This window comes from Pseudophryne corroboree, chromosome 8 (assembly GCF_028390025.1).
Source record: "Pseudophryne corroboree isolate aPseCor3 chromosome 8, aPseCor3.hap2, whole genome shotgun sequence".
In the NCBI taxonomy this organism is placed as follows: Eukaryota; Metazoa; Chordata; class Amphibia; order Anura; family Myobatrachidae; genus Pseudophryne; species Pseudophryne corroboree.
The window spans coordinates 453,578,829-453,723,007 of record NC_086451.1 but is presented as its reverse complement, the minus strand read 5'-3'; the positions used below and the strand labels follow the sequence as shown (position 1 = coordinate 453,723,007).

The window sequence follows — 144,179 nt, the reverse complement described above, 5'->3', positions numbered from 1 at the left end:
CTATGATGTCACTTTCATCTTCTGTACGTCACAGCCGAAAGCCAATGGAGTAAAAGTGGCATACCAACCAAACATCCCAATGAAACTAATTTTGTCTTGAGTCTGTGAACTGTGCCCTCCGAGTTGCACTCAGGTGGTCATTCCAAGTTGTTCGCTCGCTAGCAGTTTTTAGCAGCCGTGCAAACACTATGCCGCCTCCCACTGGGAGTGTATTGTAGCTTAGCAGAAGTGCGAACGAAAGGATCGCAGAGTGGCGGCAAAGTTTTTTTGTGCAGTTTTAGAGTAGCTCAATACCTACTCAGCGCTTGCGATCACTTCAGACTGTTCAGTTCCTGTTTTGATGTCACAAACACGCCCTGCGTTTGCCCAGCCACGCCTGCATTTTTCCTGGAACACTCCCTTGAAACGGTCAGTTGGCACCCAGAAACGCCCACTTCATGTCAATCAGTCTGCGGCCAGCAGTGCAACTGAAAAGCTTCGCTAGACCTTGTGTGAAACTACATCGTTCGTTGCAATTGTACGACGCGCGTGTGCATTGCGCGCATACGCATGCGCAGAAGTGCCGTTTTGCCTTATCGCTGCAGAGTGAACGAAAGCAGCTAGCGATCAACTCAGAATGACCACCTGTGACCTCAGAGTTGCACTCAGTCTTTAATTCCCATTTGCTACTTTCACTGTGCTTCTACTTTACATGAAATATGACTGTAAAAGTTTCGGCATCAAACACTTCACTCACAGTTTGTGCCGCTTACTATAGCAGACTTGCTGGATGATATGACTCCCGGGTGTATGGAGGTATTTCCCATTGGCTGAGAGGAATTATCAGCCCCCAATATTGATACATGTGCTGCTAACTAACCGGTCAGTGATTGGAACTCTGCACCTTTACAATTATAATTAGACCTCCCCAAGCAGTCAGTGCTAGGTGATTGTTCTGTGAACCTGTACTTGTACACACCTTGCAATACCTTGTTGCCTGCAACACACTTTGAATCTGGTAACTGTTATCCTGCTGGTGTCTGAGCAAAATTCTGTACCTGTTTTGGTACTAATGTATCCTGCCAGAATACCTACTTTGGATGGGCGTCTGACATGGAACACTTTTCTTTTGAACACATACCTAGGCCTTGCTTATTTATTTATTTATTATTATTATTATTATTATTATTATTACTACCAGTTTTTTATGGTATCCGTTCACAAGGTCGACCATGTTATGGTCGACAGTCATTAGGTCGACCACTATTGGTCGACATTGACATGGTCGACATGGACACATGGTCGACACATGAAAATGGTCGACACATGAAAGGTCGACATATGAAAAAGTCGACATGAGTTTTTTAACTTTTTTTTCTTTTGGGGAACTTTTCCATACTTTACGATCCACATGGACTACGATTGGAATGGTAAAGTGTGCCGAGCGAAGCGGTAGCGGAGCGAAGGCACCATGCCCGAAGCATGGCGAGCGAAGCGAGCCATGCGAGGGGACGCGGTGCACTAATTGGGGTTCCCAGTCACTTTACGCAAAAAACGACACCAAAAAAAGTTAAAAAACTCATGTCGACCTTTCATGTGTCGACCATGTGTCCATGTCGACCTAATGACTGTCGACCATTCATACCAGAACCGTTTTTTATATAGTGCACACATATTCCGCAGCACTTTACAGAGAATATTTGCCCATTCACATCAGTCCCTGCCCCAGTGGAGCTTACAATCTATATTCCTTACCACATGTACACACACGCTAGGGTTAATTTTGTTGGGAGCCAAATAACCTACCAGTATATTTTTGGATTGTTGGAGGAAACCAGAGTACCCAGAGGAAACCCACGTACGGGGAGAATATACAAACTCCACACAGGGCCACGGTGGGAATCAAACCCATGACCTCAGTGCCGTGAGGCAGTAATGCTAACCATTAACCATTACACCATCCGTGCTTGCTTCTAGATGTTCTGACATCATTGTAGTGTTCTATTGAACGTTAGTCATTTTCCCTCTAGCCTTGCCATGCTAACAATTTTGGAGACCTCAGTCCGCCATGATTGTCTTAATCCCGATATGATGATTGCGTACAGTATCTGCGGCAAAGAGCAGCATTTGGCGACATAGACTGCAGTTCTTTCTCTTTGCTCTCTGTTATGTTTCTCAGCGTTGTGGGGCGCTGTGGTGACTTGTGTATTACCACTCATGCAGTCAGTCGCATTGTCGGCATAGTTTATATTTGGCATCCTGACAAACCTGTAACTCCGTTTATTCTGTTACCTCATCTTAGCTGTGGAGCAGGGAGACCTCTGTGTGTCTTGCTGAGCATTGATAAATGTGAGAATATTCTGCTCTTCGGTGCACTTGTGGTGTGTAGGACGTCCTGCGGCTGTGCAGTGCGGCCTCTGATGGGGATTGGTAAAGATTTCCTTACCACTTCCCTTTCAAGCAGCGAATGCACCTAATCCGGTGGTCATTCCGACCTGTACGCACGCTGCTGGTTGTCGCAGCGGTGCGAACGGGAAGGTTCTGCGCCTGCGTGGCGGCCGCAGTGCACACGCGCGTCGTTGCCCTGCGATGGCCGTCGCCGGTCAAAGACCAGAAGAACGAAGAAAGCGATCGCTAGCGCGATCGCAAGAAGATTGACAGGGGGGAGGAGTTCCGGGGCATCAACTTACCATTTTCTGGGAGTGGTGAGTCCAACGCAGGCGTGTCCAGGCGTTTGGAGGGCGGATGTCTGACGTCAATTCCGGGACCTGCAGCGCTGGATCGATCGCACAGGGTAAGTAACTGTTACCCTGGTCTAGTTCCACACAAAACTTTTTGGGCATAGCAGGATTGCACAAGCGTCCGCAGCCTTGCTATGCAAAAAAGCCCTCCCCCACAGGCAGAGGCGTCGGAATGGGGGGGCATCTCGCCCCCCTCAAAATATGACAGGCGCCGCCGCCGATATACAGGAGGAGCGATGTGCGGTCTGAAAGACCGTACATCACCTCCGTGCGGGCAGGAACTTGGCAGCAGCAGGATGTGGCTGTGTGCACTGTGCAGCCACTCCTGCTCCCAGACCCAGTTTTCAACTATGCTGCTGCTGCCCGTCCTCCCCCCTCTTACCAGGGCCGGCTCACGGCCCCAGAGAAGTGCCGCGATTCGCGGGTGTGTAGGGGGCGTGGCCAAATGAAGAGAAGTGCCTGCCTTCCCTTCATTAGAGACCTGTGGCTGACTTGTGACCGGTAAGAGTCTCCCCCGCTCCCTCCCACTCCCTCCCTCTCTCACCCTCTCCACTGGCAAATGCAGGGTTTGTAGGCGCTGCCACAGGTTCTATTCCCACCCTATGGGTGTCGTGGACACCAACGAGTGGGAAAAGCCCCAGTGAGCCGGTATTCCGGCTGCCGGTATAGTTGGCTGTCGGGTTTCCGGCGTCGGTATCCTGACCGCCAGGATAGCGACAGCTGGCAAACTGATTACCTCATATTATATATGAGGTACACAGAACCCCCATGCGTGCGCGTATGCTCGCTCTCCCTAACACTCTCTCTCTTGCAACTCTCTCTCTGACACTCTCTCTCTTTCTCCTCTTGCACCTCTCTCTCTGACACTCTCTCTGACACTCTTCTCTCTTTCTCCCTAACACTTTCTCCTCTTGCTCCTCTCTCTCTCGCCGATGGGGGACTATGATATCCCGGCTGTCAGGATCCCAGCGCCCAGCATACTGGCGCCAGGATCCTGACTGCCGGAAGTGGGGCAAGTGCAAAAGAGCCCCTTGTGGGCTCATTGCGCTCGCCACGCTGCGGGCATGGTGGCACTCTATTTATTCTCCCTCCAGGGGTGTTGTGGACACCCCAAGAGGGAGAAAAGTTGTCGGTATCCTGGCGGTCGGGATTCCGGTGCCGGTATGCTGAATGCCGGGATATCAAATGCTTCCCCTCGCCGACACCCTCTTTGTTTCTCTCTCACTCCCCTGTCTTCTGCTCCCCTAAGGGGAATTGTAGTGGCAGTGGATGGGGATGTATGGGGTTGCGGAAGGGAAGGGGGCCCAGAGATATCTGCATACTGTTCCCCAATATTTCTGTTGCCGTCCCTGCCTGCTCCCCGGAGGTCCCGGGGGCCAGCCTCACCTACACAATGGTGCTTGCCTGCGCAGTGCTGCAGTCCCAGGCTCCTCCTTTCCCCATCACAGCACCTCTGTCAGAGGGAGTCCCGACCTCCATCTACATAGTGCGTCTCCTCCTCCACCATGGTGGTGGCTCCTCCCCCAGGGGCGCCAAAATGAGGATCTATCTTGCCCCCCCCAACCTATAAATGTTCTGACGCCCCTGCCCACAGGCAGCGTTGAGTTGATCGCACGGGCAGCAAAAAGTTGCTACGTGCGATCAACTCGGAATGACCACCCTTGTTGTTGCACCGGTCAGGCTTGGTACCATTAGGGGGCTGTACTTTAGCTAGCTACCTCAGAGCCATAATTAGACTTTTTGGTGCACTGTGCCAGAGAGAAAATTGCACCCCCCCCCCCCTTGTTTTTTCAAAAGGGACATAAGGTGCATGCCTCATGGGCAAAGGCATGACAAGATTGATCTCAGAGAAAGCCCACGCTATGATGCCCCTTCCCACATTTATATATATTACACACACATTTAGAAACCACAGCAAGAAAATGGATTTGGACACAGTTCCTCTTTATACCACATTCATGCACTTACCTTGAGAGCTCACTGTTATTCAGTTACAATACCCTTTATTAAATAACGCGTTTTAATATACTGCCATACCCAGGATTCAAACCTATAACCTGTTGAATTCTAATCACACACCCTACTCATTGAGCTACTGGATCCTACATAAAAACTATGAACACTATATGAAGCTGCTGGTACTTTGTAAAATAATAATCAGCATTACAATTGAGCAGATCTATGTAGTGTGCAGCCACACAGCCAATCTCTTGCAGCCACACACTACATAGATCTGCTCAGCCGCAATGCTGATCATTTTTTCACAAAGTACAAGGTAAGCTTCAAATAGTTAGAATTCATAGCTCAATGAATAGATTGTCTGACTGCGATGCCACAGGCAATGGGTTTGAATCCCGGGTATGTCAGTATCTTGGAATGTAATAAAGGACAGTGTGACTGAATAACAAAGAAATCTCAAGATGAGTTCATGAATGTTGTATAGGTATCAGCGACAGAAGGAGTCACGGTAGGAGACAGAGACGGTCAGGAGATGCTGGTCTTCAAAAAGAGGGGAAACTGCAAATGAAAGTAATTAAAACAGATATTTGACAAGTGCCGCCAACAGCGCCCCCTACCCTGCAGCGCTATGGGGGTCATTCTGACCTGATTGCACGCTGCCATTCATCGCAGCGCAGCGATCAGGTCAGAAGTGCGCATGCGCCGCAGTATGCCGGCGCATGGCAGACAGACAGTCGTAGCCCAGCGATCGCCTGTGCTTGATTGACAGGCAGAGGCAGTCGCTGGGGGGGGAGGCGGCGGCACAGCGGTATTTGGCCACCGTTTTATGGGCGTGGTCCGGACTACGCAGGCTTGGCCGGACCGTGCGGGGGGCGGGCCGCAGCGGCTGCATGACGTCACACGCAGCCGCTGCGACCATCACAACGACGAGTAACTCCCATCCAGCACGCAGAAGCTGCGCTGGATGGGAGTTACTCTTCAAGTACAAAAGCATCGCCGCTGTGCGATGCTTTTGTACTTTTGCGGTGGGGCCAGACATGACATGCGGGGCGGGATAGCCATGTGCTGTACGTCCCCCCACATGTCAGGTCTGAATCCCCCTCTAGGTGCGGTGCCCCCTCCGCACACACCTAGTTACTGCCCTGAGCTACCTTATAGCACTGGGGATTTTATATCCTAGATGTCATTGCCACATATGGACGCCAGGCCTCCTTGGTGGTGCTGACCTCATCTCAGTGCTCGCGTATGGGGTGTGACCACACTGGGTGCCTCATTCCGTAAGGTGCAGAAAGGCCCAAAGAGAAACAAAAAGCATGTGTCCACCATTTGTGAGCCAAGCATGGTCATGTCAACCTTTTGACCCTGCTGACCTCAAGCACTGTCAACCTTCCATCTGTCGACCTTTTGTACGTGGCGACCATTTGGTGTTGACCTAATGACTATCGACCATAACATCATGGATCCATTGATCCTCACCTCCATTGTGTGAGCTGGACCAATTTTCACGAGGGTATCCCCTACCGATTTACTAGGACAGAATACGTCCCTCGTGCCTCAGTGATGTCACTAGTTCCTGGTGAAGTCATCGGCTGTGTTCTCATGGAGGCTGGTTGAGCCCAGAAGAAGGCTGTGCGCACTGCTTGTTGGTGACAGGTTCACTTATATAGAAATAGAAGCTGCCACATCATTTGATCGGAAAGCATAAGATGATACATAATCCATCGGCTATGTATTGTGACACAGTAGACAGCATTGCTGTCTAGCAGACATAGGGCTGACTGCAACCGGGTCATGTGTGTACTTCAGTTTTCTTCTGTATTCCAAAAAACATCCCGGTAGGTTAGTTGGCCTCGGCAAAACTAACCAGGGAATTTAGGGCCATAACTAGGGCTGTGCATGAGGGGCAGCCACCCAGGGTGCAAAGCTGTCTCCTCCACAGTACACCCTGCAAGGTCTCTCCTAATGGTGTATTGCACGGGATGTATTCATGTGACCAGCGGTTGTATGTAATGTGAGTATGAGCCTGGCCTGTAATAATGGCTCTGCAACTCCACATGGACACCTGGTACTGGGGTAAAGTGGTAATAGCGTGGGGTGCTGGCCGAGAACATGTCCTGTATGGGACGGTATTTCTGTTTTGTGGGCAGGGATAATACGAATACTTTTACCCATAGTGTAGAAATACTGGGCACTTATATCTTGCCCCACTCGCAATTCTAAATCTGTCAGTGCCAGCCGGTATTAACAAGGTGGAAAGTGACGCCCTATGTGGTCGATGTAGAGTTGAACTTAAACCTTTTTTTGTATAGAATATAGTTTTGTGCACAAAAAAAGTCTTATACTTCCACCCGTGTGTAAATTCGGCTTTGCTCGCATCTTGTGCTTACAACTCCTGCTGCATATATATAGTAACAACACTGTCCAGACGGTATCCGGACTCCAGGTCGACAACAAAAAGGTCGACACACCTTAGGTCGACACCAATTGGTCGACACACCTTAGGTCGACATGGACAAAGGGTCGACATGAACAAAAGGTCGACAGAAAAAGGTCGACATGAGTTTTTTACTATTTTTTTCTTTTTTGAAACCTTTTCATACTTAACGATCCACTTGGACTACGATTGGAACGGTAATCTGTGCCAAGCGAAGCGGAGCGAAGGCACCATGCCCGAAGCATGGCGAGCGAAGCGAGCCATGCGAGGGGACGCGGTGCACTAATTGGGGTTACCGGTCACTCTACGAAGAAAACGACACCAAAAAAACATAAAAAAACTCATGTCGACCTTTTTCCATGTCGACCTTGTTCATGTCGACATTTTGTCCATGTCGACCTAAGGTGTGTCGACCAATTGGCGTCGACCTAAGGTGTGTCGACCTTTTTGTTGTCGACCTGGAGTCCCAGACCCGTCCAGACACAGGGCCCAAATCAGACCTGATCGATGTTGTGCGATTATCGAATTACTGCACGTACATATCCACCGCAACACACAGGCGCAAGTCCAAACAGCACAGAAAGGTGCGAAAATTTAGATTGCTAGGCGCACGCAAGGTGATTGACAGGAAGAGGACGTTTAGGGGCGGTAACTGGTCATTTTCTGGGAGTGTCAGGAAGAACGCAGGCGTTCCCAAGTGTTATCAGGAAGGGTGTGTGACGTCAGCTCCGGCCCCGATCAGCCTGTTTGTATTGCACTGTAGGAGTAAGTCCTGGGCTGCGCACAGACTGGAAAAATCATTAGATGGTGAGTGAGTTGTGAACGGATTTGCAGATGTCCGCTGTCTGGTGAAGTTTTCGCACGGCATACACATGCATTCGCACACTTGCACGGGGGGCGGGTTTTCACTCTTTTTGGGCGGCGACTATCTGATCGTAGACCTCCGCAGGACTGAATTAGGCCCACAGAGAAGCTGCCTTATGTATATGATTCTTTTATAAAGTAGGCCTACGTAGGCCTGGGGCATATATACCTATTTTCTCTTTGAGTAAACCGATGCATAGGCTGTCGCGCAGGGCTGGAATCGCTGGATGCTCCCTGATAGGTGGTCACCTCAGCATAACACATACATCCAGCTCTACATCAGCCGGTATAGTTGTAATTACATCTGGCTGTAAATAAGGGGATGTAGGGGGTCATTCTGACCCGTTCGCTCGCTGCGTCTTAATACAGCAGGGTGAACGGGTCCCTTTTTGCGCATGCACCTGTGGCATAGTGCGCCGGCGCATGCCAGACAGCCGAAGGCCGTAGCAGGGATGCGATCTCCTCTGCCTGATTGACAGGCAGAGGCGATCGCTGGGCGGGAGGGTTAGGCTGCGGGAGGGGTAGGTTAGGATTAGGCTGCGGGAGGGTTAGGGTTAAGCTGCAGGAGGGGAGGGTTAGGCAGCGGGAGGGGTAGGTTAGGATTAGGGAGGCGGGAGGGGAGGGTTAGGCTGCGGGAGGGGTAGGTTAGGATTAGGGTGGCGGGAGGGGAGGGTTAGGCTGCGGGAGGGTTAGGGTTAGGCTGCAGGAGGGGAGGGTTAGGCAGCGGGAGGGGTAGGTTAGGATTAGGGTGGCAGGAGGGGAGGGTTAGGCTGCGGGAGGGGTTGGTTAGGATTAGGGTGGCGGTAGGGGAGGGTTAGGCTGCGGGAGGGTTAGGGTTAGGCTGCAGGAGGGGAGGGTTAGGCAGCGGGAGGGGTAGGTTAGGATTAGGGTGGCAGGAGGGGAGGGTTAGGCTGCGGGAGGGGTTGGTTAGGATTAGGGTGGCGGTAGGGGAGGGTTAGGCTGCGGGAGGGGTAGGTTAGGATTAGGGTGGCGGTAGGGGAGGGTTAGGCTGCGGGAGGGTTAGGGTTAGGCAGCGGGAGGGGTAGGTTAGGATTAGGGTGGCAGGAGGGGAGGGTTAGGCTGCGGGAGGGGTTGGTTAGGATTAGGGTGGCGGTAGGGGAGGGTTAGGCTGCGGGAGGGGTAGGTTAGGATTAGGGTGGCGGGAGGGGAGGGTTAGGCTGCGGGAGGGTTAGGGTTAGGCTGCAGGAGGGGAGGGTTAGGCAGCGGGAGGGGTAGGTTAGGATTAGGGTGGCGGGAGGGGAGGGTTATGCTGCGGGAGGGGTAGGTTAGGATTAGGGTGGCGGTAGGGGAGGGTTAGGCTGCGGGAGGGGTAGGTTAGGATTAGGGTGGCGGTAGGGGAGGGTTAGGCTGCGGGAGGGGTAGGTTAGGATTAGGGAGGCGGGAGGGGAGGGTTAGGATTAGGGTGGCGGTAGGGGAGGGTTAGGCTGCGGGAGGGGTAGGTTAGGGTTAGGGTGGTGGGAGGGGAGGGTTAGGCTGCGGGAGGGGTAGGTTAGGATTTGGGTGGCGGGAGGAGAGGGATAGGCAGCGGGAGGGGTAGGTTAGGATTAGGGAGGCGGGAGGGGAGGGTTAGGCTGCGGGAGGGGTAGGTTAGGATTAGGGTGGCGGTAGGGGAGGGTTAGGCTGCGGGAGGGGTAGGTTAGGATTAGGGTGGCGGGTGGGGAGGGTTAGACAGCGGGATGGGTAGGTTAGGATTAGGGAGGCGGGAGGGGAGGGTTAGGCTGCGGGAGGGGTAGGTTAGGATTAGGGAGGCGGGAGGGGAGGGTTAGGCTGCGGGAGGGGTAGGTTAGGATTAGGGTGGTGGGACGGGAGGGTTAGGCTGCGGGAGGGGTAGGTTAGGATTAGGGTGGTGGGACGGGAGGGTTAGGCTGCGGGAGGGGTAGGTTAGGATTAGGGTGGTGGGAGGGGAGGGTTAGGCTGCGGGAGGGGTAGGTTAGGGTTAGGCCATGGGAGGCGGCAGTTAGGGTTAGGCTGCAGGAGCGGTTGGTTACCGATAAGAGCTGTCCTTTGCGATTAGAGGACTTCCAGATTTATGACCCGGGAGTCCATCTGCGCATGTGCATCCCAACAGTCTGAAAATCCTGTCCAGAGTCCGTCCGCGTGGTAATCCCAGTACAGATGCGGTACCTGTCTGGGAATTTAACACACGCCCCTTGGCGCAATACAGCAGCGGCGAGCCTCCGAGCTTGTGAGTCTCGAACTTAAGACTGTGACCAGCGCCCTGCCACCACACCCCCCAGACACTCAGCGGCCGGCAACCTGCGTCTTCACTGCAAAGGGCCTTCCTAAGGCGGCCTAAAGGTGAGTGATAGGTAACGTTACACACTATTACTCACCACAACATTTATCTAGCAACAGCAACTTGCTTTAGAGCTCCCCATCCCTAGCCTCATCCACCTGCTCAGGTGATTAATAATACCTCAGGTTCATATACACCTGTTATGTACATAACTTTGGCGCTGTACAGATGGTATAATGGTTGGCATTACTGCCTCACAGCATTGAGGTCATGGGTGCCATTACCACCCCGTCCCTAACTGTGTGGAGTTTGTATATTCTCCCCGTACTTGAGTGGGTTTCCTCCAGGTACTCTGGTTTCCTCCAAAAATATACTGGTAGTGTGACGTCATGTGCTCCTGAAAAAAAGACTGAATTAGCCCTAATGTGTGTGTGTGCACAAGGGTTTAGGGCAGACTAGATGGGCCAAGGGGTTCTTATCTGACGTCAGATTCTGTTTTTCTGTGTAACTAGATTCTAGTAATATACATACTAGGGCCCTCATTCCGAGTTGTTCGCTCGCAAGGCGAATGTAGCAGAGTTACACACGCTAAGCCGCCGCCTACTGGGAGTGAATCTTAGCTTCTTAAAATTGCGACCGACGTACGCGCAATATTGCGATTACAAACGAGTTAGCAGTTTCTGAGTAGCTTCAGACTTACTCTGCCTGTGCGATCAGTTCAGTGCTTTTCGTTCCTGGCTGACGTCATAAACACACCCAGCGTTCGCCCAGGCACTCCCACCGTTTCTCCGGCCACTCCTGCGTTTTTTCCGGAAACGGTAGCGTTTCCATCCACACGCCCCTAAAACGCCGTGCATCCGCCCAGTAACACCCATTTCCTGTCAATCACAATGCGAACGTCGGAGCGATGAAAATGCCGTGAGTAAACTTACTTTCTTCATAGTAAAGTTACTTGGCGCAGTCGCAGTGCGAACATTGCGCATGCGCACTAAGAGAATTCTCACTGCGATGCGATGAAAAACTCCGAGCGAACAACTCGGAATGAGGGCCTAGGTGCATATGAGGTACAGATCACCTGAGGCTCAGGTAAATAAGGCTGCTTACTGTGAGAATGATTGATGACTATACAGTATATATTTAACTAGCTGGGCGCTGGTTAATCTCCTGGCATGACGCTGGCAGTGTGTAGCTGGCTGTAATGTGGCACTGCCCGTACTTGTACTATGCACTGTGGCACTCCAAGTTATTTATCTGATTGGATTCTTCTGTATATCAGTTGGATACACATGTATATAGCAGCCACAATGATGTGTGAGAGACCTGCAGCACTGTTCTCGTGAGTCAGTGTTAGGACACTTTCTACCACAAACCACAAATGAGACGCCCTGTTGGCACTGCCAACCTGTTTCAAAAAGGAGCTCTAGGGCCTTCTGAGGACATAAATTTAGATTTATACGGGGGACAATTAGGGCCTCTGAGACCTCGGTGGGCCCTTATACTGGGAAGGTTGTGGCCAGTGGAATGGGCGAGGCTATGCCCACCACGGTGTACATAACAATGGTGCAGCACACGCAAAATGGGGCGTAGCGGCGACATTGAGGAGCGTCATGGTTATGCCTCCCAGCACTCCCAGGCCTGCGCCCATCTGTACCCGCGCTCTCCCATGTTGGCGCCACTTGTGACAATAGTACTGATTACCTCAGGTGCCTGAGGAAGATGTCACCTCTAGGCTCTGACAGCTGTGTGGGTGCCTTTCCTCTGACATCCTCTGAAATCGCCCTATTTATACTACAGAACATGAAGGAAATGACTTCAGTATGTGGCAGAAATATCTAATATTCAGTCAGAGAAGGAACCGGCCTGTCAGTCATTATCCCGACCCCTCATCAGCATCTTGTCTCTGGCCGTGTCATTACGGCGTTCTCCCCCTCTGTTATTATCTACCCATTGTGCTGACACTGCACTGCGTGCTCCTGCAGCTGCGGAAACCCTGCTCTCTGTACAATGGGGGTGATTCAGACCTGATCGTAGATGTGCTAAATTTATCACATCCACGTTCAGTTACTCAGACATGCAAGGGGCGCTTTGCCCCCCCTGCACAGGTACAAAAGCATCACACGGCGGCGATGCTTATATACCTGATGAGTAGCTCCCTGCCAGCGCAGCTCCTGCTCGCTGGCAGGGAGCTACCCGCCATGTGGCAGCTCGCTGGCAGGGAGCTACGTCACACAGCCACCGCAGCCCACCCCCCGCAACGGTCCGGACACACCTGCGTTGTCCGGTCCCACCAACGGTGTTCTAACGTCGTTAGCACGCCCCGTCCCGGCCCGCAGCCGCCTCTGCCTGTCAATCAGGCAGGGGCGACCGCAGCCCTGAGATGCTTTTAGCATTTCACTGGGCCTCCCAGGGTGCTGTGCGCACACTCCGCAGAGGGCTTCAGGCTGCGATCGCTGCCGCAATCCAATCTGAATTAGGCCCAATGGCCCTCATTCCGAGTTGTTCGCTCGCTAGCTATTTTTAGCAGCATTGCAAACGCTAGGCCGCCGCCCTCAGGGAGTGTATCTTAGCTTAGCAGAAGTGCGAACGAAAGATTAGCAGATCTGCTACTAAATAATTTGCTGCAGTTTCTGAGTAGCTCCAGACCTACTCCTACACTGCGATCACCTCAGTCCGTTTAGTTCCTGGTTTGACGTCACAAACACGCCCTGCGTTCGGCCAGCTACTCCCCCGTTTCTCCAGCCACTCCTGCGTTTTTACCTGGCACGCCTGCGTTTTTTAGCACACTCCCTGAAAACGGCCAGTTTCTGCCCAGAAACACCCACTTCCTGTCAATCACACTACGATCACTCGAGCGTTGTAAAACCGTCGCTCGAGCTTGTGTAAATCTAAGTTTTGTGTGAAAGTGCTTAGTGCATGCGCACTTTTGCCATTTTTTCACCTAATCGCTCCATTGCGAAAATCGGCAATGAGCGAACAACTCAGAATGACCCCCAATGTACGGAGGAGGCTGGTGTCAAGCACTAGGACCCAGGTGGAGCAGCTCCATCATATCATGTAATATCCCCTCTTCCTGTGTACTGTTTTGTGTCACTGTTGTGTAGTTATGTGTCACTGGTGTGTGGTTATGTGTCACTGTGTGTTATGTGTCACAGTGTTACAGTTGCCTGACCACGGAGCACGCAGCCACTTTACATGAGAATATTAGGTCACTAGGAACTAGTAGCAGCACTTTGTGGTTTAGTTTATGGGAACCTCAGGGGCATCGCTGGACACGGGTGTTGTATGTAGGGTCGACAGTAACTAGGTTGACAGTGTCTAAGTCGACAGTAACGAGGTCGACAGGGATGCTAGGTCGACATGATCTGTGGTCGACAGGTCAGAAGGTCGACATGAGTTTTGTATGTGATTTTGGTGTCGTTTTCTCCAGTGACGGGGAACCCCAATTAGTGCACATTTTTTCGAGTTCCTCCACCAGTTTCATAGAAAACCTTGCACCTCATGCCTCAGTTATGCCACCAGTTCTTTGTGAATTGGCAGGATGATGTACAGCCTCTGCTACATGCTGCAGGCTATATAGAGTACATTGTATATGACAAGCGGTGGTTACCTGGAAACGTTTGTTACACGATTTTTAAGTGTTCCACATCCCGTTGGCAATGAATTGTTTGTAATATGTTTGTACAGGCTCGAGGATGTAGCAGAGATTCTGTAAACACGAGGAGATGCCTTACAATTATGAACCGCCCAGTTACTTATCCAGTGGAGTGGTTTTATTAAAGATAAAGCAGATACAGCCGTACTCACTGTTGTATGCACTGGTAGATTGAGCAGATTCACTACTTCCCTGAGAACATGCCTGGGGATCATTGCTGACAGAGTGGAGATTCAGAGAGGCAGCATTTGGGGTTATATCTACCAGTTTCCCCTTTCCCACAAAACAAATTGCTACATTAATATCAAAGGTTTTAGGACGCAAACAGAAATATTTATTGCATATATAAATGATTATTTTCAGTCTGTTCATTCTTGTAACGTCGTCCTGAGAGGGGGACTAGGTACTGCGGAGGTGCTAGCGCGTGCTGCTGCAGGACATTACATACAGGGAGGAGCCGACAATTTTTACGCCCACTAACAGATTGTTGGAATATGGGCGCTGTTTATGTGCTGCAACCTGACTGCGACAGGGCCCCGGACATTCCAGAAGTGATAAAGCCGATTCAGTGGAGAGCTTGGGGCTACTAACTGGTGAGCAAGCCACATAAAGCTGCCCATGGGAGAAGCAGCTGGTCCTGAGAGCTACGCCTGCAGCTCTGTCGTTTTCCCCTGCCACTTGATCGTCATAGCGAAATAGAAGCTTACAGGAAACTGCAGACGCTTGAAATGAAAAGGAAAATTGTTGGGGATAAGGGGTATATGTGGTATAAACACAGTCTCACCTGCGCCACATCCCGTTACAATCTCTGCCTCAATTAGGTTCCTCTGCATAGCAGTCACTGTAAGGGTGTGTACGCACGGTGCTATTTTTTCTTTCGATTTTGACTATATAGTCAAAATTGCAAGAAAAGTTAGTGCAAATCGCAAGGTGTTATGCCGCTTGCGTTCCCGATTCGATCCCGATGCGCGGTCCCCGGGGTCGGCATCGCAAGAAAAGATAGACTGTGCAAGCAAGTCAATTCTTGCTAGATCGATGTACTATCTAGTTCATATCGCAAGTGTTTCCAGTAGCTTGCGATGCCGATCTGCGTCATCCCAGCCACTCCCCGCCATCCATTTTATTAATTCACTGTGCGGAGGCTGAGAAGAAGCACGTGGAGCGGTGGGCTGCTGAAAACATCTGGAAAAACAGTATAAGCAGCGAGGTGGGGGGCAGCACTGGGGGGCATGTATCTGGTGCTGGGGGGCAATGTATCTGGTGCTAGGGGCAATGTATCTGGTGCTGGGGGCAATGTATCTGGTGCTAGGGGCAATGTATCTGGTGCTGGGGGGGCAATGTATCTGGTGCTGGGGGGGCAATGTATCTGGCGCTGGGGACAATGTATCTGGCTCTGGGGGGCAATGTATCTGGCGCTGGGGGGCAATGTATCTGGTGCTGGGGGCAATGTATCTGGTGCTGGGGGCGCTGGGGGCAATGTATCTGGTGCTGGGGGCAATGTATCTGGCGCTGGGGGCAATGTATCTGGTGCTGGGGGCAATGTATCTGGCGCTGGGGGCAATATATCTGGTGCTGGGGACAATGTATCTGGTGCTGGGGGGCAATGTATCTGGTGCTGGGGGGCAATGTATCTGGTGCTGGGGACAATGTATCTGGTGCTGGGGGGCAATGTATCTGGCGCTGGCGTCAATGTATCTGGCTCTGGGGGGCAATGCATCTGGCGCTGGGGGGCAATGCATCAGGCTCTGGGGGGCAATGTATCTGACGCTAGGGGCAATGTATCTGGCGCTGGGGGCAATGTATCTGGCGCTGGGGGGCAATGTATCTGGCGCTGGGGGGCAATGTATCTGGTGCTGGGGGCAATGTATCTGGCGCTGGGGACAATGTGTCTGGTGCTGGGGGCAATGTATCTGGCGCTGGGGGGCAATGTATCTGGTGCTGGGGACAATGTGTCTGGTGCTGGGGGCAATGTATCTGGCGCTGGGGGGCAATGTATCTGGCGCTGGGGGGCAATGTATCTGGTGCTGGGGGGCAATGTATCTGGTGCTGGGGGCAATGTATCTGGTGCTGGGGACAATGTGTCTGGTGCTGGGGGGCAATGTATCTGGTGCTGGGGGGCAATGTATCTGGCGCTGGGGGCAATGTATCTGGTGCTGGGGGCAATGTATCTGGTGCTGGGGGGCAATGTATCTGGTGCTGGGGGCAATGTATCTGGCGCTGGGGGGCAATGTATCTGGTGCTGGGGGCAATGTATCTGGTGCTGGGGGCAATGTATCTGGTGCTTGGGGGCAATGTATCTGGCGATGGAGGGCAATGTATCTGGTGCTGGGGGGCAATGTATCTGGTGCTGGGGGGCAATGTATCTGGCTCTGGGGGGCAATGTATCTGGCGCTGGGGGGCAATGTATCTGGCGCTGGGGGGCAATGTATCTGGTGCTGGGGGCAATGTATCTGGCGCTGGGGGCAATGTATCTGGTGCTGGGGGGCAATGTATCTGGTGCTGGGGGGCAATGTATCTGGCGCTGGGGGCAATGTATCTGGTGCTGGGGCCAATGCATCTGGTGCTGGGGGGCAATATATCTGGCGCTGGGGGGCAATGTGTCTGGCGCTGGGGGGCAATGTATCTGGCGCTGGGGGGCAATGTATCTGGCGCTGGGGGGCAATGTATCTGGTGCTGGGGGCAATGTATCTGGCGCTGGGGGCAATGTATCTGGCGCTGGGGGCAATGTATCTGGTGCTGGGGGGCAATGTATCTGGCACTGGGGGCAATGTATCTGGTGCTGGGGCCAATGCATCTGGTGCTGGGGGGCAATATATGTGACACTGGGGGGCGATGGATCTGGTGCTGGGGGGCAATGTGTCTGGTGCTGGGGGCAATGTATCTGGTGCTGGGGGGCAATGTATCTGGTGCTGGGGGCAATGTATCTGGTGCTGGGGGACAATGTATCTGGCTCTGGGGGGCAATGTATCTGGCGCTGGGGGCAATGTATCTGGTGCTGGGGGCAATGTATCTGGTGCTGGGGGCAATGTATCTAGTGCTGGGGGCAATGTATCTGGTGCTGGGGGGCAATGTATCTGGTGCTGGGGGGCAATGTATCTGGTGCTGGGGGCAATGTATCTGGTGCTGGGGGCAATGTATCTGGTGCTGGGGGGCAATGTATCTGGCTCTGGGGGCAATGTATCTGGCGCTGGGGGCAATGTATCTGGCGCTGGAGGCAATGTATCTGGCGCTGGGGGGCAATGCATCAGGCTCTGGGGGGCAATGTAACTGGCGCTGGGGGGCAATGTATCTGGCGCTGGGGAGCAATGTATCTGGCGCTGGGGGGCAATGTATCTGGTGCTGGGGGCAATGTATCTGGCGCTGGGGGGCAATGTATCTGGTGCTGGGGGCAATGTATCTGGTGCTGGGGGGCAATGTATCTGGTGCTGGGGACAATGTGTCTGGTGCTGGGGGCAATGTATCTGGTGCTGGGGGGCAATGTATCTGGTGCTGGGGGCAATGTATCTGGTGCTGGGGGACAATGTATCTGGCACTGGGGGGCAATGTATCTGGTGCTGGGGGCAATGTATCTGGTGCTGGGGGACAAGGTATCTGGTGCTGGGGGCAATGCATCTAGTGCTGGGGGCAATGTATCTGGCGCTGGGGGGGCAATGTATCTGGTGCTGGGGGGCAGTGTATCTGGTGCTGGGGGGCAATGTATCTGGTGCTGGGGGGCAGTGTATCTGGTGCTGGGGGGCAATGTATCTGGCGCTGGGGTAATGTTTCTAGTGCTGGGGGCAATGTATCTGGTGCTGGGGGCAATGTATCTGGTGCTGGGGGCAATGCATCTGGCTCTGGGGGCAATGTATCTGGCGCTGGGGGCATTGCATCTGGCTCTGGGGGCAATGTATCTGGCGCTGAGGACAATGTATCTGGCACTGGGGGGCAATGTATCTGGCACTGGGGGGCAATGTATCTGGCGCTGGGGGCAATGTATCTGGTGCTGGGGGACAATGTATCTGGTGCTGGGGGCAATGCATCTAGTGCTGGGGGCAATGTATCTGGCGCTGGGGGGGCAATGTATCTGGTGCTGGGGGGCAGTGTATCTGGTGCTGGGGGGCAATGTATCTGGTGCTGGGGGGCAGTGTATCTGGCGCTGGGGGGCAATGTATCTGGCGCTGGGGTAATGTTTCTAGTGCTGGGGGCAATGTATCTGGTGCTGGGGGCAATGTATCTGGTGCTGGGGGCAATGCATCTGGCTCTGGGGGCAATGTATCTGGCGCTGGGGGCATTGCATCTGGCTCTGGGGGCAATGTATCTGGCGCTGGGGACAATGTATCTGGCACTGGGGGGCAATGTATCTGGCGCTGGGGGGCAATGTATCTGGCGCTGGCGGGGCAATGTATCCGGCGCTGGGGGCAATGTATCTGGCGCTGGGGGGCAATGTATCTGGCGCTGGGGGCAATGTATCTGGCGCTGGGGGCAATGTATCTGGTGCTGGGGGGCAATGTATCTGGTGCTGGGGGCAATGTATCTGGTGCTGGGGGCAATGTATCTGGTGCTGGGGGCAATGTATCTGGTGCTGGGGGGCAATGTATCTGGTGCTGGGGGCAATGTATCTGGTGCTGGGGGGCAATGTATCTGGCGATGGGGGGCAATGTATCTGGCGCTGGGGGGGCAATGCATCAGGCTCTGGGGGGCAATGTATCTGGTGCTGGGGGGGCAATGTATCTGGTGCTGGGGGGCAATGTATCTGGTGCTGGGGGGCAATGTATCTGGCGCTGGGGGGCAATGTATCTGGTGCTGGGGGCAATGTATCTGGTGCTGGGGGCAATGTATCTGGTGCTGGGGGGCAATGTATCTGACGATGGGGAGCAATGTATCTGGCGATGGGGGGCAATGTATCTGGCGCTGGGGGGCAATGTATCTGGTGCTGGGGGGCAATGTATCTGGTGCTGGGGGCAATGTATCTGGCGCTGGGGGGCAATGTATCTGGTGCTGGGGGGGCAATGTATCTGGCTCTGGGGGGCAATGTATCTGGTGCTGGGGGGGCAATGTATCTGGCTCTGGGGGGCAATGTATCTGGCGCTGGGGGGCAATGTATCTGGCTCTGGGGGGCAATGTATCTGGTGCTGGGGGCAATGTATCTGGTGCTGGGGGCAATGAATCTGGCGCTGGGGCAATGTATCTGGTGCTGGGGGGCAATGTATCTGGCACTGGGGGCAATGGATCTGGTGCTGGGGCCAATGCATCTGGTGCTGGGGGCAATGTATCTGGTGCTGGGGGGCAATGCATCAGGCTCTGGGGGGCAATGTATGTGACACTGGGGGGGTCGATGGATCTGGTGCTGGGGGGCAATGTATCTGGTGCTGGGGGCAATGTATCTGGTGCTGGGGGGCAATGTATCTGGTGCTGTGGGCAATGTATCTGGTGCTGGGGGACAATGTATCTGGCTCTGGGGGGCAATGTGTCTGGTGCTGGGGGGCAATGTATCTGGTGCTGGGGGCAATGTATCTGGTGCTGGGGGCAATGTATCTGGTGCTGGGGGGCAATGTATCTGGTGCTGGGGGGCAATGTATCTGGTGCTGGGGGCAATGTATCTGGTGCTGGGGGGCAATGTATCTAGTGCTGGGGGCAATGCATCAGGCTCTGGGGGGCAATGTATCTGGTGCTGGGGGCAATGTATCTGGTGCTGGGGGCAATGTATCTGGTGCAGGGGGGCAATGTATCTGGCGCTGGGGACAATGTATCTGGCTCTGGGGGGCAATGCATCAGGCTCTGGGGGGCAATGTATCTGGTGCTGGGGGGCAATGTATCTGGTGCTGGGGGACACTGTATCTGGCTCTGGGGGGCAATATATCTGGTGCTGGGGACAATGCATCAGGCTCTGGGGGGCAATGTATCTGGTGCTGGGGGGCAATGTATCTGGCGCTGGGGACAATGTATCTGGCACTGGGGGGCAATGTATCTGGTGCTGGGGACAATGCATCAGGCTCTGGGGGGCAATGTATCTGGTGCTGGGGGGCAATGTATCTGGCGCTGGGGGGCAATGTATCTGGCGATGGGGGGCAATGTATCTGGCACTGGGGGGCAATGTATCTGGTGCTGGGGGGGCAATGTATCTGGTGCTGGTGGGCAATGTATCTGGCGCTGGGGGCAATGTATCTGGCTCTAAGGGGCAATGTATCTGGTGCTGGGGGGCAATGTATCTGGTGCTGGGGGGCAATGTATCTGGTGCTGGGGGCAATGTATCTGGTGCTGGGGGGCAATGTATCTGGTGCTGGGGAGCAATGTATCTAGTGCTGGGGGCAATGTTTCTGGTGCTGGGGGCAATGTATCTGGTGCTGGGGGCAATGTATCTGGTGCTGGGGGGCAATGTATCTGGCGCTGGGGGCAATGTATCTGGTGCTGGTGGGCAATGTATCTGGTGCTGGGGACAATGTATCTGGCTTTGGAGGGCAATGTATCTGGTGCTGGGGGGGCAATATATCTGGCGCTGGGGAGCAATGCATCAGGCTCTGGGGGGCAATGTATCTGGTGCTGAGGGGCAATGTATCTGGTGCTGGGGGCAATGTATCTGGTGCTGGGGGGCAATGTATCTGGCGCTGGGGGCAATGTATCTGGCGCTGGGGGGGCAATGTATCTGGCGCTGGGGGCAATGTATCTGGCGCTGGGGGGGCAATGTATCTGGCGCTGGGGGCAATGTATCTGGCGCTGGGGGGGCAATGTATCTGGCGCTTGGGGGCAATGTATCGGGTGCTGGGGGGCAATGTATCTGGCGCTGGGGGCAATGTATCTGGTGCTGGGGGGGAATGTATCTGGCGCTGGGGGCAATGTATCTGGTGCTGGGGGGCAATGTATCTGGCGCTGGGGGCAATGTATCTGGTGCTGGGGGCAATGTTTCTAGTGCTGGGGGCAATGTATCTGGTGCTGGGGGGCAATGTATCTGGCGCTGGGGGCAATGTGTCTGGCGCTGGGGGCAATGTATATGGTGCTGGGGGGGCAATGTATCTGGCGCTGGGGGCAATGTATCGGGTGCTGGGGGGCAATGTATCTGGCGCTGGGGGCAATGTATCTGGCGCTGGGGGCAATGTATCGGGTGCTGGGGGCAATGTATCTGGCGCTGGGGGCAATGTATCGGGTGCTGGGGGGCAATGTATCTGGCGCTGGGGGCAATGTATCTGGCGCTGGGGGCAATGTATCGGGTGCTGGGGGGCAATGTATCTGGCGCTGGGGGGCAATGTATCTGGTGCTGGGGGCAATGTATCTGGCGCTGGGGGCAATGTATCGGGTGCTGGGGGGCAATGTATCTGGCGCTGGGGGCAATGTATCTGGTGCTGGGGGGCAATGTATCTGGCGCTGGGGGCAATGTATCTGGCGCTGGGGGCAATGTATCTGGTGCTGGGGGGCAATGTATCTGGCGCTGGGGGCAATGTATATGGTGCTGGGGGGGCAATGTATCTGGCGCTGGGGGCAATGCATCTGGCTCTGGGGGCAATGTATCTGGCGCTGGGGGCAATGTATATGGTGCTGGGGGGGCAATGTATCTGGCGCTGGGGGCAATGCATCTGGCACTGGGGGCAATGTATCTGGTGCTGGGGGCAATGTATCTGGCCCTGGGGGCAATGTATCTGGCGCTGGGGGCAATGCATCTGGCTCTGGGGGCAATGTATCTGGCGCCGGGGGCAATGTATATGGTGCTGGGGGGGCAATGTATCTGGCGCTGGGGGCAATGTATCTGGCACTGGGGGCAATGTATCTGGTGCTGGGGGCAATGTATCTGGCGCTGGGGGCAATGTATCTGGCACTGGAGGGCAATGTATCTGGTGCTGGGGGCAATGTATCTGGCGCTGGGGGGCAATGTATCTGGCACTGGGGGGCAATGTATCTGGTACTGGGGGCAATGTATCTGATGCTGGGGGACAATGTATCTGGCGCTGGAGGGCAATGTATCTGGCGCTGGGGGGCAATGTATCTGGCACTGGGGGGCAATGTATCTGATGCTGGGGGACAATGTGTCTGGCGCTTAGGGCAATGTATCTGGTGCTGGGGCAGGGCTGGATTAAGCCTAGGGGGTGCCCGGGGCACTTAAGACAGGGGGGCCCCAATGGAAGGTGGGTGGCAGTGGCGTAACTAGAAACTTTTCTCCACCAAGCCACAAAATTCTCTGCCACCCACCCCCTACCCATAATTTCCACTCTTAAAGTGATGAATCTGCAGTCCTTGCTGAAATGGACGTGGCTTTGCTTAAAGGGGCGTGGAATTGTAGGAAAAGACTACCTTATAACCCAGTTTTGCAACCTGCACGCCCAGACAGTGGCCACCACAAGAAAAAAAATAATCCTGATTCATGCCCCTTACATTATTTTGTCATTTTTCCTCCTTATAGTAATGCCCAGTATACATTATGCCACATACTGCAATGGCCCTTAGACATTATGCCACACACAATAATGCCCATTACACAGTATGCCACACACCATAATGCCCCCGACACATTATGCCACACACCGTAATGCTTGTGACACATTATGACAGGAATCGCAATGCCCGTGATACATTATGCTACACACTGCAATGCCCCATATACATTATACCACATACCACAATGTCCGTGATTTAGTATACCACACACCGTAATGCCTGTGACACATTATGACACACACCGTAATGCCTGTGACACATTATGACACACACCACAATGCCCATTACACATTAAGCCCTACAGTAAGGCTTCTAATTACTTTTAAATTACCTGCTCGTTGCCAGGGGTTTCATGCTCTTGGTTCCATGCACGGTGACAGGGGTTTCATGCGGTAGGTGTTATGCTCGTTGCCAGAGGTATCATGTGCTGGGTGTCAAGCTCGTTGCCAGGGGGTAATATTCGTTGCCAGGGGTTTCATGCACTGTGTGTCATGCTCATTGCTAGGGGGTAATGCTTGTTGCCAGGGATTTCATGAGTTGGGTGTCGTACTTGTTACCAGGTGGCAATGCTTGTTGCTAGGGCTGTGCCCCCAGTGCCACATATGCCCCCAGTACCACATATGCCGCCAGTGCCAGATATTCCCCCATCCCCCCCCCCAGTGCCAGATAAAAATATGCCCTCATAGTGCCAGAAACACATATGCCACCACAGTACCAGATACACATATGCTCCCAGTGCCAAATATGCCCCCATAGTGCCAGATACACATATGCCCCCAGTGCCCCATATGCCCCCCCCCCCCCAGTGCCAGCTACACATATGCCCTAAGTGCCAAATATACCCCCTCAGTGCCAGGTACACACCTTCCCCACGCTGCTGTGCTGTCCGTGAAGGAGGGGACAGTCTGTGCGTCCAGGAAGGAGCCGGAGTGCATAGTGCGCGCCTGTCCTGCGTATCCGGCGGCGTGTCTGTCAAATTAAGTGCCGGTTCGTGAGCCAATCAGAGCTCGCAGACTGGCAGCTGCGGCTCCTGATTGGCTGCAGGTCCACAAGCTCTGATTGGATCACGAACCGGCACTTCAATTGACAGACACGCCACCGCCGCCGGAGACGCAGGAGGGACACCGGAGAAGTGCACGCTGCGCCCTCCAGCTCCTTCCCGAACTCACGCACAGCAGCAATCAGTGACGGCGCCCCCGCAGCCCTGCGCCTCCAATCCTCCGCAGTGGCTGCGGGGGTGGGAGTTACGCCACTGGTGGGTGGTGTATAATAGATTGTGCATACCTCCCAACATGACCCATTCCAGGAGGGACAAAATGCTCTCTACCTGAACTTCCCACTTAATATATGATTGGCGTCACCTGTGTTAAACTATTTAATTGATAAGAAAGGAGTTTCAACTTTCAACACAGGTGATGGCAACCATAAATTAAGAAGGAAGTCCAGGTAGAGAGCATTTGTCCCTCCTGGAATGGGTCATGGTGGGAGGTATAGATTGTGTATATTAAATTTAAACCAATAGTGTATATTAGTTTTAACTAATAGTGTAATAATACCTGGGTAATGTTTATAGCTCCACCTAATTGAAAGACAACTATTTTATAAACTTTTCTTGTAGTGGAACTAATACAACTTAACCTTAAAATACACATAGAAAAATAAAATAACGAAGCCATAACATTATTAATACCTAAACCAGGTAAAGACGTCTTGCTCATGGAATCTTATAGACCAATCGCACTGTTGAATTAGGACTATAAGATTTTAGCTAGAATCTTATCTACCAGACTACATGCCATCTCTTGTCACTCCACACCAATTGGGCTTCACAACGGGTCGTCGCTCCGTCTTGGGAATTCGTTCGGCCATTGCGGTGTTAGCTTCTTCACCAGCAAATAAGGCTTCATCCACAGTAGTGTTAAGTTTGGATGCGGAGAAGGCCTTTGACAAAGTCCTCTGGGAATACTTGTTCAGATTGCTGAATTATAGAGACTTTGGAACTCTCTTTGTGGAGATGATTAAATATTTCTACTTAGAGCCCAGCACTAGATTGTTGATCAATGGCCTTCTCGGCAAACCATTACCGATGCAGCGGGGGACGCGGCAGGATTGTCCGCTGTCACCTCTGCTGTTCAACCTAGCATTGGACCCTCTGTTGCGACATCTACAACATTGGACAACCTTCCAGGGGGCAAAAATTGGAAATCAAGAATTAAAATTACAGGCCTTTGCTGATGATTTACTACTTTGTATATCTAATCCTGAGGTTAGTTTGAAACCTTTGTTTGACAATCTTAATTTTTTTGGCTCAATTTCGGGGTTTAGGATTAACCTTGGAGATAATCGGAGATGAACTGGAGAGGAACAGAAGGACAGCTGACTATCGGTGGCGGTTCTTGCCACGGGCAAGCGGTACTTTTGCCCGGGGCACCGCCTTCCAGAGGGCGCCGGCGCCATCCGGAGGGCGCCGCACCAGGGCAAGATCCGCCACTGTGCCCCCCGTAGTGCCCTGCTGTGTCCCCCCGCTTTGAAGGGAACCAGACGCGCACCACACAGCAAAGGTCCTCTCCATGAAGGGAAACTAGACGCTACAGTCTAGTTTCCCTTCGTGTAGAGGACCTTTGCTGTGCGATGCGCGATGACGTCATCGCGCACCGCACAGCATTGTGGCACAGACACTAGGGGTCATAATTGACCTCTAGTGTCTATGCTGTTCTATGGGAGAGACGTAATAACGTCTCTCCCATAGATCGAAGAGAAGAGAGGAGAGGAGAAGAGCGGCGGAGGGGGTCTGGATCAGGAACGGGGATGGTAAGTATACTTTTTATTTATTTATTTTCTTTCAGCGTCGTGACCACGCCCCCAATTGAAGCCACACCCCCATATTTTGCCCGGGGCGCCACAAGTCTTAGAACCGGCCCTGCTGACTATCTTCCCCACCTGCAAACTACAGCCTACAGAGAGTAACCTAATCGAATACCACCAATGCCTGCAGCCCGCACAGCCTGGACACTGACCTCCCTGTCTGATTAAGTAACAGCCATACTGTACTCACACATTGCTTTCTGCACCTCATTTATACTCTCTACAACCACTGTGCAACATTCTCAGCCTTCCGTTCCTTCCATTATTTGCCAAAAACCGTTTTTCTCTGTCTCTACTTTTACTGCATCCCCATTCTCATTGTTCTTTCTATTTTACACCCACTCCGTTCTATATTATTCCTCCGAACAACACTAGTGTACTGGAATTATGGCTCCTCGATCCTGTCCCATACCAATCCTCACTGCTAGGTCACCCCCCACCCAAATTTCCAGGCTACCCACACACATTCAGAACCCAGCTAACCTGATCCCTATCTCCCCTCCCTTCCTTTCTCCTGTGCACTCTGGAATGCTAGATCAATCTGCAACAAGTTGCCAGCTATCCACGACCTCTTCATCTCCCATTCTTTTAACCTTCTCGCCATCACTGAAACCTGGCTCTCCTCCTCTGACACCACCTCGCCTGCTGCCCTCTCCTATGGAGGCCTCTCCTTCACCTACACAGTCAGACCTGATGGTCCCCAAACTGCACCTTTCGTGTCATCCCACCTGAGCCCTCCCTCACCTTCTCCACCTTTAAGGTCCACACTATCTGCCTCTTCTATTATTATTATTATCCTTTATTTATATGGCGCCACAAGGGTTCCGCAGCGCCCAATTACAGAGTACATAAACAAATAATCAAACAGGAAAACAGCAACTTACAGTTGACTACAATATAGGACAAGTACAGGGTAAATAAACATAGCTACATCAGCAGATGACACTGGAATAAGTATCAGGTAGCAGAAGACTGCTGGATTTGGTGCAGCTGAAGATTATTAAAGTAAGAAAAGGATAAGCACATGAGGAAAGAGGGCCCTGCTCATGAGAGCTTACATTCTAAAGGGGAGGGGTAGACAGACAGGGGTGAGACAGATCTACCCCATTCACCTCCATGTGGCAGTGATCTACCGACCCCCTGGCCGCTGTTCACCTTTCCTTGACAACTTTGCTGCCTGGCTTCCCCACTTTCTCTCCTCCGACCTCCCCTCTTTCATCCTCGGTAACTTTAACATCCCGATCGACATCACTAATGCAGCTTCCTCTAATCTTCTTGCCCTTTCCACCTCCTTTGGACTTTCTCAATGGTCCTCCGCTTCTACTCACAATCTCGGCCACTCCCTCGACCTTGTCTTCACCCACCGATGTGATCTCTCTGATGTCTCTAACTCTTCCTTCCCTCTCTCTGACCACCATTTGCTTTCTTTCACCCTCTCATCTTCCCCTCTCCACTCCACGCCCAGACCTACCATCACCAGACGCAATCTCGGGTCTCTCAACCCCGCTATCCTGTCCTCCCTCGAGACCTTCCTTTCTCCTCTTTCCACTATGACTTGTCCCAACCGGGCAGCCGCCTTCTATAACTCTTCCCTTACTGCTGCTCTCGACTCTGTGGCCCCCCTCTCCTCTGTCCCCCTCCGCCGCTCTAAACCCCAACCCTTGCCCACCAAACTTACATGATTCCTACAAAAATGTTCACGCTCCGCAGAACGCTCCTGGAGGAGATCCCACTCTCTGGCAGACTTCCTCCATTTCAAGTTTATCCTCTCCTCCTATAGCTCTGCTCTTTCTCTCGCCAAGCAATCCTTTTTCCAAGCACTCATCTCTTCTCAGTCCTCCAGTCCACGCCGACTCTTTGAAACTTTCAACACCCTCCTTCGCCCCCCTCCTCCTTCCCTCCCCTCCTCCCTCACTGCCACTAACTTTGCTTCCTTCTTCATCTCCAAAATTGAGGATATTCAAAATTACATCTACTCCCATCACCTCTCTGCTGCCCCCCTGCCCCCATCCATCCCTCCCTGTCCTGCTTCCATTCCACCTCAGACAAGGAAGTCCACTCCCTCATCCTATCCTCCCCCCCCTCAACCTGCCCCTTGGACCCCCTCCCCTCCCGCCTTCTCCGCTCCCTCCCCCCACTGCCTGCTCCCACCTTGCTCACCTCTTTAACCTATCTCTCTCTACTGGCATCTTTCCCTCACCATTCAAACATGCTCTGGTGTCCCCTATTCTCACAAAAACCAACCTCGACCCTTCATCACTCACTAGCTACCGCCCCATCTCTCTTCTCCCCTTCACCTCCAAACTACTTGAATGACTGGTCTACAGCCGCCTCACAAGCTACCTCTCTGACCACTCCATCCTTGACCCACTACAATCTGGCTTTCGCCCACTCCACTCCACCGAGACTGCCCTGGTGAGAGTCACCAATGACCTGCTTTCGGCCAAATCCAAGGGCCACTTCTCTTTGCTCATCCTTCTGGACCTCTCTGCTGCCTTTGACACCGTGGATCACCCTCTCCTCCTCTGCACACTCCAAAATATTGGCCTCTCTAGCACCGTCCTTGAACTCATACCTCACTAACTGCTCCTTCTCTGTGTCTGCCTCCGGAACCACCTCACACCCTTCCATCCTTCCTGTTGGTGTCCCTCAGGGATCTGTCCTAGGCCCCCTTCTGTTCTCCCTGTTCACCTCTTCCCTGGGTGCGCTCATTAACTCCTTTGGCCTTCAATACCACCTCTATGCTGATGACACACAACTCTACCTCTCCTCTCCTGATCTGTCCCCCTCTGTCCTCTCTCAGGTCTCCAGCTGCCTCTCTGCCATCTCCTCCTGGATGTCTGAGCGCTCTCTGAAGCTCAACATGGACAAAACTGAACTCATTATCTTTCCCCCAGCCAGAGCAACACCCTCTACAAATATCTCTATCACTGTTGACAACACTATCATCTCCCCCGTTCCCCAACTCCGCTGCCTGGGCGTCACTCTTAACTCCTCCCTCTCCTTTGCACCCTACATCCAAACTCTGGCGCAATCTTGTCGGTTCCAGCTACGCAACATTGCTTGCATCAGGCCATTTCTCTCCCAGAGTGCAACTAAACTTATCATCCACTCACTGGTCATCTCACGACTCGACTACTGCAATGTTCTCCTCACTGGTCTCACTTGCTCCCACCTCGCACCCCTCCAATCTGTCCTCTACTCCGCAGCTAGGCTCATCTTCCTCTCCCGCCGCTCCACTTCTGCCACTCCCCTTCGACAATATCTACACTGGCTCCCATTCCCTAACAGAATCCCCTTCAAACTCCTCACCCTCACATACAAGGCCATCTCTAATTCCACTGCTCCCTACATCTCCAACCTCCCCTCCCTTCATACTCCCTCCCGCCCACTACGGTCGGCTGATGACCGTCGCTTCTCCTCTGCCTTGTTCACTGCTTCCCATGCACAAGTTCAGGATTTTGCCCGTGCTGCAACCCTTCAGTGGAACGCGCTCCCCCGCTCCATTAGACTCTCCCCGACCTTGCAAAGCTTCAAACGGGCACTGAAAACCCACCTATTTATCAAAGCATACCCCTCCAATGCATAACCTAGTCCTTAGGCTGCTCCTCCATCCCCCTACCCCACGCCTTGGACATCTCTGCTTTGCTTGCATACTGCCATCAGGCTTCCTCCTGCTTGCTTGCACCTCATGTCATCTGTCTGTCGCCCCTCCCCACTAGATTGTTAGCTCTTCAGAGCAGGGCCCTCTTTCCTATTGTTGTCTAAGCAATCTTCTTGACACATTTCAGTCAGCGACCATCTTTACCTGCTTTTTCTCCTACTGGTAAAGGCTCCTCTCTATCTATGGCCGCCAGCCTCAAGTAGTACAATGATTACTCCCTCGCTACTTACATCTAAGCTGTATTATGTTTTGGGAATTGTGGTGCTCTTTGTTACCTGCACTCCATTTTTGTTATTTAATTACTGTTATACTAAGTTTTGTCTCCCTGTACTGTCCTTTGTACGGCGCTGCGTAACACTTGTGGCGCCCTATAAATAAAATGTAATAATAATAATAATAATAACCTATCTAAATCGACGGCAATGGCTCTAGGCAATCATCCCTATACACCAACTAATTCCTTTGGAGGATTGCAATGGACCTCTTCCCAGATACAATATTTGGGGATTAACCTACCCAAAAATATTCATAACTTGTATTACGCAAATATTACCCCACTTATTGCAAAAGTTGAAACTGAACTAGAGGGGTGGCAACACCTACAGTTGTCGTACCTGGGAAGAGCTAATTTAATCAAACTCATTACCTTTCCAAAGTTATTATACCCGTTGCAAGTTCTCACACTCACTTTATCTGAAGAAGAAAAAAATCATGGAACTTTTTCAAAAATGTATCTGGTCCAAGAAAAGACCAAGAAGTAGCCTAAAAATACTTCAAAAGACTAGGGAGAAAGGACGAATAAACTTCCCTAACGTTATATTATATAACCAAGAAGCCACTTGTAGATACATCAAGGACTGGCTCCATAGGAGAGATCAATATACGCAAATTATACGCTTGAAAAGCAATTTCTCCCTAATCTAGATTTGACCTGCTTTTTACATTTACCCAAACATGAGATTCCTGCACATCTACTAGAAAATCCCTTACTAATATTGACATGGTCAACATGGCGCACAATACGTAACAAAGCTAAACTTTACACTTTATATTCTTTACATCTTCCCTTCTTGAGCAATGGCAACTTTCAGCATGGTTTGGCAACACAACCATTTAGATCGTGGCATGAGCAGGGAATATGTTCAGTTAGACACCTCGCAAATTTGATAACAAAAAAGCCTCTTACCTATGTACAAGCTAAACCATGTTATGATTTTTTGCCAGTGTACAATTTGGCCTTTCTCCAGGCACAGCTTTACACTAATAAAGTCATAACTTTTTTGAGCGAGGAGGACTGGAGTAATCCACTCGATGACGCCTTTCTAAATGTGACTTATACCACAAAAGCCATAACTTAGTTTTACAAAATATTAAGAATACCCCATCATACAGGTCCAGAGGCAGAACTCTGGAGGCAACGGAGTCATCTGCCGCCGGGCTCCTGCTCTGAAGGGGGGCACTTCTCCTCCCATTCTGTGAGACCATTGAATTAAGTTCATTAATAGCTGCCGCTGTCTTTTCAGTGTCCGACTTCCTCACTGGTCCCTGCACCTTACAAATCACACCCTCTTTATTATACTGAATATACACCTTTTACAAGTGTCATACCCAGGATTAGAAACCACAACCTATTACACTGGAAGCAGAGACATTACTGATGAAGCTGTTTACTCCTGTATAGAAAATATGAGAATCCTAACTATATGAAGATACTTCTCTGACAATTACACGTAACTTCATATAGTTAGAATTCTCATGCTTCCTCTATAGGAGCAAATAGCTCCATCAGTAAAGTGTCTGCTGTTAGTGTAACAGGTCATGGGTTCCAATCCTGGGTATGACTGCTAAGAAATGTGTGATTTAAAATAAAAGACAATTAAATGTATAAATACAGTATATAATTTTTTTCAGAACACTCCATACACACACACATACATACATACATACATACATACATATATCTTGATATAGGAAATAGGGGGGCACCAATATTTATCTTGCCTCCGGGCAACTGAGACGAACTTACGCCACTGTACAGGTCACTTCCAAACGGGCATTGCTAAATGGCACACACACTTCCCCAACTTAAAGGAAGAGGATATTTTGAAAACTCTACTATAGTCTAACAAAACAATTTCAGCCACATCCTATAAAGACATGTTTTTTTTAAATATTCTATAGAGGGTACTTATCACCCCACCGATGTAACCTAATTGGTATGACTAGCACATCTGTATGTTCCAAATGTATTTGCCCTTAAGCAACCTTATACCATTGTTTGTGGGAATGCCCCATAAGTCAACGTTTCTGGTTGGCGATACGACAATTTACAGTTGACCACCTGGAGAACTTCCTATCACTGACCCCAGAGTGGGCAATCCTTGGGTTCTTGCCAAACATCCCAAAAATTTCAATTGGATGCAAAAAATTATTGTTGTTTGTCTCTTCGGTAGCCAGAAAATGCATATTACAACAATGGATTTCTGCTACGCCCCCATCCCTTACTATGTTTACTTTAAAGATAAATTATTTCAAATGCTTAAACTTGAATGGACTGAAACTCCACTACACTACACAAGGACTCCCAAATTGAGAACTTCTTTTCAGTGTGGGAAAGTTACATAGACACCTTACCCATCGAAACTAGACAACAAATACATAAATGCTTTCGTATGACCCTTTGGTATGAAGCTAGAATATTCATACAAGACCCACCGGTCACCTTAAGTTAAAACATATAGGATGACTTGGACGTGCATGGCTTTACCCCCCCCCCCCCTTTTCCCCTTTTTGTTTCTTTCCCCTTTGTCCCCTTTACTCCCCCCCTATACTTCTTTCTTTCTTTACTTTTTTTTTGATCTCTTATTTCAATAAGACTGTAATTCACTATCATCTATTGTGCGCTAATTATACGCAACAGAAACACTCCAGAGTCTCTGTTTATAAAATAAGATATGTCATTTATTGAGAAGTATTGTAAGCAATATTCTCTTACAACATGAAAATCGATGTATATGTCTGTGATGTTATACCGGAAGGAAGAAAATATTAGAAAATGTATACAATGATTCAATGTATCGCTCAACTTTGACATTCCTTGTACAGCTTGCAATAAAAACACGTTTGAAATTTAGGAGAGAAAAAAATGTATCTTGTCACATGCAAGACTAGCAGCAGCCTCTGTACTACTTACACACTGGGACAGGACTCAGGAGGACTCTCTGTGTGTGTCTCTATCTCTGGACCCAAATGGTTTAGTTGCATAACAGTTTACACAGGACTGAGACACCCAGGTCGGGGAGGAGGAGAAGCTGGGATCCCTTTGTCACTTACAGCTCTCTCCACCCTCCTATCTCTCCTCTGGTCAAAAAGCTCTGTCGGTAGCACATGTAACATGATACTCCTGTGTCTCTGCCTGCACTGCATATTGTCCTGTTTGCATTCTGGTTGCTGGTTCTGCTGCTGCTTAAAAGGGAAAGCTAGTGATGTCAGTGTGCAATGGCCAGGGGGCCCCTGGACAAAGGGGGGCCCGGGGTACAGTATGCCCTGCACCCCCTCTTTAATCTGGCTATGATACAGACCAGTCGCGGAGCTTGAGTGTCTTTGTCTCTGTTCTCTATTATGCCCTAAACATCTTAGTGATATTTGGTGGACCCCTTTCTTTGAAAGTAAAGCATTCATAACCAAGAACCAGAAATAACGACACTGAGACTTGAATTTTGGCAGAAAATTGTTAGCTATTTATTTGTCCCTAACCATTAGGAAACCTGTAAATAAAGAGATTAATTTAATATGCCGCTCCAACTTAACCCTATAAATTTACTAAAAACTTACCATAAACCGGTAATAGGTGACAACTCAACCCCCACAGTGACTACCCACCGCTCCTGGGTGCCCTGCCGCTGCCTTCCCGGACGGGTGGTCAAGCGGCCATAAGTCGATGGAGGTGAGTGCACCTAAACCACAACAAACTGTAAAACACTACAGTTTTCTCTACAATACCAAACTGCCGTTCTTTTCCGCCAATAAATAGCCAACGAAAACAGCCAACAACTTTAAAGCCAAAGCACCACGTGCCAAAATTCCCAACTACCAGGGCGGGAGGGTGGGAAACCAAATCACCAAGAGACTTAAGATGGCTTCACCTTCCCTATATATATCAAGCCCTCCCCCTAAAGAAGGCTGTACTTTCCTCACAGCTAGGTCCACCCCTCCCCAGATGTTTAACTCTTTTCTCTCCTATGCAGTCAATACTCTCTCCTTTTCACCATCACTGATGCAGAGAGGGACCCATTCCAAACTCAGTGTCATTGTGATTTGGGAGTGCAGTAAGACCAAGAGTAAAGGAATTGCTTGTCAAACAGCTTCTATTAAAGAAAACACTTACAAATGCCTTAACCGCTAGTACTATGTCCCAACTCAGCTCCACCGTATCTACCATGATGCATTGGATGCCTGCTGGGGGAATTACAGCCAGGAAGGGCCCTTTATGCATATCTGGCAGAGTTGCCCCAAAATCAAACCATTTTGAAGTAGATTGTTGCCCTAGTCTCCCAGGTTCTTAATCTCCAGGTCCCGCAGGACACAAAATACATCATCACCCTCCCTCTTCCCAGGGCCAGATTAACAATGGGGCGGATGGAGCTACAGCTCCAGGCCTCCACATAAAAATAGGCCCATCATGCTGGCAGCAGGATGATGACCAGATGCAGAGCTGGCCAAACAATCAGAAATCATAAGTACTAAAATAGTTTTTGTAGTTGTCTCCCAAAACGATCCAATTTTTCTATGTTTATGTATTTAGGGAGACATTGGGGCACATAGTGTATACGGTGTACACACACACATGGCTCTTGCCATAGTCACACAGCACTGGTCACCAGAGCCGGCCCTAACCAATATAATGCCCTAGGCAAGATTTTGGTTGGTGCCCCCTAGCACTGCCGCGAGTACTGCAGGAGATGCCTGGCATGAGTCAGCTGGAAGCTCTGCTAATGTCGGACACCTTTTGTTTACGAATATGCATCTTATTTGCATTACTATGTGGCTAGGATGAACAAGCAACTTCTGCTGATTAAAATGATATGCAGCATGCCTATATTCTGTGTGCGACTGCGGCTATATCTGCATATGAAATGCTACATTACAGTGATTTCCAGGACTACACTGCAACATAGCATTTCGTATGCAGATACAGCCGCAGTCACACACAGAATATAGGCATGCCGCATATCATTTTAATCAGCAGAAGCTGCTGGTGCCCCTAAGCATACCAAATGCCCTAGGCATTTGCCTAGTTTGCCTATGCCTAAGGCCGGCTCTGCTGGTCACAGCTCCTCTCCTCAGTATAGGCCCTTGAAAATTTTCAGCTACAGGCCCATGTGGCCCTTCATCCGGCCCTGCCTCTTCCAGGCTGCCCAAACACACTGACACACTTACCATCTATTCCGCTACATTATGACTGCTATTTCCTGCCAAATATATTTTTATTGGAAGAACCAAGTACCCCCCCATCATCACCTCTGTCTCCAACAGGGCACGGTTCACGTGTCATTTATAATGACCATCCTGGAGAACTCCTGTGCTTCCTTTCATAAAGAGTGGGCCCCCTGGGTATCAGTCTAAAATCAGTCCTTACTTGAAGTATTGGCGTTTACCAGCCTATCTCCAAGATCGCTTCCCCCATGATCCTTAAATTCGACACCAGCTAACCTCAGTGTAGAATGTTCTTGCCCCCTTTGTCCCCACCTCCCATGCCATCATTATTCCTCATACGGAAAACTGCACCACCGTTACCATCTTCTGCATTTATTATTAGCAATTGCCTAATTGTTCCTTATTTAAGCGGACAGTGTCCTGTTTATTTACCGTTATTGTGTTACTGTAACATTGCAGTTGTGACTCCTTTGGTGCTTTCCATGAACCAATGCAGTAAACACAAACTAGCTAGAACATGTTGGTGGAGGCTTCTAATGCGGTCAGACCTGTTTGCCTCAATTTAGCTTGAACGTTTTTTTATCACAAATTCTTAATCTTTAGAGTTTATTCAACAAACTGGTTTGAGACCCATTGTGAAACAAATTCCAGTGTTCCCGGCCAAGAAATTCAGGTCACCACCTGCCTATATCGAATCACGTCATCCTCTATAGCACGCTCTCCTCCAAACCTTTCCCCCGTTGAATGCTGTGAATCCCAGCAATCTGTTCACCCTGCTCAGACTCTAAAAAACAGGTAAATCTAAAAAGAAAAGAACAATAGAAAACAAATGATGTAAGATCCTTCCAAAAACATCCAAAAATACCACTTTAATACTGAAAGATTCTTATTTACAGATACCATTTTAACATTATTAATTTAACATCTTATTAAAACTGTAACATACGAGTATATATTTCTTGATGGATCCTGGAGGTAAGTAGTGGTGTTGGGGTAAGGGTTAGGCACTACATGCGGGCAAGTCTCCCGCACTCCCATCCAGTCATTTGCAGCATCCACCAGCTGCTCGCACCCCCCCCCCCCCACTCCCGTGGCCATCCCACTTACATTCGTGCTGAATCGTGTTATCATAACCCCACCACCCGCTATTCATTGCCTGTTTTCTCGGCACACTATAGCGGTGGGCGGAATTATGACGATACAATTGTGCCGCCACCACCCCCAGCGCAGCACACCTGTGCAGCTGGCACACCCCCTATGTGCTGCCCGGGCTGCATGTTCAGGCCCCCCCCGAACATTTGAATAAAAAATTTGTACTTACCAACTCAGCGTTATCATTGTAATTTAGACCTTGATCCGAATGTCGGTTTGATCACTGGTTACATATTTTTTCATAAAATAAAACCAATCTCATTTTGAAAATTCGCCTTTTTATGTTACATATGAATTCAATTTTAACATGTGGTTATAATGCAAAATAAAAATTCACTATAATCAAGTAAAAAAATACTTACAAATACAAAAAATGTTTTACTTTTTTTTTAAATAGAACAAACAAAAAACATATCTGAAAAAAATATGAATTTAACATATCTTTTTGCTGATAAAATAGCAAAAGGATCCTACACATAACTCTCTCTCTCTCTCTCTCTCTCTCTCTCTCTCTCTCTCTCTCTCTCCCTCTCTCTCCCTCACTCCTCCAGGTAGTTTTCAGGTGGAATTACAGGACATGAAATTGGTGGTAGAAGTGGGATCAGATGCGTTTCTGCACTGCACTCTCTCGCCTCCTCTTGGACTTATTGGGCTCACAGTGCACTGGTTTCGCTCCCTCTTTCACTGCACTGTCCACCTACTGAAGAATGGGAAGGAGGAGAGAGATCAACAGAGCACAGAGTACAGCGGAAGGGCGTATCTCCAGGGCAGGACCAACGCTGGAGACCTGATGCTGGTTCTGCACAACGTCAGTCTCTCTGATGCAGATCCCTATCACTGTTTGGTGAAGAACATCAGCAATACACAATATGAGGAAACAGTGACAGAACTCATTGTCATAGGTCAGTTTAGCAGCAGACATATATATTGGTAGATGCTCAATTAGCTTAGTGATATCATTCAGGTGCTCGAAAGGGAGGGGTTTTTCTGAGCAAGAAAAAAAGGCATTTTGTTTCCCCCAGCACCCTGAATGATAACAGTAACTAGATGTAAATCCCACATAATAATAGAATTCAGAGATCTTTGTTACACATATTTGATTTTTATATTTAACATTTTGATATTTAATTGAGCATCTACCAATATATATGTCTGTTGTGAGAGGCAGAGAGGTTCCTGCATTAGGAGGAGGTGCAGGCCCTGAAATGCCACATGGAGCATTATGGGGTTGCTCCAAGGTAGGTAGCTCTTAGCTTAGACATATTGTAGTAAGTAGCCATTATCATGTGGCTCCTTGCTGGTTAATATTAGACCCAGATTGGGGTAATGGAGGTTTGAGGTCTGGTGCCTCTGGACTGGCTGAGCTGGATGGCTTTAGTGTGGCATACCTTTACATTCTATTAACACTTTTCACTTGTTAATTTTTTTAACACTATTTCTCTATTTTAAGTACATTTCATTTTTGTATCACCCTCTCTATAGCTTCGGCTTCCTAAATACTAATTTATTAACACTATAGTTTTTTCACTGGTATGCTACGCTGGGCTTTCTGGCTTATGCTGGTGTTTTGGGGTGCCACACCCTGCACCTAGATATAGCGCTAGGGACCCCAAATATACAGAGACGCCTTGATGCGGCTTTGGAGCTTAACCACACATTTGCACAAATATGTGTAACAAAGATCTCTGAATTCTATTATTATGTGGGATTTATATCTGGTTACTGTTATCATTCAGGGTGCTGGGGGAAACAAAATGCCTTTTATTCTTGCTCAGTTTAGCAGCAGGCAATCAATAATCAAATCTGCTGTTACCCATAGCAACCGATTACTTTTGGCGCATTTCTTTTCATATAAAAGAAAGCAAATGTGATTTTGCATAAAGCATCATGTAATAAAATTCTATGCTTAACCGTTCACTAAGTTTGTCAATAAGTAGCTTGCTGGGTATGCTAGGACTTGTTGTGCAACAGCTGGGAAGCCACAGGTTGCCGACCACTGTTCTTCATTATTCTATTTTCTGACTCTTGATCTTCCCTTAACGTCTCTGCTAAAATATTCCATTTCCCTTTGTAGCAATTTGCACGCAATGGGCCTGATGGTGAGCCGGAATCAGCACCGTGTACGGACACAGGTAGCGAGCTTTAGCAGACTGCGCGTGCTCATTAGCTAATGTGCACTTTTTTTGTATCTCCGGGCGATTGCGAGTAGAACGGATGTCGGCTGGATCTCGCCATGTGTGAAATAGGTGTTTGTGGGCGGTAACGCAGTGGCACGCAGAAAGATCAGAGTATCGTGAAAGTGTTGTGACAATCACTCCTACACACCAGTAACAGGAATGAGACAATTGCGCGAGAAACCAAAACATTTATAGCAATTAATTATTAACCCAGTGAGTGCACCCTGCAACCATTCCCATATCCACTGCACTTGGGAACTTCATAACTGAGTAATATAACATTAGCAATAAACTGCAGAATGGATTATGGACCTCGATTACAAGGAGATCCGTTTATCAGTAACAAAGATGAAATTATTTAACTGGAATAAGGAGAGTTACATAACACTTAGCAGCGCTGGGAACGTGAAGGGAGGCGGTAAGGGCGTGTAATGATGAGGAACACAGATAAGCAGCCATCATAGGGGATCAGAATAGATAGAATTTTTAATATAAAAATATACTTTGCTAAGTCCTATGTTATTTCCAAGCACATCTGGATGGGAACTCATTGGGGTAAATTTACTAAGCTCCCGATTTTGACCGAGATGCCGTTTTTTCAGCAAAGTGTCATCTCGGTAATTTACTAAACACTAATCACGGCAGAGATGAGGGCATTCGTAATTTTTTGCAAGTCCAAGTAAAAAATTACGAATGAATACACCATCGGTCAAATTACGCCTGTTTAGATATGAATCTCGGTCATTTACTATCCATTCGTAATTGTAATTGCTGCCGTGAAAATGCATTCGCGGCCGCGAAAAATTACACATCGTATTTTTTTCCTAAAAAAAAACGCGCCAGCATTTGAAAACCGTGTTTACATGTGTACTCAATTATCCATTACTCACACCTGAATGTTTGGCCCTATAAAAGTGTTCCAGGCACATTTTGAACTTCTCTCACTCTGAAATGGCGGCTGTGGTGTGTGCCAATGATTTTTGGTTTGCTGTGGGATACCTTAGACTGCTCCATGAGGCTTCCAGGAATCAGGCCCAGGTAAGTGAACATGGTCAACAGGTTGTCCAGGTACCGCGGAGGCTACGCCAGCCTCGTTTTTTTAGAGGGCGTTTAAACTTAAATGCATTGTCCGATGATAGGGTCATACAGATGTTCCGCCTAAATAGAACCAACATTTTCCACCTGTATGACCTTGTCAAACTGGGCATAGACCCTGAGACAGCACGCTCTCGCTCTGTCTCAGGCCTACACAAACTCCTGGCTGTGTTACACTTTATGGCTACTGGGAGCTTCCAGGCTGTGGCAGGCGACGTCATTGGTATCTCACAGCCCACCTTTTCCAGATATTTGAATCAGGTGAGTCTAAAAATACATAGGCGGTTATGTCTAAGTGTTGCTTCTGTAAGTACAAACAACACAGTATTGTAGAGAATACCTAACATGACACTCACCTTAGCTTGTTTAATGTCCACTCAGGTTTTGGATGTGTTGGAGCCACACATTAATGCCTCAATCTGCTTCCCTACTGAGGAGTCGGAGTGGAGTGCTGTCAGGGTAGCTTTCTATGAGCTTGCTGGCATGCCCAATGTGCTGGGGGCCATAGATTGCACACACGTTCAGCTGAGATCACCTAAGGGCCGCCAATATATATATACTAATAGGCATCTGGCACAATCAACTAATGTCCAGGTGGTCTGTGATGCAAACATAAAAATTATGAGTGTTGTTGCAGGTTACCCTGGTGGCTGCCATGACTCCTTCATCCTCAGTCAGTCATCGCTCTTCGATAAATTTGAGGACGGACAAATGCCTGATGGCTGGCTGTTGGGTATGTTTAAAATGTTTTGTGTGTATGTCTTTTAACCACAAACTCGAGTTTTGATTAGGTGAAAGAATAATCTAACATATGTACTAATGTTGACTATATCTGTTTTTCAGGTGATGGGGGTTACGGCTGCTACTCTTGGCTCCTTACTCCATTGTCCCAACCTGATTCTCCTGCTGAACACAGTTACAATCATGCACATAAGGCTACGCGGAATGTGATAGAAAGATGTTTTGGTGTGCTGAAGTCACGGTTTCGGTGTCTGGATAAATCTGCAGGCCTTTTGTTGTATAGTCCCTCAAAGGTGACTAGAATTGTGTTCTGCTGCTGTTTTCTCCATAATCTGTGTTTAAACCAACATCTGGCACATGATGAGGGAGAAAGCAGTCAGCAAGCAGAGGAGTTAGACCCATCTGGTGACAGTGTGAGTACATATGTAGGGAGGCAGGTACGGCAAGAAGTGATCCTGCGCTATTTTTCAGGTCAGTTTTAGTAGGCTGTAATTATCCTTGACTAAACACTTTGCACTACTTTCTATTGTGTGTTTTGTAACTTACTGTTTGTTGTTTATAGTGGTGTGTACATTGTACTTAGTTTATGCTAAAAATACATTTTCAGTCATTACCCATGAAAAACATACATACATACAGAGCAGCTTCGACAATGTTTGAGACGGACACAGGAAGTTGTGTGTTTGTCAAATACAAATTTTTATTTTGCAAATCACATTGGGGTTATTTTTTCCGCTTGTGTGTGCTGGGTGCTGTGCTTTGTGCTGGCTCACTGGCACGTGCTCTGGAGGAACGCCGAACAGGGGAGGTTACTGGCGTTTGGATAGGGGTCGTGGTCCCCGAGCTGGAGGTTACTTGGTGAGCTCCCATCAATGTAATATTGCTGCTCAAATTATTAATGCTTGCAATCAGTTGAGTGTTGGTTGCAGTGTGGCTGGCTACAATCCGGGATAAGGACTCATTCACAACCTGGTTGTGCTGAATGAGCTGAACGAGTGCCTGCTGATGGCACTGTTGCTCATCTATGATGCGCGTTAAATGAGCAAGCATTTGGCTGTTGTCAGCCCTTATTTGCTCCATTGAGGTTGCCATTCGCCCTACTTGTACAATCAGTCTGCCCGAGTTGCGACTAATGCGCGGTAGATGATGGGGCAGACTGGCAAGGTGTTGTGTATGTGCGGTCAGGCTGGCATTGCTTTGGGCCTGTTGGCTTGTCCAACTGGCCCAAAAGTCATCTGGTATTTGGGTTGGGGGCGGAGCTTGTGCCAGTTGTGGACTGATGGAGGCTTGGGGGATATCCTGCAGCTGTATTGGCTGGCTTGGGTCAACAGGTGTAAGTTGCAGTGTGATGGTTGCCTGTTGGTCTTGTCCCTGCTGGTCCACGTCGGCCATCAAGCTGGGCTCTGTATGGGGTGGCCAACATGCAATGTTTATTTGTCAATTTGTTTAAAGGCTACTTCTACACATTACTACATTCATAATACTCCATTTGTATAGTTTTTGGCGTTGTTTTTCCAAACTTATAATGTTTTTTTTTGTTCAAAAACATATATACCAACACAGGCGGCCACATAGACAGATTTGCATAATCCACACCTAACTACCTCCCCTCCACAGCATTACAGTGTTATATCACCTCCCCTGACCACGATATAGACTACTTACCTGGATAGTCCAGATGAGCGGAGCCAGTAAGCCATCTACATACTGGACAGGGGAGATGTGTGAACAATATAATGTTGTGGATGCTGTTTTTGTTTGGGAATTTTATTGGTATTTTATTTTAATGTGCACGTGTGTGGCCAAATTTTAAACAAATGTCTGTTATTTATTAAAAATGATGTTGGCGAGATCATCCACTAAGACCTTTTAAAAAAAAACATTTTCACCTTTAGCAATTGAAGACGTAACATCACATTGCTTGTTCTGGAAAACATGTAATCTCAAAACCAACTAACAACATATTAACTGTACTGTGTATATTATTGCCTATGTGTTTAATTTCTGTTTTTACTCACCAGATAACTGAGGTGATCGGGGCTCATCACTCTGCGAACTCGCCAATAGTGCCAGTGGTGGCTGGGGTGACACTGCCGAAATGCGTCGCCTGGGTGGGGATGATGGAGCCGCAGATTCCGTGCCAAGACGCCGTGTCTTACTTGGCCTCCTGGGTAAGTGGCCCGAGCCCTGTGATGGGCGCCTTACAGGAGGTCGGCTTCCAGAAGCAGAACCTATGTGAAAATATAAACATTAATATTTTGTACTTCTATGTGTTTTCAGAATATGTGACTACAGTGAAGTCTTACCTGCAATCCCAGCCTCATCCTGACTTGTCTGAGGCCTGTCTGGCCGGCTGGTCTGTGGGACTGTTGAAAAAGTGGACCAAACATTATTACCATGCTTTGTGTAAAAATTATAACTGCAAAGCCTTAGTGTACTGTAACCATCTATTAGGTATTGGATAAACAAATAATTTCTGATTAAGAGCTTCAAGCTTCATTATTTTGTGTTGTATATCCAAATGTACATGATGTTGCACACAATAAATCTGTTACATTTGAGAATTATGCCTCAGATATTGCAGAGATTGACTACTTGCAAATGTTTGAAAAATTTAATATTGGAATAATTGCACCGTTTTTCAGAAGTAAATAAATCTAAAAATATTTTTAAAATAAGCATACAACACAGATGTCCAAGCAATATCGCAAAAAATATTTTAGTAAAAAAAAAAAAACAGCAGCCATTGCACATGTTTTTGCGCAATATTAAATTTACCAAACAGCCAATGCAAGGTGAAAAAAGCAAATTCGAAACACAAACACACCTTAAGGGTGCATAGGCCTGAAATATGTGAAACACAATTTATGCATCCTTTACCCTTTAAAAATGACATTTACAACATTTAGAGGACATTTAAATAAAAATCTAACAAATCAAACTTACCATCCTGCGTGGGTCGGTCCGAATCCCGGACATGAGTAGCAGACACCACTTCGGCAGGAATCAATGCCCGCACAGGCTCCTCCCAGTCCCGATAGGTGGCCCGGAAAGGGGGGCCACCTCCGGTTTTTCGTGCAGATTTGGACTCTTTGGCCATCTTGGCCTTGACACGCCGCTTTATATCATAAAACCTCTTGCGGCACGTGTCCTCAGTCCGCCTCACCACACCCTCACTATTCACGGCAAGTATTACTTGCCCCCACAGGACAGACTTCCTGCGGGAGGACACCTTGCCAGCATCCTGACCAAACAATTGGCGATGGTGCTTCATCAGCTCACGCACCAAAGCCATGTTTTCAGCATAGCTGAACTTAATATTCCTGCCAGTCTTGGTAGTGGTGCGTGGCTGCGGAGCCACAACATCATCACTATCACTGGAAAATACAGCAACAGGCACCCCCTCCTCCTCCTCCTCCTCACTAACCTCCTCCCTCTCACTACCCCCCTCCACCTCACTAACAGCCTCCACCTCACTACCAGCCTCCACCTCACTACCAGCCTCCACCTCACTAACCTCCGCCACCACACTGACCTCTGAGTCTGACATGACAAACGACAAAAAACACTGAAAAATCAAAACACAAAACACACTCCTCCACTACTCCTACTACTACACACCACACAGCCAACACACACGCTCACTCACTCACTCACTCACTCACTCACTCACTCACAAACAATGACAAAAGACTGTAAAAAAAAAACAAGGACAAAAAAGTAGACAAACTGTGAAAAAACAATACTACAAATATGACAAGACTACTTACACACACAGTACAGCACTCAACAATCACCAAACTCCTCTCCAAATCCACCAAAAACTCCACCAAACTCACCAACTCCAAATACACCTTCCTCTCTCCTCTCCACTAGCTAAACCCACGAGGTGCGGTGTGTTTGGGGCGGTTTTATAGTAATATGCACAGACACTCCTCCTTCACGAATACAACCAATCACGGCCGCGTGACGAAAACGAAACTTAGGACTAAAAACGCGGCAGCAATTTCTAAATCACTGCCGTAACAGACATGTGACGCAGTCGTAAAAAAAACACATAAACGCGGCCGCGAAACAGCAAACGCGGCCGCAATCTACAGCAGAAAAGCACGAATGACATCGACATCGGAAGAAACGAAAAACACGAATACGACAGCTTAGTAAATTAGTCGTAATCAATTCAAAAAGTTGCAATTTTACACTGTCGATGTCATTCGTGATTGAACTTGGACATGATTCTGGAAAATACGAATCTTAGTAAATTTACCCCATTATCTGAATTTTCAGCCGGCCACAAACGCCTTTCAGACTTGACCTGGAATAATGAATAAGATACCAAGAATCTGACTGGCACTACCCAGGAAATCTGCAAAAACATTACGGCAAAGGTTTCATTTTATTTACTAGTGTGCCGCCCAGATTATCCAAATTACAGTTTAATTGCCCCACTTACCACACAATACTGGCCAGACGTAAATGCCATTTACATTAAGATTTCTTCCCTACCCAAGCCTAAACAATGAGCTTCAATCCCCAGCGGTCAACCATCTGCGGTGACGGAGGTATGTGACCACACCATTTAAATAAAAAAACAAAAATCATGCTCTGCACCGAATTACACTCCAAAGTGTACTGCATTTCAATTCCGGGAACGCTGCACAAAAACGTAAATTGTTAAACCGGCCAACTCGGCCAAAGTGTTCCCTTCTGCCCAGTCCCTACACTGACTCACAAAAACATAAGAACTCCTCTGCCGCTAGGGAGTATATATATATATATATATAGATATATATAGATAGATAGATACATAGATAGATAGATAGATAGATAGATAGATAGATAGATAGATAGATAGATAGATAGATAGATAGATAGATAGATAGACTCACCCTATCTACAGCAAAAGTGGTTTAGGTTTTTACATAACGCCAGCAGTCATTTAAAGTTGATGTTGATCCTTTGGTGCCCATATGCAGTGCCGTAACTAGACGTTTTAGTGCTGTGTGCAAAAAAAACCCAGCACTGGCGCCCCTCCAAATTTACAATAGGTTCAGTGCACGCCACAGGCGCGCAAAAAATAAGATTTTAAACCTACCGGTAAATCTATTTTTCCTAGTCCGTAGAGGATGCTGGGGACTCCGTAAGGACCATGGGGGTATAGATGGGCTCCGCAGGAGATAGGGCACCTAAAAAGAACTTTGACTATGGGTGTGCACTGGCTCCTCCCTCTATGCCCCTCCTCCAGACCTCAGTTAGAGAGCTGTGCCCAGAGGAGATGGACAATACAAGGCAGGATTTAGCAATCCAAGGGCAAAATTCATACCAGCCCACACCAATCATACCATGTAACCTGGAACATAACAGTATGAACAAAACAACAGTAACGGTCCAAGACCGATTCCAACTGTAACATAACCCTTATGTAAGCAACAACTATATACAAGTCTTGCAGAGTTTCCGCACTGGGACGGGCGCCCAGCATCCTCTACGGACTAGGAGAAATAGATTTACCGGTAGGTTTAAAATCTTATTTTATCTTACGTCCTAGAGGATGCTGGGGACTCCGTAAGGACCATGGGGTTTATACCAAAGCATCCAATCGGGCGGGAGAGTGCGGATGACTCTGCAGCACCGACTGAGCAAACGCGAGGTCCTCATCAGCCAGGGTATCAAACTTGTAGAATTTAGCAAAAGTGTTTGACCCCGACCAAGTCGCCGCTCGGCAAAGTTGTAAAGCCGAGACGCCTCGGGCAGCCGCCCAAGAAGAGCCCACCTTCCTAGTGGAATGGGCCTTAACCGAATTTGGTAACGGCAATCCAGCCGTAGAATGAGCCTGCTGAATCGTGTTACAGATCCAGCGAGCAATAGTCTGCTTTGAAGCAAGAGCGCCAATCTTATTGGCCGCATACAGGACAAACAGAGCCAGGCCCGGCGCTTACCGCTCAGCAAAGGGATGCAGTGCAGGTAGGCGCCAGGGCTAGAGAGGCGCTGTCCCTGCCCTGCATCCCCGCTGCTGCGGCTGGGCCCCATGCTGCTGCTGCTGCGCCTGTGTGACAGGCACCGGCGCTGGCAGCAGGCAGCTTCAATCTGACCTCCAGTCCTCCTCCCTCACTTGACAGCCGCTGTGTTCGGCAGAAAGGGGGCGGAGCTTAACGGCGAGGAGGGGGCAGAGCTACACGGAACAGAGTTCTAGCTTGAGAGGACAGGAACAGGATAGAATGCAGTACTCTGCTGATTTTGAGGTACTGTAAGCAGGAGAGGGGGGAAACAGGGTGTTTGTGTGTGTGTGTGTGACTGTGTGTGTAGTATGTGTGTTATTGTGTGGGGTGGGGGGGGGGGAGTAGTAAAAACACAGCACTCTCTGGTGCCATCTTACCCCCCTCCTCCTGCCATCTTACCCTCCCTCCTCCTGCCATCTTACCCCCCTCCTCCTGCCCACCACTCACCCAAGGGGGGTTGTCCTGCATCTTATTAACATCCCTGTCTGGGGGCTGACTGAGGATAAAATCCATGGCTGCCAGTCCTCATTTCCCTGCTCAGGCAGAGAATGCAGCATCTGCTGCTGCATGCAGGGAGGTTTACACTTGTACTGTTTGCATACCTCCCAACTGTCCCGATTTTCTCTGTCCCACCCACGGGCCGCAGTGTCCCACGGTGGGGGGGCATTGGGAGGCTCCTGTCACTCGCTGCCCTGCGTAGCAGAGCAGCTGTAAGTAGACGCTGAGCGCATGCGCACAGCGTCTATTCTCGGAGACGAGAGGGACTGGGGGCATGCCAGCAGCTCACAGAGCGCTGGCCATGCCCCCATAGTGACGAAATGTGGGTGCGTGGCTCGCGATCGCAGTACTCCAGTGAAGCCACAACCCATTTTCCATAAACCGCGCCCCTTTTCATACGGGCGCAGCTTCACCGTGCGAGGGTGTCCCAAGTTCCCCTCTATAGAAGTTGGAAGGTATGCTGTATGTAGCCTCCTCCATATTAGATACCATCCTACTATAGACAATGTGGAATACATACTAATTACCGGCGGGCAGGATGCCAGCTGTCAAGATCCAGACAGCAGCTTCCCGGCTGCCAGAATGCCAGCATCTAGGTGAGCATTTTGATTCCCCTTGCAGGCTCAGTGACTCACAACGCTAGCCACAGGTTCTATTCTCACTCTATGGGTGTCATAAACACCCATGAGTGGGAATAGCCTCTGTGCGCCGGTATTCCAGCTGTTTCCATTGTCAGCTATCGGGATTCCGGCGGGATACTATTGTGTGGCCATGCCCCTTATTTTTGAAACCACACTCCCTTTTTTCAATGCTCACTGTCCCTTTGTAAAATATGGGAGGGCGCAAATTTTATAGTTTGCAGGGGGGCGCCGAACACCCTAGCACCGGCCCTGAACAGAGCCTCTGTTTTCCTAATTCTAGCCGTCCTGGCTACATAAATCTTTAAGGCCCTGACTACGTCTAGGGATCTGGAATCCTCCAGGTCACCGGTAGCCACAGGCACCACAATAGGTTGATTCATATAGAACGAAGAAACCACTTTAGGCAAAAATTGCGGACGTGTCCTCAATTCAGCTCGATCCACATGAAAAATCAAGTAGGGGCTCTTGTGTGAGAGAGCCGCCAATTCTGACACTCGCCTTGCTGATGCTAAGGCCAACAACATGACCACCTTCCAAGTAAGAAATTTCAACTCAACCTTGTTAAGCGGTTCAAAGCAGTGTGATTTTAGGAACTGCAACACCACGTTCAGGTCCCATGGTGCCACTGGAGGCACAAAAGGGGGCTGGATGTGCAGCACTCCCTTTACAAACGTCTGGACTTCTGGAAGAGAAGCCAATTCCTTCTGAAAGAAAATCGAGAGGGCCGAAATCTGTACCTTAACCGAGCCTAATTTCAGACCCATATCCACTCCTGTCTGTAGGTGGAGAAAACGACCCAGATGAAAATCTTCCGTAGGTGCATTCTTGGTCTCACACCAAGACACATACTTTCGCCAGATACGGGGATAATGTTTTATCGTCACCTCCTTCCTAGCCTTTATTAAAGTAGGGATGACCTCTTCCGGAATCCCCTTTTTTGCTAGGATTCGGCGTTCAACCGCCATGCCGTCAAACGTAACCGCGGTAAGTCTTGAAATACACATGGCCCCTGCTGCCACAGGTCTTCCCTCAGAGGAAGAGGCCAGGGGGTCTCCTGTGAGCATCTTTTGTAGATCCGAGTACCAGGCCCTTCGAGGCCAGTTTGGGACGAGTATCGTCTGTACTCTTCTTCGTCTTATGATCCTCAACACTTTCGTGATGAGAGGAAGAGGAGGAAACACGTAGACCGATTCGAACACCCACGGTGTTACCAGTGCGTCTACTGCTACTGCCTGAGGGTCCCGAGACCTTGCGCAATACCTCCGAAGTTTTTTTGTTGAGGCGTGACGCCATCATGTCTATTTGAGGGGTTCCCTAAAGACGTGTTACGTCTGCAAAGACTTCTTGATGAAGTCCCCACTCTCCTGGATGGAGATCGTGTCTGCTGAGGAAGTCTGCTTCCCAGTTGTCTACTCCCGGAATGAAGACAGCCGACAGAGCGCTTACATGATTTTCCGCCCAGCGAAGAATCCTTGTGGCTTCCGCCATCGCAACTCTGCTTCTTGTCCCGCCTTGGCGGTTCACATGAGCCACTGCTGTGACATTGTCTGATTGAATCAGAACCGGTAGGTTTCGAAGAAAACTCTCCGCTTGTCGAAGGCCGTTGTAAATGGCCCTGAGTTCCAACACATTGATGTGTAGACAGGACTCCTGGTCTGATCAAAGACCCTGAAAAGTCTTTCCCTGTGTGACTGCTCCCCATCCTCGGAGGCTCGCGTCCGTGGTAACCAGGATCCAGTCCTGAATCCCGAACCGGCAACCCTCCAGTAGGTGAGCACTTTGCAACCACCACAGGAGGGACACTCTGGTTCCTGGGGACAGAGTTATTTTCCGATGTAAGTGCAGATGGGACCCTGACCACTTGTCCAGAAGGTCCCATTGAAAAGTCCGTGCATGGAACCTTCCGAAGGGAATGGCCTCGTAGGCCTCCACCATTTTTCCCAGAACTCGAGTGCATTGGTGAACTGACACCCTTTTCGGTTTTAGCAGTTCTCTGACCATGTTCTGGATGACTTGGGCCTTCTCTATTGGGAGAAAGACCTTCATTTGTTCCGTATCCAGTATCATACCTAGGAACGGTAGTCGAGTTGTCGGAATCAACTGTGACTTTGGTAGATTTAGAATCCAACCGTGTTGCTGGAGCACTCTCAGAGAGAGCGCCACACTGCTCAGCAATTTCTCCCTTGATCTCGCTTTTGTCAGGAGATCGTCCAAGTATGGGATAATTGTGACTCCATGCTTGCGCAGGACCACCATCATTTCCGCCATTATTTTGGTGAAAATCCTCGGGGCCGTGGAAAGTCCAAACGGCAACGTCTGAAATTGGTAATGACAATCCTGTACAGCGAATCTCAGGTATTCCTGATGGGGGGCATATATGGGGACATGAAGGTTTGCATCCTTTATGTCCAGAGACACCATAAACTCCCCCTCCTCCATGTTGGCTATTATCGCTCTGAGTGATTCCATTTTGAATTTGAATCTTTTTATGTACAGGTTTAGGGATTTCAGATTCAAAATCGGTCTGACCGAACCGTCCGGTTTCGGGACCGCAAATAGGGTTGAGTAGTAACCTCTTCCCTGCTGGTGCAGGGGAACCGTGATTATCACTTGCTGTATACACAGCGTTTGAATTGCAGCTAACACTACATCCCTTTCCGATGTGGAAGCTGGTAGGGCCGATTTGAAAAATTGGCGCGGGGGCACCTCCTCGAATTCCAGTTTGTAACCCTGGGAAACTATTTCCAACACCCAGGGATTCAGGTCCGAACTGACCCAGGCCTGACTGCAAAGTCGAAGACGTGCCCCCACCGGTGCGGACTCCCTCAGGGGAGCCCCAGCGTCATGCTGTGGGTTTTGGAGCAGCCGGGGAGGACTTTTGTTCCTGGGCACCTGCCGCAGCAGGTGCTCTCTTGCCTCTGCCCTTACCTCTGGCGAGGATAGAGGATCCCTGACCTCTTTTGGACTTGTGCGACCGAAAGGACTGCATCTGATAGGGTGTTACTTTCTTTTGCTGTTGGGGAATATATGGTAAAAAATTAGATTTACCTGCTGTAGCTGTGGAAACCAGGTCCGTCAGCCCATCCCCAAACAATACATCACCCTTATAGGGTAGTACTTCCATATGTTTCTTGGAATCCGCATCACCCGTCCATTGGCGAGTCCATAAGGATCTTCTCGCTGAGATAGCCATGGCATTGGCCCTAGAAGCTAGCAATCCAATGCCCCTTTGAGCATCCCTCATAAATAAGGCTGCGTCTTTTATATGGGCTAGAGTTAGGAATATAGTATCCTTATCCATAGTATCAAATTGATCTGTCAGCTCATCTGTCCAAGCTGCAATTGCGCTACACACCCATGCCGACGCAATCGTCGGTCTTAGCACAGCACCCGTATGAGAATAAACACCCTTTAAGGTAGTTTCTTGCCTGCGATCTGCAGGGTCCTTAAGGGCCGCTGTGTCAGGAGACGGTAGCGCCACTTTCTTGGACAAGCGCGTCAGGGCCTTGTCCACAGTGGGGGGTGATTCCCAAATCTCCCTGTCCTGCTTAGGGAAAGGGTATGCCATAAAAATTCTTTTGGGGATCTGCGGTCTCTTATCCGGAATCTCCCAAGCTTTTCCAAAGAACTCATTTAATTCATGAGATGTGGGAAAATTAATAATCTGTTTCTTTTCCTTAAACATGTGTACCCTTGTGTCGGGGACTGAGGGTTCATCCACAATATGCAACACATCCCCTATTGCCACAATCATACACTGAATAGTTTTAGTCACCCTTGGGTGCAATTTTACTTCGTCATAGTCGACACTGGAATCAGAATCCGTGTCAGTAGTAGTGTCTTGTGTTAAGGGACGCTTTTGAGACCCCGACGGGCCCTGTGAGTCGGTCCAATCTGAGGGTTGACCGCCTGATGACCCCCCTAAACCAGCCTCATCAAGCCTTTTATGTAAAGATGCTTACTTGCATGCAACGTATGCCACATGTCCATCCAATCAGGAGTCGGCACAACCGACGGGGACACACCGCTCATTTGCTCCACCTCCTCCTTGGAAAAGCCTTCCGCCTCAGACATGTCGACACACACGTACCGACACCCCACACACACAGGGATTTACTTATAAGGGGACAAAACCCCAACCAGGCTCTTAGGAGAGACAGAGAGATAGAGTGTGCCAGCACACACCCAGCGCTTAAAAACACTGGAATATATATACCAAATAGCGCTTTTATATGTTTATAATTGTAATCTCCACTCACTGCGTCGCCAAAGTGCCCCCCCTCCTCCTTTTTCCTACCTGTGAAGCTCAGCAGGGGAGAGAACAGGGAGCCAGCGTTTTGTCATGCAGCCTCTGTGGAGAAAATGGCGCTGGTTAGTGCTGAGGATCAAGCCCCGCCCACCCGACGGCGGGCTTCGGTCCCTTCATCATATATTAATAAAATGGCGGGGGTCCGCGGATTTACTGTCCCCCAGCCTAATCCACCTTATTTATGGCCAAAACGAGGTTTATTGCTGCCCAGGGCGCCCCTCCCCTGCGCCCTGCACCCTTCAGTGCCTGCTTTGTGTGTGTGACTGGGAGCAATGGCGCGCAGCTTACCGCTGCACGCTAACTTCATGAAGATCTGATGTCTTCTGCCGCCTGAAGTCTTTTCCTCAATACTCACCCGGCTTTTATCTTCGGCATCTGTGAGGAGGACGGTGGCGGCGCGGCTCCGGGACGAACCCCAGGTGAGACCTGTGTTCCGACTCCCTCTGGAGCTAATGGTGTCCAGTAGCCTAGAAACAGTGCCCAACTTTACAAGCCAGCTCTGCTTCTCTCTCCTCTGTCCCACGATGCAGGGAGCCTGTTGCCAACAGGACTCCCTGAAAATAAAAAACCTAACAAAATTCTTTTTCCACAGAAAACTCTGGAGCGCTCTCTGCAGTGCACCCATTCTACTCTGGGCACAAGATCTAACTGAGGTCTGGAGGAGGGGCATAGAGGGAGGAGCCAGTGCACACCCATAGTCAAAGTTCTTTTTAGGTGCCCTATCTCCTGCGTGTCACAACTGAGGGCCTGAGCTGACGGGAGGAAGCCTCAGTTGTAGGGGCTAAGGTGAAGTTAAACTTGGAAGGTTTAATCAGACCCCTAGACGTGTAAGTATAGTGTAATAGGATTGCCCGAAGGCGTGACCATGACAACCAGGATTAAAAGTCAATAAAAGTTTATTAACAAAACTCTGTATATTCACAGCAGTGGTAAATGAATAAAGATAAGCAGTAGATAAAATGAAACAGTTCCTGGATCATTAAAGCTTGGCAGAGCCGCAGGGTACTGGTAGGATAAGGTACAGTTCTTAATGTCCCAGAGATGGAATGTCCTTACCAGACACGTCCGTAGTAGTGAGAGTAGCCGAGGAACACACCAGCAGATGTAGCACTGGAAGCTGGTAATACTGTAGCTGAGAAGACTGCTGTGAATGCTGGATAGAACCAGCCAGGTGTTGAAGACACGGAGTGGATGCTGGATGGAACCAGCCAGGTATTGAAGACACGGAGTGGGTGCTGGATGGAACCAGCCAGGTATTGAAGACACGGAGTGGGTGCTGGATGGAACCAGCCAGGTATTGAAGACACGGAGTGGATGCTGGATGGAACCAGCCAGGTATTGGAGACACGGAGTGGATGCTGGATGGAACCAGCCAGGTAGTAGAATGAAGCTAGGGAGCGAGGATATAGGAAATGATGATATGCAGGTACCGATGGTTTGAGGATACCGCTTGTATGTAGGTATACGCTGGAGAAGCACCGGCACTTTAAGAAAGCTGAACACTGCTGGAAGCTGACAGCTGGAAGCAGATGGATCTGTAGCTGGAAACTGGAGTAGTGATGGAAGACTGCAGAGTCAGGCTGCACCGCAAGGTGGTAAGCTGGTGTGGGTCTCTTAGTGGTAACTGGAGACAGGAGCTGAAAACCTGGAACAAAATAACCACAGGAGAGAGAGAGACTGGAAACAAGGTTTGACAACCAAAGCACTGACTATTTCCTAGAGCAGGCTCAGTCCCTTTATACCCTTAGGTGTAAAGGGATTGGATGACATAATTATGCAGACTTCAGCAGAGCTCTGGATTGGAGGTCAGGATCATGTGACTGAAACTAAGATGGCTGCGCCCATACCGGCCTGTGGAGGGAAAGCTGTTTGTATTCACCACATGGAGATTCCTCTGTAATGGCGGCGGTGAACATAGAGAACGCCGACTTGCGTCTCAACCTTCAGCATGGACGGCCGCGGCTGCAGTAGGTGAAGAGTGCCACATACCCTGTATGCATTAGGAATATGGAGATGATGCCCGAGGCCCCGCCGGCAGGTGACGCCATGCCAGTCGCCCGGGCATTGAGGAACAATATCCACGGATCAGCAGAGATGAGATATGACGTATGAATGCTTACATCACAGCTGGGAACCGGGCCTAGGACGCTGGGACAGCCTTAGGAGACACCTGAAAGGTAAATAATGATACCCGGATCGTGACACTGCGGAGCCCGTCTATACCCCCATGGTCCTTACGGAGTCCCCAGCATCCTCTAGGACGTAAGAGAAAAATATATAGGGGTGTGGCTTCATGGGGAAGAGGTGTGGCCACAAAATAATACCAATTCATATTACGCTGTACAGTAGTCTCCATTATTCAAATTACACGCACTTATACACATTACACCAGGTAGAGCCCCTTTAACACATTACACCAGGTAGAGCCCCTTTTACACATTACACCAGGTAGAGCCCCTTTTACACATTACGCCAGGTAGAGCCCCTTTTACACAATACACCAGGTAGAGCCTCTTTTACACAATATGCCAGGTAGAGCCCCTGTCACACATTACGCCAGGTAGAGCCCCATTTTACACATTACACCAGGTAGAGCCCATTTTACACATTACGCCAGGTAGAGCCACATTTTACACATTACACCAGGTAGAGCCACATTTTAAACATTACACCAGGTAGAGTCCCTTTTACACATTATTCCAGGTATTGCCCCTGTCACACCTTATACCAGGTAGAACCCCTTTTACACATTATGCCAGGTAGAGCCCCTGTCACACATTACGCCAGGTAGAGCCGAATTTTACACATTACTCCAGGTAGAGCCCCATATGGGACCTTTGTAAAGATCAACAGTTTAATTGCAACATCCTCCCTAAAAATTCCAGTCTTTGGGATTCAGTATTTCCTCTCCCATCATCTTTCTAATCCTGTTCCTAGAGAAATTGGGGAGGCGTATCAGTGCACTGAAAAAGTGCATAAAATAAAGCATCTAGCCGAGCAATGTCAGCACTAGAGAAAAGCGTGGAGTGTCGTTTTCTGGTTCTGAAAAACCAGCCTCAACTGTTTTGGTTTTAATTTTAGTTTTGGATCTGGATAAAAAAAAATTTTTTTTTTTATAAAAACAGCTAAAATCATGTAATTTTTACAATCCAAAATCGGATCTAAAACCCGAATTCCGAACCATGGGAAGATCCAAACTGGGACTTCCTTCAGATCAGATCTCCTCAGGAGATCCAGACTGGGTTTTAGTTTGGATCCATTTGGGTGGATTCAGATTTCTGGAGAACTGAAATGCACACCTCTAGACTCGGCTGCTTCATGGATTGCATTTCCACGGCTGAGTAGGCGCACACAAGCTGTAGAACGCCATGTGCATTGCCAGATGTCGGCTAAGGTGGTGTATAGCCCCCGCCATTGCACTCTACCGCAGTTTTTAGGATTGATGAATCCGGCAAAATCATCATCATAAAGAAAGCAATGGCGAAATTGTCATTTTTAGCACAATTTTGTGTTTCCACAAATCTTCCCTAAGTATTCTTATCCAATGCAGATGTGAATTCAAACAGATAAATACAATAGTGTAAAACATTCATAAAGAGAATTTGTTGATACCCAGTGAAAATCCAATAGAAAAGAAGAGGCGTATAATAGCTCCTGTGATCTGATCGCAGGTCTCTAATTAAACAGCTCCGGGTGAAGAAACCACATGGTGCCACATGCAGGTAATTGAAGCTGTCTTTTAATTATAAGTATTAGGTTTCGGTAATATTAACCGGGTTGGTATCAGGATCCTGGCGCTTGGGATGTCGGCGTTCAGAATACCGACAGCAGCATCCCGATGTGCAGGATCCCGACACCTGTTAGGTAAGTACCCTAATCCCCAACCCCCCCTAACTCTAAACCTCCCTACCCACAGCCTGACCTTAACCCCCCTTCCCCCTCCCCGCAGCCTAACCCTAACCCTCCCTGGTGATGCCTAACCCTAGCACCCCTCCCCATAGCCTGACCATAACCCTCCTTCCCCCCACATCCCTACCCTAACCCTCCCTGGTGGTGCCTAACCCTTCCCTCCCTGCAGCCTGACCATAACCCTCCTTCTCCCCACAGCCCTACCCTAACCCTCCCTGGTGGTGCCTAACCCTTCCCTCCCCGCAGCCTGATCATAACCCTCCCTCCCCCCACAGCCCTACCCTAACCCTCCCTGGTGATACCTAACCCTTCCCTCCCTCCCCACAGCCTGACCATAACTCTCCTTCCCCCACATCCCGACCCTAACCCTCCCTGGTGGTGCCTAACCCTTCCCTCCCTCCCCACAGCCTGACCATAACCCTCCCTCACCCCACAGCCCTACCCTAACCCTCCCTAGTGATGCCTAACCCTTCCCTCCCTCCCCACAGCCTGACCATAACCCTCCTTCCCCCCACAGCCCTACCCTAACCCTCCCTGGTGGTGCCTAATCCTTCCCTCCCTCCCCACAGCCTGACCATAACCCTCCTTCCCCCCACAGCCCTACCCTAACCCTCCCTGGTGATGCCTAACCCTTCCCTCCCTGCAGCCTGACCATAACCCTCCTTCCCCCCACATCCCTACCCTAACCCTCCCTGGTGGTGCCTAACCCTAACCCTCCCTCCCCACAGCCTGACCATAACCCTCCTTCTCCCCCCACATCCCTACCCTAACCCTCCCTGGTGGTGCCTATCACTTCCCTCCCTGCAGCCTGACCCTCCCCGGGGATACCTAAATCTAAACTAATCTAAATCGTTCCCCTTAGCCGAACCTTCCACGCTCAGCCTAAATCTAACCCCCCTTTCCCTGCCCCCACGGCCTGACCCACAGCTGCCCTAGCATGCTTACGTTCGGGATCCCGGTGTTCTTGATTCTGGCGCCAGCACTGCGATCCTTGTCAGCATCCCGGCAATAGTATTCCGAGCAGTGTTGGGATTCCGGCATTGGGATTCCGTCAGGATCCCGATAAATCTATCTTCATGTGACCCCCAGTGGTGATACTGGCACCTTCTAACTAGGGCATCACCCCTGTATATGTCGTTTGCTCTCTTTCTGTCTACTTGTATTAGTTTACAGGATCATCAGTTCTCAAACATACCCTCTGTCACGGATGTCTGGGTTTGCTGGCCTGTGTTGGGACCCTTGGGTCCATTTGAAACTGGAATGAATTTGGATGGCTTGATAAGATTTTTATCCAACTATGGAACAACATGGCCGGGGCAGCATAGACAACCGGGCAGGTCACTTAGACCAATTGAACCAGAGTACAGAACTGGAATCCAGAGTATAGCACCTGGAAATGACCATAGAGATATCAACCCCACCTCCTGATTTCAGGAACATGGAGCTGGAACCTATTACTCAGAACTCAGAAGCATATGGGCAATAGAGACTAAGAACCAGATAAGCTAAAACTGGAATCAATAACGCAAAACTCAGAACTGGAACCAGAAATGAGGAACTCAGGACTCTACCCTGTAAACAGGAACACAACCTGGAACCACACACTCATATACAGAGCCGGAATTGGAACCTGCAACTCGGTGATAGCCCCAGTTACCAGATATCCAGAACTAGAGACCAGCAGGAGGACGCGAGGCTACTAGAGATATTTCTCTAGTAGGGAGGCAGATGCTAGATCAAAGCTGAACACCAGATGAGCACAGGTTAGATGGCAATGCAGATTATTGCTGGACTTCAGGTGCAGAGTACAACTGGAGTAAGGTGGGTTAGGGAGGTTAGAGATTAGTGATAGTATACTTAACAACTTAGTGCCGGGATCCTGAGTGTTCGGATGCCACTGTCTGTATTCTGACTGCCGGTATTCCAAGCGCCAGAGTTCCGATACAATCCCGGACTATGCTAGTCCTCCGTCCTTAACTCTTTGGGTATGATGACAGACCTGATAGTAGTCCCAATCTGCAAGCCCATCCATAGTCCACATCCCACAGCATCATTAGTCGGTGTAGAATAAATCCTTCTCCACTGGTGCAAACATGAAGTGTATCCTTCACTTGTTATAGCATGGCTTTGGGAGCATTTGGTGCACCACATTATACTGTAGCTTGTGGGGGTCATTCCGAGTTGTTCGCTCGTTGCCGATTTTCGCAACGGAGCGATTAATGCGAAAATGCGCATGCGCGTGGTACGCAGTGCGCATGCGCTAAGTAATTTAGCACAAAACTTAGTAGATTTACTCACGGCAGAACGAAGAATTTTCATCGTTGAAGTGATCGGAGTGTGATTGACAGGAAGTGGGTGTTTCTGGGCGGAAACTGACCGTTTCCTGGGAGTGTGCGGAAAAACGCAGGCGTGCCAGGATAAAATGCAGGAGTGTCTGGAGAAACGGGGGAGTTGTTGTCCGAACGCAGGGTGTGTTTGTGACGTCAAACCAGGAACGAAACGGCCTGAACTGATCGCAGTGTAGGAGTAAGTCTGGAGCTACTCAGAAACTGCTAAGAATTTTCTATTCGCAGTTCTGCTAATCTTTCGTTCGCAATTCTGCTAAGCGAAGATACACTCCCAGAGGGCGGCGGCCTAGCGTGTGCAATGCTGCTAAAAGCAGCTAGCGAGCGAACAACTCGGAATGACCCCCTATGTGCGTAGTTGGATTTTACTACCTGGTTATTGCAAAGTAAAGTATAATCATAGTTGCCGATATTCTGGCTGCCCCCTCCGGGAGGAGGCAGTCAGCTCTGCATGGCGGGGGTGGGGCGTGGTAGAGTGGGTGATGCTGGTTAGGGGCAGAGCAGGGGGCGTTTCTGCAAAATTACAACATCCCGGACCAGCCCCACTACACAATAATGAAATTATAGGCATTGTGAGGCAGGATTTGAGCCCTGATGATGCAATTCACAGCAAATCGCGTCATCGGACCCCCAGGCTACGGGAGGTTGTGTGCGGCTGCGGTAGGGTACAGGCAGGTGGCGGCTGTCCGTGAGACTTGCCCACTCATTCGGGAGCCAGGGTTCCCACCAGATTTTCAAGAACCTCCTGGCCATTCGGCCACCTACTTGACGCTTGCCGGACTTCATCTGAACAGCAAGGGGTCCAATATAAGCGCTTTCGCAAAAGCCCCCTTGTTACTGTGGCCTAGGCGTCCTGGAGCCTCCTGGCTCTACCCGGCATCTTCTGTCTTCTGTATTCTAATCAGGGTTTTCCATGCCTCTTCAGGTGCTCTTCTATACTCCCCATCAGAGGCGTATCTACCCATTGGCCAGGATGGCACTCACCAGGGGCACCAGCTGAGCAGGGGGCACTACCCAACGGTGCCACCCTCGGCCAATGAGTGGCATCCCTTAAGCCGTAGTGTCTGGCAATCCCTGCTGTGCTGAGCTGCCTGTGCATTGCCTGGGATGGAGGACGGACGATCGCTCAGCAGACAGGAGCTGGCGCCGGTGTCCGGCACCGCAATGCACTACAGGGAAGAAACTGAAAATAAACTACAACTCCCAGCAACACTTGCTGTCAGGAGCTCCCGCAGGCAAGGGCTGCTGGGAGCTGTAGATTATTTTCAGTTTCTTCACGTAGTTTGGTGCGGTGCCGGCAGAGCCGGTCCTAACCAATATGATGCCCTAGGCAAGATTTTGGCTGGTGCCCCCTAGCACCGCCGCTAGTTCCGCCTCTAACCATGTACCCCTTTCCCAGCACCATCACCCCTCACCCATAGCAGTTCTCATTTTGGTGCTCCTGCCCCCTATATTTTAAATAGAAATAGTGCACACATTTGGTGTGCAGCCCAAAAAGGGGCCTGTTCTTGCTGGAAAGGGGCATGGCCACAAAAGAGTTTGCTTATGCCTAGGGCCGGCTCTGGGTGCCGGACACCGGTGTCAGCTCCTGCCTGCTGAGCGATCCTCCATCCCAGGCAGCACAGCACAGCAGGTATTGCCAGACACTACGGCTATCTGCTGGGATGTTGTGGGGTGGGGACTAGTGCTATGTGCTGTGTGGGGAGGCGATGTATGTGCTGGGAGTGGGGGAGACTACTACTACTATGTACTAAGGGCGCACTGCAACTGTGTGCTGGGAAGGAGATGGGGACTACAGCTGTGTGCTGGGAGGGGGGGGGGACTACAGCTATGTGCTGGGAGGGGGGGACTACAGCTATTTGCTGGGAGGGGAATGGGGACTACAGCTGTGTGCTGGGAAGGAGATGGGGACTACAGCTGTGTGCTGGGAGGGGGGGGGGACTACAGCTATGTGCTGGGGGGGGGGACTACAGCTATGTGCTGGGAGGGGGATGGGGACTACAGCTATGTGCTGGGAGAGGGATGGGGACTACAGCTATGTGCTGGGAGGGGGATGGGGACTACAGCTATGTGCTGGGAGGGGGATGGGGACTACAGCTATGTGCTGGGAGGGGGACGGGGACTACAGCTATGTGCTGGGAGGGGGATGGGGACTACGGCTATGTGCTGGGAGGGGGATGGGGACTACAGCTGTGTGCTGGGAGGGGGAGGGGGACTACAGCTATGTGCTGGGAGAGGGATGGGGACTACAGCTATGTGCTGGGAGGGGGGGGACTACAGCTATGTGCTGGGAGGGGGATGGGGACTACAGCTATGTGCTGGGAGAGGGATGGGGACTACAGCTATGTGCTGGGAGGGGGATGGGGACTACAGCTATGTGCTGGGAGGGGGACGGGGACTACAGCTATGTGCTGGGAGGGGGACGGGGACTACAGCTATGTGCTGGGAGGGGGATGGGGACTACAGCTATGTGCTGGGAGGGGAATGGGGACTACAGCTATGTGCTGGGAGGGGGAGGGGGACTACAGCTATGTGCTGGGAGAGGGATGGGGACTACAGCTATGTGCTGGGAGGGGGGGACTACAGCTATGTGCTGGGAGGGGGATGGGGACTACAGCTATGTGCTGGGAGAGGGATGGGGACTACAGCTATGTGCTGGGAGGGGGATGGGGACTACAGCTATGTGCTGGGAGGGGGATGGGGACTACAGCTATGTGCTGGGAGGGGGACGGGGACTACAGCTATGTGCTGGGAGGGGGATGGGGACTACAGCTATGTGCTGGGAGGGGAATGGGGACTACAGCTATGTGCTGGGAGGGGGATGGGGACTACAGCTATGTGCTGGGAGGGGGACGGGGACTACAGCTATGTGCTGGGAGGGGGAGGGGGACTACAGCTATGTGCTGGGAGGGGAATGGGGACTACAGCTATGTGCTGGGAGGGGGATGGGGACTACGGCTATGTGCTGGGAGGGGAATGGGGACTACAGCTATGTGCTGGGAGGGGGAGGGGGGCTACAGCTATGTGCTGGGAGGGGGATGGGGACTACGGCTATGTGCTGGGAGGGGGATGGGGACTACAGCTGTGTGCTGGGAGGGGGAGGGGGACTACAGCTATGTGCTGGGAGAGGGATGGGGACTACAGCTATGTGCTGGGAGGGGGGGGACTACAGCTATGTGCTGGGAGGGGGATGGGGACTACAGCTATGTGCTGGGAGGGGGATGGGGACTACGGCTATGTGCTGGGAGAGGGATGGGGACTGCAGCTGTGTGCTGGGAAGGAGATGGGGACTACAGCAGAGGCGTCACCAGGTGTGGTGACACCCGGTGCGCACCCCTGATGTACTGCCGCGATCGCGGCAAAAAGGGGGCGTGGCCTTATAGCTAGGGGGCGTGGCTTCGCGGGGATACTGGTATCGTCACTCTGGGGGCGTGCCCAGCATCTCCGGAGATGCTGGGCTTCCCCCAGAGACGGTCTCAGTGTGCTGTCGGCTCCTCTGCTATGACAGGAGCCGGGTGCTGTAGCGGAATTTCACACTGCAGCACCTGGCTCCTGTTACTACGGAGGAGCTGACATTTGGTGTCACCCCCTCCAGGTGTCACACCCGGGTGCGGGCCGCACCCCCCGCACCCGCCTTGTGACGCCACTGGACTACAGCTATGTGCTGGGAGAGGGAATACAGCTATGTGCTGGGAGGGGGATGGGGACTACGGCTATGTGCTGGGAGGGGGATGGGGACTACGGCTATGTGCTGGGAGAGGGATGGGGACTACAGCTATGTGCTGGGAGGGGGGGGCTACAGCTATGTGCTGGGAGGGGAATGGGGACTACAGCTATGTGCTGGGAGGGGGATGGGGACTACAGCTATGTGCTGGGAGGGGGACTACAGCTATGTGCTGGGAGGGGGACTACAGCTATGTGCTGGGAGAGGGATGGGGACTACAGCTATGTGCTGGGAGGGGGATGGGGACTACAGCTATGTGCTGGGAGGGGGATGGGGACTACAGCTATGTGCTGGGAGGGGGACTACAGCTATGTGCTGGGAGAGGGATGGGGACTACAGCTATGTGCTGGGAGGGGAATGGGGACTACAGCTATGTGCTGGGAGGGGGATGGGGACTACAGCTATGTGCTGGGAGGGGGATGGGGACTACGGCTATGTGCTGGGAGGGAGATGGGGACTACAGCTATGTGCTGGGAGGGGGATGGGGACTACGGCTATGTGCTGGGAGGGGGATGGGGACTACAGCTATGTGCTGGGAGGAGGATGGGGACTACAGCTATGTGCTGGGAGGGGGATGGGGACTACAGCTATGTGCTGGGAGGGGGATGGGGACTACAGCTATGTGCTGGGAGGGGGATGGGGACTACGGCTATGTGCTGGGAGGGGGATGGGGACTACAGCTATGTGCTGGGAGGAGGATGGGGACTACAGCTATGTGCTGGGAGGGGTATGGGGACTACAGCTATGTGCTGGGAGGGGGATGGGGACTACAGCTATGTGCTGGGAGGGGGACTACAGCTATGTGCTGGGAGGGGAATGGGGACTACAGCTATGTGCTGGGAGGGGGATGGGGACTACAGCTATGTGCTGGGAGGGGGATGGGGACTACAGCTATGTGCTGGGAGGGGGATGGGGACTACAGCTATGTGCTGGGAGGGGGATGGGGACTACAGCTATGTGCTGGGAGGGGGATGGGGACTACAGCTATGTGCTGGGAGGGGGATGGGGACTACAGCTATGTGCTGGGAGAGGGATGGGGACTACAGCTATGTGCTGGGAGGGGGATGGGGACTACAGCTATGTGCTGGGAGGGAGATGGGGACTACAGCCATAGGCGTGCGCAGGGGGGGTGCCTGGTGCGCACAGGCACCCCTAATGTCCGGCACCCCCCACACGCCTGTTGCTGCCGCCGATTCCCGTCTCAGTCTGACGCTGAACTTGAAGGGAGGAGAGCGCTGTGTGCATCTCTCCTGCCCCTCACTGTGTGTCCCTGTCTCCGGCAGTCATTTACAATGTCTTTCGGCTGTCAGACAATCAGAGCTCGCAGACTGGCTCTTGACTGGCTCACAAGCCGGCGCCATATTTCAAATGGCCGCCGGAGACAGCCAGGGACTCAGTGAAGTGAGGCACAGGAGAGACGCGCACTGCGCTCTCCTCCACTCAGTGGCGGAGACGGAAATAGGCGGCACTGGCAACAGAGGAGGGTGAGTACAAATGGGGGCATATGTATCTGGCACTGCTGGGGGCAAGTGTGTATATGGCACCGCTGGGGGCAAGTATGTATCTGGCACCGCTGGGGGCAAGTGTGTATCTGGTACCGCTGGGGGTATTGAGTAAGGTGCACCGCTGGGGGCATATGTTTATATTGCTTTGAGTGCCAATAGGTGGTGCTAGACACGCCCAAAAGGTGGTACTAGACACGCCCAGTAGGTGGTGCCAAACACACCCCTCCGACGGTGCACCCCCTAATAAAATGTTCTGCGCACGCCTATGACTACAGCTATGTGCTGGGAGGGGGATGGGGACTACAGCTATGTGCTGGGAGGGGGAGGGGGACTACAGCTATGTGCTGGGAGGGGGAGGGGGACTACAGCTATGTGCTGGGAGGGGGAGGGGGACTACAGCTATGTGCTGGGAGGGGGATGGGGACTACAGCTATGTGCTGGGAGAGGGATGGGGACTGCTATGTGCTGGGAGAGGGATGGGGACTACAGCTATGTGCTGGGAGGGGGATGGGGACTACAGCTATGTGCTGGGAGGGGGATGGGGACTACTGCTATGTGCTGGGAGGGGGAGGGGGACTACAGCTATGTGCTGGGAGGGGGATGGGGACTACAGCTATGTGCTGGGAAGGAGATGGGGACTACAGCTATGTGCTGGGAGGGGGATGGGGACTACTGCTATGTGCTGGGAGGGGGAGGGGGACTACAGCTATGTGCTGGGAGGGGAATGGGGACTACAGCTATGTGCTTGGAGGGGGATGGGGACTACAGCTATGTGCTGGGAGGGGGACTACAGCTATGTGCTGGGAGGGGGATGGGGACTACAGCTATGTGCTGGCAGAGGGATGGGGACTACAGCTATGTGCTGGGAGGGCGATGGAGACTACAGCTATGTGCTGGGAGGGGGATGGGGACTACAGCTATGTGCTGGGAGGGGAATGGGGACTACAGCTATGTGCTGGGAGAGGGATGGGGACTACAGCTATGTGCTGGGAGGGGAATGGGGACTACAGCTATGTGCTGGGAGGGGGATGGGGACTACAGCTATGTGCTGGGAGAGGGATGGGGACTACAGCTATGTGCTGGGAGGGGGATGGGGACTACAGCTATGTGCTGGGAGGGGGATGGAGACTACAGCTATGTGCTGGGAGGGGAATGGGGACTACAGCTATGTGCTGGGGGGGGGGGGATGGGGACTACAGCTATGTGCTGGGAGGGGGAGGGGGACTACAGCTATGTGCTGGGAGGGGGACTACAGCTATGTGCTGGGAAGGAGATGGGGACTACAGCTATGTGCTGGGAGGGGGATGGGGACTACAGCTATGTGCTGGGAGGGGGACTACAGCTATGTGCTGGGAGGGGGATGGGGACTACAGCTATGTGCTGGGAGGGGAATGGGGACTACAGCTATGTGCTTGGAGGGGGATGGGGACTACAGCTATGTGCTGGGAGGGGGAGGGGGACTACAGCTATGTGCTGGGAGGGGGATGGGGCTACAGCTATGTGCTGGCAGAGGGATGGGGACTACAGCTATGTGCTGGGAGGGGGATGGAGACTACAGCTTTGTGCTGGGAGAGGGATGGGGACTACAGCTATGTGCTGGAAGGGGGATGGGGACTACAGCTATGTGCTGGGAGGGGGATGGGGACTACAGCTATGTGCTGGGAGGGGGATGGGGACTACAGCTATGTGCTGGCAGAGGGATGGGGACTACAGCTATGTGCTGGGAGGGGGATAGAGACTACAGCTATGTGCTGGGAGAGGGAGGGGGACTACAGCTATGTGCTGGGATGGGGACTACAGCTATGTGCTGGGAGGGGGATGGGGACTACAGCTATGTGCTGGGAGGGGGAGGGGGACTACAGCTATGTGCTGGGAGGGGGATGGGGACTACAGCTATGTGCTGGGAGGGGAATGGGGACTACAGCTATGTGCAGGGAGGGGAATGGGGACTATAAGAATTACTGTGTGGGCATAATGTGTAAAGGGAACTGCTACTGTGTGGGCATGATGTGTATACGGGTTACTACTGTTTAGCGTACTTTGAATTGGGGGTACTATTGTATGGTCATGCCCCTTTCCCAAAAGATCAAGTCCATGTTTTGCACATGCACCTTCCCTATTTCAAATATGGGGGGCACCAGTCCCCTACTTTGCCAGGGGCGCCCAGACCCCTAGATGCACCCCTGCTCCCCATCCACCATCGTAAGGGCTTTGCACCAGCGCGAGTGGGCAGAGCAATGAAACGGCCAGTGACAAGTTTGAATAGAGGCTTCTCCGTCGACTCTGGGTCTGATGCCCGGTCCTAGCACTGGCCACAACTCTGCAACCATCCAGACTCCGGACTGCCTGGTGAATTTCCAGACTGTCTGGAGTAATCTCGGTTGGAGGTGTGTTGCCCTCCCTGGAGTAGGTCGCCCTGCTGTTACCAATCCACATTCATCTAAGCCTCTGACCGATCGACAAGTGAGTCAGGAGACCGGGGCGGCCGCTGTGTTAGGGGGAGTACGGAACTGGTAATTACAGCAGTTGCATTATGTGTTTAGCACGTATTCATCTATAGTCTTATTTGATGTTTTATGTGAGGATAACAGGCTCGCTTTAATGAGCCTCACCCCGACACCTGATCACTGATAATAAGCAGGTCCTAGCCATGAGACAGGTCCCCCGAGAGTGACAAACATGCCCGGAATTAGGGATAAACTTCTCAAGGAGAGGAGCCACCGAAACTGACAGAGAAATACCTATAAAGTCAATAGTTTCACTGCAAGGACAAAGCAATAAAATTAACAAATTACTAGTAGCATCTATGGTATATCAGTGTTTCCAGTCCTCAGGGACCCCTAACAGGGCATGTTTTCGGGATCTCATAGCTGAAGCACAGGTGTACTCGTTACCAGCTGTTGCTACGGTAATTATTTCACTTGTTAATTTATACTATGGAGATCTGTAATGTGGTTACACACTTGCAGGATGTAATTGCCGACCACCCGGCCTAACGATTGAGAACATACAATATTGGCCCTCATTCCGAGTTGTTCGCTCGCAAGCTGCTTTTAGCAGCATTGCACACGCTAAGCCGCCGCCTACTAATCTTAGCTTAGCAAAATTGCGAACGAAAATTTCTCAAAATTGCGATTAGAAATTTCTAAGCAGTTTCTGAGTAGCTCGATACTTACTCTGCCACTGCGATCAGTTCAGTCAGTTTCGTTTTTGATTTGACGTCACAAACACACCCAGCGTTCGCCCAGATACTCCCCCGTTTCTCCAGACACTCCCGCGTTTTTCCCAGAAACGTTAGCGTTTTTTCACACACTCCCATAAAACGGCCAGTTTCCGCCCAGAAACACCCACTTCCTGTCAATCACACTCCGATCACCAGAACGAAGAAAAAACCTCGTAATGCCGTGAGTAAAATACCAAACTTCTTAGCAAATTTACTTGGCGCAGTCGCAGTGCGAACATTGCGCATGCGCAATTAGCGGAAAATCGCTGCGATGCGAAGAAAATTACCGAGCGAACAACTCGGAATGAGGGCCATTGTACATACATACGAACTAAGCAATATGTCTGTTCAGAGGATCGTGAGCTACCAATCTCCATATACATTGTCAGATTGTCCGTACACACTACATATTATCTACAACATATCTTTCAGATATATATCGCATCTGCCCTGTGGCACAGGCAATGCACTATGGGCCTAATTCAACATGAGTTGTAGTTTTGCTAAAAGTAGCAAAGCTACAACACTTTTCGCTAGCATGCCGGGTGCTGCCCCTCCCCCAACAATTCGAGTGCATCGCTATACAACGATGCGCTCGGATGATTAGGGTTGCCCTCTGCCTACGCAACTAAGCTGTGAAGGCAGACGGCTACCCGCCATCTTTTTGATTGCTGCGGCTGCATGTGATGTCACGCAGCCGCAGCGACCCGCCCCAGCAACGGTCCGGACACGTGCCCCTTAAATGGAGCATCAACGCCCACAAAATGCGGCGTTGACGCCCCGTTCCCGTCCCCCATCCAGGGGGTAAATTTACTAAGATGGGAGTTCTATTAAAGATGGGGTGTTGCCCATAGCAACCAATCAGATTCTACTTCTCATTTATCTAGCACCTTTTAGAAGATAATACCTGGGATCTGATTGGTTGCTATGGGCAACCATCCATCTTAAATAGAACTCCCATCTTAGTAAATTTACCCCCAGGTCCGAGACTGCGTTCTGAAGAGAACCTAAAACCCTATTGCTGAGAGATCCTATCTCTGCTTGGACCTCGATAAATAGGCCCCTCAATAAAAATCATATTACATTTTGTACAGAGACTGCTGCAGAAACATCTGTCTGAGATCCCCTGCAATAAGTAAGGGAAACACAACAAAGTGTATGGTAATAAGTTGCAGCAGAAATTCATTCTATGTCACTGCGATGCCGGAACAGGAGGCCCATTTATCAACCAGTGATAAAACTCACTGTGGAGGATAAAACTCCTTGTGTATGATAAATGGTGCGCCAGCCAATCAGCTCCCAACTGTCATTTTTCAAACACATGACAGGAGCTGATTGGCTGGAGAACCGTTTATCATACGCAACGAGTTTTATCATTCATAACAAGTCTTAGAAGGGAGATTTATCAGAGTTTCCAAAGACAACGGAGGTGTTACCCATAGCAACCAATAAGAATCCAGCTATCATTTATCTAGTGCACTCATTTATCCTGCTGCTAATCTGGAATTTCCCCCGGCCTCCTCTCCTCCGCCCGCTCTCCGGTCTCACACACCCTGTATATTGGGCTGATAGACACATGATCACCAGGGGAAATGAATGACAAAACACAGGAAGCGGCAGAGAGAGAATAGTTTCACTTTCAGCGAGGGGCGAGAGCACAAAGTGAAAGCAGTCAGATGTCACAGGGAAAGAGACAGCACAGATAAGGAGAGAGACTGGTGAGGATGGACAGTGCTTGCTGGTGTGTTCCCGTCCTGTTCCTGGCTGCCGCAGTCTCAGGTACTATGTCACTGCTGTGTGCCTGCTACATGCAGAATGGGGATGTTATAGAAAGTCATGCATCATATAAATGGGTTCTTGAAATGAGACTATATAGAGGTACAGTTACTAAGCAGTGATAAGAGCGGAGAAGTGAGCCAGTGGAGAAGTTGCCCATGGCAACCAATCAGCACTGAAGTAACATCTATAATTTGCATACTATAAAATGATACAGAGCTGCTGATTGGTTGATGGGGAAATTTCTCCACTGGCTCACTTCTCTGTTCTTATCACTGCTTAGTAAATGTACCAATACTGTACAACAGCTCTCAGACTGTTGTCGCTGCAGCTATTGGATACTGCTCATCCTCTCAGGCACCATGCCTGGTAATGTTTCACTATGATGCACTCAATTCAGACGTGGACGGAGTAGCTTACACTAGCGCTGTATGTAAATACAGGAGGCGTCTGTTACAAGTAGACGCTTCCCGCTGCAGCAGTGATCCGAGCTGCATCCTGCGACACCACCATGCAGCCTGCAGCACCCGTGGAGTCGTTCAAGCCGCCCGTCGCAGATGCTTGTAAGACGCCAGGATATGTCTGTCCAATTACGGAGATCCCTGGGCTCTTCCCTCCCCCTGAATGGCGGTGACATGCCTCCATTTACAGAAAACGGAGGCCATTGCTGCCCCCTCGCCGCCCCCAAATGGCATGAGATGGTCAATCACTGGCAGTCTTATGCCGGACTTATTCCTATGTCGCAGGACGCGTCCTGAACATGCGCAAAGTACAGATAATCGGTACTTTGCGAGGAAAGCAGCAACTGCACAGAGTGAGGCTTCCGGCGGTCAGCGTAGTGTAAAATGCACCCATATAGATATGCGTGAACCTGGCACTTATAACCGCTTGCGCTTGGAGAGGTGGGCAGGGAAGCGACGGACTAACCAGGGGGCAAGGTGTGTATTTCTGGCCGGATGCGGACTGGCACAGTGACACATACACTACCTGTCCGACGGACAGTGTCCGTATTGTTTGCTGCTTCAAATGCCCAGTAATGACGATGATGGACGCCAACTAGCAGTCTGCTTGTGATTGGCTGGTTGGGAATACGCACTTGACACTATGAAGGGTTAAACTCTGCATACACCCCATACTGTGAGGACTAGCCTACATTGTAGAAGCACCGCACTGCGCACAGCAATTCCAGGTCACTCAGTGGGTCCTGCGAGTAGCTCAGTGCAGTTGTGCAGTGTCAGGGGGAATACTGTGGCATGGGCCCATGGAATAATGTGTGTGCCGCAAAGGGGTGTGGCCAACCACGTGAGGGGGTGTGGTCAACCACTAGAGGGGGTGTGGTCAGCCTGCAGAGGACATGGCATGACATTACGCAGTCTCACCAGCGCAGGCACACTTTGCTCTTTGGGGCAGATTTATCAAAGCGTGGAGAGAGATAAAGTACCAACCAATCAGCTGTCATTTTTAAAACAGCCTGTAACATGGCAGTTAGGAGCTGACTGTTTGGTACTTTATCTCTGTCCAAGCTTTAAGAAATCCCGTCGGTCGGGATCCCGGCGCCGGTATGCTGAGCGCCAGGATATTGACAGCCAGGATATTGAACGCATCCCATGCACACCGCCTCTCCTGCCAACTGATTACTTCCTTCCACTCATGCCTAAAAGATTTTGGCCATGGTGTTCCCTACCTCTGGAATTCTCTACCTCTCCCCCTCAGACTCTCCACCTCTCTACAAAACTTCAAACGGGCTCTCAAGACCCACTTCTTCACCAAACCCAGCCAAATCTCATCCTAACCCTCTGTTCCACGCTCTCTATGTACCCCATCTGTGTCACCTCTGTCTGTCTACCCCTTCGCATTCAGAATGTAAGCTCTCACGAGCAGGGTCCTCTCCCCTCATGTGCTTTTCCCTCTCAGTCTATTTCTACTCCATAGTCCCTACAACGGCACCTAACCCTCGGTTTCTGCCACCATGAGGATTATTTCAGTGTCTCGATGAGCAAACCTGCCGTTATCCACTGCATCCAAGCCCCAGAATGCATCCCATTCTGGGTCTTAGTACATATGAGGAATGCAGCCAAAGTCCAAAAACAGCTATTTCCAAGGTTTTGGCCGCATCTTCCCTTTAGTACATCCCGCCCAATGTCACATGTTCAGGGGGTGGAGCCAGCACAGGGCGCAGTACTGCGCTGCTCCGGCACCGTAACACATAAACAGACACAACCCAGGGGGTCTATTAGCCTATCTATGAAAGGCTTACCGCTATAAAAGTTTCAGTTCATAATAAATACATTTTTCCCATCATCTAATCCTATTTGATATGTTTATGAAACGTAAGGTTGAAGGTGTGTCGGGAATCTGGAAACCGTACACCGGCCCTGTTCTTCGGCTTACTTTTATTCTCAGTTAGAAGTAGCTATTTTAGAAGACAATGAAAGAATCAGTCCGGTCAACAATGACTATTAATATGAAACAGAAGATTTAGAGGCAGATTTATCTGTGAAATTTCAAAATATGACGTCAGGAGTCCAGCGTGGTGAAATAGCGAGATAGTTATTACCAGAGCCGGCCCTGATGCCCTAGGCAAGATTTTGGCTGGTGCCCCCTAGCACCGCCGCTAGTTCTGCAGGAGGTGCCTGGCATGAGTCAGCTGGCAGCTCTGCTAACATCTGGTGCCTTTTGTTTATGAAAATGCATCTTATTTGCATTACTATGTGGCTAGGACGCACAAGCAACTTCTGCTGATTAAAATTATATGCAGCATGCCTATATTCTGTGTGCGACTGCGGCTGTATCTGCATATGAAATGCTACATTACAGTGATTTCCAGGACTACACTGCAACATAGCATTTCGTATGCAGATACAGCCGCAGTCACACACAGAATATAGGCATGCCGCATATCATTTTAATCAGCAGAAGCTGCTGGTGCCCCTAAGCATACCAAATGCCCTAGGCATTTGCCTAGTTTGCCTATGCCTAAGGCCGGCTCTGGTTATTACATACAGCACACGTGTATCCCAGGTAATGCGGAGCCCTTGAAGGCTGGAGAGTGGGAGAAACATACAAAGTACAGTCTGTAAGTGCAAAACAGATTGCTGGTAAAAACATGCAATTACAGTACTGCATCGGCCGTAGCCCATGGGAGGCTGGATCGGATTGTGCTGCACCAAAGGCAGGGCGTGGCTTCCTATAGGAAGACAGCTCTCTGCTTATCACTGCCCGGTCTGGCAGTCCCGGAGGGAGGAAACAGCTCTCAACGTTTGTCTGTGACAGACAAGTAGGACATCCAATAGAAAGTCACTGCCAGTCACTGGGTGGGAGCAGTGTGTTAGCTTGCACTGTCACTCTGTTTACTGGTTTGGTATCTGTGGGTTTCTGAAAAATTCCCGTTACAGGATTCCATAGGGGATCAGTATGATATACCGGCAGCCGGGATGCCGGCAGTGAGTCGAGAGCAAAGAGCTCGCTACGCTCGCCACGTTGCGGGTTCGGTGGCTCGGTGCGCTCGCCACAAGTTCTATTCCCACTTTATGGGGGAGATGTACTAACAAGTCCTAAAAGTGGACAAGTGAGCCAGTGGAGAAGTTGCCCATGGCAACCAATCAGCATTGACGTAACATTTAGAATTTGCATACTATAAAAGTATGTAGAGCAGCTGATTGGTTGCCATGGGCAACTTCTCCACTGGCTCGCTTCTCCACTTTTATCACTGCTTAGTACATCTCCACTTAAGGGTGTCGTGGACACCCATGAGTGGGGATAGCCTCTGTTAGGCGGGATTCTAGCTGTCGGCATTGTCAGCGGTTGGGATACCAGCGTCGGTATCCTGTTCTCCGAGATCCCGACCGCCGGCAAATTAAGTGCATCCCTTCCATAGGCTAAGGTCGTCTGCAGATGGGGTAAATCCAGGATGTGTTCAACATCCTGATGGTCGCGATGCCAGCAGTCACATGACCGATGCTGGAATCCCGACACCACTCTAGAGACTGGCGCCAAAACACCAACAGCAGACATCCCGAAGGTAAGTACTGGGGTACCTGTTAGGGTCAGCGCCCTGATGCCTGGGTTGGGGGTTAGGGTTAGGCACTAGGCGGGGTCAGCCCAAGCCAAATCCTCCCACCCCCACCCTGAGGTTAGCCCTAGCAGCCACCCATGGAGTGTGAGGGATAGGGGAGGGGTAAAAATACTTACCCTCTCCGATGTCAGAATCCCGCTGTTGGTCATGTGACCGCTGGAATGTCATACTGAACCCAGACATCTGACTGCATAACTAGTGGTGGCTACTGTGGATGGGGGGGACAGCGGCAGAACATCCTTAACATTTGTTGGTACCCCCTGAAAACGGTTGTTTTCAGGTGATATCCCGCAAATATGAATTGATAAATATACCCCTCAGTCTTATGTGTAAGTCTAGCATTTATTGGTACGTTATAGCTATATGTACTGTATATACTGTGAACGTATGTTTTTCTCTAGGACGCAGCTCAGGAAGTAATGATTGCAACACAAATCCCCACCGCCGTTACAACACACGCAGCTTATGTACTATATAATGCCTGGCAGGGAACGCTTTACTCTGCAGGACATTCCTTCTCCAGTAAATGTGCAAGTGCTTCAGAACGTCTTGTCATAACATCAATTAAAAACACATTTCCGTGTGCGGTTTGTGGTCCTGACGCTAAGGGCAGGGAATCTCCAAGCTGTGCGAACAGATGTTTTCTTCTTGTGGTTGTAACCACACACTCATGTACACAGCGAGTGAGGGGTCGGATCACTGTGTGTAGCAACCAAACCAAGGATTAACCCAGCTGGCAGAGAAAGCGGAAATTCCAGTCAGGAGCCTCTCGCTGTATAAGTAAATACACACCAGCGAGAACTTGCTATGAGACAAATCCCTCTTTGGCGCTAAGAATCGTAGTAAAAACAGAGTTTTAGTTACTCAGAGAATGGCGCCAAAAACAAAGCTGGCAACACCCAGCATAGAGGATACCGGAAGAGAGCACCTAGACGGTGCTGATGTCATTAGTTCTGTTACCCAGTACTCGTTCGCCGATAGAATAAAAGGCCCATTTATTATGTCAACCATAGAACGTCTATACTTTTTATACTGAAGTTTTTTTGTTTTTTGTGTTTTGCATTCACCACGGACTCTTTTTATTATTTCTTTTACTGCTTTTTTCATTGCACTTGTCATCACCTCACATACTGTCTTCCTGCTATTACAGGATGTTCATGTTTGAATTTCCACCATTTTGCTGTATTGCAACACCCAAGATGGCCGCCCTGCCCCCTTTGGTGTTAATGTCAGCCTAAACAGCGATAATGTTAGGGGAATTTGCATAGAGATGTCCACCGACCTTGTCTATAATCCACCACTTGCGTATAAAGGACACCGTCATTCGCACCATCTAACCCTACAGTTACTCAGAATGGCCATCGCAACAAAGTGCCAGGGCCGATGACACAAGGGACACATGCACAGTGCAAAAAACATCGTCCAGCAGCGTAAACATCAGCATTGCTTCCGTCCCTGATTGAGGCTCATTGCCCTTGCTCACTGTGTTCCTTAGGCTCATCTGTCTAATGTGAGCTTGTTATCAAGTTGAGCGACGAGTGCGGTCTGTATCAGAGACCATGGCAACAGCACTACATGGAGGCCCTGTGTTCCATCTACAACATCCCATAGGGTCACCATTATTTATTTATTTATGTATTTATCATAGGCAATCGCGGGGGGGGGGGGGGGGGGGGGGTTCCGGCTGCCCGGAAATCCCACTTTTGGCAAGTGGTAAATTATGACAACAATACCAATGGTATAAAAATGATTACTAGAGCTGCTGCTACTTTTTCTTCCAAGTTTGCTGTGTGTGTGCTTCTGAGCCCTCATTCAGTGCACTGGACCAAAGAGTAGCTACCAGAAAGAAGAGACAGGAGCCTTACCCTGAGGTGGGAGAATGTGCGCTTAGAACGTGCAATACTGGTTCTAGAATGTTTGTGCATTTATTTATTATAGTATGTTTATCCTTTTCCTAACCACTTATCTTACTTATATTATTTAAATATGTTTGATACAGCCTATACTATAGACCATCTATACTGTATTCCATGTTCCGCAGAGTGGAATATTTGCAGATTGCATTTGGAAACCCCCCTCTAGAAATCATGCGTTTGCCACTGATTTAATTTACAGTATTGAGGATTTTGGGTAACACAGTGGATAGCATTGCTGTCTCTCAGCACTGGGTTGATTCTAACTAGGGTTCTATCTGTGTTGAGTTTGTATGTGTTCCAGGGTGTGCTATAGTCACACGTACCTACTTTTCACATCGCCTCTCCTCTGTTTGGACTATACAGTAGTTCTTTCCTACGGTATAGTCCAAAAAAATCCTAGCAGGTTTGTTGGCGTCTGGCAAATCTAACTTTATTGTGCTCGTTGTAGGGAATATGGATTGCAAGCTCCAATGGCGCAGGGACAGGTGTGACTGAATAAATGTGATGTGTGAAGTCCTGTATAATATAAAGGTGGTTAATCAATACATTAGTAGCCGTATAACGTATAACGTGGCAACCACTACTGCGTCTACAGCCGCCGCTGAATCTGTCCCTAAATGTTGTCATTTATAGGGCTCACAATTCATATATCAATGTTTATGGCAGTTTGTATATGGGATGAGATTCACACTGTTTCAGGTGCTACCTCAGGCAGCAGAATCTTCTATCCAGTGTCTCCTAATTGCTGTGAACCTCTGATCTTGGCGGAGGCCCATCTTCTGTCCCTGCATTAGGTAATTTGTGGCAGTAGAGGGCGCTAATGACAGTAATAATAACACTGCAAAATCCTATAAGGCAGGTTGTGTACAGAGCATTCATTTAACTCTTGGATGTCCATCCATGCTTCTAGTTATGCCGTCACACTAACAGGCCCTATAATGATATATAAGTGCATTTATTTGTGCTTCACAATTTATGTTTGGCTTATTAAATTGTGTATCTGCCCCATGTCTATTCCCATTATTTAACTGAGCGTTCGGTCTGCGGCACAAACTGCAGATCTCCATTTCATGTTTTATAGTGGAAGACAATGGACGATTGGATGTATTTGTACTTGGAACTTTTATAGGCCCTACACACTGGCCGATTTTCTGAAAGATATGAACGATCTCGTTCATATCTTTCAGTGTGGAGACTCCAGCGATGAACGATGCGCGTCCCCGCGCTCGTTCATCGCTGGTTTCCCGTCGGCTGTGCATGCAGGCCAATATGGACGATCTCGTCCATATTTGCCTGCACTTCAATGCAGCCGGGTGACGGGGGGAGTGAAGAAGCTTCACTCCCCCCGTCACTGCCCCCCCGTCGCCGGGTCGCTCGTCGGCCGTATCGGCCGTCGGGCACCTCGGCGGCGCATCGTGATATGTGTAGGGCCCCTAGTTGTATTGGCATCTGTATTTCACTGTCTTCATACATGGTCAATATATTTAATTGGTAAATATTTATTCATAACACTGCCCAGACATAGCAGGGTATCCAATTACACACAATAGTGCCGTGGCCGCGGAAAAACATCCATTTACTATTTTTTTTATCCCCCTATCCAATTAGGTCCCACAAAAAACACCCATTTTGTGTGTAAAAATACATAGATCCCGCGAAAAAGCCGCGGACCTATGTATTTTCGCGGCACTTATCACTGGTCTAGGGGGTAATAAACGCGGATTATGCTTTGCGTACCGCATAACCCCGGATAAGGGGAGAGGAGTGCCCCTCATTGGGGCTAATTGGATACCCCCCATAGACAGCCTGCCTTATTAAAGTATCTTATTGTGTATGAATTGTGTACTGTCATTACAGCATCTTTTACTAACACTATCAGCCACATCGCACGGCTGGCATAAACCTGGCGCACATGCTACTGTTTTATCCTAGCATAAGCCTGGCACATACAGAATCGGTGCATAAACTGCGGCCCGTGCAGGCTGGGTGCCCCCTGATAGGTCTTCATCGCAGCATAATGCACGGAACACATCCAGCGCTACATCTGCCGCTGTAATTACGTCTGGCTGTAAATAAGGCCGTCCGCATGTAAGACACTAACTCACCCGCTGCTGTGCCTGGTGGCTGCACGCAGAGATCTCTAAACATTCTGGATCATTATAGCATTATAATTTTAAAAAAAAATTATGTATAACTAATAAACTCCAGTCTCGTGTAACTAATGTTTGGCTCTGGAATATTTGGGAACAGGAGGAGCAGAAAAATTGATCCAAGTATCTAACAAAGTAGAAAATAAGGAGAGAAACAGCAAAAGAGGGGGAGAGAGAGAGTTGGGGAATTTGTAATTAGTTGTTTTTATAGCACCAACCTATTAGGCAGAATATTTATCATTCACATGATCACAGGAGTCTTTGAATGCTTTTATTCATACACATATAACTGTGCTCACAAACACCAAATACCCCCTGGTGGGAGATGAGGCAGCCCCACTGGATGTATAGATTGACGCTATATTTACGTCATCCTCATGGGCGAGTTTACAGTGGGTGTAGGGTGTGCGGTCCACGCGGGCTCCTGCGTCCAGGGATGGTCACACAGCACACCCTGCACGTCTTCTGTACCCAAAGACTGCCAGCTATGGGCATAAAGTGTGGTGGCACTTGTACAGGTGCTAGGCACTAAGGCCCAGATTTATCAAGCCTTGGAGAGTGAGAAATGCACGGTGGTAAAGGGGTCTATTCATGAAGCAGTGAAAGGTGTGGAAAAGTGAGCCTGTAGAGAAGTTGCCCATGGCAACCAACCAGCTGCTCCGTACAATTGTATAGTATGCAAATTACAAATGTTACTTCAATGCTGATTGGTTGCCATAGGCAACTTCTTCACAGGATCACCTCTCCACACTTTTCACTGCTTCATGAATAGACCTCAAAGTACCAACCAACCATCTCCTAACGTCCATGTCACAGGCTGTGTTTGAAAAAATGACAGTTAGGAACTGATTGGTTGGTGCTTTATCACCGTGCAATTTATCACTTTCCAAGGCTTGATAAATTGGGCCTAAATGTGCAAGAAGCCGCCGACCAGTATTGTGCCAGTGGAAATATATTGTGCGCTCTAATGTGAGCGAGCCTTCCGGCCACGCGCTGGTTAATCTCCAGCGCGAAATCTCCTGCCAAGCGCAGCCGGCTGTAATGTGGCACCGCCCGTCCTTCTAGGTTCTCATTACGCACTGTGGCACTTTCATTATTCATGTGAGTGGACTCCCTCTGTATATAGGCACGTTCCACATATAACAACCATAGGTCAGCGACGTGTGGGAGACTCGCGGCATTGGTCTCATACTGTAAGTCAGCGGTAGGACATTTTCTGCCACATATGAGACGCCCAAATTGGCACTGCCAGCCCAGAGGAGCTCCAGGACCTTCTTAGGATGGCAATTCAGCTGTGTATGTAATAGTCCTGGTTACCTCAGGTGCTTGGGAAAGATGCCACGTATTGGCAGCTGTGGGGATCGCGGTGAATGGTCCTATTTGTTCTACACAACATTCTGATGAATAAGAATGACTTCAGTATGTGGCAGAAATATCAAATATTCAGTCAGAGAAGGAACCGGCCTGTCAGTCATTATCCCGGCCCCTCATCAGCATCTTGTCTCTGGCCGTGTCATTACGACGTGCTTCCCCTCTGTTATTATCTACCCATTGTGCTGACACTGCACTGCGTGCTCCTGCAGCTGCGGAAACACTGCTCTCTGTATAATGTGCGGGGGAGGCTGGAAGTGTCAGGCACTAGGACCCAGCCCCCACCCCTACTCTTTCCTCCAACAGGGCCTACATTTTGTGATAACCTTGCGGCTCCCTTATATGGGGAATATTCATTGAGATGAACCATAAGGGAACAATGTGGCTGCTGGATATTCATTAACCTCTAAATACAAAAAGTATTCGTAGTTTGATTGCAGGAATTTATGTCAGATGGCGTCAGAGCCTCAGAGTTACGGAGGGCTCCACCGGCCCTCTCTGTGTATAGGTGTGAACGCACTTACACTGCCATCTGCGCACAATATTGCAGATACCTACTGTATTACCGGATAAAGCTGTCCCGGAACCGGAGCTGTTTCAGGAAAGCTGTCCTGGAACCGGAGCAATACTGAATAGCTCGGGTACTTAGGTAGCTGCCAAGACAAATTGTGGCGAGTTAGATACCTAAATAACATGGGGGGGGGGGGGGGATGGGTCAGATTAATGAATAGGCCCCGAAATGTAATCTCCTCCCTTCCTGAGAGAAGGGGGAGGAGAGGGGAGGCAGAGATGAGAGACATAGAGATGGGGTCATGTGGGGTGCATATATGAGAGAAAGGGAGAAGGGGACAGAGATGAGAGACAAGGTGAAGGGGACATGAGGGGCACATATATGAGAGACAAGGGGGAGGGGGACAGAGATGGAAGACTGGGACGGGGTGAGAGGGACAGAGATGAGAGATGGAAATAGATGAGAGACACGGTGATGGGGACATAAGGGGCACATAGATAAGAGAAAGGGGGAAAAGGACAGAGATGAGAGACAGGTAGAAGGGGACATGACTGGCACATATATGAAAGACAGGGGGAGGGGGACAGAGATGAAAGACTGGAAGACGGGGAGGGGGCAAGGGGGGCAGAGATGGAAATAGATGTGGGGGGACAGAGATGAGGGACAGGGAGATGGGGTGGTTACAGAGGCGGATTTAGGGGTTAATTCATTGTTGTTAGCAAACCAAAAATGTTAGAAATTGGGCAAAACCATGCTGTACTGCAGGGGGGGCAGATGTAACATGAGCAGAGAGTTAGATTTGGGTGGGGTGCGGTCAAAGTGAAATCTAATTTGCAAAAAATAAAAATAAAGCAGCCAGTATTTACCATGCACAGAAATAATATAACCCACCCAAATCTAATTCCCGCCACATGACAATAGCTTCAGTGTATCCTGGCTCCCTCTCCTTCCGCACTACACCAAGCAAAAATATGACTATGGAAAAAGTGTAATTAAAGGTGACAGGTGAGAAGATGGCCATAATTATCTGTCAGTGCCATTATACCGTCACAGTGCAAACCATGCTCCCAAACAAATGATGGCAACGTAAACAGGAATGATATCAGCCGCTTCCTGTTGCTCATTCATGTCCGTTGACATTCAAACGATTAAAACAAAAGTGTTGGGGAGCTTTATGTGGCAGGAATGTAAATGAGGTGTCATTAGAGAGGAAATGGCCAGGTACATGGAAGGTAGGTATTAATCTCCATGTGTACCTAATTGCCCAGCGTTTAATATTCAACCTGTATACTGTACATCTATGCGACTGGTAATTACACCGAGCTATCACTGGTGTAACTACCATAGGTGCAGGGGATGCGGCTGCTACGGGGCCCGCAGAGGACTTGTTACACCCCTGATTGCGGTTACTCCAGGTACATGCGCAGAATACCCTTATAATGAATGGTGGGAACAGAACGGTGACAGAAAGGCATACAATGTGCAATATGTTCTTTAAAGCTGGACTGATATATTGGTAAGATCCAGGTATTTGGCTTTCCAAATACAGAGTAGTGTAGTGTGCGCTGGGGTAGCTGCCACTATCCAACACCGCCCCCCCCTTCACCCACCGGGCCATCTGCCGTTGTTAACAGTTCACCCCCATCTGGGACCATCGGCCACCGCCAGCCGACCCCCTTCCCCGGGAACATCGACCACTGCCAGCCTCCCTCCTACTCCGGGAACATCGACCACTGCCAGCCTCCCTCCTACTCCGGAAACATCAGCCACCGCCAGCATCCCCCATTCTGGGACCATCGGACACTCTCAGTGCCCCTTCACGGACTGTCGGCCACTGTTATAAACCCCCTTCCCCACCGCACCCGGACCAACACCACCCTGTCATTTGGCATCCCTTTCCCCAGAACATTGTCCACCGATAACACCCCCCTCCCTGCCCACCAGGATCTCACCCTCTCACACCCCCCCCCCCCCCCCCCTCCCACCGCACCTCACCTGGTTCCATATACACTGGGCGCAACTCATCCTTCTTATTTGGTGGCACATCACACGCAGCACACTGTGACAGTGTTCTGTGAAAAGTAGGGGAGAGAGAGAGTTGAGTGTGGCACTTGCCCAATACACTCTACTAAATATCCCTGTCGGCGGGCCACCTGAGAACGCCGGGCCCTGAGCGTCTGCTTGGATTGCTTTGCGGTAAATCTGCTACTGGGTGGCGTGGGGCATATTGATGAGAGACAAGGGGCAGAGATGAGAGACAGGAAGATGGGGTGATGGGGACAGAGATGAGAGACAGTGAAAAATAAACCTTGCACTGCTAGACACGATAACTAGTAATAACTGCAGGGCCGGATCTAGGGGGGGGGGGGGGGGCGATGGGGTGAGGGGGACAGAGATGAGAGACAGTGAAAAATAAACCTTGCACTGCTAGACACGATAACTAGTGATAACTGCAGGGCCGGATCTAGGGGGGGGCGAAGGGGGCGATGGGGTGAGGGGGACAGAGATGAGAGACAGTGAAAAATAAACCTTGCACTGCTAGACACGATAACTAGTGATAATTGTGTGGCAAGTCTATAGCCTGACACTCACACTTCTAACTCTCCATGGGCACACATACCTACTACTTGGCTCCTGGAGGGGGAGGTCCAAGTGTCAGGTGTAGGGGGCATGGAGACACCTCTCGCCTTATCATGGTCCTGCCCCCTGCTGCAAAACGTTGCATTCGGGGCATCAAGCAGCAGGGGGTGGGGTGGGCCTATATAGTGATGCCACGAAGGTGGGCTACTCTCCCAGGAGTACAAAAGGAACTCACCCAAAATTTGTGAGTCTCCTGGATATTTGGAGAGTAACTGCCATGTTACAGGATGTGTCTGAAAAATGACAGTTAGGAGCTGATTGGTTAGTACAAGGCTTAGTACATCTGCCCCATAGTATAATAATCCTTATATCCTGCTCTACTAACCACTATGCACAAGGTCACGGCGCATGTACGGAAATTGAAAATACATAACCCTTCCAATATTAAGGGTGCCAGGCTAAAAACATAAAACATATTTATTGCTTTAAGAAAATGATTGTTTTCAGCCTGTTCTGGTAACATGGTCCGGACATGGGGGTAATTCCAAGTTGATCACAGCAGGAATTTTGTTAGCAGTTGGGCAAAACCATGTGCACTGCAGGGGAGGCAGATATAACATGTGCAGAGAGAGTTAGATTTGGGTGTGGTGTGTTCAATCTGCCATCTAAATTGCAGTGTAAAAATAAAGCAGCCAGTATTTACCCTGCACAGAAACAAAATAACCCACCCAAATCTAACTCTCTCTGCACATGTTATATCTGCCCCCCCTGCAGTGCACATGGTTTTGCCCAACTGCTAAAAAATTTCCTGTTGCGATCAACTTGGAATTACCCCCCATGGTGCTACACCAGGTATCGCAGCGGTGCTCGCGCCATAGTACATTACATATAGGGGGGATCTGGCAATATTACCCCCAATAACACATAGTCATCTCACCAGCTCTCCCCTCCCATTGGTTGAATATACCCATAGTATGCACCACGCAGTCAGTCTCTATACTCTCCTTACTCATTACTAAGCTGAACAACACCTGCAGGAAGCAGCAGAATAATGGACACACCTGGCGACAGAGAATATCCCAGGTAATGGAAATATCGATACCTTCCGCCTGTAGCACAATTCTATCTGTCGCTGCCACATACTGTGGGCACTTTGGGGGTGGTTCCGAGTTGTTCGCTCGCTAGCTGCTTTTAGCAGCATTGCACACGCTAAGACGCCGCCCTCTGGGAGTGTATTTTAGCATAGCAGAATTGCGAACGAAAGATTCGCTACTTTTCTCGTAACGATTACCCCGCAGTTTCTAAGTAGCTCCAGACTTACTCTGCCATTGCGACCAGCTCAGTCCTTTTCGTTCCTGGTTTGACATCACAAAAACACCCAGCGTTCGCCCAGCCACTCCCGCGTTTTTTCCTGAAACGCCTGCGTTTTTCTGCACACTCCCAGAAAACGTCCAGTTTCCGCCCAGAAACACCCACTTCCTGTCAATCACACTCCAATCAGCAGAACGATGAAAAAACTTTGTTACGCTGTGAGTAAAATACCAAACTTGGGGGGTCATTCCGAGTTGTTCACTCGCAAGCGGATTTTAGCAGATTTGCTCATGCTAAGCCGCCGCCTACTGGGAGTGAATCTTAGCATCTTAAAATTGCGAACGATGTATTCGCAATATTGCGATTACACACCTCGTAGCAGTTTCTGAGTAGCTCCAGACTTACTCGGCATCTGCGATCAGTTCAGTGCTTGTCGTTCCTGGTTTGACGTCACAAACACACCCAGCGTTCGCCCAGACACTCCCCCGTTTCTCCAGCCACTCCTGCGTTTTTTCCGGAAACGGTAGCGTTTTTTCCCACACGCCCATAAAACGGCCTGTTTCCGCCCAGTAACACCCATTTCCTGTCAATCACATTACGATCGCCAGAACGATGAAAATGCCGTGAGTAAAATGCCGAAGTGCATAGCAAATTTACTTGGCGCAGTCGCAGTGCGGACATTGCGCATGCGCATTAAGCGGAAAATCGCTGCGATGCGAAGATTTTTACCGAGCGAACAACTCGGAATGACCCCCAAGGTGCAGGCGCGCTGCGTACATTGCGCATGCGCAGTTTGCGACTAATCGCTCCGTAGCAAAAAAAAATAACGAGCGAACAACTCGGAATGACCCCCAATGTGAGACCTTTGTGTCTATAGCGTAAAGGTGACATCTGAATACATCTGACATAACTCACAGACTGTACAAACACAACAGGTTACACTGGTACAGCAAGGTACTGTACAATATTGTCCTGCGCTGGTTATCTTCTATTTATAGCCATGTCATGCTCTCCAGCAATAGTGCAAAGGCGATGAGGTGGGTGTAGCCGCAGCCTACGCACTGAACACACCCCACGTGGACAGATAGTAATAATATCACTGTGTTTTTAAATAAAGTTATTTTATTACTACATTTTTTTTTTTTTCAAATAAAAACACATAGACTAGTGTGCATCATATACATTTCTATAATGATGTGTATACTGCCAGCAATATCAAGATTAAATTCCAGGGACCCAGTGGAAGTTATAAAGCTGCCTAGTCGGAGAAAGGGATGGGCGTATATTGTCCTGTTTGACCATCCGCAGTTGGTGCCCCAATACCATCATCATTATTAATATCGTTTTGAAGGCACCGCAGTTCTACCCATAAAGCAGCACTACAGCTGTAATAATTCCCATCGTACTTGCTTACTGAAGCTCCTTTTAGTGGTCAGGCTGCTGAAGGTGTAATAGCAACTAACTAAAAGGAAGCCTGTGATTGGTTAGCAGCGCAAACTGCTTCCTGCTGGTTACTATAGCGGTCATACCGTCTGATTAATAGAGGGAGCTTCAGTAAACTGGAGGACTCAGTAATGGGAGCTTCTGTAATCTGGGGAGATTGGTAAAAATGAGCTTCATTTCATTGATCAGGTTGGTAAAAGGAGCATGTGTAAGATTTGAGCTCAGTAAAAGAGAGCTTCTGTAAACTGGACTTCGTTAAAAGCAACCTTCTGTAAACTGGTGATCTCAGTAAAAGCGACCTTCTGTAAACTGGTGACCTCGGTAAAAGGGACCTTCTGTAAACTGGTGACCTCAGTAAAAGCGACCTTCTGTAAACTGGTGACCTCAGTAAAAGGGACCTTCTATAAACTGGTGACCTCGGTAAAAGGGACCTCCTGTAACCTGGTGACCTCGGTAAAAGGGACCTTCTGTAAACAGGTGACCTAGGTAAAAGGGACCTTCTGTAACCTGGTGACCTCGGTAAAAGGGATCTTCTGTAACCTGGTGACCTCGGTAAAAGGGACCTTCTGTAAACTGGTGACCTCGGTAAAAGGGACCTTTTTTAAACTGGTGACCTCGGTAACAGCGACCTTCTGTAAACTGGTGACCTCGGTAAAAGGGACCTTCTGTAAACTGGTGACCTCGGTAAAGGGACCTTCTGTAACCTGGTGACCTCGGTAAAAGAGACCTTCTGTAACCTGGTGACCTCGGTAAAAAGGAGATTCTGTAAGCTGGTGAGTACAGTAACGGAAGCTTCTTTAAGGTGGTGACCTCAATATAGGAAGCTTCTGTAAGGTGGTAATCTGGGATGTGTTAGGCATCTTGGTGGTCGGTATGCGGGGGGTCATGTGACCGACGCCGGAATCACGACACCTCTCAGGAGGCGGGCACCAGGACACCGACAGCCGACATCTCGAAGCTATCGGGGTGGGGGTTAGCCGTAGCCAACACCCCCGGAGGGTTAGCCTGAGCCGACACCCTCAGTGGGTTAGGGGAGGGGAGAAGGGTTAAATACTTACCCCAGTCTGCTGTTGCGATTCTCAATGTTGGGATGCCGCGGTCGGTCATTTAACTACCGGAATACCGAATGCCGGCAATTTTATACCCAACCCGGTAATCTTGATAAAGAGCTTCTGTAAAGTGGTAATCATGAGAAAGGGAGCTTCTGTGAGGTGTTAATCACGAGAAAGGGAGCTTCTGTAAGGTGGTAATCACAAGAAAGGGAGCTTCTGTAAAGTGGTAATCATGAGAAAGGGAGCTTCTGGTAAGTGGTAATCATGAGAAAGGGAGCTTCTGTAAGGTGGTAATCACGAGAAAGGGAGCTTCTGTAAAGTGGTAATCATGAGAAAGGGAGCTTCTGTAAGGTGGTAATCATGAGAAAGGGAGCTTCTGTAAAGTGGTAATCATGAGAAAGGGAGCTTCTGTAAGGTGGTAATCACGAGAAAGGGAGCTTCTGTAAAGTGGTAATCATGAGAAAGGGAGCTTCGGTAAAGTGGTAATCATGAGAAAGGGAGCTTCTGTATAGTGGTAATCATGAGAAAGGGAGCTTCTGTAAAGTGGTAATCATGAGAAAGGGAGCTTCTGTAAGGTGGTAATCACGAGAAAGGGAGCTTCTGTAAAGTGGTAATCATGAGAAAGGGAGCTTCTGTAAAGTGGTAATCATGAGAAAGGGAGCTTCTGTAAGGTGGTAATCACGAGAAAGGGAGCTTCTGTAAAGTGGTAATCATGAGAAAGGAAGCTTTTGTGAGATGTTTATCTCGAGAAAGGGAGCTTCTGTGAGGTGTTTATCACGAGAAAGGGAGCTAGTCTAAACTGTTGAGCTCAGTACTGAGAGAAATTGCTTCATTTTGGGTCCTTAGAAATTATTTCTTAGAGTCTCACAAATCTCTACTTAATCCTTTGAGAGTAGCTCATTCATTCATCCGCTTAAAATCATGGGGAAAACATTGTGGGGCAATCCATCCTTTCCCCCGTCGCTATCTAATTCAAATTTCCTTTCCTGGCGTGATACGGGTCCTCCAACATACTTCTAAGGTGTTTGACCCGGTTGGATTATTTTTATTCATTTTCTGAGCTTCAAAAAAAATATCACTTGCCTAATAACCAGCTCTTCATGTGTTTACAAGCCCGACACTATATTTTACTTTTTACCACCGGGCACCTCACTCTCAACTGTACCTTACCCTTTACATACCTTATATAGGTTTATCACCAGCAAATCCTATAAAACGAGATACCTGTGCCCTGAAACCCATGTCAGGCTCTTCATGGAGTGAGCTGGTCTCATCCTGGCAAAAAGATATTCCCTCTGCCTTACTCCCGGACGATTTACTCAAACATTTTATTGAGGCAGATGTGTTAAGCCTGGAGAAGGTATAAAGAAGCGATAAAGCAGTGATAAGTGCAAAGTGATAACGCACCAGCCAATCAGCTCCAATATATAAATTGACAGTTACCCATGGTACCCACTGAAGCAGGATCTTGCCTTAAATGTCATCACTCTAGCACCACGCTCATACCTTGCTTCTGGCAATGTAGGAAGATACATTGGGTTTGGAAGAAAGTTCTATTTGATGTGAAACATTTGTTCTCTCTCAATCTACTCCCAGACCCTTCAGCTTACTTATGTGTAAACTTCTCCAATTGGAACCTAAATCCTACCAAATAGCTAGTGCTCCCCCTTCTGGCAGTGGTGATCACTGTCTCTCAGCAAGTCATCTTGCAGCACTGGGCGTCCTCGACTTCCCCCTCTCTCAATTAACTTAAACCAAGGATGCTACAACTGATATATTTTGATAGGCGCTCCACTATTCCAGACATTGAAAAGGGGGTGGTAAAGTTTTACAAGAAATGAGGATACTTCATTGATAAACTTGACCTCACATCTCAAGAGGGTTTTCAAGATATTTGAAAACACTGAATGGCATTTGCACCGCCGTTTACTATCAGAGGAGTGAAGTTTTCATTCTCCACCATATTCTGCTGTCAGTTCCAAAGTTGCTAGGGTATTCTTGAAATCTAGGATCTCAAGCTATTTGACTCAATGTCACCCCACCCTCACTTTCCTTTTGTGTAATATCCATAGCCAGATTAAGGAGGGGGCACAGGGGATACTGTACCCTGGGCCCCCCTCTGTCAGGACCCCCCTTCCCTGGCTGGAGCACAGTAACTTCAGTAGCTCTCGCTCTTGTGCAGCAGCAGAACCATGCAGCCAGAATGTGTGAAGGACAGTATGTAGTGCAGGCAGAGACACAAGAGTATTATGTTATGATCTACCATTAAAGCTTCCCGACCAGAGGAGAGATAGGAGGGAAGAGAGATAAGTGAACCAGTGATCCCATCTTCTCCTCCTCACCTGTGTTGAAATACCTATCTTATCAATTAAATAGTTCAACACAATTTACGCCAGTCCAGTAGCAGAGCATTCTGTGTGGGATGCATAACATACACCCCCCCTTCCTCCGCACCCCCCATCTTAAGTGCCCCGGGCCCCCCTAAATTTTTATCCAACCCTGGTAATTACAATGTTCCCCCCTCTCTTTTTTTAGTTTCTATAAATGTTTTCTGTTATCTCTACGGATTAACCATCTATATGGCAGCCTAATTTTTTTATTTCCATTATTGCTATTACTTTGGATATGTTTCACGCGTGCCGCAGCCTTTACTGTATCAGAACCAAGTTTAAGCATGCTCCCTTGTTGTCTCTATGCTGTGTAACTGGTTTCTTGTACTAGTATCAGTATACCAATATTGCGTCACTTTCCTCCTTTATTTTGGAATAATGCTTTGTCTATAGTCAGGCAGAAAATTCTAATAAAACAGATTTACAAAACAAAAATAAAATCACAGTAAAAACATCCTGGGGTATATTTACTAACATTCGTAATTTTTGGAAAAAGGTCAAAGTTCAATCACGAATGACATCGAAAGTGTAAAACTGCAACTTTTTGAATTTATTACGCCTAATTTACTAAGCTGCCGTATTCGGATTTTTCATTTGTTCCGATGTCGATGTCATTCGTGTTTTTTCCCGTTTTTTACAGCAGTGATTAGCAAAACACTGCCGACTTTATCACAATGAATCTCGGCCGGATCTGTGTGATCCGTGCTGGGGTTCATTATTTTTTTTTTTTAAATAAACACTGTAAAACGGCGAAAAAAAATGCGTGGGGTTCCCCCTCCTAAGCATAACCAGCCTCGGGCTCTTTGAGCCGACCCTGGTTGCAGAAATATGGGGAAAAAAATGACAGGGGTTCCCCCATATTTAAGCAACCAGCATCGGGCTCTGCGCCTGGTCCTGGTTCCAAAAATACGGGGGACAAAAAGAGTAGGGGTCCTCCGTATTTCTAAAACCAGCACCGGGCTCCACTAGCTGGACAGAAAATGCCACAGCCGGGGGTCACTTTTATATAGTGCCCTGCGGCCGTGGCATCAAAAATCCAACTAGTCACCCCTGGCCGGGGTACCCTGGGGGAGTGGGGACCCCTTCAATCAAGGGGTCCCCCCCCCCCAGCCACCCAAGGGCCAGGGGTGAAGCCCGAGGCTGTCCCCCCATCCAATTGGCTGCGGATGGGGGGCTGATAGCCTTTTGTGAAAATGAAAAGATATTGTTTTTAGTAGCAGTACTACAAGGCCCAGCAAGCCTCCCCCGCATGCTGGTACTTGGAGAACCACAAGTACCAGCATGCGGCGGAAAAACGGGCCCGCTGGTACCTGTAGTACTACTACTAAAAAAATACCCAAAAAAAGACAATACACACACACCTTGAAAGTAAAGTTTTATTACATACATCCACACAAACATACATACATACTTACCTTATGTTCACACGAGGGTCTGTCCTCTTCTCCAGTAGAATCCATGGGGTACCTGTTGAATAAATTCTACTCACCAGATCCAGGGTACCAGGCTCCTCGTAGCATCCATTTGTAATCCACGTACTTGAATAAAATAAAAAAACGGAAAGCCGAGCCACGCACTGAAAGGGGACCCATGTTTTCACATGGGCCCCCTTTCCCCGAATGCCAGAAACCCACTCTGACTGATGTCTAAGTGGGTTTCTTCAGCCAATCAGGGAGCGCTACGTTGTAGCACCCTCCTGATCGGCTGTGTGCTCCTGTACTGTATGACAGGCGGCACACGGCAGTGTTACAATGTAGCGCCTATGCGCTCCATTGTAACCAATGGTGGGAACTTTGTGGTCAGCGGTGAGGTCACTTTCGGTCAACCGTTGAGCAGAAAGTTCCCACCATTGGTTACAATGGAGCGCATAGGCGCTACATTGTAACACTGCCGTGTGCCGCCTGTCAGACAGTACAGGAGCACACAGCCGATCAGGAGGGTGCTACAACGTGGCGCTCCCTGATTGGCTGAAGAAACCCACTTAGACATCAGTCAGAGTGGGTTTCTGGCATTCGGGGAAAGGGGGCCCATGTGCAAACATGGGTCCCCTTTCAGTGCGTGGCTCGGCTTTCCGTTTTTTTTATTTTATTCAAGTACGTGGATTACAAATGGATGCTACGAGGAGCCTGGTACCCTGGATCTGGTGAGTAGAATTTATTCAACAGGTACCCCATGGATTCTACTGGAGAAGAGGACCGACCCTCGTGTGAACATAAGGTAAGTATGTATGTATGTTTGTGTGGATGTATGTAATAAAACTTTACTTTCAAGGTGTGTGTGTATTGTATTTTTTTGGGTATTTTTTTAGTAGTAGTACTACAGGTACCAGCGGGCCCATTTTTCCGCCGCATGCTGGTACTTGTGGTTCTCCAAGTACCAGCATGCGGGGGAGGATTGCTGGGCCTTGTAGTACTGCTACTAAAAACAATATCTTTTCATTTTCACAAAAGGCTATCAGCCCCCCATCCGCAGCCAATTGGATGGGGGGGACAGCCTCGGGCTTCACCCCTGGCCCTTGGGTGGCTGGGGGGGGACCCCTTGATTGAAGGGGTCCCCACTCCCCCAGGGTACCCCGGCCAGGGGTGACTAGTTGGATTTTTGATGCCACGGCCGCAGGGCACTATATAAAAGTGACCCCCGGCTGTGGCATTATCTGTCCAGCTAGTGGAGCCCGGTGCTGGTTTTAAAAATACGGGGGACCCCTACTCTTTTTGTCCCCCGTATTTTTGGAACCAGGACCAGGCGCAGAGCCCGATGCTGGTTGCTTAAATATGGGGGAACCCCTGTCAATTTTTTCCCCATATTTCTGCAACCAGGATCGGCTCAAAGAGCCCGAGGCTGGTTATGCTTAGGAGGGGGGACCCCACGCAATTTTTTTAAAGAAAATAACCACTTTCCCACCCCTTCCCACTGATATACATGCACGGATCTCATGGATCCCTGCATGCCTATACAATCACGGATTTAAAAAGCAGGTCTGTTTTTTTTTAGCACTTTTTTACGAGTTGTAATTTTTCACGGCAGTGTTTTTTTTTTTTTTTGCTTTGCACTTCTTAGTAAATTACCGAGATTCATACTTAAACAGCCGCGTTTTGACCGATGGTGTATTCATTTGTATTTTTTTTGTTGGACTTCCAAAAAATTACGAATGCCCTCATCACTGCCGTGATTATTGCTTAGTAAATTACCGAGATGACACTTTGATGAAAAAACGGCATCTCGGTCAAAATCGGGACCTTAGTAAATATAGCCCCCTGTTTAATGTTCCAAGTGCAGAACGTCATGAGATAAAGAAACACCTTCTGAAAGCTAATTATATTTAGGCTCCACCCACTCTGCTGAACGATACAGTATGTTATCCCGTGACGGGTGTGGACTTCCGCCTTATCTCTTCTTAGTTAACCAAAGTAACACGTGACAACAGGGCACTCTATAGTAATGGGATTGTGTGGTCAGCGTGGAGGATAATCTATCGGTACTGCCTACACAAGCTTATCGGATACCTACCAAATATTACATTATGAATCATTGGAACTTCCACGCAAATAATATCTGAACATTATTTATGGCAATGCCCCTCCCAAAATAAAAACATTTTCACTTAAGGTATGGAAAACTTTATGGAGTTTTAATATTTGGCTGCGTTATCCTATAATAAATATATTCAGAGCTCCCTGATGCCTTTTACCGTATTCAGCCAACCCCCTTCCTACCATCTTATATTATATATTACATTGTTATAGAGAACAGAAGTAATTGGCGCTCTAATATCTTAATATGTATATTTATTATACAATTTTTTTTTAAATGATGTACATCGTAGAGTGTGCAACATATAATATCTGTATAATACACTGGGGCAGATTTACTAAGCCTTGGAGAGAGATAAAGAGGAGAGAGATAAAGTGGAGAGAGATAAAGTACCAACCAATCAGCCCTTGACATTTTTCAAACATAGCCTGTAACATGGCAGTTACGAGCTGATTGGCTGCTACTTTATCTCTCTCCATGGCGTAGCACATCTGCCCCTCAGCTGTGTATTATACAGATATTAGAGGTTGCAATGCGCACTCTATGTTGTACATGTTATAAAATGTTCCTAAATATACATATTACGATATTACAGCGTGCAGTCGGTGCCAATTACTTCTGTTCTCTATTACAACATGGAAAACTTTATGCGTACATACATACAGAACATTATACAAAAAAGCTTGTCAATCTCAGTACATGACCATTGACCTGATGCATGATGCTGCAATTTACAGTTACCATGAACGTGCACGGACCGGCTGATATGGGGTAAATATTTACCAGGAGCATAATATGCTCCAGGGGTCTGGTCAGCATGCTGGTGTTCGGGACGCCGGTAGTCAGAATTCCGATACTGGTCGGAATGCCGACACTGGGATCCCAACATGGATGAAAGTGCTGGCACTGTAATCCTGACTGCCGGCATCCCAAACATAAGTATGCTGGGGCTTCTTAGGGTCAGGCCGTGGGGGGTGGAGGGGAGGAGTTAGACTGTGGAAGGAGGCTAAGGGTTAGGCGGCGGGGGGGGGGGGGGGATCGGTTAGGTTTGGACTGCGGGGAGGGGGGTTAGGCACCATCAGGGAGGGTTAGGCTGCGGGGGTGGGGAGGTGATCAGGGTCAGGCCGTGGGGGTGATATGGTCAGGCTGTTGGAACTGGAAGGGAGGGTTGTATGGGGAAAAAAGGAGGGTTAGCATACTGGGTGTAGTATGGCTGACCGGCCACGCTGCGGGCTTGGTAGCGACCTGCGGTCGCCACGGGCTCTATTCCCACTCTGTGGGTGTCGTGGACACCCACGAGTGGAAGTAGTCCCTGTTGGCCGGCATGCCGACCATCGGGATAGTGAGGGGGCGGGATTTTGGTGGAGGTCATGTGACCGCCGGTCTCCCGACCGCCGGTCACATGAATACCACCCAGCATACTTACCTGTCAGGTGTCTGGATCCTGCGCTTCGGGATGCCGATGTCGGTATTCTGACCGTTGACATCCCAAGCGTCGGGATCCTGATACCATCCCCATGCTCGGCGCAGGAGGCAGTCTCTGCCATGACAGCGTGTGACGTGTATAACGCACTGACGTGTGCTGCTGCGTGAACTGTATGTGACATAGATTAAGTGAAACACAATGTAACAAAAATGGAAGCATGGTATGACAAGGCGAAAGTGAAATCTGGTGAATATTTACCCTGCCTGAGATGCTGAGCTGGGCGTGTCTCAGCAGCGGCAGAGATAACGGCGCAGGGTGTCACCCGCCTGGGTCACCCACCTGCCAGTTGCAGCTATCACATTCCATCTGACTCCAGTACTCTCTCCCTGTAGCAGCAGATCATGCAGGAAGGTCTCTGGTATGGAGCAATTACCCTTCCAGACAGTGCTAGGTCAGTGGCTGCACCTTTACCTGTCCTCGGTCACTGTGGATTACTCACTCTCACACCTGAGGCAGCCAGAGCACTTCCATATTCTATCAAATTCAGATGATTCAAGGGTCTTGAATTTGTTTAAAGTATAATTGTGAGTTTTGGGTGAAGCAGGATGCCCGGAGTCACCCAAACCAATTCACATTGGGGGGTATTTATCACAGCTTGGAGAGAGATAAAATTGTGAGAGATATAGTACTAGCCAATCAGCACCTAACTGTCATTTTTAAAGCACAGAGTGTAAAATATAAGGCAGAAGCTGTGTCAAAGTCAGAAAAATATCACGCTACACACTGCCATATTTGCACCTCATGCATGTCCCCGCTGCGTGTGCATGAGCTCTCCCGTGCATGCGCATACTTGCTGTTGCGTGCACCCGCAGGCGCACGGTATGCGCATTTACGGTAGAGTTTGTATGCGTCTAGCGGGCGACTCAATCGTTACATATTTTAACCATATAATGTATTTTGTAGATCATGGTCCCTTTGATAGAATCTGAAAGTTTAGTTAATGTAGCATGTTCGTGGACAGAGAGATCCTTCTTTGTTTGATACGAAGGGTCAGACAAGGGTTATACAGTGGTGTTTAGTATCCATCGGAAGAATATTTAATTAGCAATATTCCGGTGTTGGTTTGAAGCGGATAACTCGCTCGTGCGAATAGTTATGGACATAAGAAGTTTATGGACTTTTACTATATTTGCACTTTATTATCCATGCGGCGGGAAACCTAGTTTCCCACCCACCTGAGCAGTTTGGAATAGTCACAGCCCACCTGTATGAATCAACCTATGACCTTTTGTTATAATGCGAAGAGGAATTCCTGTGTCCAATGAACAATAAGAATATAGGGACCATTGTACTGTATTATGTGTAGGGTATAAAAGGACAAGCCACTCTGGGCCAGCTCTCTATTCTCTTCAACGGTTCTCATTGCTGATAATCGGGAGCTGGATATCCAGAGGCGCATGCGATTGTTTCCCTTGAGCGTAAGTTTCTCCGCAGCCATATTACCTTTATTGTTATTGTGAGCCATATCTCTCTCTCTCTCTCTCTCTTCTCCTCTTTCTCTCTCTTTCTCTTAAGTATTATTGTACTGCTATTGTATTTCATGTGTAGTTTTCTGGTTAGGTGGTCAATGTTATTTTGGTAGTGTATGACTTGTAATGTATTATTCTTTTGCAAATAGAACGTTCATATAAGGTGTTAGAACCTAATACCGGTATCTGTGTATTTATTATATTTCTAAGTATTCTCAGAGCGTCGGAGACGCTCGTACAGTTAATAAGGTTACACTGTGTTACATTTACACCCTATCACTGCACCAAGGTTTATTGCATAAATACATTGTTTATGGTATAGTTATAAAGGTTTAACATCGTGAGCATCAGCGCCGCTTGTGATCTCCTCGTGGTCCCAAGCGTCCGCTACGCTAGTAGCATACCATTACGTTAGTCGGCAGCCTATAGCGTGCCTGCCTGTGATCTCTTGGCCGTAAGCGAACGTGACGCTCGAGCGTCTCGACTACGGCTAAGCGATTGTTACACAACGTGCGTACCCTTACGGTATACCATACGCCAATAGCGTACTGTGTTCTTTCACCTTTTAGAGGGTTTTAAGTAAGATAAATATTAGGCTTTAACAATTGGCGGCTCGTCCGTCCTTCACATATCTGCACTAGGTAATTTCAGCAGACATTATCCATCAGCAAAGGGCGGGAGGTCATATTCCTCGTCGTGCTGACCGGATAAGCGTCTGCTTCGCTTAGTAAAGGGTGCTGAAGGAATCCGGAACCGGAGGTAAGAACAATACGCTAGTGTCTTTTAAAACTGTTTATTTCTGTCTTGCGTACGCACGCACGCATATATCTGCATTTCTTTTTTTCATTCGTGTATTTTCATATCACTCTCCTGTTTGCCATTTCACAATTGTTAACGGGCTAAGAAAGATTTGTTGCTATCAGTAGTTAAAGAGTAAAGGTAATACATTTAAGGGGTAATTTGTAAAGCACGCACACAGCTTTACCTAAAGATACAAGGAGAGATCTGTGTGGTGCTCGGTAGATGATCGAGGATCACCTACATTGATAAACGTGTTAATTGTGTTACGGTGGATATCTGCCTTGCGTACACATGTCTCTAACAAGAGGCTGAGACTCGCGTACGCAACCCAAAGGCCGACGCACGCAGTGTATATTACGCAACGGAGTGTCCGGGTACGCCCACGTAACAAATCACACGATAGTGTTATTTTAAACAGGCGAAAAGGTGGCAACGCGATAAATAGCGCAAGTCAATTTTAGTGTCCGAAATTTAAACTAATAGATCCTTCTCTAAATTTACGACTCATCTGGTCTAAAGGAAAGAAATTTCTGCGCAGAAATAGAAACAAAAGTAAAGTGTACATGTGGTGAGTGAGTGTTTGCATATATATGTTTTTACAATTTTTGGGTTGAACCACAAGAAGTCGAGTTCTCGTGAGGTACATACATGTAAGTGACGTGCATGGTGGCTAGGGAGGCATCCCTTGTTAAACATAAATTTGAGCATTAGAGTATAGCAGACCAGGAGGTCTACTGTAGCACAGACCAGGAGGTCCAGGTACAGCAGACTAAGAAGTCCGCTATAGAGAAAAGAGCACAACCCAGGGGGTTGGTGCAGAACCCATATAGGCCATTAAAGCTCTGGCTGAAGGAATTCGCAGCCGCAATTTTTGATTCCACTGGTCGCTCCGCACATAAGATTAGTTGCTTATGTGCCGAACGATTGTACCGCACGTAATTGTGTGCATTAGTTAGTAATCTGACCCAGTGCCATTTGCGTACGAAAGGGGTCATAAACGCTATTTGTACATTCTAACGTGATTTGTGTAATTTTTTTTTATTTTAAGGGAGGTTCGCTGGTCACTCAGGAACTATCCAGCAACCAATAGTTACTGGAAAGAGTAAGTGCTCTTCGGATCACCCTCGCATGTTCCAGTAAATAGCGGTTCAGGTCGCAGGGGCCCTAGGTCGAGTACGCCAGCGCTAAGGCAGTGTGTGGGCGTATTGGTCGGCGTGGGCGAGTGAGTGGGGTACTCGGTAAACCGCCACCGTCGGCCTATCTTGAACATCTTGGTTTTTGTAAGGGTTCGCTGAAGACCCTGATTGAAGGTCAGAGGTAGTGAAAGCAACACCTGCAAGTTATGGGGGCCAGTTGTTCAGGTAGGGGGCGATCAACCTCGGTTCGGGTTGATTCAGTAAACCGGCCAATCGGGTCGGCAAGGTATGTAATGTGTGAAAAATACGGTTCACACACAGAGGTTTTATGTGATGAATGGGAAAGAATGACTGTACATGACGGGGAGAAGTTCCCAAGAGTAGGCAGCTTTAGCCCAGATGTGTTACTAAATCTAAGGAGAAGGATATGTCTCATTAAATCAGCAAAGAGACGGATCAAACATTATGATTATTTACAGTTATGGCAACAGGAGGGTGAAATACAGAGAGGATTGGCTCAGGCGGCGGGATCTAACCCTATCAGGAAACTGATAGCTACGGCACCACCGCCACCTTACATAACGGGAGAGAAGTTGGTTGCGGAGAATGACGCACTAATTTGTAATAAACAGGCACTTAGTAACTGCATAAATGTTAAGGATAATATGAATAAGATGAGTAATGCAAGTATTAACCCGTGCAAGTTGTACCCTATTTTAAACTTTCCCCAGGAGTGTGATCAAGAGGACGAATCGGCAACAATATCGGCGCTCTCTCTAGCAGCCACCATATCAGAAACAGCAGTAGGCACGTCCCAACCCCCGAGATTAGTATCAAAAGCCCCTAGCGGAGGGACAGGTGAGGTCGTATCAACGGGTAAGTACGGCACCATACACTATGCTGAAACCATTTCACCACAAGCTGTAGAATCTATTCAGAATGATGTAAGTAGACTTAATCCCGTTAGGGTAATAGCAGTGCCAAATGGGAAAACTGACACTTCAGGAATCACTCCTGTCAGAAACATTGCCATACACTGCCCATTTTCCCGAATGGAATTAAGAGCAATAGTGTCTGAATTCCCTGACCCTAGAAAAGATCTAGTTGCTAGCCAGAAATACATTAGAGACCTAGGGAATACGGTAGAGCCCAATAACAAAGACTGGCAGATATTGCTGAGGGCATGTTTACCCTCCAATGTCGACTCAGCACAATTCTTAGCTGACTGTAAATTAGATGAGGATGTACCCCTTACGGATGTGTACAACCAAGACATTGTAAAGAGAATAAATTTACAGTTAAAAGAGTATTTCCCAGCTGTTGTCAAATGGAACAAGATTTTCTCCATTAAACAAAAGGAGTCAGAAACAGCTGCTGACTATTTTCACAGGGCATTACTAGAAATGGCTAAATATACAGGCATTGAAGACATTAAGACAAATGTAAATCATAGAGAAGTAGCAGTATCTGTGTTAATGGATGGTTTAAAATAAGCATTAAAGACAAGAGTACAGACCACGCAACCATGTTGGCGAGGTCTGTCGGTGGCTACTTTGAGAGAGGCCGCTGTTGATCATGATCGCAATATCACCAGACACAGGGAGTCACAAAGTGATAAGTTAATGGCCGTAAGTATACAGGCCCTGACCACAAGGCAACCTTTGTATAAATCTCCAAACCCTGTGGGTAAGTCAAATGTGGTAACTTGTTATTCCTGTCATAGAGAGGGACATTTTGCATGAGACTGTAAAGTGAAAAACATACAAAAATCATATCAACCCCCTAGACAACGACATGACACACGAAATTGGGATCAGGGACCGCAGAGACGGAGTCATGAGCCACATGCAGGGGAAACAAAAAGGTATCCCCCAAAAAGAGACTGGCAGGTCTCGGGTAGTTCCCATTTACCCCCTTCTCAAGTAGTTGCTGCCAGCGCGATTCAGGGAGGTCACCATACCCAATAGGGGTGTGGCCATACCTGTAATCTGCAGCCAGTGAAATTGATTGCAAGCCTTGGAAGTGAACCCGAGGTCACAATTGATGTAGCTGGTAAATCATTAAATTTCCTTGTAGATACGGGGGCGGCCAAATCAGTGATAAATTCGACAGTGGGCATGAGAACCACTGGTAAGACAATTCCAGCCATGGGAGTAACGGGAGTAGTCCAGCACTACCCTGTTAGCAAACCAGCAGAGATTACAATAGGGCCTTTGCATACCAAGCATTCCTTTTTGCTGGCGGCATCGGCACCGACTAATCTCCTGGGAAGAGATTTATTGTGTAAAATGGGGTGCGTCATTTATTGTACTCCTGAAGGTGTATTCTTAGACATACCTGAGAATCACGCTCAGGAAGTGCGAGACATGTTAGACTCCCCATCAAAATTAATGTCCCACACAGTTATATTAAATAGGAATCCATCCCAGGTAGAAGAAATGACATCCCAAATACCAGAGTCACTGTGGACTAAAGATGGACAAGACACTGGATTAATGGCAAACGTAGCTCCAGTAGTTGTGCAAGTAAAAGATGGTAGGATAGCTCCAAAAATCCCACAATACCCTCTGAAGCCAGAGGTGGAGTTAGGAGTTTACCCAGTAATAGAGCGCTTGCTACAGCAGGGCATTCTGGTAAGAACATCCAGCACTGCCAATAGTCCCATCTTCCCTGTGAAAAAGAGTGGGGGGAGGGGTTACAGGCTAGTGCAGGATCTAAGGGGGATTAACAAAATAGTTGAGAGTCAATTCCCCGTAGTGCCAAATCCAGCTGTCATCCTTATGCAGATCCCTCCCACTGCGAAATTTTTCACTGTTATTGACCTCTGCTCCGCCTTCTTTTCGGTACCCCTGCATCCTGACAGCCAATATTTGTTTGCATTTACATACAGAGGAGTCCAATATACATGGACTCGATTACCGCAAGGTTTCATAGACAGTCCAAGTATATTTTCACAGGCTTTGCATGATTGTTTACAGTCTTTCCAACCAGAGAGTGTATCAATATTGATACAGTATGTGGATGATTTACTACTGTGTTCAGATTCACTGGAAGCGTCCCTGAAGGATACGAAACAGCTCCTGTTTCATCTTTCAGACACAGGACACAAGGTTTCCAAAGACAAACTACAATTATGCCAGCCTAAAGTAAAATATCTGGGACACTGTCTAACACAAGGACTGAGACACCTGACCGCTGATAGAATTCAAGCAATTAGAGACATGACTCTGCCACAAACCCAGCAACAGATCAGAACGTTTTTAGGAATGTGTGGGTATTGCCGTAACTGGATCCCAGGTTTTTCCATTCTAGCACTACCCTTGCAAGAGATGGTCTCATCAAACAAACCTGATCGGATTTCGCATACAGACGAATCCGAGATGGCTTTTGAGAGACTTAAACAGTGCCTAACGCAGGCACCAGCATTAGGTATGCCAGACTATGGGAAACCCTTTGAACTGTACGGAACAGAAAGTGCTGGTTGCGCAGCAGGTGTCCTAACCCAAAAGCACGGTGATGCCAGCAGGCCGGTAGCATACTACAGCGCTCAGCTAGATACGGTAGCGCGATCCCTCCCCACATGCTTGCGAAGTGTCGCTGCAATAGCATTGCTAGTTACAAAAAGCGAAGATGTAGTGCTAGGACACAACCTCACAATTCATACGCCACATGCAGTGTCAGCCTTGTTGAATTCTGCCCAAACCAGGCACGTCTCATCAGCGCGGTTTACAAGATGGGAATTGGCATTAATGGCCCCCGTAAACATCACCATAAGGAGATGCAGTGCATTAAATCCTGCAACATATCTCCCAGGTGTGCCTGGACAGGCACAAAGGGTGGAGGATGAGAGTGGTGGGGAAGGAAGATTTAATACAAGGGATGACACACATGATTGTATGGAATATTTGACCCAAAATTTCACGGCAAGGCCTGATATCAGTGACAACCCACTGGAAGATGTAGATTTTACTTTCTACACTGACGGTAGTTGTCACAGACAGACAGACTCGGGAGACTTGTGTACTGGATACGCAGTCGTAGATGACCAAGGCACCATAGAAGCAGAACCGCTAGGCCCACCTCACTCAACCCAGGTTGCTGAACTGGTTGCCCTAACCAGAGCATGTGAATTGGCTAAGGGCAAGTCAGCCAATATCTACACCGATTCTAGATACGCCTTCGGGGTAGTCCATGATTTCGGAGCCCTATGGCGCCTCAGAAATTTCATGACGGCAGCTGGTACACCGATAGCGCATGCAGCTCACATCAAAAGACTTCTAACAGCGATACAGGAACCTGACAGAGTGGCTGTTATCAAGTGTAAAGCACATACATATAGCCAGGACCCAGTATCACTTGGTAACAGCCGAGCAGACGAAGCTGCTAAGTTAGCAGCCGGTACCCCCAGACAGACAGACATCACACAATTGATGGTATTTAATACCATCAACACACAGAAGTTGTGTGAGATGCAAAATTTGTGTTCCACACAGGAAAAGGCAGTCTGGAAGGCAAAAGGATATGGCCAGGAGTCCTCAGGACTCTGGACAGATGGACAGGGTAAACCAGTGGCCCCCAGAGCATATCTTCCATGTTTGGCTGAAGCAGCACATGGGCTGACTCATCTGGGCAAGGAGGGAATGTGCAAGTTGGTAAGAGCATATTGGTGCGCCCCAGGATTCTCATCCCATGCAGGTAAGAGAGCAATGTCATGCCTTACCTGCTTGAGGAAGAACATCGGAAAGGCAATACCAACAGAACCATCTCATATCCCACCTACAGGCGGCCCTTTTCAGGTAATACAGATTGATTTTATACAATTACCCCCTTGTCGAAATTTGAAATATGTACTTGTTTGTATAGATGTGTTTTCAAATTGGGTCGAAGCATTTCCTGCGGCCACAAATACCGCTATGTTTACTGCTAAGAAAATTGTGCAGGAATTTGTGTGTAGATATGGTATCCCTAGAATAATTGAAAGTGATAGGGGTACCCATTTTACAGGTGATGTCTTTCAAGGAATGTGTAAGTTGATGGGAATTGATAGTAAGCTGCACACTCCATATCGCCCCCAGGCGAGTGCGAAGGTGGAAAGAGTGAACAGCACAATTAAAAATAAATTGAGCAAAGTTATGGCAGAAACAGGATTAACATGGCCAGAAGCTTTACCCATTGTACTATACAGCATCAGAACCACTCCCAGGTCCCCTCTTAATCTGTCCCCCTTTGAAATCTTGTTTGGTCGACAACCGCATGTTATGATTAACCCTCAGGATGATTTGAAGTGTAACAATGAAGTGACTGTAAAATACCTGGTTAACATGAGTAAACAGCTAAGGAATCAAAATGACAATCTGAAGTTAGTGATTCCTGATTTGCCAGATAGTAATTGTCATGACATTGAACCTGGGGATTATGTAATGATACGGAATTTTCTACGCTCAGGTTGCCTTATTGACAGATGGGAAGGACCATACCAAGTCTTATTGATTAGCACGACAGCATTGAAGGTTGCCGAGAGAGAGACTTGGGTTCATTCGTCCCATTGTAAGAAGGTTGCTGATCCAGAGAGGTCCCGTGATAAAGAACAGACGGTAGAGGAAGTTGTATCACTGGAGTGTCTGTTTCTGGAGAACTGAGACGGCACCTGAGCATTGAAAATAATAAGATCGGAGGCAGTTGTCGATCCCCTGTTCCCTTTTATTGTTTTTCTCCACCTCCCATCCCATCTCCCTCAAATATTTCTTTCCCCCTTCTCATTCTTCTCCATTTCCTCCTATAAGATGGACTTGCCCCAAGAGACTGTGATCCGGATTTTTCTGTTGACCATGATGTTGACCAGAGCAGTCTGTTCCGGCGAGAGTACCATGGAGGTCGAGAGAGGTTCTGGAATGGGTTCTGATGACAGAGATGGAGGCGTAGATTTCCAAGAACAACATAATCACCGAGTAAAGGCGAGTATCAGAAAACGATCTGGTAGCATTGACAATAGAAGAAATTGTGAAGGATTGTTAGCTGAAGAGAACTGTATCTGTAGGCTCTGTGACAGTGTAGTTGAGGATGGGTGTATCAAGAAATGCCAATCCAGTTTTAATATCCACATGGACCGGCATCCATTGAGTGACTATCACTCCTTAGTGGGTAAAGTGTTAAATCAGACAGATTGTTGGGTATGCTCTCAAGTACCTCAAGGCCATAGCAAATCAGGATTAGTGCCCTTCCCTTTAACTATAGGGGAGGTACTTGAGCTAAGTGGTGGGAGGCCGGTGGACAGGAGGTTTAATATCTCCAGTCCTCCTAGTTTGAAGCTCCACCAATATCATGTGGATAGATCCCTAGTATGTTTTAACATTTCCAATCCCCGAAAGCCGGGAAATTGGGAAGTTGCATGGAATAACCAAACCATGACCTTTTCATACAGAGCCGATAGAATGCCAACAGGCACAGAACTTATACGCCACATAGCTGGTAGTGGAAAATATTTCCGATATAGGTATACCCTAGGAAGTAGGTTCATGAGAGTTGGAGAGGTATCACCAGGATACTGTGCACATATCATACAAACTGATACGTGTAGTAAACAGATGGGAGAATTAGGGTTAGGAAATTTCATATGGAAAATGTGTAATATGGTTATGTCCTACTCCGTCCCATATGTTCTCCCCGATGATGCATATTTCATATGCGGGAGGAAGGCGTATAAGTGGCTTGCCCCAAACTCTGAAGGATTGTGTTATATTGGAAAAGTACTGCCTGAGGTAATGACTGTATCACATACTAAAATGAAAGATATTCACCGCAGTGCCCAAGCTCCTTATACTCACACCCATTACGAGCACATCGTTAAACGGCACCTGATAGAGAGAACAGAGCATCCGGCCTCTGACCTGATCAGTGAATCCACCGGGATTCAATTCCTAATCGCGTTAGATATCACTCGTACCGCCAGAGGAGTGATAAATTATAAATATATATCTGCGCTTGCAAATTTATTAGACAATATCACTGAAATGTATGATGACACATTCTGGTATACTGGAAGGGAGCTCCAAGCTTATAAAACAGAACTGGTTCAGCATAGGATGATTCTCAATTATCTCACAGCAGTGACAGGCGGATATTGTGTCACACTGGCAACGCAGTACGGCGTAAAATGCTGCACTTATATTACGAATAGCACCGAGGACCCGGTCGAGGTCATAGACCAAAAGATGGACGACATTCTCCAATTAAAATGGGAGTTCCGAAGGAAACACAATCTCACGCTTGCCGCTGTGGGTAATGAGCTGACCAGTTGGGTGTCATGGTTGAACCCGCGAAATTGGTTCTCTGGTTTAGGAGAATGGACCTAAGGTATTATCATGGATGTAGGGAAATTCCTCTTGTGTGTCCTGGGTGTCATCATACTAGTCGGTCTGATATTTAGATGCGTTCGGGTTTTAACAAAGTGTAAACGTAGCGCCCGAGTGATGAGTCTAAGGAGTGAAGATACTGTAATAACAACGACTGATGTGATTTATGACCCAACGATAGAGACAATGTTGTGATGAAAATGTGATTCCACGGTCCGTTTCTTTCACCTGTTTCTCGTTTTTCTCCAAGGTAAAAAGACCCGCTTGGAAGAAGATTTTGACAGCCTTGTATACAGACAACAGATGGACTAAAGAAGAAGTTTGACAACCTTTTTCACAGACAACTGATGGACTATGCCATAGACCCCCATATCCCTAGTACTTTTAATTTTACGCTAGCCCAACACTTTTTGTAAGTCTATGGACATTGATAAAGCTTTGCTTACGTTTATTAGCAAAAGCACAAAGAGTCTACAGTCAACATGTACTTCAGACAAGACTTCAGACAAGACCTCAATCGGCAAATGTATATTAACCTCACATAGAATATCAATGCATTTACCATAAGTGTTCTTTATCTTCATCACTACAACCTTCAGGTAATGACACACATAGTCGATAGGGAATACAGGCACAGATATCAGCACTCACATATTCCCCCATTCATGTATCATCAACTAAAATGTGCTTCCCCATTTTGTTGCAACCAAAAGCCGAAGAGAGCTCGGTAAAGTTTGATAGCCCATCCACAGACCCGTACCACGGGATAAGAAGGAATTCAAATGTATACTTCGCAATACCTCGAAGCTTGATTTAAAACACGTACGGCACGATGATACATGACCCCCCAAACATGGATTCATACACACATGCTTCTGCTATCTCACTAGGTCATACCCTTTCCTACCTTCTCCTCTCCTCCCCTACCCAATCATAGAAATGTATTATACATGACATATATTTTTCTCTTTTTGAAATGTTTTAGAAAGTGGCAGTAATTGGTGACTGCCAAAGGGTGGACTGTCAAAGTCAGAAAAATATCACGCTACACACTGCCATATTTGCACCTCATGCATGTCCCCGCTGCGTGTGCATGAGCTCTCCCATGCGTGCGCATACTTGCTGTTGCGTGCACCCGCAGGCGCACGGTATGCGCATTTACGGTAGAGTTTGTATGCGTCTAGCGGGCGACTCAATCGTTACATATTTTAACCATATAATGTATTTTGTAGATCATGGTCCCTTTGATAGAATCTGAAAGTTTAGTTAATGTAGCATGTTCGTGGACAGAGAGATCCTTCTTTGTTTGATACGAAGGGTCAGACAAGGGTTATACAGTGGTGTTTAGTATCCATCGGAAGAATATTTAATTAGCAATATTCCGGTGTTGGTTTGAAGCGGATAACTCGCTCGTGCGAATAGTTATGGACATAAGAAGTTTATGGACTTTTACTATATTTGCACTTTATTATCCATGCGGCGGGAAACCTAGTTTCCCACCCACCTGAGCAGTTGGAAATAGTCACAGCCCACCTGTATGAATCAACCTATGACCTTTTGTTATAATGCGAAGAGGAATTCCTGTGTCCAATGAACAATAAGAATATAGGGACCATTGTACTGTATTATGTGTAGGGTATAAAAGGACAAGCCACTCTGGGCCAGCTCTCTATTCTCTTCAACGGTTCTCATTGCTGATAATCGGGAGCTGGATATCCAGAGGCGCATGCGATTGTTTCCCTTGAGCGTAAGTTTCTCTGCAGCCATATTACCTTTATTGTTATTGTGAGCCATATCTCTCTCTCTCTCTCTCTTCTCCTCTTTCTCTCTCTTTCTCTTAAGTATTATTGTACTGCTATTGTATTTCATGTGTAGTTTTCTGGTTAGGTGGTCAATGTTATTTTGGTAGTGTATGACTTGTAATGTATTATTCTTTTGCAAATAGAACGTTCATATAAGGTGTTAGAACCTAATACCGGTATCTGTGTATTTATTATATTTCTAAGTATTCTCAGAGCGTCGGAGACGCTCGTACAGTTAATAAGGTTACACTGTGTTACATTTACACCCTATCACTGCACCAAGGTTTATTGCATAAATACATTGTTTATGGTATAGTTATAAAGGTTTAACATCGTGAGCATCAGCGCCGCTTGTGATCTCCTCGTGGTCCCAAGCGTCCGCTACGCTAGTAGCATACCATTACGTTAGTCGGCAGCCTATAGCGTGCCTGCCTGTGATCTCTTGGCCGTAAGCGAACGTGACGCTCGAGCGTCTCGACTACGGCTAAGCGATTGTTACACAACGTGCGTACCCTTACGGTATACCATACGCCAATAGCGTACTGTGTTCTTTCACCTTTTAGAGGGTTTTAAGTAAGATAAATATTAGGCTTTAACAGCTGATTGGCTTTATCTCTCACCGTACGTACGTACGTACGTACATACATACATACATACATACACAGGGCCGGTTCTTGCACTTTTGGCGCCCCGGGCGGGAAATAGGGGCGTGGCTTCATCCAGGGGGCGTGGTCAGTTACGCCCCCTGGACAGTAGAGTAGCGCCGCTGAAAAATAATAAAAAAATAAAAAATGTATACTTACTATCCCCGCTCCCGACCGCTGCAGACCTCCGCCGGCGCCGTGCCTGTCCTCGGATCTGGCATAGACAGACACTAGAGGTCAATTATGACCCCTAGCGTCTGTCAGTCCCACAATGCTTTGCGGTGCGTGATGACGTCATTGCGCACCATGCAGCAAAGGTCCTCTCCACGAAGGGAAACTAGACGCGTAACGTCTAGTTCCCTTCACAGCGGGGGACCAGCAGGGGGCACAGCGGGCAGCAGGAGGCACAGCAGTAGCGGATCTTGCGATGGTGCAGCACCCTCCGGAGGGCGCCGGCGCCCTCCGGAAGGTGGTGCCCCGGGCAAAAGTCCTGCTTGCCCGTGGCAAGATCCGCTACTGTATATACACACATACATATATATATATATATATATATATATATACATACATACATACATACATACATGGATCTGGTCTTCACTCACTGCTGTGATATTTCTGATTTCTCCAACTCCCCTTTTCCCCTCTCAAACCACCACCTGCCCTCCTTTACCTTACCTCTCTTTGCTTCTCCATCTCTATCTCCTATGGCTACCATCACTAAGCGTAACATTGAGGCTATCGACACCTCATCCCTATCCTTCCTGCTTGACTCTCTCATGCCCTGAACAAGCTTCTTCCCTATACAATGCATCCCTTATTTCTGCTGTTGACTTTGTCGCTCCACCAACCACTAGTCACCCTCGCAGATCAACACCTCAACCCTGGCACACCAAATGCACCAGATATCTGCAAAAATGCTCACGTACTGCAGAGTGACAGTGGAGGAAATCACGCTCTAAGGCAGACTTCCTCCATTTCAAACTTATGTTCTCATCCTTCAGTGCTGCCCTTTCCCTCGTTAAACAGTCATACTTCAAGAACCTGATCTCCTCCCAGTCTTCCAACCCCGGCACTTCTTTGCCACTCTCAACTCCCTCCTCTGCCCACCCCCACCTCCTTTCCCCTCCTCTCTGTCTGCTCTTGACTTTGCCACTTACTTCACAGCCAAAATTGACTCCATATGTCAGGACATCACATCCCACCAAACCATCAGAAACCAGCCACCACGTATCCCTTACCACCCCTCTCCTTCCCTCTTACCAACTCTGACATCTTTCTCCTATGGCCCTCATCCGTTCCTCAGCCCAGTCCACCTCCACACTTGACCCTATCCCCTCCTGCCTCCACCGCTACCTCTCTCTCTTTGCCTGCTTCCATCTTGCCCACCTCCTCAATCTCTCCCTCTCATCAGGCACTGTCCCCTCTACCTTCAAGCATGCACTTGTCTCTACTATTCTTAAAATACCTAACCTTGATCCACATACTCTCTCCAACTATCGACCTATCTCTCTTCTTCCTTTTGCCGCCAAACTCCTTGAGCGTATTGTCTGTAACTGCCTGACTACCTTTATTTCCTCCCACTCACTGCTTGACCCATTCCAGTCTGGCTTCCATCCTCTCCACTAAAACTACCCTTACAATAGTCTGCAATGACCTCCTCTCCGCTAAATCCAAGATCCACTACTCTTTGCTTATTCTCCTTGACCTCTCTGCTGCTTTTGCTCTGGGATGACCTTCTACTTCTGCAAATCCTTCATGACCTTTGTCTCTGTGATAGTTCCCTCTCCTGGCTGTCCTCCTACCTTTCTGAGCATTCCTTCTGTCTCCTCTCATGGCTCCACCTCCCCCCCCCCCACCTCTACTAACTGTAGGTGTCCCCCATGGCTCTGCTCTTGGTCCTCTCCTTTTCTCTCTCTATACGTCCTCTTTAGGTAAACACATCAGCTCTTTTGACTTACAATATCATCTCTATGCTGATACTCAAATCTACCTCTCCTCCCCTGACCTCTCTCCTGCTCTTCTAACTCGTGTATCCAACTGTTTCTCTGCTATCTCTTCTTGGATGTCCCAGCACTTTCTTAAACTTAACATGTCTAATACTGAGTTGATCATCTTCCCTCCCTCTTGCACTACCTCACCTCCTACAATTTTATTATCTATTGCTGGCTCTACTATCTCCTCTAGCCCCCAAGTGCGTGCGATGTCTTGCAGTAATCCGTGACTCCTTCCTCTCCTTCAAACCACACATTTAGCACCTCTCTCAAAAATATTTCCAGGATCAGATCCCTTTTCACCCAGGATACTACTAAGACCATTATCCACTCACTGGTCATCTCCAGATGGGACTACTGTAATCTTCTCCTAGCCGTCACCCCTGACAAATATCTCTCTCCACTCCACTCTATCCTCAGTGCTGCTGCCCGAGGCATCTTCCACACAAAACACACAACATCCTTCTTCTCTCTCTTACAAGCCCTTCACTGGCTCCCCTTCCCCTTCAGAATCCATTTCAAGCTTCCCACACTCACTTACAAAGCCGTCACCCACTTCTCTCCCACCTACATCTCTGACCTTATCTCCCTTTACACTCCCACCTGTCCTCTTCTCTCTGCTAATGCACACCGACTCTCCTGCCTACGGATTACCTCCTCACACTCCTACCTCCAAGATTTTTCATGTGTTGCTCCATTTCTCTGGAATTCCCTACCTCTCCCCCTCAGACTCTCCACCTCTCTACAGAACTTCAAGCGGGCTCTCTAGACACACTTCTTCACCAAACCCAGCTGTCTCTCAAGCCCTCTGTCCCATGCTCACTTTCTACCCCATCTGTGTCACCCCTGTCTGTCTGCCCCTCCCCTTCAGAATGTAAGCTATAATGAGCAGGGCCCTCTTCCCTCATGTGCTTTTACGTCTCTTACTTAACCTATCTTTTTTTCAATACTCCCAAATCCCTCAGTTTCTGCCACTCTGATACTTATTGCAGTGTCATCTGCTGACACAGCTATGTTTATATACCCTGTACTCAGTGGCGTAAGTTCATCCTCGTTGCCCGGAGGCAAGTTAGAGTTTGGTGCCCCTACCCCTTGAAGAAAAAAAAAGGAAAAATTATACATAATTTGGGGCTAGGACAAAGGTGACAGGACCAGGAGGTACAGTGCCAGGACAGGTGTGACAGGGCAAGTACTGAGGTGACAGAGACAGTACGGTGTGGCCAGGACATAAAAAAGACAGAGGGGACAGGAATAGGACAAGGGTGACAGGGCCAGGACAGAACAGAGGAGATAGGAGGGAAGCGTGTCAGGGACAGGACAGAGGTGACAGGGCCAATACAGAGATGACAGGGACAGTAAAGTGGGGAAGAACTGAAATGACAGGGCCAAGATAGATAACCAGGATAGAGGTGACAGGGACAAGAGAGTGGTGACAGGAACACGACAATGACATAGGTGACAGGGCCAGGACAGAGGAGACAGAGGTGATGAGGACAGTACAGAACAGAGGGGTGACAGGGCCAGGACAGTGATGACAGGGGCAGGAAAGTGGTGATGGGAAGGACAGAGGTGACAGGGGCAGGACAGGGGTGACAGGGGCAGGACAGCGGTGACAGGGGTAGGAAAGTGGTGATGGGAAGGACAGAGGTGACAGGGGCAGGACAGGGGTGACAGGGGCAGGACAGCGGTGACAGGGGCAGGACAGCTGTGACAGGGGCAGGACAGCGGTGACAGGGGCAGGACAGCGGTGAAAGGGGTAGGAAAGTGGTGATGGGAAGGACAGAGGTGACAGGGGCAGGACAGCGGTGAAAGGGGTAGGAAAGTGGTGATGGGAAGGACAGAGGTGACAGGGGCAGGACAGCGGTGACAGGGGCAGGACAGCTGTGACAGGGGCAGGACAGCTATGACAGGGGCAGGACAGCGGTGACAGGGGCAGGACAGCGGTGACAGGGGCAGGACAGGGGTGACAGGGGCAGGAAAGAAGTGACAGGGGCAGGACAGCAGTGACAGGGGCAGGACAGGGGTGACGGGCAGGACAGAAGGGCCAGGAAAGAGGGGAGGCAGGGCTGGCACAGAGGTGGCAGCGTCAGGACAGTGGTGACAGGCAGGACAGAGGTGACAGGGGTAGGACAGAAGGACCAGGAAAGAGGGGAGACAGGGCTGGCACAGAGGTGACAGCGACAGGACAGGGGGACAGAGATAGGACAGGGGAGACAGGTCCAGGACACGGCCCTGAATTCAACAATGGTGGGACTTGGAGGAGGTAGTTGGCAGCTCGGCCTCACTCTCCATGTATACAGTAACTTATACTGTTTGCCGTACCTCCAGTCCCACTCTCTCTGTTATATTACCTAGTAACAGGATAAAGAGAGCTGCGTAACAGCCCTGCACCCCGCGCAGTCCCCGTCCCATACCTCTGTCTCTCCTCTCCCCATTATCCTGTTGAAGTTATCATGGCTTTCCTCCGCCAGTGTCCAGACTCGCTCGCTGAAGCTGGGCCACTTCTTCCTTGTTTCCTAGCAGCTGGCTCCTGGATCACTGGGCAGCAGAGGCTGGGAGCTGGGAGGGGGCGGAGCAATCAGACGGGCAGCTGCAGTGCCGCCCGGCTATCTGCGGTGTGAGAAGAAGCCGGCGGCACCCCACCGCTGGCAGTGCTGCAGCTAGTGGTGGTGGTGGCCGCGAGGCTGCCGGGCTGGGTTTTGAAAAAGGTGGAAAGAAGGGTGTTACGGCAGGGGGAGTACAAACTGCCAGCCCCCGCTGACGCATCTCTCCCCTCGGCAACACCTTTGTCTATTTAGTAGGAAGGGCACGGAACAGCCGGGGGACAATGGAGAAAGAGCCCCCTTTAGGGCTGGAGCCCGGCGGCAACTGACTCCGTTGTTTCCGGAAGTTCCGCCCCTGCCTGTACTTGTCCTATATTGTATTGAATTGTAAGTCACTGTCTTCTTGTTTTGCTCATTTGTTTATGTACTGCGCTGCGGATCCCTTGTGGCGCCATATAAATAAAGCATAATAATAATAATAATAATAACAACAGCAGTAGTATACATGCTCAATGTTCTTCCAAATTTTCTGCTGGTTGCTATGAAAACCAGGTTCAGTATGTGTGTGCCCAAACCCCAGCCCCCAATAGGGAGATTTAAATAAAAGAATATTGGTGGTCATTCCGAGTTGTTCGCTCGCTAGCAGTTTTTAGCAGACGTGCAAACGCTATGCCGCCGCCCACTGGGAGTGTATTTTAGCTTAGCAGAAGTGCGAACGAAGGGATCGCAGAGCGGCTACAAAATATTTTTGTGCAGTTTCAGAGTAGCTCCAGATCTACTCAACGCTTGCGATGACTTCAGACCATTCAGTTCCTGATTTGACGTCACAAACACGCGCTGCATTCGCACAGCCACACCTGCGTTTTTCCTGTCACACCTGCGTTTTTCCGAACACTCCCTGAAAACAGTCAGTTGACACCCAGAAACGCCCTCTTCCTGTCAATCACTCTGCGGCTGCCTGTGCGACTGAAAAGCTTCGCTAGACCCTGTGCAAAACTACTTAGTTCGTTGTAATAGTACGTCGCGTGTGAGCATTGCGCCGCAAACGCATGTGCAGAAGTGCCATTTTTTTGCATCATCGCTGCACAGCGAACAAATGCAGCTAGCAATCAACTCGGAATGACCACCATTGAACCCAGCAGTAATAGAACCCGGGCTATTTAAGATGCAATCCAAAAAGATCTCCCAATACCCCAATACACTCCTGTACTGAGATTTCTTTTGGATTTTCCAGATATCATTTAAACATTACTACTTGTGTAATTTTACATATATCACTGAGAACATACAGTATGTATTTCTTATTACCTGTTATAATTCTAATATATATATATAGATATATATATATATATATATATATATAGATACACATATACAGTATATATTTGTGTATATGTATTTCTTATTACCTGTTATAATTCTAATATAGATAGATAGATAGATAGATAGATAGATAGATAGATAGATAGATAGATAGATAGACAGACACATATATATATATATTTTTTTTTTTTTTTTTTTTTCCCCCAAAGCCAAAACACAGTATTAGAGATGAGAGAGTTTTGGTTTTGTTTCCAAATCCGTACTCATGTTTAAGTGTTTATGGAACTGTGAGGTTTTGTGTTCTTTCTTTTTCTTTTAGACTTCACCCAAAAATGTAACGATGGTGGAAATTGCTAAACACGTAAAATTGTGTTATTTTGACTTTTGATCTGTTGTTTTTTTCCTACTCTGTCATCTATGTATTACTAGCAGAAGGACGACTTTTATGAGTAACATATTTCTATGATGCCGTTGTCTGAGAATGGCACATCAAATACCAAATTAAAGGTCTTGGAAGGTTATTCATGTTTGTTAGCAAACCAAAAAAGCACTCTAATGGGCAATACAATGTTGCCAAAGGCGTAGCTACCATAGTTGCAGGGGATGCGGCTGCTATGGGGCCCGAGTCATCTCTGGGGCGCATGGAATTATGCTATGGGGCCCCGATTGGCATAGCTACGGCCCTGCATGTTGCACTGCAGGTGGGGCAGATGTAACATGTGCAGAGAGAGTTAGATGTGGGTGGGTTATATTGTTTCTGTGCAGGGTAAATACTGGCTGCTTTATTTTTACACTGCAATTTAGATTTTAGTTTGAACACACCCCACCCAAATCTAACTCTCTCTGCACATGTTACATCTGCCCCACCTGCAGTGTAACATGGTTTTACCCATTAGTGTGCTCTTTTGGCTTGCTAACAAACCTGAATAAGGCTCTTGGTCCGTAGGTTTTCAGAAAAATATTAGCGTTGCAATTGGTTGCTTAGTTTTGGAGTTACTGTATGTGGCAAAACGTCCGCCTGCCATTTCCAATGCATCACCACTGTGACAGTTGGTGAACTCTCCCTGTGCACTGGCTGGTTGACTTTGAACATGTGACCTGCTGGGTAGTCTGGAAACTGGACAGTTATTTGCAACCACCCAGCAAACCTTTGCCCAGTTGGAACCAGGCACATCAGCATGCTTTTATAATGACTGTATACACATCTACACTAATATACAATCTATTCCTAGATCATTTTGTTTTATTTCCTGTTGGTGCCACCACATTTTCGCATTATACTTTGTCTTGTTGACGGCAGCAGTAACATAGGGGTCTATAGTCTCATTATACTGTACACACATTTCTGACTTTGTCCCTGTCTACATACCCTCCAACATCCTTACAGAAGAAATCGGTACAAACTAAAAGAAGGGGCATGGCCACAGGTAAAGGGGGCGTGGCCACGTGGCGCTGCCATATGAATCTATAGGACAAGGGAGACACTGAAATCGGTACAAGGCCCCTTTCGGCTGGTACAGACCATAAAAAAACGGTACTGTAATGGCCAAAAAGTTGGGGGGTGTGTGTCTATCAGAGCCGCAACTAGGGGGGGCTAGGGGGGCACGCGACCTGGGCGCGGAAAAGGAGAGGGCGCCTGCGCGAGGCAGCAAGCGGGAACTACCACTGGCAGTGCAGGACGGCGCAGGGTTGAAGAGGCGCCGTCCCGCTCAGCTGCGCTAGGACGCTTCCCGGCGTAGAGGCTAGAGCAGCTTCACGGAAAGTAACAAAGCCGTCGCCTCTGCCAGCGCTGTGTGTGTGACTGACAGCACGCTTCGGAAATGGAGAGGAGGGGGCCCTGACGGACACAGCAGATCAGCACTAAAAGTAGGTAGGGAGAGGCGGGCAGCTATATATGTACAATATGTGTGTGTGCAGTGTACGTTAACCTAATGTGTGTGAGCAGTGCAGCGTAACCTTGAGTGTGTGTGTGTGTGTGTGTGTGTGTGTGTGTGTGTGTTGAAGCAGTGCAGTGTAACCCTGTGTGTATGTGTGCTTGAACAGTTCAGTGTAACCCTGTGTGTATGTGTGTTGGAGCAGTGCAGTGTAACCCTGTGTGTGTATGTGTGTTGGAGCAGTGCAGTGTAACCCTATGTGTGTGTGCATGTGTTGGAGCAGTGCAGTATAACCCTGTGTGTGTATGTTGAAGCAGTGCAGTGTAACCCTGTGTGTATGTGTGTTGGAGCAGTGAAGTGTAACCCTGTGTGTGAGTGTGTGTGCTGGAGCAGTTCAGTGTAACCCTGTGTGTATGTGTGTTGGAGCAGTGCAGTGTAACCCTGTGTGTGTATGTGTGTTGGAGCAGTGCAGTGTAACCGTGTGTGTGTGTGTGTGTGCGTGTGTGTGTGTGTGTGTGTGTGTGCAGTGCAGTTCAGTGTAACCCTGTGTGTATGTGTGTTGGAGCAGTGCAGTGTAACCCTGTGTGTGTATGTGTGTTGGAGCAGTGCAGTGTAACCGTGTGTGTGTGTGTGTGCGTGTGTGTGTGTGTGTGTGTGTGTGTGTGTGTGTGTGTTGGAGCAGTGCAGTGTAACCCTGTGTGTGTATGTTGAAGCAGTGCAGTGTAAGCCTGTGTGTATGTGTGTTGGAGCAGTGAAGTGTAACCCTGTGTGTGAGTGTGTGTGCTGGAGCAGTTTAGTGTAACCCTGTGTGTATGTGTGTTGGAGCAGTGCAGTGTAACCCTGTGTGTGTATGTGTGTTGGAGCAGTGCAGTGTAACTGTGTGTGTGTGTGTGTGTGTGTGTGTGTGTGTGTGTGTGTGTGTGTGTGTGTGTTGGAGCAGTGCAGTGTAACCCTGTGTGTGTATGTTGAAGCAGTGCAGTGTAACCCTGTGTGTATGTGTGTTGGAGCAGTGAAGTGTAACCCTGTGTGTGTATGTGTGTTGGAGCAGTGCAGTGTAACCGTGTGTGTGTGTGTGTGTGTGTGTGTGTGTGTGTGTGTGTGTGTGTGTGTGTGTGAGAGAGAGCATGTGTTGGAGCAGTGCAGTGTAACCCTGTGTGTGTATGTGTTGGAGCAGTGCAGTGTAACCCTGTGTGTATGTGTGTTGGAGCAGTGCAGTGTAACCCTTTGTGTGTGTGCATGTGTTGGAGCAGTGCAGTGTAACCCTGTGTGCATGTGTTGGAGCAGTGCAGTGTAACCCTGCGTGTGTACTGGAGCAGTGCAGCGTAACCCGGTGTTGTGTGTGTATGCTGGAGTACCCAGGGTGCGTACTTCATTTGTATGTATAGGAGGGGTGTATTTAATCACAGTATATTGGGGTATGTGTATATACAGGGGCACGTATATATGTTAATTTTGGTAGTATGTGTATATTCAGGGGCTGTGTAGATATGTACCGTACTGTGTATTATTGATGGTGTGTACATGTATGGGAGGATGTATTTCTGTATAACGGGGCGGTGGTGGGGGTGGGGGGGTTTTGCGCCAAATGACTGTCTTGCCCCGGGTGACAGAGACCCTAGTTTCGGCCCTGGTCTATGGATAATCTTTCCCAATATTTTTATCTACTGTCGTCACCAGAAATATCCTAGTATTTAGTAGTATATGAGCACTTTTTTTTCCAATCAATGGCATCACCATCATCACAAATATTCCAGTAACCAAAACTTCGACCTTTATGGGATTCCCATAAAGGCCGAAGAAACCAAAACTCCTGAGATCAGGGGCGTTTTAACAGAGGAGGGGGCTCCTGTTCAGATTCCGGGTGGGCCCCCTCCACTTCCCCTCTGCAGTAGGCTCCGGCATTGTGCAGAGTCTACTGCGCATGTGCAGAGCTCCAGAAACATGGCGCCCACCATGTTCCAGAGGCTAATTTTACTACTGTGCATGCGCGGTTGCCATTTTGTCTGTGATTTTTGCCACAGATGCTGCGGCCATTGGGACTCCGGCTGGACGAGGCTGCAACTAGGGTTAGGCTTCAGGTTTAGTGTTAGGATTAGGGCGATAACAATGTCAAAAAAAGTTACATTGAGCCTCATTCAGCTTGGACCACTACGGAGACAGAAATAGTTATTTTCTCAATCCTACTTCTGCTAAAAATCACATATAATGAGTCGTCCAGAAAGGAAAAAGATTCCCACTGATGCATACGCAAAATTGCGTATGCAGTCATAGAAACTGCGATGCATACGCAGAAATTGAGGTGTGGCTGCAGCGTAGGCAACCTACAAATAACATACAGAGAATGAAAAAATGCAATAAATGTTGCTTGTCTGAGGTGTAACAGAGAAGGGAATGGAACACAGGCAACATCTCTCATATTTCAGTCCTCAAGTGCATGGGAGCTGTGCAAATTAGTTGCCCAAGGGCACACTTGTGTAACACATTCATACACTGGTGCACAGACTTGTGTTTTATGACACTCTATGGGATTTGTCTCAGTATCAGTTTTCTCTCTCTCTCTCTCTCTCTCGCTCTCTCTTACAGGTAGGTTTCAGGTGGAATCACAGGACAGGACATTGGTGGCAGAAGTGGGATCAGACGCGTTTCTGCACTGCACTCTCTCGCCTCCTCTTGGACTTACTGGACTCACAGTGCACTGGTTTCGTTCCCTCTTTCACTCCACTGTCCTCCTGCTGAAGAATGGGAAGGAGGAGAGAGATCAGCAGAGCGCAGAGTACAGCGGAAGGGCGTCTCTCCAGGGAAGGACCGATGCTGGAGACCTGACGCTGGTACTGCACAATGTCAGTCTCTCCGATGCAGATACCTATCACTGTTTGGTGGAGAACATAAGCAGTACACAGTATGAGGAAGCAGTCACAGAGCTCATCGTCATAGGTCAGTTTAGCAGCAGGCAATCAATAATAAAATGTGCTGTTACCCCTAGCAACCAATTATTTTTGGTCATATTTCGTTTCATTTAAAGAAAGTAAATGTAATTTTGCACAAAGCACCATCTTATTAAATAAAATGTTATACCTAGCAATACATGTTAAGTTTGGCAACAAGTAGCTGGCTGGGCATGCTAGGACTTGTAGTACAAGATCTCTTCGGCACAAAGAAGGGTGCAAGTTTATTTAAAAGTGTCTTTAACACAAGTATGTGAATCCAGTCCCGTACTCTCCATCTTAAAGAGACATGCAACGTTATGGAAATGTTTAGGGTCAAAGAAACTTCATACTCACAGCTGCAATATGTAAATAAGGAGTGTCAAAAATAAAATAGTCTAAAATACACTATGTAGACAAAAGTGATTGGACAAGATAAAAAGGAAGCATAAAAAGAAAAAATAAAGTTTTCACATAAAATCTGCAACGCGTTTCACAGCACTTGGCCCCTTCCTCAGGCAGTGATTAATTCTTCTTCAGCCGTATCACTTGCAGGTACGTGAGGACGTGTGCACATTTGCTTTGATGATAATATCAGACGCCCACACAATATAGTCTCCTCTGATTGGCTGATTGTGGTATCACCTCTGACGCTGATAGGAGCTTTACTCACACTACCATATCTAGAGGCAACACCACTTCTTTTAATTTTTAGAAGCTATAGTAAATCTACCCCTATGTCATAGGTGCCTAATCATACATACAATATTGCCAACATATATTTATGTGCCCCTGTGCCTATTTCTCGGAGTTATCCAATTAGCCCCGGTCATTTACCGGGGCTAATTGTCCCGCCGAGGGCTATCTAATTGGCCCTGATAAGCCGGCATGAAACGCAGCTTATTGGGGATTTTGTTTTACCTGCTTCAGGCAGGCAAAACCAAATCCCCTGAAACAGCCCCGTTTTGGGGCGAAAACGGGGCTGTTTCTACCGAAAACACACAGGTTTCACTGAACCTGTGTGTTTTCAGGAGAAAGGGTATTTTTTTACAGGCGATCAATTAGGATAGCCTGTAAAAAAATAATAATATGTGAAACATCGGGAAAACCCGCGAAAAACATACGTTTTTTTGGACCCAATGTTTTACCGGGGCTAATTGGATATCCCCCAAAGGGTTAAACACAGCGGATGAGGACGTGAGCATCAAAATGTAATTGTTAAATATGCCGTATATATTATAAAGAGGCCTAAGTGAGTATTTGTAGCGTTATCTCCGTCTGGTTCTTGTCTGTGTTGGGCTGTGCTTTATACCGCACTTTATAGCCTGCAGGTGACTTTATCACACACTCATTTCAGCTGTGCATTTTATATTCCAATCAACTCAAAATTCCACTTAATGGTAATTACGCACATGAACAAACTCCTCTTCAGCCTCCTCGTTTTCCATCTCTGGGAAACACCATAATCTCTCCACGTTAGAAGATCTGATTTAATCTGACGAACAAGAAGATAATGAGGGTTATGCACTGTGACAAACGCTCTTTTGATTATTTACTTACATGACCGAAATAACAGGAGCTTTCCGTATGATCATAATTGCAGCGTTTATTCTGTTCCTGTAATGATCCCTGATTCCACCAGACCCCCGGCTCCCTTACAACTAATGATCTGGGAATTAAGGGCTTCAGCGGAGACTGACATGCTTTCAGATGAGATGAGATTATCCCAGTTACAGGACACGGGCAAATCACCAGGATCTTACAATTATCATCTCTTTCGTTTTCTCTAGGACACAGGTTCTCAAACTCGGTCCTCAGGACCCCACACAGTGCATGTTTTGCAGATCTCCTCACAGAATCACAAGTGAAATAATTAGCTCCACCTGTGGACCTTTTAAAATGTGTTAGTGACTAATGAATACAAGTGTGCACCTGCTGGGTGACCTGCAAAACATGCACTGTGTGGGGTCCTGAGGACCGAGTTTGAGAACCTGTGCTCTACTAGGACGATCTGTCTGACTTAGTGTGAAAGGTATCAAAGCTTGGAGAGAACCAATCAGCTTGTAGCTGCCATGTTACATGCTGTGTTTGAAAAATTACAGTTAGGAGATGATTGGTTGCTGCTATATCTCACTCCACTTTATCTCTCTTCAAGCGTTGATAAATGCCGCCCTTAATTTAGAAGAGCATCACCTCTCAGACCCTAAGAGTTGGAAATGTGTGTTTTGCAGGTAGCGGTTCCCTCCCTTCTGTGGCGGTCTCCCTGGAAGATGGCGCCATTGCGGTCTCTTTTGTCACCAGCGACTGGTTTCCATGGCCGCAGATGCGTTGGAGAGTGGATGGTGTCCCAGTCGTCACTGATAGGTTGGAGTTCATCCACAACCAGAGCAATGGTCTGTACCAGCTAGAGAGCAAGATTCTACTTAAAGACCCAGATGCTGGGCCGCTGTATGGAGCCGCGAGGCACCCAGTGACAGGGAAAGAGTTTGGACTTTATATGACGCTTGCAGGTATGTAGCTTATCTCGGCAGCGGAGTTTCAGATCAGTAGCCGCTGACATGTCCCCCTTGTTTTCTCCACACAGGACAGGCCACTGGGCAAGTCACTGACATGCTGGTCTGCTGTGCGAGAGTAGATGGGACGGGATGTCCTAAAGTGAAAATGCGGCTAACCCGAAACTGCCGTTTTTGGAATTTGGCCACATTTCCCATATGTACCTCTGAAATGTGATCCATTCCGGGGCTTGGATGGGGTGGGTAACGCTGGTGTTACCCAATAGAGGCATATGGATTCTCATAGCATATTCCTACAGAGAGGGACCCAATCAGACCTCTGCCCCCCCAGAATCCCAAATTTAGCAACACTCTCTTGCCAGGACACAGGGCCTGATAGGAGCCTGTCCCGCAAAGGACTGAAAGCAGAGTTATACTGTAGCTGATGCTATCATTCTTCATCCGGGTCCGGAGCATACACGCATACTGCACCAACGGAGGCAGATGGACAAAATCACAGTCAGAGCAGACTCTAGGTGCAAATGGCCTTAGCTGGGAGGGGGGGAAGGGGGGGAAGGGGGGGGGGGTAGTTGCAAACTCTGGAATGCTTCACATCCAGGAACTTGGCAAATCCGACGGCTAAGCAGCCTACAGAGCTTCGGCAGCTTTTGTGGTCGGAAATTAATGGATCGGCTGCCGTCCCTCATGGTTACATTTTTTAGGCGATATGTCGCAAATTTCCTTTAATAAATATGCCCATAATATAATGATTCAATCTCTATATCATGATATGGATTTTGGTGCTTCTGGGAAAGGCACAAGTACCCCACAATGATTGTGTACAATTTCATGGAATGCTATACTGACATGTCACGTACACATGTATACAAGGTATGCGGTCAATATGCCGGGATCACGGCAGTCGAAAAATACCAATACCGGATTCCCTATGTCAGAACTCCGAAAGGGGCAGGAGTTTGATGTCGGAAGCCCGACCATAGCAACACACGCGGCAGGTTAGCTTTAGGGAAAGGAAGGGGAGGGGGGGGGGGGGGTAGGTTTAGCCAACACCCAAGGGTTAGGGTTAGGCTGCGGGGGTAGAGGTTAGGCTGCGGGGGTAGAGGTTACGGTTAGGCTGCGTGGGGAGGGGGGTTCAGGTGGTTAGGGTTAGGCTGCAGGGAGGGAAGGTTAGGGATAAGTGCCCCCGGGGAGGTTAGGGTTAGGCTGCTGGGGAGGGAGGTTTAGGCTGAGAGGATGAGTGGGTTAGGTTTAGGCACCTACAGGGGGGGGGGGGGGGGGGGGCGGTGGTTAGGGTCAGGCACTAAAGGGGGAGGTTAGGTTTAGGCTGCGGCCACAGAGAGTTAGGGGTTAGGGGACAGTGGGAAAATCCCCTCTACTCACCCCTGTCGGGATTATGACAGCTGGGATACCGGCGTTGCTTTTATGCATTCCGGGATCCAGAGCGATGGCAAATCCTACTGAACCCGTATACAATGCATGTTGTGTAGCATTCTTCGTGCTGAATAGAACTAGGGTGACCTCAGGTGGAGACCCCTAGATGCCCCTGGCCATGTTGCAATGCTTGTTGTCTGGGTTTGGACAAAGGTGTTCAGCCGACATTCTGCCGGGCCGGTGCCTGTGTTACAGTGTTGGGTTGTGGACTGCTCCCATTTGTCAATGTCTGGACAAGTGTTGAGTTGTCTCTAACGGGGGACCATTGCCCTGGAACCACCACCAAGGTGCAGAGTGAGGGGAGGAGTATGTTGGGTCATACAATCTATTTGTAGTCACAGGCTGATCAGTGTAAGAGCTCCCATCCAGTGTAGACTCTCATCGTGTCCCTATTGATCAGCGGCTGCTTATTTCTCTCCACAGAGGACATGTTCCCTCGCATCTCATCGTGGGCCTACGCCTTCCTCTTCACCCTGGCGCTACTGATTGTGGGGGCAGCGTTGGCGGCTTATTACATGAAGAAACAGAAGGAACAGAAAGGTGGGAATGGGAAACGGGAGAAAGAGGGTGAAGGGGCAGCCAGATGTACAGGCCTATTCATAAATGACACCAAGTCCCATACAGTGGTGTCACGCCCTACAACACGTTCCAGTCCGCAGGTGATTATAGGCTCTGCTGACATCTCGGCATGACAGAATATGGACCCTGGTGGTCTAGCGATGACTTACCTGTTCCTGGCCACAGCGGCATCTCCAGCGGTGTCTCCTGGGTCCCGGTGATCACATGTAGAGCGGTTCTGCTGTGGTCTGGTGCAGACCCTAGTGTTTAACCCTACCCATCTCCCACCCCCCAAAAGCCTAACCCCTCACAGCCTAACCCTAATGCTGACATTCTGAGAATGTTGGTATTTTACAAGTCCACATTCTGAGGAATGTCGCCTGTCAACATTTCTGCAACATTGACATCATGACTGCATCCCTAGAAGTCAGTTCCTTAAACTACAGATGGGTTATCATAAACATCTCCACAATACACCATGCGTTCTCTCTGGAAAAATGGCGCATCCTGGTACATCCTAGCTGCACGGCACTGTGACAAAGACGCCTGACACTAGTCGAGTCTAATGGCACCAGGCGCACCGAGAGGGGCTGTTTGCTGTAGTGTATGAGGACGCAGCTGTATATGAACATTATTTGTTTCTCCATAGCTTCCAGGATAATGCAGCCAGGCAGAAATGTCCATTAATTCTCCTGACGACACACAATACGTGTAACTAATACATAATCAGGTTATAAGTGTGCGTCCCAAGCCACGTCCCTGCACCAGCCGTAGTGTTATGTAGGCTGGCCACAAGGGCCGATCCCGGCCATTTCCAGCACGACCGAGGCCTTGTAGTCTCAGAAGATTGGTTGAATTGCCCCCGACTCTGAATGAGGCCCACGGTGTAGAGCTAGGGCTGCTAGAATATCCCTGTGATATGAATTACACAGGTTCTGTGGCTGAGTTACACCAGATTTGAGGTCAGACAGCTCCAGAACCTGTGTAATTCATGTGTGTGCCTGGTTATAGGGATGTTATGGCAATGCTATGTACAGATATGTCCCTGTTCAGCTTACACCCAGCAGTGGCTATTCATGGCTCGCTATTAGCGTGCCTGTGTGTACGTCCTGCTCAGCGTTCTCCCCCGCAATCCATAGGATCTCATGGTGCGCACGTTCCCGAGTGGCGCACAAATAGTTGCCCCTGTGATGCGTTCACAAGCGGGTGTATAGATGAGTGAGGGTACATCGGTATACTTCACCAATAAGGACTGGGACTGTATTGTATACCAGGGGACTGTGGCTGTATACAAGGTAACTGGGGCTTATTGTATACCAGGTGACTGGGACTATATTGTGTACCAGGTGACTGAGACTGGGACTGTATTGTGTACCAGGTGACTGAGACTGGGACTGTATTGTGTACCAGGTGACTGAGACTGGGAGTGGGACTGTATTGTGTACCAGGTGACTGAGACTGGGACTGTATTGTGTACCAGGTGACTGAAACTGGGACTGTATTGTGTACCAGGTGACTGAGACTGGGACTGTATTGTATACCAGGTGACTGAGACTGTATTGTGTAGCAGGTGACTGAGACTGTATTGTGTACCAGGTGACTGAGACTGTATTGTGTACCAGGTGACTGAGACTGGGACTGTATTGTGTACCAGGTGACTGAGACTGGGACTGTATTGTATACCAGGTGACTGAGACTGTATTGTGTAGCAGGTGACTGAGACTGTATTGTATACCAGGTGACTGAGACTGGGACTATATTGTGTACCAGGTGACTGAGACTGGGACTGTATTGTGTACCAGGTGACTGAGACTGGGACTATATTGTGTACCAGGTGACTGGGACTGTATTGTGTACCAGGTGACTGAGACTGGGACTGTATTGTGTACCATGTGACTGAGACTGGGACTGTATTGTATACCAGGTGACTGAGACTGTATTGTATGGCATGTGACTGAGACTGTATTGTATGCCAGGTGACTGAGACTGTATTGTATACCAGGTGACTGAGACTGTATTGTATACCAGGTGACTGAGACTGTATTGTATGCCAGGTGACTGAGACTGTATTGTATGGCAGGTGACTGAGACTGTATTGTATGCCAGGTGACTGAGACTGCATTGTATGGCAGGTGACTGAGACTGTATTGTATACCAGGTGACTGAGACTGTATTGTATGGCAGGTGACTGAGACTGTATTGTACGCCAGGTGACTGAGACTGTATTGTATACCAGGTGACTGAGACTGTATTGTACGCCAGGTGACTGAGACTGTATTGTATGCCAGGTGACTGAGACTGTATTGTATACCAGGTGACTGAGACTGTATTGTACGCCAGGTGACTGAGACTGTATTGTATGCCAGGTGACTGAGACTGTATTGTACGCCAGGTGACTGAGACTGTATTGTACGCCAGGTGACTGAGACTGTATTGTATGGCAGGTGACTGAGACTGTATTGTATGCCAGGTGACTGAGACTGTATTGTATACCAGGTGACTGAGACTGTATTGTATACCAGGTGACTGAGACTGTGTTGTATGGCAGGTGACTGAGACTGTATTGTATTGCAGGTGACTGAGACTGTATTGTATGCCAGGTGACTGAGACTGTATTGTATACCAGGTGACTGAGACTGTATTGTATACCAGGTGACTGAGACTGTGTTGTATACCAGGTGACTGAGACTGTATTGTATGGCAGGTGACTGAGACTGTGTTGTATACCAGGTGACTGAGACTGTATTGTATACCAGGTGACTGAGACTGTATTGTATACCAGGTGACTGAGACTGTGTTGTATGGCAGGTGACTGAGACTGTATTGTATGGCAGGTGACTGAGACTGTATTGTATGGCAGGTGACTGAGACTGTGTTGTATACCAGGTGACTGAGACTGTATTGTATGGCATGTGACTGAGACTGTATTGTATACCAGGTGACTGAGACTGTATTGTATACCAGGTGACTGAGACTGTGTTGTATGGCAGGTGACTGAGACTGTATTGTATGGCAGGTGACTGAGACTGTATTGTATGCCAGGTGACTGAGACTGTATTGTATACCAGGTGACTGAGACTGTATTGTATACCAGGTGACTGAGACTGTGTTGTATACCAGGTGACTGAGACTGTATTGTATGGCAGGTGACTGAGACTGTGTTGTATACCAGGTGACTGAGACTGTATTGTATGCCAGGTGACTGGGACTGTATTGTATACCAGGTGACTGAGACTGTATTGTACGCCAGGTGACTGAGACTGTATTGTACGCCAGGTGACTGAGACTGTATTGTACGCCAGGTGACTGAGACTGTATTGTATGGCAGGTGACTGAGACTGTATTGTATACCAGGTGACTGAGACTGTATTGTATACCAGGTGACTGAGACTGTATTGTATGGCAGGTGACTGAGACTGTATTGTATACCAGGTGACTGAGACTGTATTGACTGTATTGTATACCAGGTGACTGAGACTGTATTGTATGCCAGGTGACTGAGACTGTATTGTATGCCAGGTGACTGAGACTGTATTGTATGCCAGGTGACTGAGACTGTATTGTATGGCAGGTGACTGAGACTGTATTGTACGCCAGGTGACTGAGACTGTATTGTATGGCAGGTGACTGAGACTGTATTGTATGGCAGGTGACTGAGACTGTATTGTACGCCAGGTGACTGAGACTGTATTGTGTACCAGGTGACTGAGACTGTATTGTATACCAGGTAACTGAGACTGTATTGTATACCAGGTGACTGAGACTGTATTGTATACCAGGTGACTGAGACTGTATTGTATACCAGGTGACTGAGACTGTATTGTATACTGGGTAACTAGAGACTACACTGTATACAGTACTACTACAAGTACATTCTGTCCCCGTGTCCAGTATATATACACACACACTTGTAATTGCCTCAGGAGATTCGCATGGCATGTTGTCCTTTGTGCTGTCGTCTCATAGGCGGCTGTTGCTGTAAATACGCTGTTACAGGTGACTGTTGTCGTGTCTAAGTCATGTTTTCCCCTCTCTTTCAGTTATGGACAGTAAGAGAATCGGTGAGTTGTCACAGACTATATGGGATCATACAATCCCTTCCCTACATTCTATAGACATCATGCATTGCACAGTGGTTCTGCGGCCATATAATATCACCGGGCGGCAGGGCGATCTCTCAGGGCTCGGGCAGACACGTTTTCTTAATGAACACTGACGTGATGACACCAGAACTCTGTTTATATAATATTATTTACATGTATTTACATATTATTATACCAATATACTAACTACACGCACCAATCAGATTCAGTGACTGATAAATAAACATGTATACAATGAATGTCCAATGACTTCTCTTTGTTTTCTTGTAGATAAATTATCCTCTGAAGTGGGTAAGCCAAAAAACACAGACGCGAAGCCCCAGTTTCTTCACACAGTATACAGTAGGCGTGTACCACTAGTCAGCCTATCAATTCCCCTGAAGCCGGAGATACTAGTGAGGCACACAGTGCCTCTTGCCTCAACTGTAACAGTGACAGGACACAGTCTCTATTGTATAAAAGCTCAATGAGTCAGTGAACCATGAACTAACAATCTGGGTTATGTTATTTTAAATGTAAGCATCAATATCAGAGTTATGGGGGTCATTCCGAGTTTTTCGCTCGTTATTTTTTTTCGCTACGGAGCGATTAGTCGCAAACTGCCCATGCGCAATGTACGCAGCACGCCTGCGCCAAGTAAATTAGCACAAAAGTTTGCTATTTTAATCACGGTATAACAAAGTTTTTTCATCGTTCTGCTGATCCGAGTGTGATTGACAGGAAGTGGGTGTTTCTGGGCGGAAACTGACCGTTTTCTGGGAGTGTGCGGAAAAACGCAGGCGTGTCAGGGAAAAACGCGGGAGTGTCTGGAGAAACGGGGGAGTGGCTGGGCGAACGCTGGGCGTGTGTGTGACGTCAAACCAGGAACGAAACTGACTGAACTGATCGCAGTGTAGGAGTAAGTCTCGAGCTACTCAGAAACTGCTAAGAAATTTTTATTTCGCAATTCTGCCAATCTTTCGTTCGCTATTCTGCTAAACTAAGATACACTCCCAGAGGGCGGCGGCTTAGCGTGTGCAATGCTGCTAAAAGCAGCTAGCGAGCGAACAACTCGGAATCACCCCCTATATACATATAACAAGTGACTCCTTACGTTCTTAAGATGTATTATTTGACTGGGTAAAGGGGGTCATTCCGAGTTGATCGCTCGCTAGCTACTTTTTGCAGCGCTGCGATCAGATAGTCGCCACCTATGAGGGAGTGTATTTTCGCTTTGCCAGTGTGCGAACGCATGTGCAGCCGAGCGGCACAAAAACATTTTGTGCAGTTTCTGAGTAGGTCTGAATTTACTCAGCCGCTGCGATCACTTCAGCCTGTCCGGTCCCGGAAATTGACATCAGACACCCGCCCTGCAAACGCTTGGACACGCCTGCGTTTTTCCAACCACTACCTGAAAACGATCAGTTGACACCCACAAACGCCCTCTTCCTGTCAATCTCCTTGCGATCAGCTGTGCAAATGGCTTCTTCGTTAAATCCATCGCCCAGCAACGATCCACTTTGTACCCGTATGATGCGCCTGCGCATTGCGGTGCATACGCAGTTTTGCCGAGTTTTGACGTGATCGCAGCGCTGCTGAAAATCGCTAGCGTGCGATCAGGTCAGAATGACCCCCCCATGTCACAGACACAAAAATTAGCTTGGGGCAGATGGCTTATGCTGACCTGGGGGGTCCTGTGCTCTAGACTTGAATCTTTGGAATGTTGGGAACCCACCTGATGAGGTCACCTGGTCAGGGTTGGCAGTCCCATAATTTTTGGCCCAAATTATGTTAAGCACCTCATTTTTACTCTACGTTAAATTACAGAGCTATTATAAGTATTCCGATTAGCAGCGTTTAGTACTTAGAGTGTGCACCTGCATTTTCTATTTTTTTCTATGTAGAACTACAAGTCTCAGCATGGTAGCACCTGTCACTATGTTTAGAATTAGGGTGTGCAGTCCAAGCATCTCCTAAACCCCCCCCCCCACACACACACACAAATTACCTTGGGTAAGCCCCTTGATTGTGCACCTCCAGAACACAAACAAATGTGTTACACATGTAACTTGGGTTTTAAACCATGCTCCTGTCATGGGGTCAGGCAGAGGAGCTACTGCAAGGCCTGGGGACAGCCACCCCTTCAGGTGTTGCACCTCCACCCAGTGGCACCAAGAGGGGGGAACGGGTATTTTTACACGGGCACTAAACCTGGACGTCCACTGATCGCAAAAGACAGCTCTTAGCGGGAGGACTGTCCTTTGCTATACTAATTTCACATACATATGCGATTAGTATCCCGATAAGAGGTGGGATGTACCGCATCATGGATGCAATGCTTAGTACATCTCACACACAGTGAGGGATGAACGTCACTTTGTAATAAGCTTTAGCAGCTAGAGCGTTTGACCATGGTAAAAGGTGCAGTTTTGAATCCCTATTGATCGCCTGTCTGGATGAATGGTGCGCATATTCCGAGTCATTCCGAGTTGATCGCTAGCAGAAAATGTTCGCTGCGCAGCGATGATGAAAAAAAGCACTTCTGCGCATGCGTATGCGGCGCAACGTACTTTCACAACGGCCGATGTAGGTTTACACAAGGTCTAGCGACGCTTTTCAGTCGCACTGCTGGTCGCAGAGTGATTGACGTGAAGAGGGCGTTTCTGGGTGTCAACTGACCGTTTTAAGGGAGTGTCCGAAAAAATGCAGGCGTGCCAGGAAAAACGCAGGCGTGGCTGGCCGAACGCAGGGCATGTTTGTGACGTCAAATCCGGAACTGAACAGTCTGCAGTGATCACAAACTAGGAGTAGGTCTGGAGCTACTCTGAAACTGCACAATTTTTTTTTTTAGCCGCTCTGCGATCCTTTCGTTCGCACTTCTGCTAAGCTAAAATACACTCCCAGTGGGAGGCGGCATAGCGTTTGCACGGCTGCTAAAAACAGCTTGCGAGCGAACAACTCGGAATGACCCCTATAACCCTTTGCTTGTCTGTTTTCATTTCAGATTGGAGAAGAGCTGTCATGAATCCAGGTAAATTTGCCGCATTTTTTTTCTGCATGATGGTTTCAGTTTATTGCCGTGTCGTCACCTTTTCAAACTCCCGTATGGTACCTGCCAGGGCCGTCTTAACAGCATCGTAGGGCCTGGGCAAAAAATGCACTGGGGCCCCTACACACCCATTCATGGAAATAAGTAACGGGGGAAAAAAATCATAACTTGCACCTCTTGTAGTCCAGCACAGTTTGGCCATGCATGCTCGCATACAGTGAATGGCTGTCAGAACTCTGACTGGTGGATAGCTCCAGCAATCCACCAATCACCATGGTGACAGCCTTCCACTGTCTGGCTGCAGTCTGGGAGGTAGGTAGAGAATACGACAAGGTTGATTGCAAAAGCAAAATTTTTCTCTAATATGCAAAACCATGTACACTGCAGGTGGGGCAGATGTAACATGTGCAGAGAGAGTTAGAGGTGGGTGGATTATTTTGTTTCTGTGCAGGGTAAATACTGGCTGCTTCATTTTTACACTGCATTTTAGATTTCAGTTTGAACACACCACACCCAAATCTAACTCTCTCTGCACATGTTACATCTGCCCCCCCCCCCTGCACTGCACAAGGGCCCTCATTTCGAGTTGATCGCTCGCTAGCTACTTTTAACAGCCGTGCAAACGCATAGTCACCGCCCACAGGGGAGTGTATTTTCGCGTATTTTGTGCAGAACAAGACCAGCCCTGTAGTTACTTATTCTGTGCAATGATTGCTGCGTCGAAGGTCCCGGTATTGACATCAGACACCCGCTTAGCAAACGCCCGGCCACGCCTGCGTTTTTTCCCAAACACTCCCAGAAAACGGTCAGTTGACGCCCAGAAACTCCCACTTCCTGTCAATCTCCTTGTAGCGACTGGAAGCGTCGCTAGAACCTGTGCAAAACCACAAAGCTCTTTGTACTTGTACGACGCGCCTGCGCATTGCAGTGCATACGCATGCGCAGATTAGCCCCGTTCTGCCATAATCGCTGCAAAAATCCGTAGCGAGCGATCAACTCGGAATGACCCCCATGGTTTTGCCCATTAGAGGAATATCTTGCTTTTGCAATCAATCATTTTGAATTAGGCCCTTAATATTTTAAATTGGGACATGACCAAGCCTTCACTGAAAGGGGTGTATCTGTGCTCCCTGGGCAGTGTCTAGTGCCTCTTAATTCCCAATTTGCCCCTAGACACCTCCTCTAAAAATCCCCTTTAATTAGCCTGGGACAGTTGGGAGGGATGGCAATCGTTTAAATGTGGTATATATGCTGAGACCACGCTGATGGCATCCTAAAGCTTTTGGGGTAGATGTACTAAGTTTTGGAGAGCTATAAAGTAGAGAGAGCTAAAGTACCAGCCAATCAGCTCCTAGCTGTCATTTTTCAAACACTGCCTGTAACATGGCAGTTAGGGGCTGACTGGCTGGTTCTTACTAATGAAGCAGTACTTATTCATGAGTTACCTATGGCGACCAATCAGCTGCTACGTATAATTTTATAGAATACATTTTATAAATGTTACCTCAACACTGATTGGTTGCCATGGGCAACTTCTCCACTGGCTAAAAAAAAACCAGACAAACGAGAGAGCGCTAATCACATCCAAGGTGGATTTTTATTTTTCCAATTCCAATAATTCTGAACTTATTGCCGGCCGGCAGTACATAAACACATATTAAAAAATAACAATATATCCATAAAATCCTAAAAACCAATTAATCACTAATTATACTCAGAATAATTTAATACATGTGCACATGTAGGTATAACTGCCCCACTTTGTTTAAATTGCTTTCCTTATTTCTCAAGTATCCAGGGCTTAAAATATATCTCCAGTAAACCGGATACTATGTATAAACCTTGTGTCCAACAATGTATCAATTATACTCAGATACACTGCTCAGCAGCTTCCCAGACTCATACTGGAACATATGAATGAGTGTTAACTTTTATAATACTTATAAGCATAGGCGTGCGCAGAACATTTTATTAGGGGGTGCATGATTGGAGTGGCATGCCTAGCACCACCCACTGGGCATGTCTTGCACCGTATATTAGCAAGATGAGGGAGACAAGTATGTAACCTGCATACGGATTACAAGTCCATATATATATATATATATATATATATATATACACACACACACACACACACACACACACACACACACACACACACACACACACACATATACTATGTATAACTGGTGTCCCTTTCACATTATAGCACACAGTATGAGCCAAAATTCACATTACAGCACACGGTATGAGCCAAAATTCACATTATAGCACACGGTATGAGCCAAAATTCACATTATAGCACACGGTATGAGCCGAAATTCACATTATAGCACACGGTATGAGCCGAAATTCACATTATAGCACACGGTAAGAGCCGAAATTCACGTTATAGCACACGGTATGAGCCGAAATTCACGTTATAGCACACGGTATGAGCCTAAATTCACATTAAAAGTACATAGAATGAGCCGAAATTCCCATTATAACACACAGAATAAGCCGAAATATATATTATAGCACACGGAATAAGCCAAAATTCACATTATAGCACACGGAATGAGCCGAAATTCACATTAAAGTACATAGAATGAGCCGAAATTCACATTATTGCACACAGAATGAGCTGAAATTCACATTATAGCACACGGTATGAGCCAAAATTCACATTATAGCACACGGTATGAGCCAAAATTCACATTATAGCACACGGTATGAGCCAAAATTCACATTATAGCACACGGTATGAGCCAAAATTTACATTATAGCACACGGTAAGAGCCGAAATTCACATTATAGCACACGGTATGAGCCGAAATTCACATTATAGCACACGGTATGAGCCGAAATTCACGTTATAGCACACGGTATGAGCCGAAATTCACATTAAAGTACATAGAATGAGCCGAAATTCACATTATAACACACAGAATAAGCCGAAATACATATTATAGCACACGGAATAAGCCAAAATTCACATTATAGCACACGGAATGAGCCGAAATTCACATTATAGTACATAGAATGAGCCGAAATTCACATTATTGCACACAGAATGATCTGAAATTCAAATTATGACACATGGAATAAGACGAAATTCAGGGAGCGTGACAGCAGGGACATAGGGACAGCGAGAGTGACAGAAGGGACAGGGAGAGTGACACAGACAGGGAGAGTGACAGCAGGGACATAGGGACAGGGAGAGTGACAGAAGGGACAAGGAGAGTGACAGAGAGAGGGACAGCAAGGGCATACAGTAGGGACTAGGGAGAGAGTAAAGCGGCAGGGCAAGATTACCTATTTAGCAGTGGCAGTGCTGAGGATGCTGTGATCTGTGGTGGATGAGGAGGCTGTCTGCATGGTGCAGAGAAGGACTAAGGGCAGTGGCGGTGTACTGAAGGAGACAGAGGGCGGCGGTGCATGGAGGAGGAGGCTGTGGTTGGCGGCACTGCGGCTCCTATGAGCGCTGCGCAACTATATCAAATCTGCCGCTGACGGCAGTCAATCAGGAGCAGCATATCAGGAGCCGGCCTAGGACTATTATTCATAATGTGAGTGTTCAGACTTGATGACCACTCACTCACTGTGTGCACCAGGGAAAAGAGAGGGATTCAGGCCAGCCAAGGGGTGGGGGGATAAAATTCTGTATAAAAAGATAAAGAGTTATTACCTTATGCTAATTATAGATCTATCTAGATAGATAGATAGATAGATAGATAGATAGATAGATAGATAGATAGATAGATAATTAGCATAAGGTAATAACCCTTTATCTTTTTATACAGAATTTTATCCCCCCACCCCTTGGCTGGCCTGAATCGCTCTCTTTTTCCCTGGTGCACACAGTGAGTGAGTGGTCATCAAGTCTGAACACTCACATTATGAATAATAGTCCTAGGCCGGCTCCAGTCTACGCCTGTGTTTTGCTGTTGAAAATGGCAGAGCCGGGCACACATGAGTGACTGGAGAGACTGACTGAGCACGGGCGTAAAGTACTACAGCGCAGGGAGGCCGGGGAGGGCGCGCGGTGTGACGTTAGTATGTCACATCGTGAGGCAGACAGTCGGATCATGACGGCGGGTGGGCTGGGCTGTGCGGCTAGCCACCCACCCACAACGTAGCTGACAGCTGTGAGTCTAAGCGGTGGAGTGGGAGGAGGTGACCGTGTGACAGCCCAGGCAGCGATGCAGGTGATCCGATCATCGCTATCAGTGTGCTGCTGTAGTAGCACTGCTACAACAGCAGCACACAGACAGCGATGATCGGATCGCAGGCATGATGTGCGGGGGGTGCCGGACATTAGGGGGTGCCTGTGCGCACCAGGCACCCCCCGTGCGCACGCCTATGCTTATAAGTCCGTTAGTCTGATTGATGAAAAGTGTGTTAGTAATATTAGATAAAGTGCATTCTTGCTCCCAGCTGGTTAATGGTATTAAAGTGATTAATGCAAAGCTGATTATAAATAATAGTCACTGTGCTGCAGCAATCTGTAAATAATAATGTAGGTATACCATACATGCGCCTCTGTTTAGTCACGGTGCAGGTGATATTCCTCCTGGCTAATTTCTCACAGATAGCCTTTTATGAAGTGGATTCAACCATATGCTTTAGCCACAGAAAAAAGGCTTTGCCCTCCCGGCCGGTGCTCGTTTTCTCGACCTTATCTGGAGTCCGTAGGCAGATGAATGATCCAGCGTTCCCCTCCTGCAAGGGTGTGATACAGCCGACCAGCTGATATCTTTCCGTCCGCTGTAGTCTGTGGTCTGTAACCGAAGGTGCTGACAGACGCGTTTCCCTGCCTACTCACAAGCATCGGCGGCTTCCTCAGTGCCTGACACTTTAAGCCCTGGATACTTGAGAAATAAGGAAAGCAATTTAAACAAAGTCGGGCAGTTATACCTACATGTGCACATGTATTGAATTATTCTGAGTATAATTAGTGATTAATTGGTTTTTAGGATTTGATGGATATATTGTTATTTTTTAATATGTGTTTATGTACTGCCGGCCGGCAATAAGTTCAGAATTATTGGAATTGGAAAAATAAAAATCCACCTTGGATGTGATTAGCGCTCTCTCGTTTGTCTGTTTTTTTTTAGTTTCCATTATAGGGGTAAAGAACCAATTGCCCCTGAGAGAGCAGCTTACATATCTATGTAATCACAGCGCCAGGAATTGTTTTGTTTTTATTATTCTTCACTGGCTCACTTCTCCACACTTTTCACTGCTTCATGAATAGACCCCTTATCTCTCTCTACTTTATCACTCTCCAAGGCTTAGTAGTAGATATCCTTGTGTTCCAACAGCACTCCCCTGAAGTTCTAAATGCCCCTGCCATGTGTGTTCAGTGGTACTGTGAGTAGACTGTTTATAATAGAAGCACTGCTATGAGTTGTCTCTCTCCCTCTCTTCATTTCTCTCATTTGACCATAACAATCATTTGACCATAACAATCAATCAGCTTTTTGCTAACACTTATCCACTCTTCAGAAGACGGCAGATAAGAGGCCCCACAGTCCCTCAAATCCGCCACCAGACCTCACCATGTTTTTCTCCAAAAATCCAGCAGACTTTTTCCTTTCTCCCTCAGAAACCATCACATTGTCTCCTGAGACGGCCCACCCGAGGCTGTCGGTCACCGATGACTTTCTTACGCTCCTGAACCGGCCTCCCGCAGTCCCGGCACCTCCGTGTAACGCCCGTTTTGAGACTGAGCGCTGTTGCCTTGGTCTCCCTCCCTTTTCCTCTGGTTGCCATTACTGGGAAGTGGAGCTGGGGGATGGGGTTGAGTGGGCAGTCGGTGTCGCCACCCCACAGGTGCGGAGGACAGGCGATGCTTACATGTTTCGGCCTCAGGAGCACATCTGGTGTATCTCCCGATTTACGGAGACCATAAAAGCCCTGGACAATCCAGAGAGTACCCTGGATGTGGCTGATGGCCCACTGTCAGTGGTCGGGGTCTATCTGAACTTGTCAGGTCCTCGGACAATTACCTTCTATGACCCTCGGAACTGGGATGAGCTGTATACCTTCAGGCATGTGGCACAGGAAAGAGAGACCGTCCGTCCCTTTTTCTGGTTGGGCACAAATGGCGGGGAAGTGACATTAAGGAGGAGTGTCAGACGGGGATGGAGAGAGTGACTGAATGGACAAGTATCCGGACTATATATAGAGTGGCATATGAAGGAGTGAATACGATGGGCTGTCGCAGAGTCACGCGTAAGATGGCCACAGATACAGCCGCATGACGTGCTCACAATTAAATGCAAAGGAGCGTTGCCCAGCAGTGTTAGGGATGTCCGAAACAAAACAAGAGTAAATTGCGCTGACCAACACCTGTAATATAGTGCCAGAGTCTGTATGTATTCATTACCTAAAGTATTATATTTCTTTAAAACACGTACATTACAATACAATAATTACTGACCAGATTCCTAAACATATCAATACAGCGGGTGTAGTACGACTGGCCGGCTGTCGGGATCTCGACCGCCGGATTGCCGGCAGAGCGCAAAAGAGACCCTTGCGGGCTCGCTGTGCTCGCCATGCTGCGGGCACGGTGGCGCTACATGCGCCACGCTAGTTATTCTCCCTCCAGGGGTGTTGCGGACACCCCAAGAGGGAAAATAGTTGTCGGTATCCCGGCGGACGGAATCCTGGCGCTGATATGCTGAGCGCCGGGATCCCGACAGTCGGTATATCAAGTACCTCCCTAATACAACATGCTATTAAAACTAGCTAGCTACAAATAACACAATACAATATACAATGCTCATAATAAAGCCTCAGTTGATAATATGAGGAGCATCAGGAGTTAGGGGGTAATCCTCTACAGAAATATATCCAATAATGATTTAGCCCCCTGGAGGTGTGAGCGAATCCCAATACTTGGTATGCTTGCAATGATTACAAAGTGTGATCGCCCACCTGGGTGCCAAGCTGAGAATGATGACCAATACCTCCTTGTAATGAAACAACTATAAATTGTGAGGCTGCAATGTTCTTGTAAGGATATTAAGACGTGCAGCCATTGTAAGAGACAGATAACTGTACCAGGCTTGGACTGGCCCACAGGGGTACAGGGAAAACCACCGGTGGGCCCTACTGCCCGGGGGCCCACCTTCTGCTCTAAGGATCAGGTTCCAGACTGTGCACTTGAATTATACATGTTATTTTATACTGGACTATGGTGTATTATCTACAGTGTATTGCTGTTATTAACCTGTTATTAATCTGGTACATTATCATGCATGCAGCAGCTGAATTTATTGTGTATATTTATGAAGGGGCCCAAATGTTGCTCTTTCTAATCATTGGTCAAATCAATGAGGTGGCAGGCCACACCCTCTCTGCAGACTGGCCACACCCCTAAACATGGGCCCCTACCACTGCATTCCCCCGGTGGGCCCTACATGCCCCAGTCCGACACTGACTGTACATACAGTAGAGTGGCTGAATGGAACCGTGTGTGTGTGTGTGTGTGTGTGTGTGTGTGTGTGTGTTATATATTATCAACCATCATCCGCCATAGGTGCCCTCTGTGTATGGCAGTACAGACGAACAAAGATTAGCGGCACTCCAGTGGACTTTTTCAACTAGTAAAGTATATTGGCAAGTAAAAACAAGTACCAACGTTTCGAGGCTATTTCAGCCTCTTGGTCAAGGTGCATATACTGTATAATATTACCACTTCAAACTGTAATTCATCTGAATTCAGGGAATGTTGGTTCCATAATATTGCAATAGTTTGTTAAGCTGACCAGCCCCTTCACGGCCGTTCCCTATTGGTCAGTACCTACACTGACTTTCAAAAATCTGAGCATCGCTCTCAGACAACTTTTGGATTTCAAATACACAGTATGCAATATTTATACAGTATATTATATTGGCGCCATCAGATTTAAAATTATTTTCTTTCTGGAGTGTTACTGATGGGCCGGGCCTTGGTGTAATGTCATTTCTCTATGTTTAGTAAAACATTTTTTTTTACAAAACTGTTTTCCATGTATTCTGTTATTTTGTTGCAAATAGAGGAGTGTTAGATACTGGACAGGAAACATTCTCTGCTTGTGTTATTGGTATCTGATAGGTCTACGATGTTAACATTGCTGGGTAACATCGATGGTGTGAAACCATCTTAAAGGGAACATCAATGGTTTCACCCACTGATGATCTACCCTACTTTACAATACAGTAGGCTGTGGGCCATGAGAGCCTGGGGTGGGGCTTCACGGGAATGCTGGGGCGGAGCTAAGTTTTGTGTTCGGGGCACTTGGTAAAACAAAAAATAAGATTTTAAACCTACCGGTAAATCTTTTTCTCGTAGTCCGTAGAGGATGCTGGGGACTCCGTAAGGACCATGGGGTATAGACGGGCTCCACAGGAGACATGGGCACTCTAAAGAACTTTTAGTATGGGTGTGCACTGGCTCATCCCTCTATGCCCCTCCTCCAGACCTCAGTTAGAGAAACTGTGCCCAGAGGAGATGGACAATACGAGGAAAGGATTTTGTAATCTAAGGGCAAGATTCATACCAGCCCACACCAATCATACCATATAACCTGGAATATACGCAACCAGTTAACAGTATGAACAATTAACAGCATCAGTCAAAGACCAATTCCAACTGTAACATAACCCTTATGTAAGCAATACTATATACAAGTCTTGCAGATCCAGTCCGCACTGGGACGGGCGCCCAGCATCCTCTACGGACTAGGAGAAAAAGATTTACCGGTAGGTTTAAAATCTTATTTTCTCTTACGTCCTAGAGCAGGGGTGGCCAGACTTTTGGAGACGGCGATCTACTTTGAAAGCTAAAAAGCTTTTGTGATCTACCTAGGAGGAATAAAGTGGGCGTGGCATAACAAAAAAAGTGGGCGTGGTATAACAAAAAGTGGGCGTGGTATAACAAAAAAAGGGACGTAGCCTTGCTGCACAGAGTGTAATGACTGCCTCACACGAAATAACACATTGGCCCCCACAGGTAAAAACCTCAAACACACATGCCCTCACAGTGCCATGTGCCCACAGTGCCAGATATGCCCCCACAGTACCAGATATGACCCCACAGTGCCAGATACAGATATGCCCCCACAGTGCCATGTGCCCACAGTGCTAGATATGCCCCCACAGTGCCAGATTATAGATATGCCCCCACAGTGCCAGATATGCCCCCACAGTGCCATGTGCCCACAGTGCCAGATATGACGCCACAGTGCCAGATATGACCCCACAGTGCCAGATTATAGATATGCCCCCACAGTGCCATGTGCCCACAGTGCCAGATATGCCCCCACAGTGCCATGTGCCCGCAGAGCCAGATATGCCCCCACAGTGCCACATATGACCCACATTGCCAGATATGCCCCCACTGAGCCATGTGCCCACAATGCCAGATATGCCCCCATAGTAGAGCTCACCGTTACTGTGTGGTGAGCGCAGCGCAGCGCGCGCTTCTCCTGCCTGCCGCCCTGCTTTTCAGTCTGATCTCCGGCGGTGACGGCAGCCAGCGTGTATGTCTCAAATCAGGCGCCGGTCCGCGAGCTCTCATTGGCTAACGAACCGGCACCTGATTTGAGCCATACACTCCGCCGTCACTGCCGGAGACCAGACAGAGGGGCAGGGCGGCAGGCACGAGAGGCGCGGCTTCGGGTGGCTGGGTGGAGGATCGCGATCGACTGGTCGCATGTCCGCGATCGACTGGTCGATCGCGATCGACTGTTTGGCCACCCCTGTCCTAGAGGATGCTGGGGACTCCGTAAGGACCATGGGGTTTATACCAAAGCTCCAGATCGGGCGGGAGAGTGCGGATGACTCTGTAGCACCGACTGAGCAAATGCGATGTCCTCGTCAGCCAGGGTATCAAACTTGTAGAATTTTGCAAAAGTGTTTGAACCCGACCAAGTAGCTGCTTGGCAAAGCTGTAATGCCGAGACCCCTCGGGCAGCCGCCCAAGAAGAGCCCACCTTCCTAGTGGAATGGGCCTTTACCGAATTTGGTAATGGCAATCCAGCCGTAGAATAAGCCTGCTGAATCGTGTTACAGATCCAGCGAGCAATAGTCTGCTTCGAAGCAGGTGCGCCAATCTTGTTGGCTGCATACAGGACAAACAGAGCCTCTGTTTTCCTAATCCTAGCCGTTCTGGCTACATAAATCTTCAAGGCCCTGACTACATCCAAGGACTTGGAGTCCTCCAAGTCACTCGTAGCCACCAGCACCACGATAGGTTGGTTCATATGAAATGAAGACACCACCTTAGGTAGAAATTGAGGACGAGTCCTCAATTCCGCTCTATCCACATGAAAAATCAAATAGGGGCTCTTGTGAGACAAGGCCGCCAATTCTGATACACGCCTTGCAGATGCCAAGGCCAATAACATGACCACCTTCCAGGTGAGAAATTTTAATTCAACCGTTTGAAGGGGCTCAAACCAGTGAGATTTAAGGAACCGCAACACCACGTTAAGGTCACAGGGTGCCACTGGGGGCACAAAAGGAGGCTGGATGTGCAGCACTCCTTTCACAAAAGTCTGGACTTCTGGTAAAGAAGCCAATTCCTTCTGAAAGAATATAGATAGGGACGAAATCTGTACCTTAACAGAGCCTAACTTTAGGCCCATATCCACTCCTGTCTGTAGGAAGTGGAGAAAACGGCCCAGATGGAAATCTTCCGTATGAGCATTCTTGGTTTCACACCAAGAGACATATTTCCGCCAGATACGGTGATAATGTTTCGCCGTCACCTCCTTCCTAGCCTTTATCAGAGTTGGTATGACCTCCTCCGGAATACCTTTTTCAGCTAGGATTCGGCGTTCAACCGCCATGCCGTCAAACGCAACCACGGTAAGTCTTGGAATAAGCAGGGCCCCTGCTGCAACAGGTCCTCCCTGAGAGGAAGGGGCCAAGGATCTTCTGTGAGCATTTCCTGAAGATCTGAGTACCAGGCCCTTCGAGGCCAGTCTGGAACAATGAGTATCGACTGTACTCTTTTCTGTCTTATAATCCTCAAAATCTTTGCGATGAGAGGAAGAGGAGGAAACACATAGACTGACTGAAACACCCATGGTGTCACCAGGGCGTCTACTGCTACTGCCTGAGGGTCCTGAGACCTGGCACAGTACCTTGGAAGCTTTTTGTTGAGGCGTGACGCCATCATGTCTATTTGAGGAATTCCCCAGAGACTCGTTATCTCTGCAAAGACTTCTTGATGAAGTCCCCACTCTCCTGGATGGAGATCGTGTCTGCTGAGGAAGTCCGCTTCCCAGTTGTCTACTCCCGGAATGAAGACAGCTGACAGAGCGCTTATGTGATTTTCCGCCCAGCGAAGAATCCTGGTGGCTTTCGCCATTGTCCCGCCTTGGCGGTTCACATGTGCCACTGCTGTGACATTGTCTGATTTAATCAGAACCGGTAGGTTGCGAAGAAGACCCTCCGCTTGTCGAAGGCCGTTGTATATTGCCCTTAATTCCAGCACGTTTATGTGCAGACAGTACTCCTGGTTTGACCATAGTCCCTGAAAATTTCTTCCTTGGGTGACTGCTCCCCATCCTCGGAGGCTCGCGTCCGTGGTCACCAGAACCCAGTCTTGAATGCCTAATCTGCGACCATCTAGAAGGTGAGCACTTTGCAGCCACCATAGGAGAGACACCCTGGCCCTGGGGGACAGTGTTATTTTCTGATGTATCTGTAGATGGGACCCGGACCACTGGTCCAGAAGGTCCCACTGAAATGGCCTTGCATGAAACCTGCCAAAAGGAATGGCCTCGTATGAGGCCACCATTTTTCCCAGAACTCGAGTGCATTGATGAACTGACACTCTCTTTGGCTTTAGCAGGTCTCTGACCATGTTCTGGAGGTCCTGGGCTTTTTCCGACGGCAGAAAAACCTTCTTTAGTTCCGTGTCCAGTATCATTCCTAGGAACGATAGTCGAGTCATTGGAACCAATTGCGACTTTGGCAGATTGAGAATCCACCCGTGTTGTTGGAGCACCCTCAGGGAGAGCGACACGTTCTTCAGCAATTGATCTCTTGAACTCGCTTTTATCAGGAGATCGTCCAAGTATGGGATAATTGTGACACCCTGCCTTCGCAGGATCACCATAATTTTCGCCATTACCTTGGTGAAAATCCCCGGGGCCGTGGAAAGCCCAAACAGCAACGTCTGAAACTGGTAATGACAATCCTGTACAGCGAATCTCAGGTACTGCTGATGAGTGGAATATATGGGGAGATTAAGGTAAGCATCCTTTATGTCTAGCGACACCATAAAATCCCCTCCTTCCAGGCTGGAAATTACAGCTCTGAGCGATTCCATCTTGAATTTGAACCGTTTCAAGTACAGGTTTAGGGATTTTAAATTTAAAATGGGTCTGACCGAACCATCCGGCTTCAGGACCACAAACAGGGTCAAATAATATCCTTTTCCCTGGTGGTGCAGGGGAACCCTGGCAATCACTTGCTGTTGACACAGCGTTTGAATTGCAGCTAATACTACCTCCCTCTCTGGGGAGGAAGCTGGTAAGGTCGACTTGAAAAACCGGCGCAGGGGCACCTCCTCGAATTCCAGCTTGTAGCCCTGGGAAACAACTTCCCTCGCCCAAGGGTCCACGTCTGACTGAACCCAGACTTGGCTGAAGAGTCGAAGGCGTACCCCCCACCGGTGCGGACTCCCGTAGGGGAGCCCCAGCGTCATGCGGTGGACTTAGCGGAAGCCGGGGAGGACTTCTGCTCTTGGGAACTAGCCGAAGCAGGTGTTCTCTTACCTCTACCCTTACCTCTGGCGAGGAAAGATGAGCCCCGACCTCTTTTGGACTTATGCGACCGAAAGGACTGCATCTGATACTGTGGAGGTTTCTTTTGCTGTTGGGGAACAAAAGGTAAAAAGGTAGATTTACCCGCGGTAGCTGTGGAAACCAGGTCCGCGAGACCATCCCCAAACAATACATCACCCTTGTAAGGTAAGACCTCCATATGCTTTTTTGAGTCCGCATCACCCGTCCATTGGCGGGTCCATAAGGATCTTCTCGCCGAAATAGCCATGGCATTGGCTCTTGAACCCAGTAATCCAATGTCTCTGAGCGTCCCTCATATATAAGACTGCGTCCTTCATATGAGCTAATGTTAACAAAATGGTATCCTTATCTAGGGTATCAAGGTCAGCTGACAGGGTATCTGTCCAAGCTGCTACTGCACTACATACCCATGCCGACGCAATTACCGGTCTAAGTAAAGTACGAGTATGTGTATAAATAGACTTTAATGTAGTCTCCTGCCTGCGGTCCGCAGGGTCCTTGAGGGCCGCTGTGTCGGGGCGGCAGCGCCACCTTCTTGGACAGGCGAGTTAAAGCCTTGTCCACTGTGGGAGAGGATTCCCAACGTACCCTATCCTGTGTAGGGAAAGGGTATGCCATAAGAATCCTTTTGGGAATCTGCAGTTTCTTATCTGGAGTTTCCCAAGCTTTTTCACATAATTTGTTAAGTTCATGAGATGGAGGAAAGTTTACTACCTGTTTCTTCTCCTTAAACATGTGTACCCTCGTGTCGGGCACTTAGGGTTCATCAGTGATATGCAAAACATCTTTTATTGCCATAATCATGCACTGAATACTTTTTGTCACCCTAGGGTGCAATCTCGCTTCATCATAGTCGACACTGGAATCAGAGTCCGTGTCGGTATCTGTGTCCACTATTTGTAACAAGGGACGTTTCTGAGACCCCGACGGGCCCTGTGAGTCGGTGTAATCCGTAGATTGACCCCCTGTCGACACCCTGGACTCTGCTTTGTCCAGTCTCTTATGTAATGATGCTACACTTGCATTTAACATATGCCACATATCCATCCAATCCTGAGTCGACACCACCGACTGGGACACACCACTCATCTGCTCCACCTCCTCTTTGGATAAGCCTTCCGCTTCAGACATGCCGACACACACGTACCGACACCCCACACTCACTGGGATATAGCTATAAGGGGACAATTCCCCAAAGCAGGCCCTTTGGAGAGACAGAGAGAGTATACCAGCGCACACCCAGCGCCAAACTGACACTGGAATAAACCCAGACAGCACTTTTATATGAAATTACACTGATTTCCACTCACTGCGCCTGTAATGTGCCCACCTCCTCTTTTTTCAGCCCTCTGAGCTCGTTCAGCAGGGGAGAGTCCGGGGAGCCATCGTTCTATGCAGCTTCTGTGGAGAAAATGGCGCTGGTTAGTGCTGAGGGATCAAGCTCCGCCCCCTCCAGCGGCGGGCTTCGGTCCAGCTTCAATAATCAAAAAATGGCGGGGGATCATTTATTTGCTGCCTCCGCAGCCTAATAAACATGTTTATTGCCAGTAATGAGGTTTATTGCTGCCCAGGGCGCCCCCCCTGCGCCCTACACCCATCTGTGCCATATGTGTGTGTGTTGTGTGGGAGCAATGGCGCGCAGCGTTACTGCTGCGCGCTTACCTCAGGAAGATCTGAAGTCTTCTGCCGCCTTGAAGTCTTCTTTTCTTCTCATACTCACCCGGCTTCTTTTTTCCGGCTCTTTGAGGAGGACGGCGGCGTGGCTCTGGGACGAACTACAGGGTGAGACCTGTGTTCCGACTCCCTCTGGAGCTAATGGTGTCCAGTAGCCTAAGAAGCAGAGCCCTTGAACTCTTAAGAAGTGGGTCTGCTTCTCTCCCCTCAGTCCCTCGATGCAGGGAGTCTGTTGCCAGCAGATCTCCCTGAAAATAAAAAACCTAACAAAATACTTTTACACAGAAAACTCAGGAGAGCTCCCTGTAATGCACCCAGTCTCCTCTGGGCACAAGATCTAACTGAGGTCTGGAGGAGGGGCATAGAGGGAGGAGCCAGTGCACACCCATACTAAAAGTTCTTTAGAGTGCCCATGTCTCCTGCGGAGCCCGTCTATACTCCATGGTCCTTACGGAGTCCCCAGCATCCTCTAGGACGTAAGAGAAAAAAATAATATTTGTTGCTTCTGTATCATCAATGGTGGGAAGTCATCTGGTTCTGCCCCCAGCGATGGTCATAGCACATTGATGTTTTTTTAATCATCGATGGTCGATGGCCATCCCTACTCTGCTCTGCTCCTGATGAAGCTGCTCTACAATCGAGAGGTGCGTCTTGGTATTCGGAGTGGTGACTTTGCACTGATCAGTTCTGCGCTACAGTATAAGTGACCAATATCGTATTCACATTAAGCCTTCATTTACCTTTGTATTACATTCAGACCCTCAGAGAAGGGAATCTGTGATTGCGTTCCTATTACAGTCTAAGGACATGTAACAAATACGCAGCTAATTACACAAATACAGTACAACGCGGTTATTACTATACACAGCCCAAATCCTGGGGTATACAAGAGCTCACATTATTCCCAAGCTGTAATAGCCCAAACCACATATGTAATACTGTTCTTATAATGATTTAGGTCTTGTCCAGATTTGTAAAAGTAGAATAAAATCTTTTACACTGGTGCAATGATAAAGTACGTTATGTCCCTGGCTTGTTATAGCGTGGCTTCAGGAGCATTTGCTGCAATATGCTATAGCTATGATGTATAGTGGCAATTCACCCCCTGAGCATTGCAAAGTCCAATGTACCAAGAGCACATCCTATAATCGTGCAGTGATTACAATCTGGTCTCTGTTACCACCAATCCAGGCTCACCTTAGCCTCTATCTCGGGCGGACTTCCCAACCCCACTTTGATAGCTACAGAGGGCGCCCTGTATCATCTACCACACAATCAATAGCAATACTTATTCATTTCACCAATAGTATCAGCCAAAGAGTCCGTCATAAGATGCTCCTAAAATAATCCAACCACAACTACATGTTCCCCCTCAAACATATAAAATAGACCAGGACAGATGGCAAGTAGTATACAGTACAGCAGGGCAGTAACTAGGTGTGTGCGGCGTATGCCATCGCACGTAGCGCTGCAGGGTAGGGGGCGCTGTTGGCAGCGCTGTCAGTTATCTGTTTTGAATACTTTCACTTGCAGCTTCCCCCCAGTTTGAAGCCCAGCATCTCCTGACCACCCCTGTTTTCTACCCACACCCCAGCCGTCGTTAATACCTATGCAACATTCATAAACTTAACATGATAGCTGTTTGTTATTCAGTCGCACTGTCCTCCATTACATTTCCAGATGCTGACATACTCGGGATTCGAACCCATTGCCTGCGGCATTGCAGTCAGACACTCACCTTGGGGTGATTCCGACTTGATCATAACTGTGCTAAATTTAGCACAGCTACGATCAGGCACACTGACATGCAGGGGGACGCCCTGCACAGGACTAGCCCGCCCCGCATGTCAGTCCCTGTCCCGTCGCTTAAGTGCAAAAGCATCACACAGGAGTAGTTCCTGGCCAGCGCAGCTTTTGCGTGCTGGCCGGGAGCTACTCATCGCTGCCCGGGTCGTAGTGGCTGCGTGTGATGTAGCTGCGCGTGTGATGCAGCAGCTTCTGCAGCCCGCCCCCCGAATGGTTCAGCCACGCCTACGTTGGCCAAACCATGCCCACAAAACAGGGGCCAAAGGCCTCCGTGCCGCCCCCTCCCGACCAGCGACCATATCTGCCTGTCAATCAGGCAGAGGCAATCGCTAGGCAACAACAGCCGTCGGCTGTCAGCCATGCGCCGGCGCACTGCGACGCCGGCGCAGTTCTGACCTGATCGCTGCGATGCGAAGAACTGCAGCGAGCGATCGGGTCAGAAAGACCCCTCTATTCATTGAGCTATCTGACCTTGCGTAGAAATCTGGATCATATTAAACTAATGTGGTATAAAGAGGATTTGTGTCCAAATCCATTTTCTTGTAGTGTTCTACAAATGTGTGTGTATAATGAGATTATATATATTTATATATCTCCTATATATTAGGCCAAATCTGTGACTCTGTGCCTGGCCGTAACGCTGGGTGGAGTCACAGGGCTGGGCGGAGTCAGCAGCCTCTGCCCTGTGTCAGCAGAACACTACGTACACGTAGGGAGGTGGACAGCGGGAGCAGCAGCCACATAATCCGGACACACTCACCAGGGAAAATCCGCCACGGACACCCCACCATGCCCGGTCACACTATATACACCCAGAGCCGGATTAATGGCGGGTGGGCCACTACCCCGGGACCCCCTATCTTAAGGGGACCCCCAGCCAGGGCTCTGTCGCCAGGCCAGGAGGGATCCACGCTGCCGCGGGATGAGTGCGGGCTGTGTATGCGGCTTCCTCCCCCCTCCTCCAGGTGAGCAACGTGTGTAGCCGGGGGGAGGGGGGGAAGGGAGTGCTGGTGATCGGTGGGAGCCGCTGGGGGTGCCGGTTATTGGCGAGGGGGTTCTGGTGGGTGTGGGGCTGGGGGTTGATGGTGATCGGGGGGGGGGGTGTTGGTGATCGGTGGAAGCCGCTGGGGGTGCTGGTGATCGTGGGGGGGGGGGGGTTTGCTGGTGATCGCTGGGGGGGGGGCCTGGGGGTGCTGGTGATCGGCGGGGGGTGCTGACAATCGGTGGGGGGTGCTGCTGATTGGTG

At 48.7% G+C, this 144,179-nt stretch overlaps 1 protein-coding gene and 1 long non-coding RNA gene across 2 annotated transcripts; one reads left to right on the top strand and one right to left on the bottom strand.

Moving 5' to 3' along the window:
- Positions 1–40,141: 40,141 nt before the first annotated feature.
- On the bottom strand, positions 40,142–41,824 carry LOC134947957 (uncharacterized). The gene is made up of 3 exons (XR_010182881.1): positions 41,726–41,824; positions 41,438–41,650; positions 40,142–40,822 (listed from the first exon to the last, which is right to left on the bottom strand). It is a non-coding gene; the product is annotated as an uncharacterized LOC134947957 (long non-coding RNA).
- Positions 41,825–67,095: 25,271 nt separating this feature from the next.
- Positions 67,096–134,653, top strand: LOC134949609 (butyrophilin subfamily 2 member A2-like). The gene is made up of 8 exons (XM_063938302.1): positions 67,096–67,351; positions 114,686–115,036; positions 117,258–117,536; positions 119,394–119,510; positions 123,569–123,589; positions 123,902–123,922; positions 126,615–126,641; positions 132,250–134,653. The coding sequence occupies exons 1-8, from the start codon at positions 67,297–67,299 to the stop codon at positions 132,798–132,800; spliced, it is 1,422 nt and encodes a 473-aa protein (XP_063794372.1). The 5' UTR covers positions 67,096–67,296; the 3' UTR covers positions 132,801–134,653.
- The last annotated feature ends 9,526 nt before the right edge of the window (positions 134,654–144,179 follow it).

Bases quoted from the DNA above. Each gene is read 5' to 3' on its own strand.
- LOC134949609 (XM_063938302.1), top strand. From the start codon at position 67,297: ATGGACAGTGCTTGCTGGTGTGTTCCCGTCCTGTTCCTGGCTGCCGCA. The intron at 117,537-119,393 runs GTATGTAGCTTA...TTCTCTCCACAG, and splicing joins ACTTTATATGACGCTTGCAG to AGGACATGTTCCCTCGCATC. The intron at 126,642-132,249 runs GTAAATTTGCCG...TTTCTCCCTCAG, and splicing joins AAGAGCTGTCATGAATCCAG to AAACCATCACATTGTCTCCT.